The sequence below is a fragment of the Schistocerca cancellata genome, chromosome 3, assembly GCF_023864275.1.
Source record: "Schistocerca cancellata isolate TAMUIC-IGC-003103 chromosome 3, iqSchCanc2.1, whole genome shotgun sequence".
Taxonomy (NCBI): Eukaryota; Metazoa; Arthropoda; class Insecta; order Orthoptera; family Acrididae; genus Schistocerca; species Schistocerca cancellata.
In genome coordinates this window covers 930,029,435-930,173,613 of record NC_064628.1, presented here as the reverse complement: position 1 = coordinate 930,173,613, position 144,179 = coordinate 930,029,435, and the positions used below count along the sequence as shown (strand labels likewise).

Genomic DNA, 144,179 nt, shown 5'->3' with positions numbered 1-144,179 from the left:
CTGCCAGACACAGTCGTATACTTTCTCTTGGTCAAGCGAGGCAATAATATCTGATTTACGTGAGATGAAGTGTGACATAGTAGATGAGTAGTGCTCAGGAGCAGGTTCTCAGAGGAGAAACCGGGGAACAGAAGCCACATGGGTGAATGGGAAGGCGATGGTGTTACTTCAGGTGTTCATGGAAGCAGCGGAATGAAATGGATTTGAAGACCTTGCTAAACACAGATGAGACACTTTGGGTGGTAGGAGTAGGTATCACTAGCAAGTTTGTGCAGTTTGAGGAAAAGGAGGATTTTGGAGGTCTTCAGTAGTTGAGAGCAGCAACCTGTGGATAGGATATTGGTACAAAGCGTTGCAAGGGCGACTAGAAAGGAGAGGAGGCATTCTTTGCGGGGTCAGTACGCAATGCAGTCATGACTGGGGAAGTGTTGTGTTTTTTGTGTAATACTTGTTTTATGTCATGTGCAATGATTCATGTATTAATTTTGTTTTTGATTTGTTGTCCAAGTACTGAAAGCTGGGAGCCAGTGGTGGCAGAATGGTATTTGCACGTTCGTGGATGGTAGGGAACAAGGGCTATAAAAGTGGGGGTAGTCACGGTGGAAAAGATGTCGGAGAGATAGGATGCAAAGTGGTCAGCTTTGTTATGCTTGTCAAGTAAGGGACTGTTGTGGTGGAATGGGTAGTGAGGTGTGAGTTTATTGACGGTGAGTTGATGGAATGCTCTCAAGCACTTACAAGGGAACCTCCCCATCGCACCCCCCTCAGATTTATAAGTTATAAGTTGTTACAGTGGATAGGCCATGAAAAACTGAACACAGAACAATCGAGAAAACAGGAAAAAGCTGTATGGAACTATGAAAAAATAAGCAAAATATACAAACTGAGTAGTCCATGCGCAAGATAGGCAACATCAAGGAGAACGTAAGCATAGGAGTGTCGTGGCCCCGTGGTTAGCGTGAGCAGCTGCGGAAAGAGAGATCCTTGGTTCAAGTCTTCCTTTGAGTGATTAGTTTACTTACTTTATTTTCGTAAAGTTATGATCTGTCCGTTCGTTCATTGACGTCTCTGTTCACTGTAATAAGTTTAGTGTCTGTGTTTTGCGACCACACCGCAAAACCGCGCGATTAGTAGACGAAAGGACGTGCCTCTTCAATGGGAACCGAAAACATTTGATCGCAAGGTCATAGGTCAACCGATTCCTCCACAGGAAAACACATATTCTATGCGACACTGGTGACGGCATGTGCGTCACATGACAGGAATATGTTGTCGACCCACCTCACTTGTACACTTGGCGAATGGGTTAAAAGATTCTTCTACCTTGCCTGATTTAGGTTTTCTTGTGGATGTGATAATCACTCCCAAAAAAGTGATGAAAACATAAGAGTTTGTGACATAAACTGAAAATAAAAAATTAAATTTTTCACTCGAGGGAAGACTCGAACCTAGGACATCTCGTTCCGCATCTGCTCACGCTAACCACGGGACCACGGCGCTACTGAGCTCATCTTATCCTTGATATTGCTTATGTTACCCATGGACTACTCAGTTTGTATATTTTGCTTATTTTGTCATTGTTCCACACAACTTCCTCCTGTTTTCTCGATTGATCTGTGTTCAGTTTTTCAAGGCCTATCCACTGTGCCAACTTATAACTAAATCTGAGGGGGGTGCGATGGGGAGGTTCCCTTGTTAGAAGAGTTAATGGGGAGCTTAGAAAGAAAACTCTCCATCGCAGCCTCCTCAGATCTACTGGTAAGAGGGTCTAACACTCCACTTCTTTTCACATTCGTCAGACATGAGCGAAAACACCCTGTGAGTCACTAGAATAAATTACTGGGGGCTTGTTGGGAGAATTTTGGGAATGTGCGGTTCATCTGCGAAGCAGACGGCACATAAGACGCTAGTGCGACCTATTCTTGAGTACTGTTCGAATCTTTGGGATCCGCACTGGATCTGATTAAAGGAAGACATCGAAGCAGTTCAGAGACGGGCTGCTAGTTTTGTTACCGGTACGTGCGAACAACATGCAAGTATTACGGAGATGCTTCGGGAACACAAATAAGAATCCCTGGAGGGAAGGCGACGTTTTTGTCGAGCAACACTATTGAGAAAATTTAGAGAACCTGCATTGAAGCAGACCGCTATTGAAGCTAACTGCAGAACGATTCTGACACTGCCTAAATACATTTCGCATAAGGATCACGAAGATAAAAGTAGCGAGATTAGGACTCATTACGGAAGCATACAGAGAGTCGGATTTCCCTCGCTCTATTTGCGAGTGGAGCAAGAAAGGGAGCGACTAGTAATGGTACAGCCACGGACAGCAGGACGGCCTGCGGAGTACGTATGTACTCGTAGTTGTGGATGTAGATTCCTTTTGAAGCATCTATCGGTACTCATTTCCCTTTCAGAGAGTGTCCTAACCAGCTACCTCATGTAAGGGCTGAATATGCATGAGGAGCAATTTAATGTGGAATTACTACATAAAAGTAACCGCAGAGATGGTAAATTCCAGACTGACATTTGTTGGAAATGCGTCAAAGGCTCCCCCCTCATTCAGGAAACGTAGTCCACCGACAAAAGGACGTAGCTTACAAAATCCTCTTTCGACCAATACTTAAATATTCCTCGTCAGTATGGGATCCGTAGCAGGTAGGACTGATAGAGGAAATAATAAGATACAAAGAAAGTCAATGCGTTTCATTACAGTTTCATTTAGTAAGAGCGAAAGCGTAACGGAGATGCTCAGTCAACTCCAGTGGCGTACGCTGGAAGAGAGCCGTTTTCCAGCTCGGTGTGTCTTGCTATTAAACTTCTGAGGGCGTGAGTTCCTGGAAGAGGAGTGTGGAAAAGATCATGAAGATAAAATCAGAGAGTTTTGAACTCACACGCAGTCTTGCCAGAATCGTTCTTCCCGCAGCTGGAACAGGAAAAGGGAAGCGGCAGAGGTACACAAGTACCTTCTGCCACACATCGCGAGATGGCTTGTGGCGTACTCTTATAGATGAAGGCTGTCTACCCAGAGCTGTGGGGCCCTACACCATAGAATACTAAACTGAAAATTACATCTTATTTTCAACACTGTGTGGTATACCCCCTTAACAATCGTAAAAAACGAAGGCGTGGTTATCTTCTATGGTACTTCACGGCTGGGTTTCTCTAGTAGGCAGCTGATGGGAACGAAGCCAACATTGAACTCTCAAACCCTCATCGGACTCGAGTGGAATTCCCTGTAGCATCCAGTCAAATACAGGGCCATTCAGTTAACGAAAATCTGCCTCCGTGGTTCAGTGGTCAGCGTGTCTAGCGGAGGACCCCTGTTCGATTACCGGTACTCCCAGGAATTTTCCTCAATGGGAGGATTGGGCTGGGGTGCACTCAGCCTCTAGAGGCAAGTTTAGAGCTACTTGAAAGAGAAGTAGCGGCTTCAAGTTCGCGACAGCTCACAATAGCCGGAAGAGCGGTGTGCTCACCCACGACCCTACGCACCGCACCCGGATGATGTCATCGGAAGAGTATGACACAGCGCTACGTCGGTGCTATTTGACCAATCAGGGACAGCACGCGGAGGTTTGCTTTGCAACTGGCAAAATCACTACGACTGTTAAGGAAATGTGAACGATATTTCGACACTTTGAAATTAGTTTGATTTCCCGAGAAATCAACTTTTTCCATTCCTCATTTCAAACAACCTAGGTCTCAAAAAACACCAAAGTTTTTTCTTAATATCGAAATCGCACTAAAAACGCACCTGTCACTTATCGTCACAATCATCAGTGGAAAAATGTCATTTTCAAAAGCGAAGTTGATCAAAAACAGACTTCAAAACTCTATGGTTCAGACAGGCTCAATTTTTGACTTTGCTTACTACTGATATTATTTTTTTAAATAACTAAGTTATGAACGTACTGCAAGTAGTTTCATTTCTATGGATTGCAGGTGCTAACTATCCCGTAACACTATCTTAAACTTTCATTTGAACACTATTTGGGAAAATATTGCATTGGTATTGAATAAGGTCCAGTTTTCCTGGGATTACGCATTTACTCTGTTTTATACTGCGTGTGCCTAATAACTATATACGTTTGTAGTCACTTTATGTTATTTTTAAATTTGAAATACTGATTTTTTTCTTATACATGCATCTCAGCTTTTTTTCTATTTTAAAATATAATTTTTCATAGCAATGTTAATACACAGTGTTGAATATATTAATGATTTCAACTATTTTCGGTTTTTTATCTCTTCATTTTTTAAATAGTAGCTCGTATGGTAAAATTTCATACAGTTTAACAATAAGTCATAATTGTTTCGTTATAGGCTTTCAAGTCGAAAATAACTTGGTGGCTCCCCTATGCTTCAGGCTCTGACTTAGCTCGGGAGCAGGTGTTTGACCAACCGACTGGCTTGAGGAAACCTGACTGCTTCGAGATGTAGTCACCAACTCAGACAGAAGGCACACAAAACGGGCCTTTAACAGAAATTCCCGGACGGTTACGATTTTACTAATCGTTAAGAAATCGTCACGGAAATCTGACTAATCGGAAGAAGTCGAGGGGAAAAATTCGCAACTTCGGCAGAACGCGAAAAATCCACCACAGAGTAATCTCACTGCCACCGCGTAAGTAAACTGTCATTCGCGTACACGTCTCTCAATTCGATTTCATGAATGTTCCTAGTTAAGCTTGAGTTCACATCGCCGACAACGTACCTCGTAAAGATTCAATAGAAGAAGCCACCAAAGTCCAAGCTACTAGTCATTAACAGAAGAATTCAAAATTAACATCACTATTTTTTTCTGGTAACGAATATATCAATGCGCCACCTAAAATCCCGGATGAGATCTAATTTTCCATACAACATTTAAGAGGAAGTTCACAATTCTAGCTTGGCGCTGCATAGATAAATACATGACCACATCCAACACAGCACTTTTACGTTTTGATATTTTTATATAATTCGATCTTCGATCGTTGCGATTATGTACTTGCGATGGTGGCCGCATTCTAGCTATCTGTTGGCGGCAGCCTGATGCTCTGTCTGCCGGTCTCTTAGCTAAACTCTCAGCTATCTCCTTATCAAACATCATCGAAGGGTTGGCTTACAAAGTAAATTGATACCGTCGCGGAAATCGGACAGCTACAACAATCAGCCTTAATCGTTCTATTACATGATTTGAATGACGATGGCGTCCTCTTGGGTAAAATATTCCGGAGGTAAAATAGTCCCCCTTTCGGATCTCCGGGCGGGGACTACTCAAGAGGACATTGTTATCAGGAGAAAGAAAACTGGCGTTCTACGGATCGGAGCGTGGAATGTCAGATCCCTTAATCGGGCAGGTAGGTTAGAAATTTAAAAAGGGAAATAGATAGGTTAAAGTTAGATATAGTGGGAATTAGTGAACTTCGGAGGCAGGAGGAACAAGACTTTTGCTTAGGTGAATACAGGGTTATAAGTACAAAATCAAACAGGGGTAATGCAGGAGTAGGTTTAATAATGAATAAAAAAAAAGGAGCGCGGATAAGCTACTACAAACAGCATAGTGAACCCATTATTGTGGCCGAGATAGACACGAAGCCCACGCCTACTACAGTAGCACAAGTTTATATGCCAACTAGCTCTGCCGATGATGAAGAAATTGATGAAATGTATGATGAGGTAAAAGAAATCATTCAGGTAGTGAAGGGAGACGAAAATTTAATAGTCATGGGTGACTGGAATTCGACAGTAGGAAAAGAGAGAGATGGAAACATAGTAGGTGAATATGGATTGGGGGAGAGAAATGAAAGAGGAAGCCGTCTGGTAGAATTTTGCACAGAGCATAACTCAATCATAGCTAACACTTGGTTCAAGAATCATAAAAGAAAGTTGTATACATGGAAGAATCCTGGAGATACTAGAAGGTATCAGATAGATTATATATTATGGTAAGACAGCGATTTAGGAACCAGATTTTAAATTGTAAGACATTTTCAAGGGCAGATGTGGACTCTGACCACAATCTATCGGTTATGAACTGTAGATGAAAACTGAAGAAACTGCAAAAAGGTGGGAACTTAAGGAGATGGGACCTGGATAAACTGACTAAACCAGAGGTTGTACAGAGTTTCAGGGAGAGCATAACATCTACATCTACATCTATACTCCGCGAGCCACCTTACGGTGTGTGGCGGAGGGTACTTATTGTACCACTATCTGATCCCCCCTTCCCTGTTCCATTCACGAATTGTGCGTGGGAAGAACGACTGCTTGTAAGTCTCCGTATTTGCTCTAATTTCTCGGATCTTTTCGTTGTGATCATTACGCGAGATATATGTGGGCGGTAGTAATATGTTGCCCATCTCTTCTCGGAATGTGCTCTCTCGTAATTTCGATAATAAACCTCTCCGTATTGCGTAACGCCTTTCTTGAAGTGTCCGCCACTGGAGCTTGTTCAGCATCTCCGTAACGCTCTCGCGCTGACTAAATGTCCCCATGACGAATCGCGCTGCTTTTCGCTGGATCATGTCTATCTCTTCTATTAATCCAACCTGGTAAGGGTCCCATACTGATGAGCAATACTCAAGAATCGGACGAACAAGCGTTTTGTAAGCTACTTCTTTCGTCGATGAGTCACATTTTCTTAGAATTCTTCCTATGAATCTCAACCTGGCGCCTGCTTTTCCCACTATTTGTTTTATATGATCATTCCACTTCAGATCGCTCCGGATAGTAACTCCTAAGTATTTTACGGTCGTTACCGCTTCCAATGATTTACCACCTATGGCATAATCGTACTGGAATGGATTTCTGCCCCTATGTATGCGCATTATATTACATTTATCTACGTTTAGGGAAAGCTGCCAGCTGTCGCACCATGCATTAATCCTCTGCAGGTCTTCCTGGAGTACGTACGAGTCTTCTGATGTTGCTACTTTCTTGTAGACAACCGTGTCATCTGCAAATAGCCTCACGGAGCTACCGATTTTGTCAACTAAGTCATTTATGTATATTGTAAACAATAAAGGTCCTATCACGCTTCCTTGCGGTACTCCCGAAATTACCTCTACATCTGCAGATTTTGAACCGTTAAGAATGACATGTTGTGTTCTTTCTTCTAGGAAATCCTGAATCCAATCACAAACCTGGTCCGATATTCCGTAAGCTCGTATTTTTTTCACTAAACGTAAGTGCGGAACCGTATCAAATGCCTTCCTGAAGTCCAGGAATACGGCATCAATCTGCTCGCCAGTGTCTACGGCACTGTGAATTTCTTGGGCAAATAGGGCGAGCTGAGTTTCACATGATCTCTGTTTGCGGAATCCATGTTGGTTATGATGAAGGAGATTCGTATTATCTAAGAACGTCATAATACGAGAACACAAAACATGTTCCATTATTCTACAACAGATTGACGTAAGCGAAATAGGCCTATAATTATTCGCATCTGATTTATGACCCTTCTTGAAAATGGGAACGACCTGCGCTTTCTTCCAGTCGCTAGGTACTTTACGTTCTTCCAGCGATCTACGATAAATTGCTGATAGAAAGGGGGCAAGTTCTTTAGCATAATCACTGTAGAATCTTAAGGGTATCTCGTCTGGTCCGGATGCTTTTCCGCTACTAAGTGATAGCAGTTGTTTTTCAATTCCGATATCGTTTATTTCAATATTTTCCATTTTGGCGTCCGTGCGACGGCTGAAGTCAGGGACCGTGTTACGATTTTCCGCAGTGAAACAGTTTCGGAACACTGAATTCAGTATTTCTGCCTTTCTTCGGTCGTCCTCTGTTTCGGTGCCATCGTGGTCAACGAGTGACTGAATAGGGGATTTAGATCCGCTTACCGATTTTACATATGACCAAAACTTTTTAGGGTTCTTGTTTAGATTGTTTGCCAATGTTTTATGTTCGAATTCGTTGAATGCTTCTCTCATTGCTCTCTTTACGCTCTTTTTCGCTTCGTTCAGCTTTTCCTTATCAGCTATGATTCGACTACTCTTAAACCTATGATGAAGCTTTCTTTGTTTCCGTAGTACCTTTCGTACATGATTGTTATACCACGGTGGATCTTTCCCCTCGCTTTGGACCTTAGTCGGTACGAACTTATCTAAGGCGTACTGGACGATGTTTCTGAATTTTTTCCATTTTTGTTCCACATCCTCTTCCTCAGAAATGAACGTTTGATGGTGGTCACTCAGGTATTCTGCGATTTGTGCCCTATCACTCTTGTTAAGCAAATATATTTTCCTTCCTTTCTTGGCATTTCTTATTACACTTGTAGTCATTGATGCAACCACTGACTTATGATCACTGATACCCTCTTCTACATTCACGGAGTCGAAAAGTTCCGGTCTATTTGTTGCTATGAGGTCTAAAACGTTAGCTTCACGAGTTGGTTCTCTAACTATCTGCTCGAAGTAATTCTCGGACAAGGCAGTCAGGATAATGTCACAAGAGTCTCTGTCCCTGGCTCCAGTTCTGATTGTGTGACTGTCTACCTGGTAGATTAAAGTCTCCCCCTATTACAATAGTATGATCACGAAACTTCTTCACGACGTTCTGCAGGTTCTCTCTGAGGCGCTCAACTACTATGGTTGCTGATGCAGGTGGTCTATAGAAGCATCCGACTATCATATCTGACCCACCTTTGATACTTAGCTTAACCCAGATTATTTCACATTCGCATTCGCTAATAACTTCACTGGATATTATTGAATTCTTTACTGCTATAAATACTCCTCCACCATTGGCGTTTATCCTATCCTTGCGGTATATATTCCATTCTGTGTCTAGGATTTCGTTACTGTTCACTTCCGGTTTTAACCAACTTTCCGTTCCTAATACTATATGCGCACTATTTCCTTCAATAAGAGATACTAATTCAGGAACCTTGCCCTGGATACTCCTGCAGTTTACCAATATTACGTTAACTTTTCCTGTTTTTGGTCTCTGAGGACGGACGTTCTTTATCAACGATGATAATGTCCTCTCTGGTAAGCCGTCAGGTATTTTATCGTTTCGCCCAAGGGGGGGTCCCTCTAACCTAAAAAACCCCCGTGTGCACGCCACACGTACTCTGCTACCCTAGTAGCTGCTTCCGGTGTGTAGTGCACGCCTGACCTGTCTAGGGGGGCCCTACAGTTCTCCACCCAATAACGGAGGTCGATGAATTTGCAACCATTATAGTCGCAGAGTCGTCTGAGCCTCTGGTTTAGACCCTCCACACGGCTCCAAACCAGAGGACCGCGATCGATTCTGGGCACTATGCTGCAGATATTAAGCTCAGCTTGCACTCCGCGTGCGATGCTGGTTGTCTTCACCAAATCAGCCAGCCGCCGGAAGGAACCAAGGATGGCCTCAGAACCCAAGCGGCAGGCGCCATTCGTTCCGACATGTGCTACTATCTGCAGCCGGTCACACCCAGTGCGTTCAATAGCTGCCGGAAGGGCCTCCTCCACATTACGGACGAGACCCCCCGGCAGGCACACCGAGTGCACACTGGCATTCTTCCCCGACCTACCCGCTATTTTCCTGAGGGGCTCCATAACCCGCCTAACGTTGGAGCTCCCTATAACTAATAGGCCCGCCCTCTGTGACTGTCGGGACCTTGCCGGAGAATCGGCCACTGGCCCAACAGGCGAGGCATCCTGTGGTGGCATAAGGGAACAATTGACAGTAATGGGGGAAAGAAATACAGTAGAAGAAGAATGGGTAGCTCTGGGGGATGAAGTAGTGAAGGCAGCAGAGGATCAAGTACATAAAAAGACGAGTCTTAATGCTAAATTTCTCTTTGAAGTTCAGTTTCTTCTTCACGATGGCGTTGATTCTCCTGGCAGTCTTGTGTACTGGAGCTTGTATTGCAGGCAACACAGGATGGATTGGCACTTCTGGTTTGTGGAGTTTCGGTAAACCATACAGCTGTGGTGCCCTGGGGTTCATTTGCAGCATGCTCTTACAGGCGTATTCAGGAACGATGTTGGAGCACTTGTTTACTACCTGCTTAGCCCGATCATTGTAACTAGCTGATTTTAAAATGACACTGTTTTAGGATTCTGTCACACTCTCAACTGTGTAGACAAAATTTTATACGTAGTAGGTTTGAAATACAAGGACCGAAAAGTTATTTACAACTCGCACAGAAGCCAAATTGCAGTACACTTGACTCGCATTCGGGAGGACGACGGTTCAATCCCGCGTCCGGCCATCCTGATTTAGGTTTTCCGTGATTTCCCTAAATCGCTCCAGGCAAATGCTGGGATGGTTTCTTCGACAGGGCACGGCCGACTTCCTTCCCCATCCTTCCATAATCTGATGAGACCGATGACCTCGCAGTTTGGTCTCTTCCCCCATACAACCCAACCCAACCCAACCCAAATTGCAGCTATAAGAATCGAAAGACATCAAAGGGAAGCAGTGGTTGAGAAGGAAATGAGACAGAGTTTGTAGACTGTCCCAAATTTCACTCAGTCTGTACACTGAGCAAGCAGTAAAGGGAACCAAAGAAAAATTCGGTGATGGAATTAAATTTCAGACAGAGAAATAAAAACTTTGAAGTTTACCGATGACACTGTACTTCTGTCAGAGACTGCTAAGGACTTGGAAGGGCGGTTGAAGGGATAGGTCTCGATAAGAGCTTGTAAGACAAACATTAATAAAAATGAAACAAGCGTAATAGAGTGCAGTCGAAGTAAATGAGAGGAATTAGATTAGGAAATGAGACACTAAGTAGCAGATGAGTTCTGTTATTTGAGCAGAAAAATAACTGATGATGGTTGAGGTACGAGAGGTAAAATAGCAGACTGCTAGTAGCAAGATAAGCATTTCTCAAAAAGAATAATTTGTTAACATTTAATATAAAATTATGTGTTAGGAAGTCTTTTGTGAAGCGTAGCCACTTATGTCAGTGAATCGTGAACAATCGGAAATTCAGACAATGAGAGGATAAAAGCTTTTGAAATATGGTGCTAGAGAATGACGCTGAAGATTAGATGGGTTGCTCGAATAAGAAATAAGAGGTACTGAATCTAAATGGAGGAAAAGGCAATTTGTGGCACAACTTCAATAAAAAAAGGACGATTTAATAGCACACATCTTAATGAATCTAGATATAGTGGTTTTGGTAATGGAAGTAATCGTGGGGATAAAAATTGTAGAAGGCGACCAAGGCTTGAATACATTAAGCAGGTTCAAATGGATATAGGTTACAGTCGTTGTGTAGAGATGGGGCTTGTATAGAATAGTCTAGCATGGACAGCTGCACCAAACCAGTCTTCAGACTGAAGTCCACAATGACAGCATCTTTTTTTCTATTGACAGGAACGACACTGCTCCCTTCAGAGCATTTCTTTACAGTTTCTTCCAAATATATTTTGAGCAAGGTGAGAGAGAGATACCATCCTTGTCTGACCTCTCAGCCATTTAAACTTTTATTTGCCATCTCGTTTCCGATTTGTATTTTTACCTTCTCTCTAGTTCGCTGTATTTTCTCTTTTTTCCGTTGAGCTCTGCCCAGTGATTTTTTTTTCTAAATCAATATACATGACAGCAACTTTTCTACTCATCTCACTATGCTTCTTTGCCTCTTTAAATCCTAGAGAATGGAAAACATACGAATGTAATATGAGTGTGAAAGTCAATATCCTACATTCACATGTTGATTACTTCACCGAAAATTTGAAACATGAAGAGTGAAGGTCAAAGAGAAAGCGTCCATCTTGGCATTTAATGAGATGGAGAAAAAACGTAGGGTAGATGGAATGGAGGTATAATGGCCGGCTATTGTTATATGTTCTACGGGGATAATAAATCAAAAAACACGAAGTTTGAAAATTATATGTTGTTATGAGAACTGTTGATAGTATTTTTAGTATATGGATTAACAATGAAACAATAATAATAAAACACTGACCGAGTAACTGTTTTGTTATCCTATCTGACATCCCAAAGGATGTTCATCAAGTATCATTACCCATCTGACACGAAACGTGTCACTAATCAGATGTCTGGCAGTTCTATCAAACCTGCTCTAACTCACCTTAGACACGCGACGTAATACTCATTTATCACCACAGACGGAACACGGAAAGACTAATGAATACCACTGACACGCGAGGCTTTATTCCCGCTGTTCTTCTACACCTAAGAGTTTGATTACGTAGTTGCGGAGCGAGGGACTAAATAGATATCTCGGTAATGGCTGCTTCAAAGAAGAGCAGCTGCCTGACATAATAACGTAGAAAAAAAAAGGTGGTTTTGCTACGTTACAGGTCATAATTTAATTTCAATACAGGATTACATTCACTGCTATAACAGTGCGTCTAAAAAGAAAAAGTCAAGCTACCGACCCCTCTGTATTCTTGGACATGGAAAGTTTCAACCGGTAGGAGACTTTTTACTTGTGCTGTAGCAGACCATAGAAACCCAAACACGAAATTGGCGGCAATATGTATAACTTCAAGTGACAATGATTAATAAATAAGTTACTAAAAAGCTAAGCTGACAATCCTTACTCGTTCTGTTGCTTCTTGTATGCAACATTATTAATTAAAAAGAACTTTCTAAAAATAAATAAATGAATCAGGCAAGCGTGACGAATTTCGGCGTCGATCACTGACGTAATCGCTCCCTGTGCGGGCAATTGAGAAACTATTATAGTGCGTTTAAAATTAGTTGCGACTTTTGACATTTGGCTCACAGGGTGGTGGGGGGAGGGGGCTTCATGACGCCATTGCCCAGGTAACACCAATGGCGAGCCGAGTTTCACAACTGCGCCGTCAGCAGTTCGGTTGGTAAAGCGCCCCTGTTGCCACATCGTCGATAAACACAACCACGTGTTGTCGCACGTTTGATGTACCTACTTTCAAAAATGGCTCTGAGCACTATGGGACTTAACTGCTGAGGTCATCAGTCCCCTAGAACTTAGAACTACTTAAACCTAACTAACCTAAGGACATCACACACATCCATGCCTGAGGCAGGATTCGAACCTGCTACCGTAGCGGTCGCGCGGTTCCAGACTGAAGCGCCTAGAACCGCTCGGCCACACTGGCCGGCGATCTACTTTCATTATCCCGTTATAAAGTGACATTTTCTCTCGTTGATGTGTTTGCAATAATGAGGTATTGTGAACAAGTGTTTTGTGTTGACGTTGCATAGCAACAGTTCAGCACATCTGAACATGAGGTTCGCATTAAAAGTTGTCGTCACCAAGAAAATGTTCACCGGCTGTTTCGATAACGTCTGCTGCAAAATATTCCTCCGAATTCGACAGTAGTAATGGACAGTGCACGTACCACACTGGTGTGATGGATGCAGCTCCAAAAATGTGGTGGAAGAAAGTGGATGTTTTACTCTGGGTAGAAAGAAATGGCCGACTTGATAAAGTTGAACAACACATGTATAATGCATACTTAATTGGACTTTTAGTGCTGTACAAGCCGAACACACCACATTACGAGGTCGACAAACTGGTTAATGCTAAAGGGCATCGTTTAGTCAGGCTTTCGCCGTATCATGCTCATTTAAATGCGACTGAGAATATATGAGCATAGATTAAAGGTAATGTGGCGGAAAACAATAAGTCGTTTACGTTCAATGAGGCTGAAATGCTGGAAAAAGAAGCCAGGGCAAATGTTACACCAGAGTACTAGTCTCGAGTTGTCAGCCATATCACGAAGGCAGTTGAGGAGAAATGTATTCATGATCGACTGTAACGAGTTCTGAGTAATACATAACTTCTCTTGTGCCACGTTAAAATCCGCTTCCTTTGCCTAAACACAGCAGTTTACAAACATTCCCCTCACTAACATTCTAATGCAGTTGAGAGCGTTCAAAATGGTTCAAACGGCTCTGAGCACTATGGGACTTAACTTCTGAGGTCATCAGTCCCCTAGAACTTAGAACCACTTAAACCTAACTAACCTAAGGGCATCACACACATCCATGCCCGAGGCAGGATTCAAACCTGCGACCGTAGCGGTCACGCGGTTCCAGCCTGTAGCGCCTAGAACCGCTCGACCACACCGGCCGGCAGTTGAGAATGTGACAGAATCCTAAAACAGTGTCATTTTAAAATCAGCTAGTTACAATGATCGGGCTAAGCAGGTAGTAAACAAGTGCTCCAACATCGTTCCTGAATACGCCTGTAAGAGCATGCTGCAAATGAACCCCAGGGCACCACAGCTGTATGGTTTACCTAAGCTCCACAAACCAGAAGTGCCAATCCATCCTGTGTTGCCTGCAATACAAGCTCCAGTACACAAGACTGCCAGGAGAATCAACGCCATCGTGAAGAAGAAACTGAGCTTCAAAGAGAAATTTAGCATTAAGAACAGTTTAGATTTATTTAACAAGTTAACAGACATTGAGGTTCTAACAAACGCAAAATTAGTCCTTTTGAATGTGTATAACTTGTTCATATGTATTCCAGTGAAAGACTGTGTAGATATTGTATTACAATGATTCTATTCACACAACATAAATCCTGAAGAGCAGCTGAGTATTGTTAGTACAGTGGAATGATGTTTGAATCAAAATTATTTCTACTTTCAAGGGAGCTATTATCAGTATGTAGATAGTTTGGCAATAGGCTCACCTTTATCCCCCTTAATAGCTGAAATGTTCATGGACAAGTGGGAGACTGGTTTTCTTAAGAGAGAACCACCGGCAAAAAATGTTGTGTATTGGTACAGGTATGTAGATAATATTCTTTGTATGTGGAAAGGTTCCCATAAATTTGTGGAAAATATGAACCATTGACACACTAACGTAAAGGTCAGCATGGAGTTTGAGGGGCCCAGCATAAATTTCCTGGACATTACCTTAAAGATAGAAGACAATAACATTAAATTTAAAATTTACCGAAAAGATTCCTTCTCTGACACTTTCATCCCGGCTTCCTCCCAACAGCCTACAACCAACAAATATGCAGCATTCCATCACATGATCCACCGTCTCTTTTCTATCCCTATGTTCAAAGAAGAATTTGACCAGGAACTTAACACAATTCAAACAATAGCCACTAATAATGAATGAGCCCCAACACCATTGATAAAATTTTAGATAAAAAGATGAAGAAGCAAGCCAGGTCCCTGCTGTTCCCAAGATGAAACACAAACGATCTGGAAAAGAAATAGTGCAGATTACCTTTTATAGGGAGAACATCAAATAGCATAAGTAACATCTTGGAGGCAAAGGGTTTCTCTGTGTTTTTCTATGTTCTCAGACAACAGGTAGTTTCTTGTTCAATGCAAAAGACAAACAACCACCAATCATAAAAAGTGGGGTTTATAAAATCACATGCTGTGAGAGTCAGTCTTGCTACATTGGACAGACAGGGAGGTCAATCTGTACCAGGCTTAAAGAACACCGCAGAACCTGGAGATTGAAGAAGCCTGATTCAGCCTTTGCAGAACGTAGCCTGAACAATAACCACAAATACACAATAGATGTACAAATCCTACGCACAGAGGAAAAGGGGGCCAAACTCAACCAATCAGAAATTTTAGAAATTAAAACACATGTATCTATCCCCACACCTGTTATTAAACGAGCAAACCCAGTTCAATTATTCATCTCTTTGAGATGAGATCACGGCCCCAGGATAGAAGCAAAACCTTGGGCCCCAGTCCTCAAGATTTAAAAAGTTCTTGGCGATGCATAAGTTTAGTCCGGTTGCTGTAGTGTAATTGCCGAATGTGTCATAATGTATGTAATTTGTTAAAAAATGTTCATTGACATAATTGCACATTAAGCTGTGAACCGCTACCTTAAGAAGCTGAGATGATTATCTTTGCCTTTTCATCATGTTTATCTGTGCATTATCATCTTCGGGAATCAGTAAGTACTTGAAAATGGGCTTGTAACCCGAACCCTAGGTTGTACAATAAAATTGTTAAACAACGCCAAAAAACAGTGTTTGTATAGTTAAAACAGTGCGTTATTAAACTAACAGCTGAGGGCAAGACAGGCCAACAGTTACGAGAAAGCCCATTCTCTCTACAAAACTAAATTTTTAAGTTTCGCTTATTTTGTTGCAAAGCCCACACCAATCCTCGTTTCACCAGCTATTTATGGACCTTAAAAGTTACATTATTTATTCTAAAAATTGTAGTTGCTTGAACATGTCGGTAGATCTGGAAGTTGGCGTAATTCTCATGTGGGAAAATACTCTCCTGTTTGCTTGCTATCATTTGCCAAAATCTTGTTTTGATATCTGAGATCATTTATGAGATACGAGGGCTTTATGAATGCTGCATGACTTGTTCACTGGAGCGTGCTTTCGTCATATAGATCCCATTTTTTTAACGCTGGAGACAGACAGCCATATCCTTAAGAGTTTAAAGTATGATTCATTACGTTATCTAAATTTCATACGTCACAACATATGACCTTACACTCCCAAACGCAAATCTAGTGACCCATGTTTTTCTCTGCAAACCTTAAGAATTTTGTGCAGTAGTTTGCTTAATATCGAATTATCACAATAACTGTGACCATTAACGAAATTGCAAGCAATTCATGACGACGCTGACGAATGAAGCTATAAGATGTGCGAAAATCTAAGTTTATTAGCGAATAGTTTCATTATCTTAGAAGCTAGATTAAGAAAAGGCAAACCTACGTTTCTAGCATTTGTAGATTTAGAGAAAGCTTTTGACAATGTTGCCTGGAATACTCTCTTTTGGGACATGAAAGGGAAGTAGTGTTTGGGAAGGGAGTGACACAAGGTTGTAGCCTATCCCCGGTGTTATTCAATCTGTATATTGAGCAAGCAGTAAAGGAAACAAGAGAAATATGCCGAGTAGGTATTAAAATCCATGGAGAAGAAATAAAAACTTTGAGGTTCCGCGATGACATGGTAATTCTGTCGGAGACGGCAAAGGACTTCGAAGAACAGTTGAACGCAATGGACAGTGTCTTCAAAGGAGGATGTAAGATGAACCTCAACAAAAGCAAAACGAGTATAAGGGAATGTAGCCGAGTTAACTCGGGTGATGCTGAGGGAATTCGATTAGGAAATGAGACACTTAAAGTAGTATAGGAATTCTGCTATTTGGGGAGCAAAATAATTGACTATGGTCGAACTAGAGAGGATATAAAATGTAGACTGACAATGGCAAGGAAAGCGTTTCTGAAGAAGAGAAATTTGTTAACATCGAGTATGGATTTAAGTGTCAGGAAGTCGCTTCTGAAAGTATTTCTATGGATTGTAGCCATGTATGGAAGTGAAATATGGACGATAAATAGTTTGGACAAGAAGAGAATAGAAGGTTTCGAAATGTGGTGCTACAGAAGAATGGTGAAAATTAGATTGGTAGATCACGTAACTAATGACGGGGTATTGTATAGAATTGGGGAGGGGTTTGTGGCACAACTTGATTAGAAGAAGGGATCGGTTGGTAGGACATATTCTGAGACATCAAGAGATCACCAATTTAGTATTGGAGTGCAGCGTGGAGGGTAAAAATTGCAGAGGGAGACCAAGAGATGAATACGCTAGGCAGATTCAGAAGGATGTAGGCTGCAGTACGTACTGGGAGATGAAGAAGCTTGCATGAAGAGCTTGCATAGAAAGCTGCATCAAACCAGTCTCAGGAATGAAGACCACAACAAGAACAAAAACAACAGCAACAGCAACGCAGTTTTTTTAAAATCGTTTGAGAAAGACTGCATATCGGCCGACTTGCTCGGCTTGCTGTTAACGCAGTTAAGCGAGCTTGACAGTTTCCGTGTTCAGCGCACGCTAGCAACTACGCTACCCATCAGTCGCTTCGTCCTGAACTGCCAAAGATGCAACTAATTTGAAACGCACATGTGTGATCATGTAGACAATCTAGCTCGGTGTTCGGTAACTCGTAAACGAACGAACCAGTTACAACATGTAGTTAAAAGCGATATCAATGTTAAAAGTGCCTCGGGCGATGTTTGTTACGATGTTAAGTGGCTTCCACGCGTCGCTGATTTTACAATGTCGTCAAATGTGATTCCCTTATTTAACACATTTGTACAAATAAAGAAGGTGGCACCCGTGTTTCTAAAATGAATTTTTTTAACAATAGTGTCGTGACTACAAAAGCAGTCCCAGTGGCCATGCTTAGTTTCGCATTTGAAAACTGCTGTGCTAGAAGACGCGACTTACGCAGAATAATTGCCTTGGCGACAACGAAACAACTATAAGGCATGAGGTAAGCCTGTTTCTCTTCCAACAATCAGCGAACCTTTCAGTTCATCTAACGAAGCCGTCCATATTTAACATCTACATCTACATCCGCAAACTCGCATATATTCCGCAACCCACGATAAGGTGCTTGTGGCGGAGGGTATCCTGTACCACTACTGGTCCGTTCTACTAGCAGACGGCTGTCTGTAGGCCTCCGTCAGACCTCTAATCTCTCTAATCTTGTCTTCGTTGTCCTTACGCGTAATGCACGTTGGCAGCAGTAATATTGCTTTGCACTCAACCTCAAACGCAGGTTCTCTAAGTTTTCTCGAAAAGAACGTCGCCTTTCCTCCAGTGATTCCCATTTGAGTTCCCGAAGTATCTCACTCCGTAAAACTTGCGCGTGTTGTTCGAACCTTCTGCTAATAATCTAGCTGCCCACCTCTGAAATGCTTCGAAGTGTTTCTTGAATCCGACCTGCTGCGGATCCGAGACAATCGAACAGTACTCAACTATGAAACACACTAGTGTCCAATATGCGGTCTCCTTTACAGATCAACCACACTTTCCTAAAATTCTCACAAAAAACCTAAGTCGTCATTTTGCCTTCCCCACTACAATCCTTGCATGCTCAGTTCATTTCATATTGCTTCGCAACGTTACGTCTAGCTGCTTAATCGCCGTGACTGTGTCAAGTAGGACAGTACTAACATTGTATTCGAACATAATGAGTTTGTTTCACCTTCTCATCTGCCTCACCTTTCATTTTTCTACATTTAGAGCTAGCAGCCATTCATCACACCGACTAGTAAATTTGTCTAACTCATCTTGCACCCTCCTACAGACCTCCCCATACACCACAGCATCATCAGCAAACAGCCGCAGACTGCAGCTGACCCTGTCCGGCAGATCATTTATGTACATAGAAGATAACTTCCCTGAGGGCACCCCTGACGATACCCTAAGTCTCTGATGAACCGTCGCCGTCGAGGACAAGATATTGGATTCTGTAACTTAGGAAGCCTTCGAGCCACTCACACACCTGGGAACTTATTCCGTATGCTTGTATCTTCGTTAACAGTCGACAGAAAGCCTTCACGTAAGGAGTAGTAATGCGTCGCGTAAGAAGATTCGATTCTTTTCTTCAGTCAAAGAATCGCCACAGCCTTACGAACGAAGTACAATTCCATTTGAAGGTTCCTGTTTTAAGTTATTTGTTTCTGTTCGGGGTGCGTGACGTGAGTCCCCTCTTCTTGAACTTGTGTCTTATTCTCCTGGCCCTCAGCTCTCAGACGGCCTTACGTGGAATAATAAAAGTTCAACGATATAACCAGAGAGTACAAAGAAATAATGTGCTGCACATGGAATAAACGAGCGCCCTGCGTCATTCGGCTCAAACGTAAATTCGTAACACACATCAAACACTTTCTGTAGGAGAGAGGTACATTCCTTGAAATGAAACAAAGCACTTACGAATCACCGCTACATTTGCACGTCTACGTACAGTACGTCCCCAGACAACGGCCGAGTTCGACGCTAGCTCATCGTCCCTCTCTGTTTCAAAGCACTTCATCCATTCTCTCCACTTATACACACTCTGATGTCACAGACTTGGCAATCTGCCGCGACACATGGTCTGTTCCGCGTCACTCTTATTGCGTCAGGACTACCACTGATAGTAGCATCAGCGGACCTAGCGAATGAATATATTTAGTTTGCTCTGCTTATGTCGGTATTACACTATCATATTTCTTTGTCAAAGTTGATATGTCAAATATTTATGTCAAAGAAATTTGATGGTGTAATAGGGTACTTTGTGAAACTTCAGCAGTTCTCAAATAAATATGATCAAATCTAGGGTCTCGCCGTAGATTTTATCATAAAAGTCATTCGTCTTCTGTTCACTGCAACGTGCAATGTAACCGCTTGGAGCGCTGGCGTCGCTACAGCTATTTGACGTCTCTGCATTGTTTGCAAACATGGCTTCAAAATTGGTGTGTTCCTTTGACTCTTTTGGTTTTACTAAACTTGCCTCGACAAAGGTGCTAGGTACAACGGTATAACGCATACTAGTAACTGTGTGTTGCTGGGCAGGTGGAATACGCTGCAGGCGACTTCATGTCCACAATCACAGCTACAGCCATCCACCTCTACAGCTGGAAACATCCAGGCACCTTTTCAGCAAGCCAGAATAGAGGATGTGGTCACACTCTAAAATAAAAATTTTTTTCTTAGCTTTCCATTTTACTTAGTCTATTTCTTATCTCTGGGTGACACAAGTTAAAAAAACGCTTGCATACTGTTTATTAATTTTGTAGTTGTTGGAACACTAATTCCCCTAATTAAATGTTCTGGAATTATTTTGGTTAATGTGCTATGTGATACTCGAGTGCTGTTTTGTAATATAGAGTAGCTATCTCCTATATCAAGAAATCGCAGTGTCACAGTTTGCGTGTCTTCTGCACGTATAGCATTTCCCAAGAGAGTATTCTGCTTTGTAATATGAGAAGCCACTTTACTGAGCAGATACTGAAATACGCTCTCATCCACTCGTAAGTAATTTATATATTAAGATCTGACTTCCTCCACTTGCAGCTCTAGTAACAAAGTTTGCTGAATGCTTTTACTATCTCGACGTAATGCCTATGGCTTCATCCAAGTATGCTTCCTTTTTCTCCGTCGCTTTTCTTTCAAATACACCCAGTGCAGTTGTGGTATTAGCAACAGCAGCTCATGATACCAAGTTGTTGTCCACCATCTTAAAATTTGACGATAAATATGACGACAGAGTAATTCTCCTTATCAGCGCCACGTCGAAGTCTTTGTCAAAAAAATTTGACGAATATTTGATCATATTTCTTTGTCAAGGAAATATGATATGTGATACCGGCCTTGGAGCTGTAGTGTTCCGTAGTATGCCACTGGATTTCGTCAGCATAGTACTTCACACACTAGCACACTTCCACCACACGCCGACAAGGTCTCGGTTGCGACGTAACGTCTACCTGATAAATGAAAATGATATGTGTAAGACCGCTGCAATTGAAACTCGACGAAACATAGACAGTTGTGATAGCTAGTGTTGATCTGGTACTTCGCTTTTTATAACACAGTACCTGGAATTATCACAAGACCTGGATTTGGATATATAATCTATTCAGAGGGCTGAGTGAGTTGAGTAAAAGGTAGGCCTCTATACTTTTTATAACATTTTATATCTCAAGTCAATACAGGTTGTCCGCCGCAAACACCAGATCGACAATGAACCCCCATCCCCACAGCTCGCACGCTTGCACAGAGTATCCCAAAAAGAGCACCGTCAAACTTCAGGGAAAGGTTCCTTGAACGAAAACAAGAAAAAAAAGGTCTGGTGAACAAGGGTTCTAAAGCGCACACCTTAAGAGATACGGGCACTAGTTCATCTTCAATACTATGAAACACATCTCTTGCACTACTAGCTGTTTGAGTTTCGTATTTTGCTAGGAGGTGGTATGGACCAAAACAACAACACAATCCCTAATAACATGGGCTCTGAAATATATACCTTGAGAGCTATAACTACCTGTTCGGTGGAATAGATGTGTTTCACGCAAGCGAAGCTGAATAAGATGAATAGTAATTCTGTCGTTTGCACAGAAAGTATCTTTTGTTGATTTGTTTACATAATTGAGTTTCGTTGTTCACAGAGTTTCACAGTTATTTCGAAAATTAGTGATTTTAGTTACATACTTAGATTATACGGATGAATAACAGCTCTACATTTGCTAATTCAAACTTTGTTTGTTGTATTTTGGCTGACAAACGAAAACGAGTACATGAAATAACACGACTTTATTACCAGCTAATGAGAACAGAATGACATTGCTAATCCTTATTTTGTACATGGCATACACGATTTCATTACCAGCTAATTAGAACAGAATGACATGCTTTTAGATGTTGTTACCAATTGTCCGATTTAATAGGTCAGTTTTTATAATAATTTACATATTATATTAAATGAAAAGCTCTAGTTTTCTTTTTTCTGCAGTGTAATTTATTGTATTAACCGGTTTTCCGCTTACAAGGCCATCATCAGATGTTTACTTACTGACTATTGTCCCCAAAGAAGTTACAATCTTTGTAAACGACACTGGAAAAGAAGCACAAACGCACACCTAGAGACATCTTTGACAGCGTGGTGGCAAGCAATGTAAAAAGTAAAAAGTTGAACAATAAATAAATCCAAAGCGAGTAAACAGGTAAAACCTTTAACACAAAACTGTAAAAGCGTTCCTACATAGGTTTATATTAATAAACGAAATCAATAAAATAAAATAAAATTACTACTTAACAAGGCTACTTCAAGTGGTATAAAATGGAGAGTGATACACAAAGTAATTACAAGAGAGAACTGCAGAATGTGTGAAGAACTTAAGCAATATCAATAAGAGAAACAGGTGTGAATAAACAGAAAAATACAGGAATGCGAAGCAATGTACGGTAAATACAACCTTTGAAAGTGTGGTGGTACTGCATTTTAAAAGTAAAAAGTTGAACAATATACAAACACAAAGGGAGCAAACAGGAAAAAGATAAACACTATACTCTAAAACTATGCCTATATAACAATTTGCATTAAATAAATGAACCAAGCAAAATGAAAACAGTACTTGACGAGACAACGTCAACAGATATTAAACATGGAAAGTAATACAAGCACCAATTAAAAAATAACTTAACAGTTGTAACTACAGACTGTATGGATATGGATTACATAGGCAATTTCAGTAAAATAAAAGAACTCCGTAAATACAGGAAAATGGAGGAATATGAAGGAACAGACAATGTTGGAAACAATCACAAACTGAAATATGTGAAGATTAGAAGAGGGTGAACTGTTAAGCTATGTCTGGTCAATTAAGATTAGATCTTGACTGTGAGCTGGATGTTTGTTGATTTCCAGAGCTTCTAACAGATTGAGTTTTAGGCCTTTGTTTGCTAAGTGAACGACATGAGACTCTGGCTAGTTGTGGCCCTCACTCAGTACATGTTTAGCAAATACTGAGTCAGAATTCTACAACCCCCAGCTGTGTTCATGTTCAGCCAACCTAGTTGCTATGACCAGTGTAAAACTTGTCACAATCAGAACAGGTAATTTTGTATACCCTGTGAGACTGTCCACACTTTATATCTGCACAGCGAGTGGGCTAATGTGTGCAAACTTAGCCCACCACTTAGTGTGCAAATGGACAAAACATCTGAACTGTATTCTGAAGCCCAGGATGTTAAACAGACATTCTATATAAATATGAACTTGGCCCTCTAAGGCGTCTAATATCATGCGCAGAACGTAACAAAATCATTAAAAATGCTGCTGTCACTTAATTAGGAGGCTTGAACTAATAAAAGTCAAAGTTTGGGGTCTATTGTACAAAGACAAAACAGCTATTCCATTTTTTTTTTCTACATATAATTTATCAATTGTGCTTTCAGGGGTCAAGTGATACACAAAAATCATGATCAGTTACTTTTGACACTCAATAACAAAATATTTAACTCTTGGACATTTTGAATTGACGATTATTAAAATCTAAAATCTAAAATTAAAATCTAAATTTCTATATAGATGAAAAACTTCTTATTACATGAAAGAATGATTAAAAATCTTCATCAGCTCATTTACATCTGCATTGCCATAGCTGGTCAATGCATTGAGTTGGTGGAGAGTAAATTTACTTTTTAAAACAATGAAAAACTCTCATATACTCAATGTGAGGGTAGGTTAGTATCCTAGCTTTTGATATTCAATGGTCAAAGCGTACACATGTTGGCGTGAGCAAAATCTTGGCCTAACATTTACTGTGGCCTAAGGCATGATGGTACTGAACCAAGTATCATCTGCAACGGCGTTGTCTCCATGCTGGATTTGAAACACTAATTCCCTACTTTGGCCTTAACGGAATTCACTCAGTCCCAACTTTCGTGCATTCCATAGAATATTAATTTTTCCCTAGACGAAATTGTGGCTATTGTACACTCGCTAAGGGTTGGAGCAATGTGCACAATTTCTTTGCTTGCAAGAATAATTGACTACCTCTTTGCTATCTGTCGCCACGATACGTGAAGCGTATCGTCCACTCTTTGCAGAAAGCAAAGCTCTCAACGCCCTTGCTATTTTCCACACGTTTATGCGGTCTGCCACGAGACCAGGTCAAACGTCAAAGCCATGCTGCCACGAGATGGGAGAGATCTAGAAATTTTAGTTCTCAAAATACTTTTATATAATGGGGATCTTCCCACTGTGTAGCGTCTGTGTCACCCAGTATGGCTTCAGCCAATCGCTGTCTCGTTAGAGGTGAATTTTATTTTTCTTGACAGGTCTCAACCTAGCCCTGTTAAAGCCGTCCAGCCACTTACCCTTGGTCCCAGCTGTATTTACGTTAAAAGGAATAGTTATTGTTCTGGCCTTATCCCTTTCTGTGGTGAAGCTCGCCGTCCTCTTGTCAACTGGGGTTTTTCGATGCCATGCCTTGTTCAGTGTTGTATTGAGTGGAACGTTGTTTCGCACAGTTTGCGAATTTCGAGATGGAAGATTTAGAGGAGCAACATGTCTGCATTAAATATTGTGTGAAACTCAAGAAGACCTTTGCAGAGGCAAACGAAATGATGCAGGAAGTCTGCGGTGATGAGTGCTTAAGCTGTACTTAGTGTCAGAATGGTTTACACGGCTTAAAAATGGCCGGACTGAAGTTGAAGATGACCCTCGTTCAGGACAGCCTTCGACGTCTACCGACGACTCACATGTCGGAAACGTCAGCGAAACTGTGCGTGCCAATCGAAGACTGATTGTCCGAGAGATTGCACAAGAATGTGACATTTCAGTTCGATCCCGTCACGAAATCCTGACACAGCACCTGGGAATGAATCGTGTTGCCGCCAAGTTCGTCCCCAACTCATGAGTAAAGACCAGAAAGACCTTCGTCTCGCAATCTGTGAAGAGCTTTTGGATCACGTAATTGAGAAAGAGATGTTCCTTAAGAGAATCGTAACTGGTGATGAGACATAGGTTTGCTCTTATGATGAAGATGGTTCAAAATGGTTCAAATGGCTCTGAGCAGTATGGGACTTAACATCTATGGTCATCAGTCCCCTAGAACTTAGAACTACTTAAACCTAACTAACCTAAGGACAGCACACAACACCCAGCCATCACGAGGTAGAGAAAATCCCTGACCCCGCCGGGAATCTAATCCGGGAACCCGGGCGTGGGAAGCGAGAACGCTACCGCACGACCACGAGATGCGGGCTCTTATGATGAAGAGACCAAGGTTCAGTCTTCACAGTGGGTCGGGAAAGGTTCTCGAAGACCAAAGAAAGATCGTCAGGTCAGGTCAAACGTCAAAGCCATGCTGATAGTTTTCTTTGACTTTGAAGCATTAGTTCGTCATTAATTCGTACCACAAGGCAAACTGTTAATCGATGGTACTATCGGGACGTGTTGCGACGCGTGCGAGAAAATGTGAGAAGGAATCAGCCGGACATGTGGCTAAACAAGTCATGGCTCTCGCATCACGACAACGCACCCGCACATTCGTCCCTGTTGGTGCGTGACTATTGCACAAAAGACGAATCACTGTGCTGCCTCATCGTCCGAACTCTACACACCTGACCCTGCGGACTTACGTTGAAAACCCCTTTAGAAGGACGAAGATTTGCAACGATGACGAGATAAAAGAGAATTCGCGGACGACGCTTCGCCCTACCCAGCAAGAGGTGTACCGAAAATGTTTCGGGAGGTGCAAACGGCATTGGGAGCGGTGTATCAGTTGTGGAGGAGAGTATTTCGAAAGAGACAGTGCACAATAAGTACAGGGTGTTTCAAAAATGACCGGTATATTTGAAACGGCAATAAAAACTAAACGAGCAGCGATAGAAATACACCGTTTGTTGCAATATGCTTGGGACAACAGTACATTCTCAGGCAGACAAACTTTCGAAATTACAGTAGTTACAATTTTCAACAACGGATGGCGCTGCGGTCTGGGAAACTGTATAGTACGATATTTTCCACATATCCACCATGCGTAGCAATAATATGGCGTAGTCTCTGAATGAAATTACCCGAAACCTTTGACAACGTGTCTGGCGGAATGGCTTCACATGCAGATGAGATCTACTGCTTCAGCTGTTCAATTGTTTCTGGATTCTGGCGGTACACCTGGTCTTTCAAGTGTCCCCACAGAAAGAAGTCACAGGGGTTCATGTCTGGCGAATAGGGAGGCCAATCCACGCCGCCTCCTGTATGTTTCGGATAGCCCAAAGCAATCACACGATCATCGAAATATTCATTCAGGAAATTAAAGACGTCGGCCGTGCGATGTGGCCGGGCACCATCTTGCATAAACCACGAGGTGTTCGCAGTGTCGTCTAAGGCAGTTTGTACCGCCACAAATTCACGAAGAATGTCCAGATAGCGTGATGCAGTAATCGTTTCGGATCTGAAAAATGGGCCAATGATTCCTTTGGAAGAAATGGCGGCCAAGACCAGTACTTTTTGAGGATGCAGGGACGATGGGACTGCAACATGGGGCTTTTCGGTTCCCCATATGCGCCAGTTCTGTTTATTGACGAAGCCGTCCAGGTAAAAATAAGCTTCGTCAGTAAACCAAATGCTGCCCACATGCATATCGCCGTCATCAATCCTGTGCACTATATCGTTAGCGAATGTCTCCCGTGCAGCAATGGTAGCGGCGCTGAGGGGTTGCTGCGTTTGAATTTTGTACGGATAGAGGTGTAAACTCTGGCGCATGAGACGATACGTGGACGTTGGCGTCATTTGGACCACAGCTGCAACACGGCGAACGGAAACCCGAGGCCGCTGTCGGATCACCTGCTGCACTAGCTGCGCGTTTCCCTCTGTGGTTGCCGTACGCGGTCGCCCTACCTTTCCAGCACGTTCATCCGTCACGTTCCCAGTCCGTTGAAATTTTTCAAACAGATCCTTTATTGTATCGCTTTTCGGTCCTTTGGTTACATTAAACCTCCGTTGAAAACTTCGTCTTGTTGCAACAACACTGTGTTCTAGGCGGTGGAATTCCAACACCAGAAAAATCCTCTGTTCTAAGGAATAAACCATGTTGTCTACAGCACACTTGCACGTTGTGAACAGCACACGCTTACAGCAGAAAGACGACGTACAGAATGGCGCACCCACAGACTGCGTTGTCTTCTATATCGTTCACATAACTTGCAGCGCCATCTGTTGTTGAAAATTGTAACTACTGTAATTTCGAAAGTTTGTCCGCCTGAAAATGTACTGTTGTCCCAAGCATATTGCAACAAACGGTGTATATCTATCGCTGCTCGTTCAGTTTTTATTGCCGTTTCAAATATACCGGTCATTTTTGAAACACCCTGTAAAAGATAAACGTAGAAAAAATTTTGTGGGCGAAGTTCCTGAATGTTTTGAACGGACCTCGTAGATGATGGTGGGCTTTGTAAACGTCTGGCAGCTGAGGAGTGCAGAATAGAACATAGCGGCAGACGGGATAAAGGCCGGTGTGCGGCCGCGGCTGGCGCCTGGCGCTCGATAGCGCATGCGCTTGGCGGCCTGCGGCGCCACTTGCTCACCTGCTCGCGCCCAGCGCACAACAATGGAACGCCAGAGTCGCCGCGGGCTGCGACGCCACACGCCGGACACGCGACCGGACCACGGTGAGTCGGCCCGCCTCCGTCTACCTCTCACCTCCCCCCTCCCCCTCCGTATCCCTCACACTCTGTCTCCTTACATACTGTGAGCTGACTAGGTCGGACAAAATATTCTCCTCAAAAATTCTCAACAGGACGGAATGATTTCCTTAGGTACTCGCTCGTCTACGTATTGGTTTGGTTGTCGCAAGGGATGTGCACTGTTGACATATCATTGGTGCTGATTTCGATTGCATCATCGACGTGGAAACATTGTTACTTTTAACATAATTTTTCTTCATTGCTAAATACACAACTATTTAACATTACATTTCTTATTGTTGTTCTTCTTCTGCTTCAGCATTCGTCCCACAACGTGGCGGTAACCGCTCTTTTGACCCGCTGTCTCCACTTGGCGCGAACTTGTGTTTGGGCATGTTGGGGAAGTGCTACTTTGAAGTCTATACGGAGGTTATCTAGCCAACGTTGCCTTGATCTCTCAAAAGGTCGTTCACCATTTATCGTTCCAACGCAAAGCGACGTGTTGCTATTATATCTTGGTCTGCTCGAAGTACGTGTCAATACCGTTGTAGGCGATGTTCCTTCATCTTGTTAGCGAGAGGTACCATTCCGTACCGCATGCGTGTTCGTCATTGGTATATGATCATGAAGCGGCTGGCCAGCATTTGGTTTCCATTTCAAGTCGCTACCCTGTATCGTTTGTTATCATCCAGCATTCTGCATCCCGTCCACACTTTGTGGTCTAGTGATTTCTGTAATTATGTCAGTTTCTTGTGATTTCGCCTTGTACATCAAACGAAGGGCTTACAGTAGCAGAAAAAGCCTGTACGATAGTTCAGAGTGTTCGATCACGAGTCTACCCCTCCCCCCCCCTCCTCCCATCATCTCCTACCCTCTGCGGTAGTTGAGTTTCTCATCTACGGAATTTGAACATGTCATGCGACATCCGCATAGAACCAGTGACGAAGAAACAACGAAGATACAGGTCGACAAAAAGATACTGTTTAGCGTTGCTGCCTCTAGAGCGCGGAGTCCCGGATTCGATTCCCGACCGGCTCGGAGTTTTTATTCGCTCGGTGACTGGTGTTTTGTGTTATCCTATTCATTTCATCCTATCTTCATCGAAGCGCAAGTCGTCGAAGTGGCGTCAAATAGGAAAGTCTTGTACCATGAGATATCTCCCAGGCAATAATGCCAATCATTTCATTCTGCACCGCGCAAGGCAACTGGGAGGATTGAAAAGTGGTATATTTTCGACTTCTGTCGGCGCGAGATTTAATTATCACAAAGCACGCCAGTCGTCGTCCGCCATTTAAGTCATACACTGCGAACACAGTTATTTCAGGGACGAGTGAGCCTTTGGCAGTGTTTCTTGAGCCAAAATACTTGAAGATGTTTCTGTTTGGTACATCGGTACCGTCCGTCGTTATTGTGTCCGTATTATTTGTATTAAAGGTTTTCAGTTTTCTTTATACTGTAGCGTAGTCCGGAGTGTTCAAGCTGCTGAAGGTTGTTCTCTTCAATAGCCAGTAGAACATCGTGAGCATGCGGCAGAGTCCAAGCTAATTTCTGAAGATAATTGGTGGCCGTGTTAATTATTATGAAGAACAGAAAGGGAGAAAATTAACGCCACATATCCGACTATAGTCAAGTTTGTATAAGAAGATCCCTGGCAGCTAACAGCGCTGTTGCCAGCTTTTAGCTGTTAGCGCCAACGGCCGCAGGCGAAAACAATAATATTCGGCTATACGGTTGTGACAACACTGTGACTTTAACATAGACGTTTACAAAATCGTATTGTGTGACCGCAGGCGAAAACAATAATATTCGGCTATACGGTTGTGACAACACTGTGACTTTAACATAGACGTTTACAAAATCGTATTGTGTGGTTGGCTGAGGTAGGCGCACGAAGCTGTAGCGCCCAGGCCAGTGCAACTGTCAGGGATTAACTTATGACGACTCGACAATAGTTTTTGTCAACAGACGAAAAGTAAAGTTTTTGAGAGACGTTTCCCCTTCAGTCTATTGCACTGTTAACAGAGAACATAATCTTGCTTTTGGAAACAATCTTTCACATGCTGTAGCTCTCAAATACTTCAGTCCCTTTTATTTTGTAGATTTGGATGGGTAGTATCGATGATGTGATTCCGTACTTCTATGGATCTTGCTTAAGATATAGAAGACCAGATTTCAAATTATAACAGAAGTGTGCTGTTAGGTCAGATTCTGTACCAGTCAGACAATTTTTTTTTCTTGCGCTATTTTATATTGTTCACGCCACAAATCGTAACGATGTTTCCATTTTCCTGTGGTGCATCATGGTGCTGACCATCTTCACTGGCAGTCGTTTCAACAGCTGCAAGCAAGTCCTTGATGACAATTCTGATTGCCATCGACCGTGCTGAAGCATCTTGGAAGTGTACGTCCTTGAATACTGAACCGAACAACCTCGATATGACCAATACGTTAACAAGTTCAGTTAATAGTAAGCGCTTTTTTTTATTTCTGTTATGATGGTACTCCTCAGGTTGTTTCCAATGCCCGTATTTGTTGCATGCCAGGTTTTTGGATATTAAACATGCCAATTATTGGGATTAATTTCACATGTACTTTTAACTTAGAATGTAATTTTCTACCCAAATGTCACGAGTATTCACTTCTTTAGACTGCAGAATATCAGAAACATCTGCCAGATCTACAACATCTGCCAGTGTTAACATGAGCGATGCTCTAGCAAGGCAGCTCGTGATATTATTAACCAATGGACACAACTGCAGAAATCTGTCAATCATGTAGGACCTTAATTCTATCCAGTGGATTCTTCTTGAATTAGTTTGAGGTCTGCCTCTTTTCGTAGGTTTTCAGTTGCTATTACATTTTGTTTGGACGACAATACAATCTTTTTACAGCAGCAATGTATTCCGAGAGTTGACAGAATTTTCAGATTTATTTATTTATTTTTTTTTTCTAATAAGCTGTGTAAGTTGGTAAAACGCGGTATATCACTTCTTCTTCCAACTGCTATTTTTATTACTTTGACGACTGCATTGATGCCGTTATCATACATGCAGAACATCCATCAATCTGATACTGCATTATTTTGACACATTATGAGACAGTACGGTACAGCTCAAAAAAGGGCTAAACTATCCCCCTTTAGAAGTGTCATCAATGAAATATGGGCCAATGATATTTTGTCATACAATACCACACCATACATTAACACTCCAATGACGGAGTACGTCAATAACATCACGATTACCGACAGCGTGAGGTCCACGCTTGAGTCTCAGGACGTGCACTTCATTTATTTCAAGCGTCAACTTCGCTTCGCAATTCCTCGGGATGTTATTGACGTATTGCGATGCAACCAACGCCATTATTTTTGCCATTTTTCATGCTACTGATTGCATACGAAATAATAGGAGATGTCCATTTAAAAATACACAAGTTTGTATTGAAAATAGTATTTGTTTACGTTTTAAAATTTCGCATAGTATTTGGTTTCCTAAGCCCCTGCCGTACGTTCATGGTGATGAAAACCGTTTTTGAATATGTATTGTTGTTCCAGAGATATTTTAGGTGGCAGAGTTAGGTGAGACACCATATATATATGGTGGTAAATCTCTCACGAAATAAGCATCAAACGAAAAAACTACAAAGAAGAAAACTCGTCTAGCATGAAGGGGGAAACCAGATGGCGCTATGGTTGGCCAGCTAGATGGCGCTGCCACAGGTCAAACGGATATCAACTGCGTTTTTTTTAAAATAGGAACCCCCATTTTTATTACATATTCGTGTAGTACTTAAAGAAATATGAATGTTTTAGTTGGACCACTTTTTTCGCTTTATGATAGATGGCGCTGTAATAGTCACAAACGTGTAAGTACGTGGTATCACGTAACATTCCGCCAGTGCGGACGGTATTTGATTCGTGATACATTACTCGTGTTAAAAAGGACCGTTTACCAATAGCGGAAAAGGTCGATATCGTATTGATGTATGGCTATTGTGATCAAAATGCCCAAAGGGCGTGTGCTATGTATGCTGCTCGGAATGCTGGACGACATCATCCAAGTGTCTGGACCGTTCGACGGATAGTTACTTTACTTAAGGAAACAGGAAGTGTTCAGCCACATGTGAAACGTCAACCACGACCTGCAACAAATGATGATGCCCCAGTAGGTGTTTTAACTGCTGTTGCGGCGAATCCGCACATCAGTACCAGACAAATTGCGCGATAATCGGCAATCTCAAAAACGTCGGTGTTGAGAATGCTACATCAACATCGATTGCACCCGTACCATATTTCTATGCACCAGGAATTGCATGGCGATGACTTTGAACGTCGTGTACAATTCTGACACTGGGCACAAGAGAAATTACGGGACGATGACAGATTTTTGCATGCGTTCTATTTAGCGACGAAGCGTCATTCACCAACAGCGGCAACGCAAACCGGCATAATATGCACTATAAGGCAACGGAAAAACCACGATGGCTACGACAAGTGGAACATCAGCGACCTTGGCGGGTTAATGTACGGTGTGGCATTATGGGAGGAAGGCTAATTGGCGCCCATTTTGTCGATGGCAATCTAAATGGTGCATTGTATGCTGATTTCCTACGTAATGTTCTACCGATGTTACTACAAGATGTTCACTGCATGACAGAATGGCGATGTACTTCCAACATGATGGATGTCCGCCACATAGCTCGCGTGCGGTTGAAGCGGTATTGAATAGCATATTTCATGACAGGTGGGTGGTCGTCGAAGCACCATCATACCATGGCCCGCACGTTCACCGGATCTGACGTCCCCGGACTTCCTTCTGTGGGGAAAGTTGAAGGATATTTGCTATCGTGATCCACCGACAACGCCTGACAACATGCGTCAGCGCATTGTCAATGCATGTGCGAACATTACGGAAGGCAAACTACTCGCTGTTGAGAGGAATGTCGTTACACGTATTGTCAAATGCATTGAGGTTGACGGACATCATTTTGAGCATTTATTGCATTAATGTGGTATTTACAGGTAATCACGCTGTAACAGCATCCGTTCTCAGAAATGATAATTTCACAAAGGTACATGTATCACATTGGAACAACCGAAATAAAATGTTCAAACGTACCTACGTTGTGTATTTTAATTTAAAAAGCTTACCTGTTACCAACTGTTCGTCTAAATTCCATGTGTTTGTGACTATTACAGCGCCATCTATCACAAAGCGATAAAAATGGTCCAACTAAAACATTCATATTTCTTTACATACTACAGGAATATGTAATAAAAAATGGGGGTTCCTATTTTTAAAAACGCAGTTGATATCCGTTTCACCTATGGCAGTGCCATCTAGGGGGCCAACCATAGCGCCATCTGGTTTCCCCCTTCAAGCTACAGAAGTTTCGTTCTTTGTAGTTTTTTTTCATTTGACGCTTATTTCGATGATATTTGGCCCGGTAACGATCAAGGGACCACCCTGTATATGTCAACTAGCTCCGCAGATGACGAAGAGATTGAAGAAATGTATGATGATGATGAGATAAAGACGTAATTCAGATAGTGAAGGGAGACGAAAATTTAATTGTCATGGGGAACTGGAATTCAATAGTAGGAGAAGGAAAGGTAGTAAGTGAATATCGAATGGGGGTAAGGAGTGAAAGAGGAAGCCGCCTAGTAGAATTTTGCACAGAGCACACCTTAACCATAGATAACACTTGGTTTAAGAATCATGAAAAACACTTGTATACATGGAAGAAGCCTGGAGACACTGGAAGGTTTCAGATAGATTATATAATGGTAAGGCAGAGATTTAGGAACCAGGTTTCAAATTGTAAGACATTTCCATGGGCATATGTGGACTCTCACCACAATCTATTGGCTATGAACTGTAGATTAAAACTGAAGCAACTGCAAAAGGGCGGGAATTCAAGAAGATGGAACCTGGATCAACTGAAAGAAACAGAGGTTATAGAGAGTTTTAGAGAGAGCATTAGGCAACGATTGACAAGAACGAGTGAAAGAAATACAGAAGGAGAAGAATGGGTACTAGAAGAAGATCAAGTACATAAAACAACGAGAGCTAGTAGAAATCCTTGGGTAACAGAAGTGATATTGAATTTAATTGATGAAAAGAGAAAATGCAGTAAATGAGGCAGGAAAAAAGGAATACAAACGTCTCAAAAATGAGATCGAATGGCTAAGCAGGGATGGCTATAGGATAAATGTAAGGATGTAGAGGCAAGTTTCATTAGGGGTAAGATAGATACTGCGTACAGGAAAATTAGAGAGACCTTTGGAGAAAAGAGAACCACTTGTATGAATATCAAGAGCTCAGATGGAAAACCAGTACTAAGCAAAGAAGGGAAAGTAGAATGGTGGAAGGAGTATATAGAGGGTCTATACAAGGACGATGAACTTGAGGGCAATATTATGGAGATGGAAGAGGACGTAGATGAAGATGACGTGGGAGATATGATACTGCGTGAAGAGTTTGACAGAGCACTGAAAGACCTAAGTCGAAGCAAGGCCCCGGGAGTAGACAACATTCCACTGGAACTACTGGTAGCGTTGGGAGATCAGCCATGACAAAACTCTACCATCTTGTGAGCAAGATGTATGAGACAGGCGAAATACCCTCAGACTTCAAGAAGGATATAATAATTCCAACCATAAAGAAAGCAAGTGTTGACAGGTGTGAAAATTACTGAACTATCAGTTTAGTAAATCACGGCTGCAAAATACTAACACGAATTCCTTACAGACGAATGGAAAAACTGGTAGATTCCGACATCGGGGAAGAACAGTTTGGATTCTGTAGAAATGTTGGAACACGTGAGGCAATACTAGCCCTCCGACTTATCATAGAAGATAGATTAAGGAAAGGCAAACCTACGTTTCTAGCATTTGTAGACTTAGAGAAAGCTTTTGACGATGTTGACTGAAATACTCTGTTTCAAATTGTGAAGGTGGCAGGGGTAAAATACAGGCAGCGAAAGGCTTTTTACAATCTTTTTACAATTTGTACAGAAACCAGATGGGAGTTACAAGAGTCGAGGGGCATGTAAGGAAAACAGTGGTTGGGAAGGGAGTGAGACAGGGTTGTAGCCTATCCTCGATGTTATTCAGTCTATGTATTGAGCTAGCAGTAAAGGAAACAGAAGAAAAATCTGGAGTAGAAGCTAAAACCCATGGAGAAGAAATAAAAAGTTTGAGGTTTGCCGATGACACTGTAATTCTGTCAGAGACAGCAAAGGACCTGGAAGAGCAGTTGAACGGAATGGACAGTGTCTTGAAAGGAAGATATAAGATGAAGATCAACAAAATGAAGATCAGGATAATAGAACGTAGTCGAATTAAATCAGATGATGTTGAGGGAGTTAGATTAAGAAATGAGACACTTAAAGTAGTAGATGAGTTTCCTATTTGGAAAGCAAAATAACTGATCATTGTCGAAATAGAGATGATATAAGATGTAGACTGACAATGGCAAGGAAAGTGTTTCTGAAGAACAGAAGTTTGTTAACATCGAGTGTAGATGTAAGTGTCAAGAAGTCTTTTCTGAAAGTATTTGTATGGAATGTAGCCATGTATGGAAGTGAAACATTGACGATAAATAGTTAGACAAGAAGAGAATAGAAGCTTTCGAAATGTGGTGCTACAGAAGAATGCTGAAGATTAGATGGGTAGCTAACGTAACCAATGTGGATTTACTGAATGTAATTGAGGAGAAGAGAAATTTGTGGCACAACTTGACTAGAAGAAGGGATCGGTTGGTAGGACATGTACTGAGGCATCAAGGGATCACCAAATTAGTATTGTAGGGTAAAAATCGTAGTGGGAGACCAAGAGATGAATACACTAAGCAGATTCAGAAGTATGTAGGTTGCAGTAGGTACTTGGAGATGAAGAAGCTTGCACAGGATAGAGTAGCATGGAGAGCTGCATCGAACCAGTCTCTGGACTGAAGGCCACAACAACAACAAATACCATTGCTGCATTGTCTTGTATGAGTACTATCGAGACAAGAGAAATTTAGTTAGAATCTCACGCATGTGCTAAAAAAGCAGAACAATATTGGCGAAAACCTGCCTCAAGGAAATGAAGATAAATTTCTACAGCGCCACTGTAGTCCCAGTTGTTCAACGAATGAGCGGAAGGAACTGAATCCAGGACACAGGAATGAAGATTTTCGGAGGAGATAAAGGCTACAGCAGATCAAATCACGTCCACAATGAAGACGTAAGGAGAGAATGGAGGATCTTCTCAACAACACAAAAAAACTGAAGAATAAAGGCAAACTATGCCTAGGCATGTTAGGCTATGTAATGCCAAATTAAAAAACAAAGTGATGTAAGTTCTTTTAGTAGCAGTTACTATATGGCGTGCGATGTGATCACAGGAGGCAGGACATCGAACAGAAGACGTTTTGAAAATATCGACTTGGGACATCAGTTGAAATCCGGAGTGTCGGTCACCAAGCTATAACTATTCCTAAAACTATGCGGCAATCACAGATGAAAGAAATGTGTGCAGAAACTGGGCCAGCCTTAATGACGCACCTAAGATATTCTAGAAGCACTACGTCAGTGACTAAGATGTGAACAGACCACGTCACGATAACAGCTGATCTTCGAAAAGCATCTGGAGGACTGTTAAGAAGCGATGTGAGTGTTACATTGCGCTAATCCTCCTGGAGAATCAGAGAACGTGGTATGGAGTCCACGAAAGAAGTCCCCTGACACCTGGCAGCGCCGTTGACAGCTTTCAGCTGCGAAGAGCAAACGGCTTAATAAATTTTTCACTTAGCTTTTTTTCTTTTGTAATGTTGCGATGTAAGAAACGACTAGTCAGAACTAAGCGTAACTACACTCATTGATATAAGAAGATCCGTACTTTGAAGTAATAGTTCGGTGTAGCTGAAAAATGCTCCTGTAAACGATAAGAACTGCAATCGTCTTAGACAGTTTGAACGATCGTTTGAGTGTGTTATTATGGTCACCATGTGGTGATGTTGTCATGTCTTACAGTGTGTACACTGACGAGCCAAAACATTATGATTACTTACTTAATAGCTTGTTTGTCCGTCCTTGGAACGGAATACGTTGATTCTGTGTATTGCGGATCCGACAGTTTGTTGCTAGGTTTGTAGAGGTATGTGGCATTAAGAGGTTTACACGAAGGTCATGTAATTCGCGCGAATAACAGGCCTCTGATTTGCGTACGCCGTGATGGCGCTCGATAGCGGCCACATGGATTCAGTACGATTTACATCAGGCGAATTTGGTTCCCTAGACATCAACATGACTTCACTATAATGCTCCTCAAACCACTGTAGCACGGTTCTGGCTCAGAGACGCGGACAATTATATTGCTGAAAGATGACATCACCATCGGGAAAGACATTAAGAATGAAGTGATGCAGGTGGTTCGCAGCTGTAAGGGTATGTTCGATTACTATGACACGCAAGCGCGGGAGAATGTCTCTCATACAATAATACTGCCCCCACCATGTAAGTCGGCCGCTGTGGCCGAGCGGTTCTAGGCCCTTCAGTCCGGAGCCGCGCTGCTGCTACGGTCGCAGGTTCAAATGCTGCCTTGGGGCATGGCTGTGAGTGATGTAATTAGGTTACTTACGTTTAAGTAGTTCTAAGTCTAGGGGACTGATGACCTCAGATGTTAAGTCACATAGTGCTTAGAGCCATTTGAACCATAAACTTAACTTTGAATTGGACGTGTTACGTGTTTATTATTGTGGATTGTGCATACCTTCCCATTGTGTGAGCCCCTGACACAGGCAGCGTGAGGTGTACGCTTGCGTCTCAGGACGTGTGCTAGCTGTGCAGTCCATGTATTTCAAGCGTCAACTTCGCTTCGCAATTTCTCGGGATGTTATTGACGTATTGCGATGCAACCAACGCCATTTATTTTGGGATTTTTCCTAGGGGGTGTTCATTTAAAAATACACAAGTTTGTGTTGAAAATAGTATTTGTTTACGTTTTAAAATTTCGCATAGTATTTGGTTTCCTAAGTCCAAGCCATACGTTCATGCTGGTGAAAACCCGTTTTGAATATCTATTGTTGTTCCAGATACATTTGAGGGGCAGAGTTAGGTGAGACACCCTTCATATATAGGATAGTTTTATTATGGGCCTAAGAATATACCGTTAACCCACCTCCTTAAGGAAGACCCCTGCTCTTAACAATTAGTAGGCCGTATTGACATATAACATTCCAACTTCATTTACAAGATGTGGTAAAACTTCGTCACCATGGACGAACGAAAAATAACAATAACCATGAAGATGCAGTCTGGACAGTACTGCCCACTGACGAGAATTATTATGATGACCATAGGAGCAGCGCTAAAGAGTACTACCATAGCGGACAGCAGAGCATGCAATGCGACTGTTTCATAAACTCCCTCCTAGCCCGTAACTTCACTGGGTATTGTTCCTTCCGTGCGATTCACAGGCCACAGAGAATACGAGGCAGTGTCATTCCGTGCGCAACACGTCCCGTGAGAGCGAACGACGCTTGATTTGTGGGATTAAGGCCGCGAGAATGTGTAAGCCACTTCATTCCCGTGATGGCCCAGCATTCTTCATTGTCTGTAGAGCTCGGACTGCTCCATGGGGACTGCCGTTGTCGTTCTTGGAAATGAGAAGTCGGGGCCTGGTATACTATGGGCGAGACGAAAATATCTCTTATCGCTCACCTTTCTCCTTCGAAATTATTTCCCTTAGATCGACAACACCGTGCACATTTTTTATGTAAATCGTGACAGCAGCTGCGATCATTGTCCAACGTCCATCCTAATGATAACTTCCAGGATGTCTCGAGCGTGCCGATGGGTTCATCCTAGTCTACACGCCAGTGTCTAGAATAACACGGAAGAGGCGCGATTCATCGATGAATATCACGATACTCCAGTGTGCAACATGTTATATTTTTACTTCACGAAATTTGTCGCTCTGCAGCGGCTTGGAGGATCGTATCTATCAATATAGAATAAACAGTGAGGTGACCAAAGTCATGGGGTAGCGATATGGGCATATACAGATGGCGGTAGCATCGCGTACATCATGTATAAAAGGAAAGTGCATTGTTGGAGCTGTTATTTGTATTCCGGTGAATCCTGTGAATAGGTTTCCATCGTGATTATGACCGCGCGACGAGAATTAACAGACTTTGAACGCGGAATGGTAGTAGGAACTAGACGCATGGGACATTTTATTTCGGAAATCGTTCAGTAATTCAATATTCTGCGATCCATAGTGTCTAGAGTGTACTGAGAACAGCACATTTCAGGCATTACCTCTCGCCATGGACAACGCACTGGCCGACAGCCTTCACTTAATGACCGAGAGCAGCGGCGTTTGCGTAGGGTTGTCAGCCCTAACAGACAAGCAAAACTGCGTGAAATAACTGCAGAAATCAATGTGGGACATACGGCCAACGTGTACGTTAGGATAGTGTGGCGAATTTTGCCGTTAATAGAGTATAACAGCAGACGACCGAGCGAATGCCTTTGCTAACAGCACAACGTCGCTTGCAGTACTCATATCGATTGGACCCTAGACACTGGAAAAGCATTGCCTGGTCAGATGAGTCCCATTTGCTATTGGTAAGAGCTGATGGTAGGGTTCGAGTATGGGGCAGACCCCACGAAGCCATGGACCCAAGTTGTCAACAAGTCACTGGGCAAGCTGTTGGCCATAATGGTGTGGGTTGTGTTTACATGGAATGGACTGGGTTGCTCTAATTCATCGGAACCAGTCATTAAGTGGAAGTCTTTAGGTTCGGCTACTTGGAGACAGTTTGCAGTCGTTCATAGACTTCATGTTTCCAGGCAACGATGTCATGTCACTGGGACACATGTGTTAGCGACAGGTTTGAAGAACAGTGTGCACAATTCCATCGAATGATTTGGCCACCCAGACCGCCCGACACGAATCTCATCGAACATTTATGAGACATAACCGAGAGGTCAGTTCGTGCACAACATCATGCACCGGCAACATTTTCGCAATTACAGGGTGTTTCAAAAATGACCGGTATATTTGAAACGGCAATAAAAACTAAACGAGCAGCGATAGAAATACACCGTTTGTTGCAATATGCTTGGGACAACAGTACATTTTCAGGCAGACAAACTTTCGAAATTACAGTAGTTACAATTTTCAACAACAGATGGCGCTGCGGTCTGGGAAACTCTACAGTACGATATTTTCCACATATCCACCATGCGTAGCAATAATATGGCGTAGTCTCTGAATGAAATTACCCGAAACCTTTGACAACGTGTCTGGCGGAATGGCTTCACATGCAGATGAGATGTACTGCTTCAGCTGTTCAATTGTTTCTGGATTCTGGCGGTACACCTGGTCTTTCAAGTGTCCCCACAGAAATAAGTCACAGGGGTTCATGTCTGGCGAATAGGGAGGCCAATCCACGCCGCCTCCTGTATGTTTCGGATAGCCCAAAGCAATCACACGATCATCGAAATATGCATTCAGGAAATTAAAGACGTCGGCCGTGCGATGTGGCCGGGCACCGTCTTGCATAAACCACGAGGTGTTCGCAGTGTCGTCTAAGGCAGTTTGTACCGCCACAAATTCACGAAGAATGTCCAGATAGCGTGATGCAGTAATCGTTTCGGATCTGAAAAATGGGCCAGTGATTCCTTTGGAAGAAATTGCGGCCCAGACCAGTACTTTTTGAGGATGCAGGGACGGTGGGACTGCAACATGGGGCTTTTCGGTTCCCCATATGCGCCAGTTCTGTTTATTGACGAAGCCGTCCAGGTAAAAATAAGCTTCGTCAGTAAACCAAATGCTGCACACATGCATATCGCCGTCATCAATCCTGTGCACTATATCGTTAGCGAATGTCTCTCGTGCAGCAATGGTAGCGGCGCTGAGGGGTTGCCGCGTTTGAATTTTGTACGGGTAGAGGTGTAAACTCTGGCGCATGAGACGATACGTGGACGTTGGCGTCATTTGGACCGCAGCTGCAACACGGCGAACGGGAACCCGAGGCCGCTGTCGGATCACCTGCTGCACTAGCTGCGCGTTGCCCTCTGTGGTTGCCGTACGTGGTCGCCCTACCTTTCCAGCACGTTCATCCGTCACGTTCCCAGTCCGTTGAAATTTTTCAAACAGATCCTTTATTGTATCGCTTTTCGGTCCTTTGGTTACATTAAACCTCCGTTGAAAACTTTGTCTTGTTGCAACAACACTGTGTTCTAGGCGGTGTAATTCCAACACCAGAAAAATCCTCTGTTCTAAAGAATAAACCATGTTGTCTACAGCACACTTGCACATTGTGAACAGCACACGCTTACAGCAGAAAGACGACGTACAGAATGGCGCACCCACAGACTGCGTTGTCTTCTATATCGTTCACATCACTTGCAGCGCCATCTGTTGTTGAAAATTGTAACTACTGTAATTTCGAAAGTTTTTCCGCCTGAAAATGTACTGTTGTCCCAAGCATATTGCAACAAACGGTGTATTTCTATCGCTGCTCGTTTAGTTTTTATTGCCGTTTCAAAGATACCGGTCATTTTTGAAACACCCTGTATGAGTGGCTGCACAGTCAGCATAGCTCGACATTTCTGCAGCGGCCTGTTGAGTCCATGCCACGTCGAACTGCTGCGCCAAGCCGGGCGGAAGGAGATCCGACACGATATTGAGAGGTATCCCGTGACTTTTGTCACCTCCGTCTTCCTACGTATTTGGTTTTCAGTCACTGTCCTTAGCCATCGCCATATTCATTATTATTCATTTTCATATATATTATTAGCTTATTTTGTATTGGGACGTCTACACAGCGATGATGACTGTAATATTACGATTACGACCACCGTGAGCTCGGATGCTGCCTGTTGGCGTTAAGGGCTCGTGACGCTGTAAGGAAAATACAAGGCGACTCAAAAGTCCCTTAACATTTGAAAATGCACTCATTCGTAGAATAAAGCAGACAAGAGGTGGAAACTGACTCACATGCTTGAAATCAGATGAGGTTTTATTGAAATCAAAAACGACTGCAAAACCTGGCCAACGGATGGCGCTAGACAGCGACACGCCAGTGATGCTGCATGAGAAACGTGTATAAACTGATCTGGTTGATAAACACCTGCTGGAATGTGCGATTTCTATGCAGGATGGCGCTCCCCCCCATATTGCTGCACGTGGAAAACATCTCTTGCGCACATCGTTTGTTGAGGATAGCGTGCTGAACCGCCACTCAGTCACGCTTGTCCTCCCAGGTGCCCAGACTTCAGCTCGCTTGATTATTTGTTGGGGGTTCACCTGAAGTCCCAGGTCTGCCACCATTGTCCGGCCTCATTAGGGATGCTAAAGGACAACAACTGACGGCTGTTTTTCACTATACCTACTGATGTGCTGTACAATGCTGCTCACAACATTGTGCCTCGACAACAGGTGTTTTTTATGAATGACGGCCAACATGTTGAGCATTTGTTATAAAGAACATTGTCTTAGCAGAAAATCAGTTGTTACACTAATTGTTGCTTTTTAAATCATATGAAGCCCCATCTCTTATTTTGTACACGTTTTTTGTTCTGTAAAACCCCATGTCATTTCAAGGATGTTTTTCCTAATTTTTACCTCTCTATCTACATTATTGCATGAAGTATCGAATATTCAGATGTTAACGATCTGTTTATAAGCGGAGCAGACACGAGCGGCAAATTATTGAAGCGACGATACGGGCCGGAAAGGTGAAATCCACTGACTTGAGCGACTTCGACAAACAGCAGTTTGTTGCGGCCCGACGCCTGGGAATGAACTCCCCGGAAATGGCGAAGCTGGTCAGCTGTTGGTGTGCTACTGTCGTGAGCATGTACGTGAAGTAGCTGAGGAACGATGAAATCACGTTACGCGAAAAGGTGCATGTCCAAAGAAACGGGCACTGCGGTGACTGCAGCCGTTACGAAATACATGAAATGAATTTGCAATTGCGAATATAGACCACACCCAGCTCTATAATGGAATAACGACAATGAAAATTTGTACCGGACCGGGACATGCATGCATGTCCATAGGAACATTCCATAGTAATTGAGAATTACACGGGCACTACAATATTGCATTTATCTGCTGACACCAGGGAAGCTACTTTCAAATAAAATGTCTCGCCTGTACGGGAATATGCATAATGGATGTACGAGTATAGGTTGCAGACACGTGGTTGACGACATATGTAAGTTTGGCTCTGGCCATGAGTCGTGCTCGGATAGCCTCATAGTAAGGCGAAAGCTCGCGATAAGATGGAAATCCAGGTTCGAGTCCCTGTTCGGCACAAATTTTCACTGTCGTCATTCCATTATGCAGCTGATGGTTGCCCATATTTGTAACTCCGAGTACATTTCATGAGTACAGTGCTGTTGCAGACCAAGTGATTGCGACCACAACCCTGAGATGACATTGTCGAGCCTGGGGCGCCTCCAAAGTTTTCTCAGCTTGACTGTACGACATCGTGAGCACGGGGTCACCAGGGTTGGACAATACATCAATGGAAACGTATCGCATATTCGGTGAATCATATTTCTTGCTACACGCAGTCGATTGTCACGTCCGGAAACGTCGTCATCCAGGCGAACGGTTGATGCAGGCGGGAGTTGGTAGTATTATAGTATAGAGGTGATTTACCTGAGCTTCTCTGGAATCTGTGGCACTAATCGAATGTACGATGACAGCTATGGACTACGTGCTTAATATCTACCACGACAACAATGACATCTTCAAGGAGGATAACTGTCCATGTCATAAGAACCCGCGCGTCCGCTCCGGTCGCAGGTTCGAATCCTGCCTCGGGCATGGATGCGTGTGTTGTCCTTAGGTTAGTTAGGTTTAAGTAGTTCTAAGTTCTAGGGAACTGATGACCTCAGATGTTAAGTCCCATAGTGCTCTGAGCCATTCGAACCATGTCATAAGACCAGAATCGTACTACACTGGTTTGCGGAATACGATAGGGAGATCAGAGTGAGGTCTTGGCTGTTAAATCCGTCTGATCTGAGCCTGATTGAACACGTCTGGAACGCTGTAGAGCCCCAGCTCTGCGTCCTGTAACTACCGGCCCGTAGTTTACGGGACTTGGACCAACTTCACGCAGACATCTGGTGTCACATACCTCCGGAAGCGTACCAAAGTCTTGACGAATCTAGTCCACGCAGAATCGCTGCTGTATTGCACCCAAATGCGTCCAACAGGCTATTAAGTACGGGAGAACCAAGGAAGTTACACTTTGCTATGGCAGGCCAAGTAACTTCTGTTGAATGCTTCAAAATGGCTCTCAGCACTATGGGACTTAACATCTGAGGTCATCAGTCCCCTAGACTTAGAACTACTTAAACCTAACTAACGCGCGGTTCCGGACTGAAGTGCCTAGAACCGCTCGGCCAACGCGGCGGGCTGAATGCTTGAAATTGATACAGATACAGACATTAAGAATGAAAAATGCCCCCATCAGAGCACCAAAAGGTGAATATGCCCTGGCCAGAGTTAGGGATATAAGAGCCGAGAGCTAGCTTTCCAACTTATCTGGCAGCTTCAAAGATATTTAAATCAAACATCTTGAAGTATTCACTGTTTTTTCTTGTTAGTGTTAGTACTCATATTACGTAATATAAAGTATCATGTCAAGTAAAGTATTCCCTCAAAAAACTTCTTTGTCGATTACATATACACTCTTCAGCTATGGCTGCAAATCTCCTGGATTTTGGGCACAGGATGAGGGACTTCAGCTATAAATTGCAAGACTCAGATGTGTTAACAAAAGTGGCTCTGAGAACTATGTGACTTAACATCTGAGGTCATCAGTCCCCTAGTACTTAGAAGTACTTAAACCTAACTAACCTAAGGGCATCACACACATCCATGCCCGAGGCAGGATTCGAACCTGCGACCGGAGCGGTCTCGCGGTTCCAGACTGAAGCACCTAGATTCGCTCGGCCACACCGGCCGGCAGATGTGTTATCACCTTACAGCTGAGAGAGCTCACAACGAAAAGGGAATTTGGGTCAACTCATAAAAAATCGCGAATATGTCAAGATGTTTTAATTTAAACGTCTTTGAAACTGCCACATAAGTCGAAAAGCTAGCTCCATTCTTCACATCACGTACTCTGCTGAGGACATATTCGCCTTTTTTGTTATGACAGGAACATTTTTCATTTTGGTTTCTAACTTTTCATTAAACTATCATAGTTTGTCAACCGCTGTAGATTCTTGTTGAGTCGGGCGACGACTCATCCAATATAGACTTTTTATTGTCTTTCGAACAGTGTTGCTTCCATAGTGGCAACAGATAAAGCTTTTTTTCGTACAAATAATCAACTATTTGACGTACTATGACACAGCAGGCATTGTCATAATGTAGAAAATGCGACGTTTTACGTTGTTTTTCATGTTTTTATCTGTAGGGATCGCCCACTCCCGTGTTGTAAAACCCTAGTGTTCCTCATGATGAAGATTGAGGAACCAGACACAATAAAACAGTATTAAATAGTACTTCATTTATTTCTCTGAATACATCTCGTCGCCGTATCTTCGGCGGCTGTTGGTGGCTTAGCAAGCCGGCGAGGAATCAGATAAACCCAATGGTGTGTGGTTCAACCCTGTGATCAGGCCGGTGACTTCCAAGCGGGTTGCTGCCCTTGGTGTGGAAGGTACGCCCTGTCGGAAGCTCTGCTCGGAAATGGAAACGACGACAGCGCATGTCTCTCCCATTTCACACTGCCCGTGTTGTCCCATTAGATGGACCGCGATGTCGGATGCCGTGAATTCGTGTTGAATTCTGATCATGGCCCGCCAGTTCGGTAGGCCGTCTGACCCAAACGATTCTGGAGTTTAGGGGAGTTCGTGCCCGAAGCTGGAACGATGTTGTAGGCCTCTGGACTGCGCATCTGTGACTGTTGGTACTGGAAGATGGCTTCCATCATATGTGGCTAAGGATCGGTGGTCATCTCATAACGACCTGCGGAATGACCTCCAGAAAACTGATGAATGGTGCAGCCTCTGGCAGTTGACCCTGATACTGCACACACATAGGAAAAGAAATCCACTAGTGTATAGCTGCACTGTTGATAACAAACAGCTGGAAACAATATCTGCCGTAAAATATCTAGAGTAACTATCTGGAGCGACCTTAAGTGGAATGACCACATAAAATAAATAGTAGTAAAAGCAGATGTCATACTCAGATTCATAGGGAGAATCTTAAGGAAATCATCCACGAAGGAGGCGACTGTTAAGGCGCTTGTTGGACCCATTCTTGAGAACTGTTCATCTATCTGCGATCCCCACCAGATAGGACTGATAGAAGATATAGAGAAGATCCAACGAGAGAGGGAAGTTTCGTCACGCAATCGTTTAGTGGATACGAGAGCGTTACGGAGATGCTCAGTAAAACCCATTGTCAGACGTTGCAAGAGAGGCTTTGTGTATCACGGGATATTTACCATCGAAATTTCGAGAGAGTACTTTCCGAGAAGATTCGGACAACACATTACTTCCCCCTGCGTACGTCACACGCAATGACCATGAGGAGAAAATTCGAGAAATTAGAGCCAGTACCGACAATCATACTTCTCACGCGCTCTTCGCGAGTGGAACAATGTTGGAGGGCTTAGTTAGTGGACGCAATGACCATGAGGAGAAAATTCGAGAAATTAGAGCCAGTACCGACAATCATACTTCTCACGCGCTCTTCGCGAGTGGAACAATGTTGGAGGGCTTAGTTAGTGATATAAAAAGTACCCTCCGCCACACACCAGTAGGTGGCTTGTGGAATGTGATAAGGTGGCAGGAGTATGACCGGTACTGGAGCAGTCTCATAGACACGATGTTACAGCACAGTAATCAGAGAGTCGAGTTTGGACGACATTAACGCCATCGATCCTACTGATAGACTGCCTCTAGCCTAGTGGGGTGTAGTGTTTATGGCGTCGAGGAGAGGCACCGTTCTTTTATGTCATTCCTCATCACCAAATCATTTCTTCTCTTTACGGGTTTCAGCGGTCTTCCTTTCTGCTAAATTTGGTTAACCAATCTGTTTCAGATTACATAAATAGAAATTCTTCTACGGAACAGAAGGTGCTGTCAAGGACAGACATTTAGAGTTTTCGAATTTAAGTTTGCTGTCTGTCAGACAGTTTATAGCATGGGGTAAGTGGTAAGAATTTTTAGTAACATCACTGTGCACCTTTCCGTGATGCAGAAAAACTGTTGGTACAGGAAATGGCTTCCATCATACGTGGCTAAGGATCGGTGGTCATCTCATAACGACCTGCGGAATGACCTCCAGAAAACTGATGAATGGTGCAGCCTCTGGCAGTTGACCCTGAACGTAAACAAATGGAACATATTGCACACACATAGGAAAATAAATCCAGTAATGAGGGCCATTTTTTCTTATTGTATTGTAATTATGTACATCATAGTTCGTTTTGACTGTAGCGAGTTATTTAGAGCAATAGCGAGTTATTTAGAACAAACTTCATTGTGGAATAAATATACTGCGAAGCAGTAGTCAAAATGCCTAACTCTTTAAATACATATCTACAAGATTATCGTGAGTACACGCCACACGTTATTCCTACAGAGCGTTTTTGAACAAAGGAAATTTCCTTCCTCAAGGTGGGTTAATATTCGTTTGTAGTACACTGTTCTAAAAATGCAAATAGCTACCTTTGTAGTTGAACGCGTAGTCCGTAGAGGAGCCTAGAGGAAGCTGGTTCGTAACAGTGTATGTCAAATAGCTGCTGATAATTTTGTCTTCCCGTGAAAGCCAAGCGAATGTACTTTGGACGCTCAGTCTCCCAGCGGTCGCGCCAATATCGGTCACATGAGCGTAGCGTGTTGCACAAAGTACAGTACGTTGCTACGCTTCAATTATTGGTCTTATTTTATATTAAATGTGTTACACAACATATTTTAACCATTTTATGCGCAAAATAGAAGCTGTTTTGCGTATATACACTCTATGACAAAGGTAAAAGAATCACGACGAACGAATTATCCGAATGGGATGGATACGGTAGATATGGTGTGCATGTACATGCAATCGAATGATTACAATTGCAGAAAGATTGGATGTTTTATTCGAGAGGAACAGCTTCGCAAATTGAACAAGTCAATAGCCTGTTGCTCCACTTGGATGTTCTTCTGGGGGGATATGGGGTCACATTCTGTCCAATTGATGCCTTAGAAGGTGATCGGTGTGGCCGAGCGGTTCTAGACGCTTCAGTCTGGAACCGCGCGACCACTACGGTCGCAGGTTCGAATCCTGCCTCGGGCATGGATGTGTATGATGTCCCTAGGTTAGTTAGGTTTAATTAGTTCTAAGTTCTAGGCGACTGATGACCTCAGTTGTTAAGTCCCATAGTGCTCAGAGCCATTTGAACCATTTTTTCGATGCATTAGATCCCTAAAATCCCGAGCTGATAAGAAGACCCTGCCAATAATGGTCCCCACGTTCTCAATCAGGGCGAGATGCGACAGCTTTGTTGGCAAAGGTAGGATTTGGCAAGCACGAAGACAAGCAGTCGAAACTTAAGCCGTGTGCGGGAGGGCATTGTGCTGCTGAAATACGGCAGCAAAGGGGTCAGAAGGAGCAGGCAGGAAGAAGAATATTGTCACGAGGAGTAGCTGGCGTCAGTATTCCGAGAAGTTGACCAGAAGCGATGAGCAGTTAAAAGAAGCCAGGTGTTGTACGACACACGACGCAACCGGTCGAGGGATAAAAGGAAAAACGAATGCTGCACGCGTGTTTAGAAAGCGGCACGAAAAATCTATTTCGTTCTTATTGTTTCGAAACTGCAGGGAAAACCGCATTTGCTCAGGTTTCTCCGTAACTGCTGCGAAAACAAGCGCACAGTGGGACGTTTGTGTGGCGCGCGGCTATGATACCGCCACACGACTTCGCGAAGGCCAGCAGAGGTAAACACGGCGCCGGTGTGTGCGGGCTGACCGGCAGCACGGAACAGAGCAGTGTCAGCGCCGGGCGAGAGCTTGGCAGGGCCGCCTGCGTGCAAACAGCCTCTGCGACTCGGCACCACGCCAGGCGGCACCAGGCCGCGGGCCCGGGGCGAAATACTGCCGGGCCCCTCCCCAGTATCTGTCCACGGAAAGGTTTCAGTCTGCCGCCGAATTCCGCCGTCATAGATATTATCGTCAATCCCATCGAACACACAGCGCAGATTCTAAAGCACCTCGCGAAGCACGCCGAATTTGCTTTCCGTCCTGGTTCGTGCACGCCCAGAAACGAGCTCTCCTGCGGCAGTTGTTCGCTGTACAGTCTGCTTACGAAAATGGTCGTCAAGTCGCTACGTTAGCTCCAATAAAGCGCACATTTCTATCCTAGTCTACATACTAGCTAAGCTCTCTCTGTAGTATAAATAAGTTAAAAAAATGATACAATGCAAAAATAATAATACAAATTTACAATAATGTTCCTCATGAATTAACAATTACTTCATTAATTTATCCTGCGTGTTTGTGCACACATTTGTAACAGTAGTTTTTATAAAGGAATGGGTAGCCTACAGTTTCTTAGATGTTTCCATAAGGACTGTTGATATTTTGAAAAATATCGGGAATCCGATATATCAATATTTGAAAAAAATACCATCTTCGTCTCTCGATATATCTGAAAAATGTATCGACACATGTTTGGACAAAATACCAATACATCTGCTTGTAAAAATATCGGCTCCACGTTGTAAATATACTGCCAGTTTTAGAGCTGTGTATTTAAGTATTGATTTATTATTATATATTCTGTACATCAACAAGCTAGAAGCCCACCTATCCTTCTTAGAGCAAGAATTGAAAGGAAAACGATACGCGTTCACGCTTGGCGATAGCCACTTTGCTAACAGCGGTAACTGCATGTAAGTACCACAGTGAAAGGTGTCCGAAAGGTCCATCGTTCAATTTAGTTGCATATCAGATTTGTCTGCAATACTTAAAGTCGATTTCCCTGTTTTTTAATTTTTGCCAACGCCAGCGACCTAGGAGTAGTAGTGCATAACTGCGTGGTGAAGCTAAACGTTGCAGTTTCTGTTTCTAGCGCCGATTACGTCAGCATTTCTCCTCGCACGTCTCCGCCCGTCGCAACTACCAGCTTGTCATTTAGATTTTTGTTCATTTTGAGCAACTGTGTTTGAAGAATGTCGATGTGAGGAAACAGCACACTAGCAGCAGGTGTGGTGCTTCTTGACGCCGGAAATATTCCATTTACACCGCCACACCTTACTGCAATCGGAGTTCTTCTGTGTCACATATACTTTCTTCACTCAGTCAGAGGGAAAGATAAGACATGATGAAAGCTAAAAAAGAAGTAAGAGTCCTTCACACAGTGAAACTAAAATTATGTCCTACTACTATTTCAAAAGAACAACTTCAAACATTTACCGAAAATTGTGAAAAAAATATAATATAATATAAAAATATCGGCGCTCGATACAGCCGTTTTGATATCGACGTATTGATACATCGGGGGAAATATAGCACCGATACATATCGTTACTTCTTAGGAAATCGTCGATACATGATACATCGATATTTTACCAACAGCCCTAGTTTCGATTAGTAAATACATACTAAATTGCGAGGGGGTCAGGCAGTGACATAGACGGCAGTCCTGCAATTGATTGGTCCATGTTTCCTGGCACGTTCACGAAATCGAACAAACTCACTTCTGAAAGGAGAGTGCTCTTATACAGGGTGATTCTTGTAACGTTTAAAAACCTCTGAAGCGACGTAGGTGACGCCGAGACAAGCAATTTAATATGAGACAAACGATGTCGCAAATGTTGGGAAATACACCAAGAATGGATGAGGACTATTGAAGATGTGCCGTCACCAGATGACGTACCTCGTCGCTCGTGCTTATCGGCCTTTCGCACACGATCATCCCAACCCAAGTGGTGGTCCCGCACCCACGTACGCGACTTAAGCGCGTGGGGCTAAGGGTTCGAGTCGTGCGTCTAACAGCCAGTATTTTTTTCATTGTGTGAGACAATTATGTGTTTATACTGCGGTATCAATGTATGAATTTATTTAGCGGCCTCGTGGTCTCCGTTGGTTTATTGCAAAATGCAGTACAGCATAAAGCTATCGTATTGTGCCACATGTAAATGACTATAAGCTATGAATTGCGTCATTACCAGTAAATTATCTGCGTTTTCTTTGATGTATAATCTCAGTAGGCAGAAAAAAAAGAAGAAAGAAAAGGAAAGGAACACAAAATAAGAACAAATTTTTCTTCGTTACAGAGAGGACGATAATATTGTAACTTCTACATTTACAACATGTCACATTTGCAAAAGGTGTTCGAAATTTACACCGTTTGTTTGAATGGAGGCATTGCATCGCTCAGTCATTCTTTCACGCACTCTCTCGAAAATACGCTTTGCTATTTTGGATACGATTCACATGTTCAACATGTCAGCCAGTTTTGGGGAATTCCCCGACATTTCTTGCCGCATGTGCCTTATATTAAATTACTTATCTTGGCGTAACCTACGCCACTGCGGGGTTTTTAAACGTTAATAAGAATCACCCTCTATACAGCGTGTTTCACAGTTCATGTTAAACGCTTCTAGAGGAAACTTCATCCAGTCCTCAAAGTTACAGGCCCCGGCGCCTGTAAATGTATGTATATACAGGGTGATACCGTGATGATGTTACAAACTTTCCATGGATGATAGAGAAGGATAAATGTATTAATTTGGGGTATGGGTCCCTGTAACGGAAACGAACGAGTCGAAACTTAGCGAAAACCGTGGAATACATGTACCGGTACTGTTGGTGTTAAGACTGTAGGATAGGCAACTTTCAGAGGTGTTAATGTGGACTAATACCAGAAAAAATGGCCAGTAAATATGGGCTCTAAATTGGATACCTGAAGAGCTATGAGCAGTTGATCAATAGAGGGGACGTGTTTCACACTAGCGAAGATGAACAAGTAGTGCTCATAGAACCTCGTGTATGCATTTACTAGATATTTTTTCTTGTCTTGGTCCATACTACCACCTCTGAAAGTTGCCCGCCCTACAGTCTTAGCAACGACAGTACAGGTACATATATTCTGCTTCCAGAGGTATCACGATGATTTTCGCTTGTAACTTTCGATTTTTTCGTTTCTGAACCAGTGACCCTTATCTCAAACTGATACATTTATCCGTCTCCATCATCCTTGAAAGTTTGTATGCCGGCTGGTGTGGCCGTGCGGTTCTGGGCGCTTCAGTCTGGAACCGCGTGACCGCTACGATCGAAGGTTCGAATCCTGCCTCGGGCATGGATGTGTGTGATGTCCTTAGGTTAGTTAGGTTTAAGTAGTTCTAAGTTCTACGGGACTGATGACCACAGATGTTAGGTCCCATAGTACTCAGAGCCATTTGAACTCTAGAAGTTTGTAGCATGAATTGCAAAACACCTTGTATATGCAGAACATAACATCAGATGTTACAGAACTTTTTCTATTAAATAACTGAATTAATAATAAATTTCTATAACTTTCAGGAATTAGTAATAAATTCCGATAATATTCAAGAAAACCTGCAGGTGAATAAAAAATATTCTCAGAGAGCAGGATGCAAAATGTCAACGTTTGGGTCTACACTTCGCCTATCTGTTCACTACGCAAAGGGTTTAAAATAGCGAGTGTTGCCTGTTTTCCGCCAAACTATGTTTTTAATACTTTAACCATTAATATGTCATCAACCTGCATTTGATTATAACAAATTGTACCAAGAAGACGTGTTTTTGATAAACGCACCTGCGTCTTGACAAGGCAAACTTTCACAGTGCATAAGTCCTAATACCAAAATCACAAAATACGGAAACCTTTTTAGTACCAACATATCTTTTCCCGTAAATTTACTACAAGAAATCGTACCAAAAATTATGGGTTTCCGGGAGAGACTCTCAATATGATGCTTTGAAACAGCATCTATTAATAGCGCAAGTTATAATATACAAACCGGCAAATACGGGCTTCAACTGCAAAGGACATAATCCAATATAGAGTCTCCTAAACCACGCTTCTGACATAAAAACGATCTTTCACCTCCCTGGGCATGTTGTCTGATCCTACCTTCACGCTTGAAAACGCATCGCAACGTGGAATTTCTTGTTGAGATACCACAAAACTCGAACAGTAATACGTCCACGTTCACTTCAACGGCCCCTGTGGGGGCAGTTTAACCACTGTGCTCTGTCACACCGCCTTCAAATACATACCAGTCCGACACACGCTATGCAAAACTAGTGTACAAGTTGCAAAATGACGTTGCAACATCGAGATAAATGAAATGAGCATTCTTCGTAATATTATAGGAATTACAATATTTGAAATATATACTCGTAGAAGCAGACACAACATTTGCATCCGAAACCGATTCATCGTCAGATAGACTGGAGTATGAGCCGGTAGATTTCATTTTCCTAGCATTTCGACAGGTGTTCCACACGATAACGAAGACGTGATCGTACACACTAGCTTCAAAATGACCCATTGTCTCGAGAAATGCATCACCCAGTACGTCGCATTCTGTTTTGGGGGGTATCACAGGATCTCTCCCCACCCCGGGCGCCCCCTCTCTCCCGATTAACTTGCAATTAGTAACAATAAAATATTTAAACTGTTTTCATACATCTAAATAGTTCACGGGCGAACTGCCGGGTGTCAGCGTCCAACGGACACAATATTTCGGCAAACGACCGCGTTGCCCTCATCAGGTGCGTTGACGAACTGACTCTTGGGGGCCAGGTGCCGCACTTAATATAATAATGATAACAATAATTTGCTTAGATCAGTATGTAGTTAATCACGGTAGCAAAATTTCTGGTAATTGCGGTTCAGAAAAAATACGGCTTTTGAAAAGCACTCATACGAAATTTGGGAAGTACTCGTATGTGTTTAACGCAGTTGATTTAAGAACTCTCACAGTGTTATGGTTTAGACAGTATAAAATCGAAGTGTGCCCTCATCATTATCAATATCTCATTTAGCTCTAAGCTTGTAGACATAAGTCTGCAGATTATGGTTCTGTGTAGCCGGACAGTGTGGCCGAGCGGTTCTAGGCGCTTCAGTCAGGAACCGCGCAACCGCTACGGTCGCAGGTTCGAATCCTGCTTCGGGCATGGATGTGTGTAATGTCCTTAGGTTAGTTAGGTTTAAGTAGTTCTAAGTTCTAGGGGACTGATGAAAAAATGGCTCTGAGCACTATGGGACTTAACTTCTATGGTCATCAGTCCCCTAGAACTTAGAACTACTTAAACCTAACTAACCCAAGGACATCACACACATCCATGCCCGAAGCAGGATTCGAACCTGCGACCGTAGCGGCCGCGCGGTTCCAGACTGTAGCGCCTTTAACCGCTTGGCCACAACCGCCGGGTAGGGGACTGATGACCTCTGATGTTAAGTCCCATACTGCTCAGAGCCATTTGAACCATTTGCTTTTGTGTGCGTGTAAACAACGGTAATGTTGTTTCATTCGATCGTTTCCGCACACGTCCATTCAGAAGGAAACCGATTGTGGCGTAATAAACATACCCGAAATAGAGCAGTTGAGGTTTTTATTTTAACATTTGTATGTATGTATGTGTGTATGTATGTATGTAGGTGTTGAACTGGGGACCTAGAAACGACGCAGGAGATTTCGTCCCCGCCGTAGCCTCAGTGGTACACGACCCCACAACAGGCTGCAGCAGTCCACTCACCCCACCGCCGCCCCACACCGAACCACTCTTTCAGGGTTATTGTGCTGTTCGGCCCCCAGTGGAGCCCCATGCGAACGTCTCATTCCAGACGAGTGTAACCCCAATGTTTGCTAGGTAGAGTAATTATGGTGCACGCGTACGTGGAGCCAATGTTTGAACAGCAATCGCCGACATGGTGTAACTGAAGCGGAATAAGGGGAACCAGACTGTGTTCACCGAGGCAGATGGAAAACCGCCTTAAAAACCATCCACAGGCTGGCCGGCACACCGGACCTCGACACTAATCCGCCGGGCGGATTCGTGCCGGGGACCGGCACGCCTTCCCGGTCGGGAAGCAGTGCGTTAGACCGCACACCTAGCTGGGCGGGCATTTTAACATATACTTGATTTAAGAACAAAGGAGATTGTATACGTGGAAGAGACCAAGTGACGGCGGGAGGTTTCGGAAGGACTACATAATGGCGAGACAGGAATTTCTGTAGCGGATTTTAAACTCTAGAACATTTCAATCGGCAGCTTGGACACTCACCGTAATTAATTAATTGAGAACTGCAGATTAAAACTGAAGAAATCGAAGAGAGGTTAAATTAAGAAGCTTGAACCAGGATAAGTTGAAGGATCCAGAGGATGTTGAAAATTTAACTGAAACAGAAGAAACGACTACAATACGAGATGAATGAAGAAGTGTTACATTAATATAAGCATTACATTGAAGAAATTTTTTTCCCAATCTAAGCTGTTGTTCTCCACAATACCATCAAATACAGATATTGCAAAATAAGGATTGCTTCCAACGAATATACAGATGTTAAGGAATTGAAGCAACGTATCGAACAGACTTGAACCATCCCCTATTAATAAATCACTGGCTTAAGCGCAGTTAATATATTATCTGTTACCTACCAAAAAGAAATTTGGAAACTGAAAAAAAGTCAACTGATATTTTGGGAAATGAAGACTGGAGTTTGCTATTAGAAAAGCCTTTGCAGATGTGCTAACAAAGCTAACAAATTATTTTAAACACCGTAAACGAAAAAATCAGGACACGATTGGCTAATACAAGATATCAGCATATATCGTAAATACCAATGGAACGTTGCCGTACATCTACATCTACATCTACATCTATACTCCGCGAGCCACCTTACGGTGTGTGGCGGAGGGTATCTGATCCCCCCTTCCCTGTTCCATTCACGAATTGTGCGTGGGAAGAACGACTGCTTGTAAGTCTCCGTATTTGCTCTAATTTCTCGGATCTTTTCGTTGTGATCATTACGCGAGATATATGTGGGCGGTAGTAATATGTTGCCCATCTCTTCCCGGAATGTGCTCTCTCGTAATTTCGATAATAAACCTCTCCGTATTGCGTAACGCCTTTCTTGAAGTGTCCGCCACTGGAGCTTGTTCAGCATCTCCGTAACGCTCTCGCGCTGACTAAATGTCCCCATGACGAATCGCGCTGCTTTTCGCTGTATCATGTCTATCTCTTCTATTAATCCAACCTGGTAAGAGTCCCATACTGATGAGCAATACTCAAGAATCGGACGAACAAGCGTTTTGTAAGCTACTTCTTTCGTCGATGAGTCACATTTTCTTAGAATTCTTCCTATAAATCTCAACCTGGCGCCTGCTTTTCCCACTATTTGTTTTATGTGATCATTCCACTTCAGATCGCTCCGGATAGTAACTCCTAAGTATTTTACGGTCGTTACCGCTTCCAATGATTTACCACCTATGGCATAATCGTACTGGAATGGATTTCTGCCCCTATGTATGCGCATTATATTACATTTATCTACGTTTAGGGAAAGCTGCCAGCTGTCGCACCATGCATTAATCCTCTGCAGGTCTTGCTGGAGTACGTACGAGTCTTCTGATGTTGCTACTTTCTTGTAGACAACCGTGTCATCTGCAAATAGCCTCACGGAGCTACCGATGTTGTCAACTAAGTCATTTATGTATATTGTAAACAATAAAGGTCCTATCACGCTTCCTTGCGGTACTCTCGAAATTACCTCTACATCTGCAGATTTTGAACCGTTAAGAATGACATGTTGTGTTCTTTCTTCTAGGAAATCCTGAATCCAATCACAAACCTGGTCCGATATTCCGTAAGCTCGTATTTTTTTCACTAAACGTAAGTGCGGAACCGTATCAAATGCCTTCCTGAAGTCCAGGAATACGGCATCAATCTGCTCGCCAGTGTCTACGGCACTGTGAATTTCTTGGGCAAATAGGGCGAGCTGAGTTTCACATGATCTCTGTTTGCGGAATCCATGTTGGTTATGATGAAGGAGATTTGTATTATCTAAGAACGTCATAATACGAGAACACAAAACATGTTCCATTATTCTACAACAGATTGATGTAAGCGAAATAGGCCTATAATTATTCGCATCTGATTTATGACCCTTCTTGAAAATGGGAACGACCTGCGCTTTCTTCCAGTCGCTAGGTACTTTACGTTCTTCCAGCGATCTACGATAAATTGCTGATAGAAAGGGGGCAAGTTCTTTAGCATAATCACTGTAGAATCTTAAGGGTATCTCGTCTGGTCCGGATGCTTTTCCGCTACTAAGTGATAGCAGTTGTTTTTCAATTCCGATATCGTTTATTTCAATATTTTCCATTTTGGCGTCCGTGCGACGGCTGAAGTCAGGGACCGTGTTACGATTTTCCGCAGTGAAACAGTTTCGGAACACTGAATTCAGTATTTCTGCCTTTCTTCGGTCGTCCTCTGTTTCGGTGCCATCGTGGTCAACGAGTGACTGAATAGGGGATTTAGATCCGCTTACCGATTTTACATATGACCAAAACTTTTTAGGGTTCTTGTTTAGATTGTTTGCCAATGTTTTATGTTCGAATTCGTTGAATGCTTCTCTCATTGCTCTCTTTACGCTCTTTTTCGCTTCGTTCAGCTTTTCCTTATCAGCTATGATTCGACTACTCTTAAACCTATGATGAAGCTTTCTTTGTTTCCGTAGTACCTTTCGTACATGATTGTTATACCACGGTGGATCTTTCCCCTCGCTTTGGACCTTAGTCGGTACGAACTTATCTAAGGCGTACTGGACGATGTTTCTGAATTTTTTCCATTTTTGTTCCACATCCTCTTCCTCAGAAATGAACGTTTGATGGTGGTCACTCAGATATTCTGCGATTTGTGCCCTATCACTCTTGTTAAGCAAATATATTTTCCTTCCTTTCTTGGCATTTCTTATTACACTTGTAGTCATTGATGCAACCACTGACTTATGATCACTGATACCCTCTTCTACATTCACGGAGTCGAAAAGTTCCGGTCTATTTGTTGCTATGAGGTCTAAAACGTTAGCTTCACGAGTTGGTTCTCTAACTATCTGCTCGAAGTAATTCTCGGACAAGGCAGTCAGGATAATGTCACAAGAGTCTCTGTCCCTGGCTCCAGTTCTGATTGTGTGACTATCCCATTCTATACCTGGTAGATTGAAGTCTCCCCCTATTACAATAGTATGATCACGAAACTTCTTCACGACGTTCTGCAGGTTCTCTCTGAGGCGCTCAACTACTACGGTTGCTGATGCAGGTGGTCTATAGAAGCATCCGACTATCATATCTGACCCACCTTTGATACTTAGCGTAACCCAGATTATTTCACATTCGCATACATTGGAGTACTCGCAGAAAAATGTGGATCCCAGTACATTTACCAAGTTAGAGGTTATGCTATAATTTTTTTATACATCTCCATTACCATTTGCATCCACTTAAAAAGCATGGTTACATTGCGCCTCTATGTGATGGTCTCGAAGTGAGGGACGATTCCTAGGACGGTTCAAATGGCTCTGAGCACTATGCAACTTAACATCTGGAGGTCATCAGTCCCCTCGAACTTACAACTACTTAAACCTAACTAACGTAACCGAGCGAGGTGGCACAGTGGTTAGCACACTGGACTCGCATTCGGGAGGACGACGGTTCAATCCCGTCTCCGGCCATCCTGATTTAGGTTTTCCGTGATTTCCCTAAGTCGTTTCAGGCAAATACCGGGATGGTTCCTTTGAAAGGGCACGGCCGATTTCCTTCCCAATCCTTCCCTAACCCGAGCTTGCGCTCCGTCTCTAATGACCCCGTTGTCGACGGGACGTTAAACACTAACCACCACCACCACCTAACTAACGTAAGGACATCACACACACCCATGCCCGAGGCAGGATTCGAAATTTGCGACCGTAGCAGTCGCGTGGTTCCGGACTGAAGCGCCTAGAACCGCTCGGCCACTGCGGCCAGCGAATCCTGGGGTCAAACGTAAACAAAATTAATTTGCGTCTTACGAAGCGTTGGTAGTGAGAAAAGGGCCGAATTTGAACAGGGTTGAATAATAATCTTACGCTGCACTAACACGCGGGTTGTTGCTAATGCCAAGTGCGCAGTAGTACGTAATAATTTGTGCCGATGTGTCGTCGACGAGTGGAGCGCTGTCATCCACAGTCACACGGTCACACTATCCGTGATAATGCGACGCCTGTACCGACTGAACTGGCACATTTGGGAGGACGGCGCTGTTAATATCTAACCATCCATCCATTGCCCTAAATCGACTGAGGCAAATGCTGTGTTCGTACTTCTGAAATGAGACGGTTAACGTCCTTAGTTAGCCTTTCTAAGTCCGAGCTTGTGATGCAGCTCCAATGAGCTTACCGTCAGCAGGGTGCTAAACCTTAAATTGTTCGTGTTTTCCACGATACTGGCGAAGAGGAGCAGTGAGCTCATTGCATTTAACAATAAATCTTATTTGAGCCAAGTAATCCTGTAATATCTTCAATAGCTACACCGTTTTCAAGTGAGAAGCTGTTTTCCGTAGTCAGTGGATAACATAACGGCTAAGGCTTCCTCAGAATCTGCGGGAAGTCGCTGTCTGGGTGAGGCTCCCACCAGAAGACTAGTCCGCAGTTCGATATAGCCCGCCACTGTTTGTTCGACCCAATGACTGCTGGGCTGAGCGTAGTTTTCGCTCATTTTGCTTGAGTTTAGTGATACAACCCACCATTAATTTGGCACAATCAAACTGTTTGGGTGAAGTTGACGATACCTACAAAACCATTCACCACCAATCGCCGGCTTTTCTGGCAGATGTTACCATTCCTTTCCTTTGTTGTGCACCGTATCGGCCATGCGGTGGTAGCTTTTGTGCCCGTGGAGACACGAGTGTCTAAAGTGGTCGCCCGTCACACCGTGAAGTGGCGACCAGGACTACTTCTGTCTCTTTCCCGTCAGTGTGTTTATCAAGGAAAATCAAATCGAGATTGTTCTGTATGTTCTCGGGCTATTATGAATATTCACGAATGAAAAAGTGTATTCGCTTGTTCAGAGAAACTACATAAAGAATAATGGTCATGTAAGTGAACAATGTTAGCAGCAGAAAACGACGTAGTTAATTAAACAAATCAGGGAATACATAATATGATAGCACAGAAAGAAAAAAAAATTAAAAATCTGTTGATACAATGATGAATCAAGATGAAAGCGTATACCTCCCACCAGAATGCTTCAGTTCTCTCAATTTTCTCGACATGCCCTCTCAAAAATATTCCAAAGAAACATCATAGAGGCGCAAATATTAACCGGGAAACAAAAGGTCTAGTTAGTATTCGTATCACCGATTCCATTCATTTCATCTAACTTGCCATTCGGCTATAAAAGAGTGCAATTTTCGGGAATATTAGCGCGCAGTAGGACTAACAATAAAGCACACGGGCAAGAGTGTTCTCTTGTTGGACAGGACACAAAAGTTGTTAGCTTTGTACCCGAAAGCAAAACACAAAATGTAAGACTATACTTTGAATAAGATGCTGTTAGAATAAGATAATTAATTTCGCATTTTTTCAGTTTAGAACAGAAATGGAAAACATACCAAGCGCGGCGGGGCCCTTTTCGGCTAGTACATCACAACAAGAAGAATCTGCACAATCTGGCCGACACATGCATAGAAGTGTGTATCTCGCACAGTGGCAGCTATTTACATGGCACTCTCAAACTCTTATCGTGAAGTTGTACCACAGTAGGCTGATAACTGTTCTGCATAACCCGAGCAATAGGCATTGTTTCTGACATTTCCTAGGAATGTCGTAAGCAAATATTCTGTAACATCTTTAGTTCCCAAGATTTTGTTTCTTGCTCACTTGTGACTTGTGCACGCTAGCTATTTGTCATCTTATGTTGGCTCAATAAATCGAAAACCGTTTTGTAACAGACAAATTTTAGTGGAATAATATGCATTTTATTTGCCTTTTATCCTTAAATATGAGTTACCCTACCGAGAGGCGACGGAAGAATCCATTGGTATTATATCAGTTCTTTCACATTCCTCCTCCAAGAGCGGCTACTGCTACAGTGTCAGCAAGAAAGCGACACCTAGGGTTTTGAAGGGACGGCGAGTTGAATTTTCTGGTCGGTCTGTGAGACGTCCACGATTGGCCCTACTGGACAAGTTATATCCCAGGAAGCCACGAATACTGTTTCTTTTTCCAGTTTTGGATTACCAGAGCTGTTTCAACACATTGTCTGGAATGGTAGCTTTATTTTGCACACGCTTTCTTTCCCGACATAGCTGTCACATTGTGCGAGACAAATAATTCACAAAGTGCGCGCAACTATAAGTAAGCGCCGACCGCTCTGGCGAGAAGAAACGTGTGACAGCTGAGAGAGCCCGGTGCTTTCTCTCCCTGGACGTGGGCCAGACAACGCGTCCAGCACCTGCGGCCACTTTTGCCAAGCCTGTCCCAGTGGCCCGACCGCGACACCTTGCTACTGACATTCACTTCGTTCGCGTTCCTTCTCCTTCGTTTGTCATACACTCAGAGACTGAGTGTGCTGCACGTGAAATTAATTCACTCTATTCGAAAACTAAGTTCCGTTAATTTATTAAACGAGCGTAGCACGTTAAGAGGTCTTTTATTATACACAACCTAAAGCTACAACCGTCAGATATTTTTCTACATAACTGGGAGTTTATCACTGCTCTCGTTGTTGAATTCTTCCGCCTCTCAGTTAAGCCATGTTGTGACACTCATTTAAATCGTCATTGGCTTAAAACAGCTGTGACTCCAGCCATTTCTTTTATCTTCGCAAACAAACAAAAATTATTGACTCTCAAATCGGGCTTGTACGGCATATGTTCAGAGAATCTCCAGTTGAAACTGTTAAGCAACAAGTGTGTGCTTGCGGAATTATGAGGACTAGCTTCATCGGGCACAAATAGGATACCGGAACTCCATACTTTACGCCTTGTGTTCTACACGGCTCTCCTGAATTTGTTTAAGATATCGCGGTAAATTTCAGAGTTTATTTTAGTGCCTCTTTTCGTAAAAACGAGAAGTGGTACTGGCAATATTTTTGTGTAGGATACCGCTGGTCCATATATCACGGGGCTTACGGTCCCACGGAGATTCCGAAGTTATCCATTAGGTCATTTTCGTATATGTATATTGTGAAAAGTAACAGTCCTGTAACACTCATTTGTGCTACACCTAGAATTATTCTTACTTCTGAAAATTTCTCCCCGTTGAGAATGACGTACTGTCTTTTGTTTGATAGGAATTTTTCAATCTAATTACAAAGCTAGTTCGATATTGCGTACGCTCGTATTTTTTTCAGTAGCCGTCGGTTCATAACTGTATCCGTAAGTCTTCTGGAAGTTGAGGAACGCTGCATCTATCTTAGCGCCTGTATCTACTGCTTTCATGGTCTCCTGGACGAACAGAGCCTTCCTGCTTTCACACGCTCGTCGTTTTTGGAAGCAATTCCTACAGAGTAGTCCCCATATTTTGACAGAAAAATATATTTACTGTTTCTGATAGCTTTGCTCTTTCCTACATTTACCTGTTCTCATTCTTTATTGTTTTCGTACAATTAAGATCTTCTTTATCATAAACTGTAGTTCTTCCTCTGAGTCAGCCAGCGCTCAGTAAGATCAGCGATGTGCAGGATTTCACCTGAGCTGGTTAAGAGAACCTGCAGGAAACCTAGTCGCAATGGAGATTTGAACCTAGTTTCTACCGATTATCATTCCTGTGCGTTAACCGCCTCCCCATCTTACTCAGGATATCGAGCATCAAAGTCAACTTATTAACTTCTGGAGCAAATGAACTTTTTAGCCTGCTGTCGTAGTGACACCCACATCAGATGATTCCGCCGACGACCGACATCGGCGGTGTTTTACTACCAGTGCGCCAGAACGTGCTCGTTCTCAGTGTAACCGATCTCAGCGCTTTGACGTAAAGACTTCTGACACTGGTCGGCGAAATTCAAATCAGTCTTCTTCAATCGAATCAGACGACGTTCCCTCATGCAAAATGCGTATTGTGAGAAACTTATAAGTTAGTTGCTCCCTAAGAATGAGAAAACCGTACAAGAATAAACATTTATATCGGAATCTATGGTCTGAAACCGCAACTTTATTAATGACAGGTTACAAACACAGGTAAATTAAAAGTATTGGCTTACAACTAACTGATTGCAGAAATAGAAGGAAGAAAATGATTTGCGAGTAAATACATTTAAAAAATTGTATCGTGCGCACTATATAATTCACCAGGCATAGTGTGTGATTCTCTACTGAGCAGTACTATAGTAGAATTGGAGTTTATAGCAGGTATAGAGCAATCTCAATTTTTCTGAATGAGGTGTTAAGTAAAATGAATAGAGAGAAGGTACTGGTCGGTTAAGACTAGCCTGTCTTCGGCTGAAATGCATTTTATGAAGTTGGATTGCTTTTGAGTGTCATTATGTATCATCTCATGTATATAACAGGAAGTTTCTGTCTCCTTTCTTTTACACGGTGGCCAGAGACAGTTCGAGAAGTTTGTGAAGGAGTTACAGGGCAGGATGTCGTTGTGCCGTTTCCTAGTTAATTAGAAATGAAGTTAACCAATCAGGCCGCTGCGCGCACAAGTTGAAGCAGCCTTCCCGAGACAGTGTCACCAAATGTGTTCTTCGAGATACAAAACTTGGACTTGGTGCGGTATTAAGGATCGAACCCGAGCCAAAGAGCAGTCTCGTGCGCTGTGCTGTCATCTACGCTATGAGAGCAGCTGACACTGTATCTGACGGGGCGCTTGAATTTGCACGCACAATGGCTTTATTGGCTACCTTTAGTGCCTGTTAACTCGGTAACGGCACAACGTATCGATTTTTTTTTCTTAACGTTTATTTCTCAGGACAACAACCTCTGCAATACCCTAACAAGCTCTGCAGGCTGTTTATGTTTACCCTGCATATTTGTAAAACTTACGTGATGGTTGCAATAGCTAGAGAAAGAGTGTATGGTATTCTGCACGTTCACCTAGAGACGGATATACACTCCTGGAAATTGAAATAAGAACACCGTGAATTCATTGTCCCAGGAAGGGGAAACTTTATTGACACATTCCTGGGGTCAGATACATCACATGATCACACTGACAGAACCACAGGCACATAGACACAGGCAACAGAGCATGCACAATTTCGGCACTAGTACAGTGTATATCCACTTTTCGCAGCAATGCAGGCTGCTATTCTCCCATGGAGACGATCGTAGAGATGCTGGATGTAGTCCTGTGGAACGGCTTGCCATGCCATTTCCACCTGGCGCCTCAGTTGGACCAGCGTTCGTGCTGGACGTGCAGACCGCGTGAGACGACGCTTCATACAGTCCCAAACATGCTCAATGGGGGACAGATCCGGAGATCTTGCTGGCCAGGGTAGTTGACCTTCTAGAGCACGTTGGGTGGCACGGGATACATGCGGACGTGCATTGTCCTGTTGGAACAGCAAGTTCCCTTGCCGGTCTAGGAATGGTAGAACGATGGGTTCGATGACGGTTTGGACGTACCGTGCACTATTCAGTGTCCCCTCGACGATCACCAGTGGTGTACGGCCAGTGTAGGAGATCGCTCCCCACACCATGATGCCGGGTGTTGGCCCTGTGTGCCTCGGTCGTATGCAGTCCTGATTGTGGCGCTCACCTGCACGGCGCCAAACACGCATACGACCATCATTGGCACCAAGGCAGAAGCGATTCTCATTGCTGAAGACGACACGTCTCCATTCGTCCCTCCATTCACGCCTGTCGCGACACCACTGGAGGCGGGCTGCACGATGTTGGGGCGTGAGCGGAAGACGGCCTAACGGTGTGCGGGACCGTAGCCCAGCTTCATGGAGACGCTTGCGAATGGTCCTCGCCGATACCCCAGGAGCAACAGTGTCCCTAATTTGCTGGGAAGTGGCGGTGCGGTCCCCTACGGCACTGCGTAGGATCCTACGGTCTTGGCGTGCATCCGTGCGTCGCTGCGGTCCGGTCCCAGGTCGACGGGCACGTGCACCTTCCGCCGACCACCGGCGACAACATCGATGTACTGTGGAGACCTCACGCCCCACGTGTTGAGCAATTCGGCGGTACGTCCACCCGGCCTCCCGCATGCCCACTATACGCCCTCGCTCAAAGTCCGTCAACTGCACATACGGTTGACGTCCACGCTGTCGCGGCATGCTACCAGTGTTAAAGACTGCGATGGAGCTCCGTATGCCACGGCAAACTGGCTGACACTGACGGCGGCGGTGCACAAATGCTGCGCAGCTAGCGCCATTCGACGGCCAACACCGCGGTTCCTGGTGTGTCCGCTGTGCCGTGCATGTGATCATTGCTTGTACAGCCCTCTCGCAGTGTCCGGAGCAAGTATGGTGGGTCTGACACACCGGTGTCAATGTGTTCTTTTTTCCATTTCCAGGAGTGTAGCTCATCCACAAGCATTCAGCGTCTTTTGAGTAGCAAATCCTACAATTAAGGACTCGTCTGTAAGAAAAGAAGCGTTGTGGCACGTACCCTGTCAAAAACAGACGAACGAGATCGGTCGCACTGAGACGAAGCTGTCAGGCGATGTTGTCGGGGGACATCCGGCGATGGCGCCTGGGACCGGTGTCAGAGCCACTGTTACCGCTAAGTTTTCTGATACTACCTCCCGTCTTACCGTTAGGGAATGAACCTCTAAATACGCATAAACTTACCATTTCGAGCATTCTCTTGTTATACTTGTCAGAATGGGCTCCGCCTTTTCAGCTGTTGTCTCTGCCACTGACTCGGTAGGCCTCACCAGCGACGAGCTGACCGAGGGAAGGGAAGCGAGCAGAGGATGGCCGACACGGACAACGCGTACGACCAAGAGTTCCGCCGCCTGCGTAGGCTCACCAGCCGCTACGAAGTCCGGCAAATATCCGTGAGTTACGCCCAGCAGAAGTCACCATAAATAACTTCCTTCTAGTGCTACTAACACGGCCGACTGTTTTGCAGTTCCACTAACCACGCACTGTGCTGTTCGTGTGTCGAAACTAACTCTCGTGGAATAATTCTTGTGCTTGTTTTATACTAACGAAATGTAGTGGGTGCAAGACATACGAAAATGAAGTTGCTTGTGTCAGCGAGCGAAGAGCACGCTAAGGGCCGACTGCTCCAAAGTCGATTAAAAAGAAACATAACCGAGGATCTCGTGATCGCGCTTAAAGCTTATCCCGATTAATTTGTGTCTGCGCCGCACCAGCGTTAAATGTCGGTTAGAAAAACAATTTCGGCTAACCAGGAATTTGACCGTGACTATCTCCGTTTGTTACAAAGGAAAGCGAGAATTATACAATGAAAAAATAATGACAATCGATGTCCTAGGTATTTACTTCTAATCCCCTTGGTACTTATATATGTTTTCAGATTGGTATCTTAATCAGGGCATTGTTATTCCCTATGAAGGGAAAGAAAAGGACGCCAAATTTCTGAAAATTTGAATTTGATATGCATTTAGAGCTGGTCGGTTATAAATTGAAAATTTTCGGATGTAAAAAACGGACGGATGTAGTGTTCGGAAGAAACTGGAAGCGTGCCCAAATGCAGGAACACAGTTTAATTCTACTCCTGGCCACCGCGCAGCAATATCCCATATTATTAAATTTTGGTCACTGATGGTCTGGCAATTACATGAAAAATGTGATTTTCTATTGGAGAGAAGTCCGCACTAAACCGCAGAATCCTTATGTGAATACAATCCACTGGAAATTAATCTACTGCGCTGTTGTGTAATTTTGCTGGAGGAGGAAACTTCACGTATTGTGGAGACATTGCTGGTGTGATCCCCCGATACATCACTGATAATTCCTTGCGCTGATGCACTATGTACGTTAGCACTGTCAGCAATAACTACAAGGACTATTCGCAAAGTATCGGCCGATAGGTCACGACAATAAAAATCCGATGAAGCTTCGCACAGATGTTTTGTGCTGTGGCTGTACTAAGCCTGTCGATGGCGTCACGTCGCTCTTTGCAGTTCGGAGAACACAGTGTGCACGTAAAAATGCCTGAACCGAAAGTGTCTTCCACCAAGTACTGATGCCCGCTGCGAGGTTTAGCCTGATTTAATGCAAATCCACGTAACGTACCTGTCATGCATTTCTTCCTCACAACTTTTCTCGGTCGCACATTGCAGATCAGTGAGAACGCCACTGCAGCATTTTCGATGCGAAATGTTTGGTCAACCACCATACAGCCCGGACTTGGCTCCCTCTGATGTCCGTCTTTGCTCACATGATCCGCTGGCTATGAGGACAACATTTTGGCACAAACAACGAACTATAGACCAGCGAGGAGAAGTGGCGTACAGCACAAGCGGCCGCCTTCCACGACAAGAGTATTGGAGTTGGTACTAAGTTGGAATGGTGACTATATGGAGAAATAACTCGAACATGTAGCAGACTGTTACAAATAAAACATTTCACGACGTATAGGACCTTACCTTTCAAATACTCCTTGTATATTTAATGCACCAGTTGCATATGCACCAAATGTCATTAGAACTCTGTTCGTGGGACTAGAAATCACTCTGTAGGAATCAACATGGGCTTCGAAAAAGATGATCGTGTGAAACCCAGCTCGCGCTATTCGTCCACGAGACTCAGAGGGCCATAGACACGGGTTCCCAGGCAGACGCCGTGTTTCTTAACTTCCGCAAGGCTTTCGATACAGTTCCCCACAGTCGTTAATGAACAAAGTAAGAGCATATGGACTATAAGACCAATTGTGTGATTGGATTGAAGAGTTCCTAGATAACAGAACGCAGCATGTCATTCTCAATGGAGAGAAGTCTTCCGAAGTAAGAGTGATTTCAGGTGTGCCGCAGGGGAGTGTATTAGGACCGTTGCTATTCACAATATACATAAATGACCTTGTGGATGACATCGGAGGCTTTTTGCGGATGATGCTGTGCTATATCGAGAGGTTGTAACAATGGAAAATTGTACTGAAATGCAGGAGGATCTGCAGCGAATTGACGCTGGGAATGGCAGTTGAATCTCAATTTAGTCAAGTGTAATGTGCAGCGAATACATAGAAAGAAAGGTCCCTTATTATTTAGCTACAATATAGAAGGTCAGCAACTGGAAGCAGTTAATTCCATAAATTATATGGGAGTACGCATTAGGCGTGATTTAAAATGGAATGATCATATAAAGTTGATCGTCGGTAAAGCAGATGTCAGACTGAGATTCATTGGAAGAATCCTAAGGAAATGCAATCTGAAAACAAAAGAAGTAGGTTACAGTACGCTTGTTCGCCCACTGCTTGAATACTGCTCAGCAGTGTGGGATCCGTACCATATAGGGTTGATAGAAGAGATAGAGAAGATCCAACAGAGAGCAGCGCGCTTCCTTACAGGATCATTTAGTGGAAGACTCTGCAGGAGAGATGCTCAGTAGCTCTGTGCGGGCTTTTGTTGAAGTTCTGATAACATACCTCCACCGAGGAGTCAAGCAGTATATTGCTCCCACCTACGTATACCTCGCGAAGAGACCATGAGGATAAAATCAGAGAGATTAGAGCCCACACAGAGGCATACTGACAATCCTTCTTTCCACGAACAATACGAGACTGGAATAGAAGGGAGAACCGATAGAGGCACTCAAGATACCCTACGCCACACACCGTCAGGTGGCTTGCGGAGTATGGATGTAGATGTAGATGGGCAAGACATGGTTATTCCGATTAAGTACGAAATTCCAGTCCCTCGTTGATTGGACCTAATAACAACCACTCTGTTTCTTTTGAAAGATGAATTTTCTCTTCAAATTTTCTGTCCCTGTAATCTATAAAAGGATATCCCACATTCTACAAGTATGCCCCTACGGTTGCAGCGGAGATTTACATGGTCAAGACACAATATTTTTTCATCGTCTGTGCCATCTAACACATCAAAACGCGCTGCTGTCTTAATGCGGTGTGCGTTTAATTTCATGTTAAATTTGATCAGTTCAAGATAAATGAGTCTCCAACCTCGGTCAACTTAACCACAATTAATTCCCTCGTTCAACTTTAACCGAGATTGGTGCAGTCGAATTTTGATTTGACCAGTGTTAAATGCCGACTTAACTGCGGTTAACTTTTAATCGAGTTTGGTGCAGTCGGCCCTAACTCACACATTTCACATTTTATACAATGACATGCAGCAAGTCACTAAAAGTATATGATGAATCATGACCCTTCCTGCAGATGGTACAGACACAGGGTTCTTCAGCTTTTTCGTGAGATTGTGGGAACACAGCCATGTAGATATAGAGTGGAAATGCGTCTGGCACAATTGAAAGCTAGTGGATAATATTTTACATAAATCAGTTCGCAGCTAGGAAATCGCAATGGCGAATCTCATTAATATTTCCTCACTAAAACATTAATTTCAGATATAAGGATGAGGAAATGAATATCAGACTGCTGCTGAGTAGTGGGGGAACGGCGACAAGTACTCCATTAGCACCATCAACAGAACAGGCTCTGATAACGGTATACTACGCCTTCCACATCGCCGGCAACGGGTTCTACACAATGCTGGTGGCTACTTTGAAGGACAGTAACAGGTGCAAACAAGTAACTCTTTTGTATCGGTTGTGAATCAATAGTTGCCACTATTTGAGTTCCAACCCTCGTATACAAGAGAACGCAATGAAATTTTTCTAAGCTGACTGTATCTAGAACATTTTTTGTCTTACAAAATGTTCGTGCATATTGAATTTTGCATTTATTTATACTGCAGAAAGAACAACATGGCTAGCACATGGACAAAGGAGGAAATGTGCGTTTAGGCATTTTGTACCCGTCCATTTTATAAACTAATTGCGTGATGATTTGCGAACCAGATACAGCCGACAACTGCTATTGGAGTGCGTTGCGATCGCGTATAACATGTTGAGACATGTGTATCGTCTGCAAAGCCGCATCGTTTCTGAGCGTTCAGCAGCACGGCGAACTCGCTGCGCTCAACGTTGACGTTCGAATGCACGATCCGTGGGCTGACGCCTTAAAGATGTCCTGCCAACGTCCACGTGATTTTCACATTTCACCACTTACAACACGGCGGCTTGATCTTCACTATGGAATCCGTGCCTCTGTATATTTCTCTGTTATGCTTTGATGCGTCATTAATCGACGTTTTATATCGGTGTTTTAATAGTGCTGAAGTTTTGTTTCTGGCATTGGCAATTCTGTCCGCTGTAGCAGTGGCATGCTGAAGTTTGTTAATGTCTTGCTAGAGTGCAGCAACGTAAGCGGCGACACGCAGCGAGAGTTTCACGACTGATTGGAGGAAATAGACCGCAAAATATGTCCCACCACCTTCAGTTGCTAACAATTTCCTTCCCTACTGACGTCGTTTGCGGGATAAAGTGCGTTGTTAGCAAGTTTCTTTTTCTGTGTGTATTGTGCGTGAGTTCTTGCGAGTTTTATTTTCTTGCGATTAACTGTTACACACCGCGAGTTTGTAAATATCACAATATGAATTCACTGCGAAATTTATTAGACAAAAGTTTGAAACATAAGCTTACGTTGAAAGTGAAGTAAATTGCAGCGCCCAGACCCAATCTAAATATAAATCAAGAACAAAAACAGAGCAATCAAGGCAGTGGTATAATTTCAGCGGAGCAGTGTGCCCTTGCACGGTTGTCAAACGACGTCACATTTCTTAACACTTCAGCAGAACTGAACATACTAAAAATGACGCATTTCGGAGAGATCTTTAATGGGTTGTATCTCTTTAACTGCATATTTTTGTATTACGCAAGTATCAACACGAAATACGGCATGTGATCTTCGCAAACACTTAATTCAACATAGGGACTGCTCCGTTTGCATGTTAGTTATATAAAGCACGGGGCGTGTGACGTCGCAGAACATCGCTGTTCCGTCCCCTGAACTCAATAAACGCCTCGGAATGAGCACAAAAAAAAAACATTAAACGTCCCAAGTTCTGAATCGAAAACACGATAAAGATTAAACATGCACCGCAGCTGACATGTATCGCATTAAAGATCTCTTGGTGCTATTTAGTAGTTGATTACGAAAAGGAAATCAGACGAGCTGGTATATATTTTAGAGAGTCCTGGCACCACAGTTTTGATTGGTAAGGGCCGCAGTCTTCCCCATTGTGGAAACCACGAGCCACATCTGCAGATGAATTCATTTTCGGGCCGGCCGGCCGCTTCAGTCTGGAACCGCGCGACCGCTACGGTCGCAGGTTCGAATCCTGCCTCGGGCATGGATGTGTGTGATGTCCTTAGGTTGGTTAGGTTTAATTAGTTCTAAGTTCTAGGGGACCTCAGATGTTAAGTCCCATAGTGCTCAGAGCCATTTGGACCATTTTTTTGCATTTTCGGTTTACTATTTCAGGAAAAAAGCAAGACTGTTCGCGTAACAAATAAATCATTTGTCGTGGCGTATTAGTGTGCGCCTGGTTTTTAGTATAGGCATTTTGTTGTGCTCAGCCATAACACTAAAACCTCGGAACTCCTGAAGGATCTCGCGGTTTTGGACACGAAGAAATGTTTTGAGGTAGCAGATGGAACGAATCCAGACCTATGGGGACTCAAACGGGCGCTAAGTAGATTGCGACTACCACTAATTGAACTTAATTTATTACGTATACCAGTCTGCATAGACAGTCTCGTTTCCTTTACGTCTATGCTTGCACACACTTTCCGTTTGTACCAAGGTAAATATTCTATCTCGCCACTTTGGGAACTTTCCAGCCGAGCCTGAGTACATCTGCGGGCGAACCTTCGGAATAGATTACCAATTAACTTCTTAAGACAAGCATGTAACCTTTATTTAGAATATTAAAAAATCGATGATATTCTAGAGGTTATTAATGACTTCGTCTTTCAGATATATCATTATAGCCTACTTGCGTCGGGCTTCATGATGTAGTGCTACAGAGGTCGGAACGGTTGCTCAGCGTGTTCAGTCAAAATGCTGACTGCCGTCTGAAAAGGGGAAAAACTGACAGAAGTATTTAGCGATGAAATTTAAGGGCTGTCATGTGACATCCGCCAGACCAAGTCCTGAGTACAACCACGAACAAAATGAATGGGTGGGGCGGGGGGAGGGGTGCGGTAAAGCGCGTGTCGTGTCTGGAAGTCGAAAAGCGCGGGATCGAAACCCGTCCACACCGCGAACTTTTTAGTCTCTCTTTCAACCTAGCATCGCTTCTCACTGATGTAAAGATTCACCAGAAACGACACTTGCTTCGGATTCCATGTTAAACTGTAGGTTCCCTTTATCCCCCTGGATAACTGGGGTAGGATAGGGTAGGATAGGGACACGCAAATCGCCGAAGAGGCCTCCACTTGAAAGACTTGCACGCGATCACTGAGCTGCAATGAATTAGTTATTATAGTTTACTGGTTATACAAGGTGATTCCTATGTGGTAACACCCGCTGTTCAGCGTTCCTGTCATGTGCGTAACTGACAGGAACCAGAACGATAGATGCGATGTCGTGTTAGTCCCAGTATTCCGTCAGCAGTACGAAACAAAAGAAGAGCACAGATGTTGTTTCGTGAACTTTTACCCCATGATGGCCGGCCGGAGTGGCCGAGCGGTTAAAGGCGCTACGGTCTGGAACCGCACGACTGCTACGGTCGCAGGTTCGAATCCTGCCTCGGGCATGGATGTGTGTGATGTCCTTAGGTTAGTTAGGTTTAAGTAGTTCTAAGTTCTAGGGGACTTATGACCACAGCAGTTGAGTCCCATAGTGCTCAGAGCCATTTGAACCATTTGACCCCATGATGCCCTCAGAACTCTACTAAAGGTATTGATTGCATGTAATACTACCAGCCTCAAAAACTCTGATAAAAATAGTTCATGATTCATCAGCAACGTTGATGGGACCTTCGAGCGATAAATGCTACAGAGAAAAGTTTATAATTTCATCACATATTAGATATTCCGCCTTCGATATGGTTTCAGATTTATAGAAAACCCAGTAGCTATTGACCAAAAGTATATCGCCTCCAGAAAATGTATGTCTGAGACTGTTCAATGTGGCGTATTACGGGATCATAGTAGTAGGTAAAACTCGTAAGTCAAGGGAATTGAATATGAATCAGTCTAATAAATGTAAAACTACAGGCGTTTTAACAGTTGTCAAAGATCGCTTGTATTCTGTCAGTATTTCAGGTATGAGAAAAAGACTGCATGTAAGCCTCACATGGCACGTCGCATTTCCCCTCACTGGGTGGTTCAAGCAGCGTCCAGCTCAGTTGGTTTTGAATATGGTAGCTTCGAACAGCGCGTCTAAGGCAACAACATTGCCAGCTGTTATGACAATAATTGCTTTGTGTTTTCCCGAGCCCTTCCTCTCGTATTACATTTTTGTAATTTTTGGAAAGAAAAATATTTAAGAGGCATGGTGGAAAAGCCGTATCTTCAAAATCGGGTTGATAACGGCTCTCATTGCTACACTCCACGATGAAAGAGTTGCGATTCTCCTTGGAACATTTCGGAACATGATTTTTAATAATAATAGGACCAAGTAAGGATCGAGTCTATCTGCGCGACTTTCACATCAGCAAACGCAACTATCTGATCCAGCTAAATAAAACATTATATAATTTTGAACTGACTTTCAGTCGCAAGCTGACCTGGAAACTTCGCTCACCAACCGTCAAACCATAAGTCCACAACAAACTTAAACTGCATGCCGTAACCCTTCCGTCATGATCCACATCTTTAAAACCCTTATCCGACTCTGTCAACGATGCTTGGATTTCTGCTTCCCTCACTTTATGTCAGTCATACAAGTCCTTGAACATCAGACTCCCAGCGTAGCATTCGGCATCCATTTACCCTCCCTTTTACCACCCTTAACCATCTAATTAAATAAATGTCCAGTCCCACGAAACTGTTAGAAGATTTCGGGAAATGCTATATACCCTGTAATGGTGGCCAGCAAAATGCCATCGGGTCCCCTCCCTTCTCCTCAGTCATGCAATTGTTATTATCACGCAGAAGTAGCAGAGGAGCGTCACCAGTTTACACGATTTACTAATACAACCACACGCTGTAAAAATTAGGCTCCAGCGGGAGACATAGCGTTAATTTGTGTCTCACCAAGTGTGGCCTTGCTAATGACCTCGGGTCGGTGACCAAGAGAGCTCAAAACTTTCTTCAGCAAAACTCAGCCTCAGCTTCAGCTGAAGCCAGTCATTGTTTCCAGGAAGTTTCATATCAGCGAGCACTCCGCTGCAGAGTCAAAATTCATTCCGAAAACAATCACACGGGCTGTAGCTAAGCCATGGCTCCGCAATACCCATCCTTCCAGGAGCTCTAGTCCTGCAAGATACCCACAACTTCTGTTAAAGTTGGATGGATCAGTTGCCCACGAAAAGCAAGTGTACTGGCTTCGAGCCTGCCAGGAAGTTTCAAGTTTCGATTCGACTCATTGTAGAGCTATCGAACTGAAGGGATGAGTCTCTCTGCCATCACATACCGAGTCGTCCTCACCTCAACACATACTGTCCCAATATAACTTAAATCAGTCCCCCATTTTCTCATCTGCAGCTATGTAGGGAGAGGGAGATGCAGGGGTTCGCAACACACTCTCAACTTACTGATAAGATATGACAGGAAGGACGATGACAGGAAGGACTATACAGGGTATCATTTCTATCCTTTATAGTCCTTCCTGTCATATCTTATCAGTAAGTTAAGAGTGCGTTGCCAACGCCTCTCATCTCCCTCCCCATTCGTAACTGCATTTGACACCCACATCCACTGTTTCGAAACCTCCAGTAAAACAGACACAATGTCTCCGCTAAGCGTATTTAATTTGCTCTCCACTTAGACTACACCCTGATCCATCCATCAACACTTACTCATTCACCAACAGTGTACCGCCATCAAACTGTGAACAGCACTGTAGCATATCCATCAACAGAATGTTACATACCTTAAATCTCATGACTGGCCTCTTTCAAAATCCTAAAACAGTCCTGTAAGTTTTAAATATTCGTTTTGGCTTAAGAGAGCCGTAATGGCAGAAAATCTGCATGAGACGGTTCTGACAACAGTTGTAAGAGTCGCTTTTGGACGCTTTTATCTTTACTTGTCCGTTGCTTATTCGTTTTCTTTCATGGCTTTCTAGATAACTTTTTAGGAAAGGTACTTTCAAATACTGACACACGTTTACTATGAAATTTACTGAATTTCATATTAGCATCTCTTCCTATATATACCTCATCCCACACCACCTCTTTCAACTTATTCTTAAGTTATTGTATCCTGTTCTCATTAATTAGATTCTCTGCTTTCTGTGAACAGGCCTCAGATCTCCGAGTTGCTACATTGTTTATTTCATTACTTGTGCAGCATGATCTGATAGTCCGTACGTATTGGGTACGCAATGATTATTTCAGCCAGAGCATTGACAATAAAGATGTTATCAATCAGGGTCCTGCTATTTTGCCGCACCAGAGTAGCAAAATTTACCACTTAAATCAGATTGAAACAGCAAAATAATGATCTCAATTCATTTTTCGTGCCAGAATGTTTTAAGAAATCTGCACTGAAATCTCCACAAAATACTGTTTCTTCTTGTCTGGCACGTAGCTCAACAATACAACTAGATTTCACATAAATAGTCAATTTCTCCCGAGGGCATGTAGCTTTACTGTATGGTTCAATGATGATGGCGTCCTCTTGGGTAAAATATTCCGGAGGTAAAATAGTCAAATGGTTCAAATGGCTCTGAGCACTATGCGACTTAACTTCTGAGGTCATCAGTCGCCTAGAACTTAGAACTAATTAAACCTAAGGACATCACACACATCCATGCCCGAGACAGGATTCGAACCTGCGACCGTAGCGGTCGCTCGGCTCCAGACTGTAGCGCCTAGAACCGCACGGCCACTCCGGCCGGCGGTAAAATAGTCCCCCTTTCGGATTTCCGGGTGGGGACTACTCAGAAGGACGTTGTTATCAGGAGAAAGAAAACTGGTGTTCTACGGATCGGAGCGTGGAATGTCGGATCCCTTAATCGGGCAGGTAGGTCAGAAAACTTAAAAAGGGAAATGGATGGGTTAAAGTTAGATATAGTGGGAATTAGTGAAGTTCGTTGGCAGGAGGAACAAGACTTCTGGTCAGGTGACTACAGGGTTATAAACACAAAATCAAATAGGGGTTATGCAGAAGTAGATTTAATAATGAATGGGAAAATAGTATTGAGTGTTAGCTACTACAAACAGCATAGTGAACGCATTATTGTGGCCAAGACAGATATGAAGCCCACGCTTACCATAGTAGTACAAGTTTATATGCCAACTAGCTCCGCAGATGACGAAGAGATTGATGAAATGTATGATTAGATAAAAGAAATTATTCAGATAGTGAAGGTAGACGAAAATTTAATTGTCGTGGGTGACTTGGACTCGATAGCAGTAAAAGGAAGACAAGGAAACATAGTAGGTGAATATGGAATGGGATTAAGGAATGAAAGAGGAAGCCGCATGGTAGAATTTTGCACAGAGCACAACTTAATCATAGCTAACACTTGGTTCAAGAATCATAAAAGAAGGTTCTATACATGGAAGAAGCCTAAAAATGGTTCAAATGGCTCTGAGCACTATGGGACTTAACATCTATGGTCATCAGTCCCCTAGAACTTAGAACTACTTAAACCTAACTAACCTAAGGACATCACACACATCCATGCCCGAGGCAGGATTCGAACCTGCGACCGTAGCAGTCGCGCGGCTACGGACTGAGCGCCTAGAACCGCTAGAACACCGCGGCCGGCAAGAAGCCTGAAGATACTGATAGGCTTCAGATAGATTATATAATGGTAAGACAGAGATTAAGGAACCAGGTTTTAAATTGTAAGACATTTCCAAGGGCAGATGTAAACTCTGACATAAAACTGAAGAAACTGCAAAAACGTGTGAATTTGAGGAAATGGGACCTGGATAAACTGAAAGAACCAAAGGTTGTAGAGAGCTTCAGGGAGAGCATTAGGGAACGATTGACAAGAATGGGGGAAAGAAATACAGTAGAAGAATAATGGGTAGCTTTGAGAGATGAAATAGCAAAGGTAGCAGAGGATCAAGTAGGTAAAAAGACGAGAGCTTATAGAAATTCTTGAGTAACAGAGGGGATATTGAATTAATTGATGAAAGGAGAAAATATAAAAATGCAGTGAATGAAGCAGGCAAAAAGGAATACAAACGTCTCAAAAATGAGATCGACAGGAAGTGCAAAATGGCTAAGCAGGGATGGCTAGAGGACAAATGTAAGGATGTAGAGGCGCATATCACTAGGGTAAGATAGATACTGCCTTCAAGAAAATTAAAAAGACCTTTCAAGAAAAGAGAACCACTTGCATGAATATCAAGAGCTCAGATGGAAATCCAGTTCTATGCAAAGAAGGGAAAGCAGAAAGGTGGAAGGAATATATGGAGGGTCTATACAAGGGCGATGTTCTTGAGGACAATATTATAGAAGTGGAAGAGAATGTAAATGAAGACATGAAATAGGTGATATGATACTGCGTGAAGAGTTTGAAAGAGCACTGAAAGACCTAAGTCGAAACAAGGCCCCGGGAGTAGACAACATTCCATTAGAACTACTGACAGGATTGGGAGAGCCAGGCCTCACAAAAATCTACCATCTAGTGAGCAAGATGTATGAGACAGGTGAAATACCCTCAGACTTCAAGAAGAATATAATAATTCCAAACCCAAAGAAAGCAGGTGTTGACAGATGTGAAAATTACCGAACTATCAGTTTAATAAGCCATGGGTGCAAAATACTAACACGAATTCTTTACAGACGAATAGAAAAACTGGTAGACGCCGACCTCTGGGAAGATCAGTTTGGATTCCGTAGAAATGTTGGAACGCGTGAGGCAATACTGACCCTACGACTTATCTTAGAAGATAGATTAAGGAAAGGCAAACCTACGTTTCTAGTATTTGTAGACTTAGAGAAAACTTTTGACAATGTTGACTGGAATACTCTCTTTCAAATTCTGAAGGTGGCAGGAGTAAAACACAGGGAGCGAAAAGCTATTTACGATTTGTACAGAAACCAGATGGCAGCTATAAGAGTTGAGGGACATGAAAGGGAATCAGTGGTTGGGAAGGGAGTGAGACAGGGTTGTAGCTTATCCCCGATGTTATTCAATCTGTATATTGAGAATGCAGTAAAGGAAACAAAAGAAAAATTCGGAGTAGGAATTAAAATTCATGGAGAAGAAATAAAAACTTTGAGGTTTGTCGATGACATTGTAATTCTGTCAGAGACAGCAAAGGACCTGGAAGAGCAGCTGAACGGAATGAACAGTCTATTGAAAAGAGGATATAAGATGAACATCAACAAAAGCAAAACGAGGATAATGGAATGTAGTCGAATTAAATCGGGTGATGCTGCGGGAATTAGATTAGGAAATGAGATGCTTAAAGTAGTAATGGAGTTTTGCTCTTTGGGGAGCAAAGTATCTGATGATGGTCGAAGTAGGGAGGATATAAAATGTAGACTTTCAATAGCAAGGAAAGCGTTTCTGAAGAAGAGAAATTTGTTAACATCGAATATAGATTTAAGTGTCTGGGACTCGTTTCTGAAGGTATTTGTATGGAGTGTAGCCTTGTATGGAAGTGAAACATGGACGATAAATGGTTTAGACAAGAAAAGAATAGAAGCTTTCGAAATGTGGTGCTACACAAGAATGCTGAAGATTAGATGGGTAGATCATGTAACTAATGACGAGGTATTGAATAGAATCGGTGAGACGAGAAATTTGTGGCACAACTTGACTAGAACAAGGGATCGGTTGGTTGGACATATTCTGAGACATCAAGGCATCACCAATTTATTATTGGAGGGAAGCGTGGAGGGTAAAATCGTAGAGGGAGACAAAGAGATGAATACACTAAACAGATTCAGAAGCATATAGGTTGCAGTAGGTACTGGGAGATGAAGAAGCTTGCACAGGATAGAGTAGCATGGAGAGCTGCATCAAACCAGTCTCTGGACTGAAGACCACAACAACAAGAACAGCCAAAAGTGTCCTAGAGAGGGTCTGTATACTGTTATAATTTATTATGAGAGAAGTGTTCTGCAGTAACAACTCACAGGCACATTCTTCTAGGTTCTGATCTACATAAAAGCTGCTTGTTTCAATATTTCTGACATTGTGTCCAACTTTTACATATGTTGCATCTCCTCCTTCTTCCGTGTTAACTCTGCACATAAATGATGCTAGTGTATGAACCCTTATTTCCTGTGGTTACATATTTATCGGAGAGGAACAGAGTTTTCCAAATCTCCCAGACATACAAAAACCTCACTTACATTGTTTTTCAGCCCCCTACTACTGTGATGAAACAAGCTAATTTTAGTATTCAGTTTACTGAGCCCTTTCGGAGAAACCAATTAGGGGCGGACAGCCGTTGGTTATTATCAGCAACATTCTTCCTTTTTTCCGTTCGACTGACGCATGTGACAAGATCACCTCTCACAGCACGTTTCCACAGTACGGCTGTATTAAAATACAATGCTTCTACAGATAAACGGTAGTCTGACAGCATTCGATTATACGTAAATTGCTGGTATGAGCTTGGAAACCTGATAAACAGACAGATCCAATTTGTGTGTGCAAACAAAGCTGAAATATTCATACGCCCAGCGGAAACTCGGTGTCGTGGAAATTTGCCTCTCAGTTAAGCTTAAAAGCCATAAATTAATATTCAGGAGCGTACATGTGGATCAAAGCAGTCACTGAGCCCGTCGTAAAATCCTTTTTGATGCGCACGTCTAAAAGTAAAATTCATGTAATACACTGTTTGTGCTTTTTCCAGGGAGGCAAGTAAATGTTTTGAAGAGTATTTTTCTTAACCAAAAGGAATAAGGACAGAAAAAAGGTAAAAGTGCACAGACAAGATGTGCCACTCACCTCATCAAATCACGGTACTATAGTATGTGAAGCCAAAACAGTTATAAAGTACTACATATCAAACTAAATGTATTTAAGAATATTAAAACGTTGAATACGGCATTTCATGGCAAAATGGGAAGTTTTTGTAGATAGACCTTGCCTTGACCACATTGATGTGAAGATGAAGAGTTAAGCCTAACCGTAGCTGATTTATACTGTGAATGGGTAATTGTAATATAGTGTGCCGAACGACCAACAAAAATTCAGAAACAACAGTTATTTATTTGGGGAAACAAATCTAATTTTGCGGTTTCGCCTCGATAACCGCAGTACAATGTTTTTAGCTTGAAATTATGCATTCCCACTCCATTTTCACAGCAAAAAATGGGTGATCCAGTATTTAACCCCAGATAGCGCTTTAATAATAGTTGATGGCTACCTCACAGCTTCCCCAGAATTGCTATGTATAACATTCAGGGTTTCTAAACATTGTTGCAAACACGTGGGACTGATTACTAGGATCAAAACAAGATGAGAAGTTATCGATAAATACACGTCCTTCCGTGTGTTGGTGTGGTATTATCTGCACCTTTCGCAGCATATTATGGCGACCTATTTGCTGTGGGGTGGCTGCAACACATCACTTGCAGCGCGAAACAGATGTGTACAGTACATAATCAAAGATAGGACCTGTTTTCATTCCTATTCAAAGAATTTACCATAACACCGATATTGAGAAGCAGACCACCTTGTTGGTGAGCCCAAAACAATGGTATTGGAAAGTATGTGTTACAGTACTATCCGCCGAGACAAAAGGTAATTATTTAAAAATAGCCACTTGTGTTGTCTAAGGGTTCACTAAAGTAAGTGAAAACTAAGGTGATACACTTTGCACAGATATATCCTTAAGTTAAAGTAATATTTTTGCTTATATATGGACTGTTAATTACGGTTTCAACCAACTGCTTGAAATTTTTGTGATTATGAAACATAGGTTCGTGAAGGAGAGCGCAACGAGAAACTTGTGGATCAAAACATTTCGACGAGAAGACTAGAAACCAATAAAACGTAGCAAAAACATGTTAATATAGTTTCTACGATGATGACACTGATTTTATGGCTCACATCCCGTTAGTTGTTGAAAATCCTTTTTACGGACTTCGCTGAATATTGTACTCGTAAACGTTAAGTTTTAACCGTGGCTTAAGTGTGTATCCCTGAGTATGCAAAATTTCGAAACGAAAGTGGTAGTGGTCTTAGGAGAAACAAGTGTTTCACATGGAAAAAATCAGAGAGAAAAGAAAGTCTTCAACGACATTACGTACACGTATTTGAACGGTTAATTTTCGTACGAAGTTGCTTCATTCCTCTAGGTACCAAGCACACTTCATGGCGACATTCTGAAAGCCCTGCATATTGGTAGTGACATAATTTACTGCGAACATCATCACGCAGTAAGATTTTACTCAAACCAGTAGTAAAATGCTAGGCGCTCAGTCCGGAACCGGGGGACTGCTACGGTCGCAGGTTCGAATCCTGCCTCGGGCATGGATGTGTGTGATGTCCTTAGGTTAGTTAGGTTTAAGTAGTTCTATGTTCTAGGGGACTGATGACCACAGATGTTAAGTCCCATAGTGCTCGGAGCCATTTGAACCAGTAGTAAAATGGTTGGTTATTTGACTGCGTTGGTTAAACTTAAGGAAACTGTTCTGCAGATCAAGTTGACACTGCGCTTTCTTAATTCTGCAGCATTTACCAACAGAATGAAATCCAGATTTCATTGACATCGACTACAACCGTGTGGTGGAACGGAATTTTGTTCGCCTGAAGTGTTTTTCTGCGGATTTTTGAGGAGACAGTTGCGGTATCACAAATTCTACACGACCATCAGGCTTCTGTTTATGCAGCGCCAGTCTCATAGCAGAATTTCTCGTTGTGTGTTACTACCTCTGGACAGGACTCCTGAATCCGGTTTTCGTAAGCCAGTTTCCCGACACTGTTGTGGTTGTTCATGTAAGCACTTTAATATCGATTCTGTAAATGAGGTTCCAGCTGCCAGATTTCTGTTCCACAGTCTACCTTAGCTCCGACGTAACAGCTCTGCAGTTTTTGAAACGTGGCTGAGTTACCAGGTTCGTATTTGTTCAAAAAAATGTTCAAATGTGTGTGACATCTTATGGGACTTAACTGCCAAGGTCATCAGTCCCTAAGCTTACACACTACTTAATCTAAATTATCCTAAGGACAAACACACACACCCATGCCCCGAGGGAGGACTTGAACCTCCGCCGGGACCAGCCGCACAGTCCATGACTGCTGCGCCTGAGACCGCTCGGCTAATCCCGCGCGGCTGTTCGAACTTGCTTATAAAATGAAAATGTTAGTTAATGTGAACGGAACGATTTTATGTGGAATGAAGGAAAAGGATTATTTGAGCTGGAACTTATTCTTCTCCTTAGCGTTGAACCCTTCTTTAGATGGAGTCACAAACGATGGCGGTCAAGTTAAGGGTTGTTCTGCGCACCTACGTCAAGCGTTCTCCGACACCCAATGGGCGTTCAGTAGTGTTCTGAGCGTTCAGCTGCGAATTTTGTAGCCAGTGCGTGCATTACACGTGGTCGTAGTGAGTTATTTAGTGACTTTTTATTCCATTTGTTGCAAGTTGTCATCGCCGATAGTGATGGTAAGCGACAAATTCTACACGGGCAGATAGGGATATAGTTTGCAAGATACACGCTTCCTTCAAGCGCAAATCACTTCCATGCACGTACCATAGCTTACTGTCACTTGAAACCGGCAACAATGCAGTCCCCGTACCTGCCTCGACCTACGCGAACCGCCATCGTTCGTGAAGAGGACTATTGCACGGGGTCCGCTGTACTGAAGATTTGGCAGGTCTTTTTTTTTTTTTTTTTTTTTAATTAATCCTTCGGCAGGATGCCCTTTCTGTCGCCACAGTTATCATTTACCTGAGGAAGAGAAGTCGATCGCGTCTCGTGCTCGCATTGTGTAAACTTCATTGTGTGTGTCGTCAGATTTTAACTGTATCGTATGTTCTGGGAAAATATTAGGAACCAGCCCAGCGTTTGCCTAAACGAGCGTGAGAAATTGCCTAAAAACCACGGTCGGGCTGGCCAGTGCTCCAGTCATGGCCACTGCGCCGCAAAGATTCGATATAGGTCTGGCTCCTGTTGCTGTTGCGCAATACGAGCAAGTCTGAGCTGGAAGTTATTCATTTCCTTTATTTAACTGACGTGCGTTATACGTTTATTAAACGGAAAGAGACACATAAGTAATTATACATTTGATGGGCTGGATCAGCAGTTTATTAGAAACCAAGACTGCTTCATGTGAAGTAATTTCACGACCAGTTTCGACAGTAACTAGCTGTCATTCTCAGATTCTTAAATCTCCCAGAAATATAACTATGTATCAGTCTCGTCGACATACTGAGAACATGCTCCGTTTATGATAACACAGCTCCACGCTGGTTTGTCAAATGTATGAAACTTCTTAAATAAAATATCCATAGTCGTCGACGCATCATATTTACTGACGCACCTGTTTTTGCTCCTGTTTTGCTTATTGGTGCTGTGGGTATTTTATTTGGTAAGTGTCACATATCTGACAAATCAGTGTGGAGCTGTATTACTACGACTGGAGCACATTCTCAGTATGTCGACGAGACTGATGTGTAGTTATATTTCTAGAAGATCTGAGGATGACAGCTAGTTACTATCGAAACCAGTCATGAAGTAAACAATTTCACTCTAGCGATCTTTGCTTCTAATATTACAACATTAGATCAGCCCAACAACATGTGTAAATTATATCAAACTTCGACATAAAAGTTTTCTGGTTATGGTACCACGTCTAATGTATAAAACTACTGCTGCTGAAGGAAAACCAACGTTTCGGCCACGGTTGCAGTGGCCTTCTTCTGGGTCTACTGACCCAGACGAAGGACGCTGCAGCCGTGGCCGAAACGTTGGTTTTTTGTAGCAGCAGTAGTTTTATACATTACGACGCAGTACCAAACCGAGAAAACTTTTATGTCGACGGGCTCTGGCCGCGGAAGTGTACGCAATTATATATCAAACTTTTTTGAGGACGGAACTCTTCTGAAATTCTAAATGTTTTACGGAGCCCTAAAATAAGCAAAAACTGTTTTTACGTTCACCTTGTACTTATAATTATTCAATGAAAATCATACAAAAATGTATACATATTGACTTCTACAACAATATACGAAACAGCACACAATAATACATTACGCAAAATAACGCTGTATTGATTCACTGTAAATTGAGAATATTGTTTCCATTTAATGGGAAATAAAGAGTTTTTTTTATTATTTTTGACCAATTGTTTAATGACAGGCTTGATAGAAGAGAGCTGAAGACTCATGTCAGGTTCAGCATCCCGTCTGAGCTCTGAAGGGAAATGATACCATGAAACCTGTAGGGCTGTCCATAAATCCGTAAGAGTACGATGGTGTGGAGATCTCTTCTGAAGGGCACGTTGCAAGGCATCCCAGATATGCTCAATAATGTTTATTCTGTGGAGTTTGGCGGCCACCGGAAGTATTTAAACTCAGAAGAGTGTTCCTTGAGCCATCCTGTAGCAATTCTGGACGTGTGGTGTGTCGCATTGTCGCTTTTGAATTGCCCAAGTCCTTCGGAATGTACAATAGACATGAATGGATGCAGGTGATCAGACGGGATGTTTGTGTATGTGTCACCTGTCTATAATCGTATCTAGACTTATGAGGGGCTCCATGTCACTCCAACTGCACACGCCCCACACCATTACAGAGCCTCCACCAGCTTGAACAGTCCACTGATGACATGCACGGTGCATGGATTCATGAAGTTGGTCTCCATACTCGTACACATCCATCCCCTAGATACAATTTGAAACGAGACTAGTCCGACATGTTTCCAGTCATCATCAGTCCAATGTTGGTGTTGGAGGACCCTGCTTAAAGCTTTGTGTCGTACAGTCATCAAGGGTACACGAGTGGGACTTCGGCTCCGAAAGCCCATATCGATGATGTCTTGTTGTATGGTTCGCACGCTGACACTTGTTGATGTCCCAGCATTGAAATCTGCAGCAATTTGCGGAATGGTTGCACCTCTGTTACGTTGAACGATTCTCTTCAGTCGTCATTGGTCCCGTTCTTGCAGGATCTTTTCCTGACCACAGCGATGTAGGAGATTTAATGTTTTATCGGATTCCTGATATTCACGGTACACTCGTGAAGTGGTCCCCATTTCATCACTATTTCGGAGATGCTGTGTCCTATTGCTCATGCTCTGATTATAGCACCACATTCGAATTCACTTAAATCTTGATAACCTGCCATTATAAAATCAGTAACCAATCTAACAAGTGCCCCAGACACTTGTTGTCTCATATAGGCATTGCCGACCGCAGTGCTGTATTCTACCTATTTACATATCTCTCTGTTTGAATATGCATGCCTATACCAGTTTCTTTGGTGCTTCAGTGTAGTAAGCCATATAGCACAGTCAACACAACGACTAGGTCACCTCAAAAATCTGTGTATGAGGGTGCACATGAAAGCAGGGTAAACCGATCAAGTGTGAGACGAATTCTGAAGTCTGCAAAGTGTAAAGTTTAATTCCAAGACAGCTGCAAACTATGAATAAGGATGATCCAGATTGAAGGATGGAGTATTCTGAATGGTCTGAAGGCATGCTTCGTGAGGATGAATGGTCTGCAGGCATGGTCGTCTGGTCTGATGAAGCACAATTATAACTTTATTGTAACAACTGTGTGTACTGGGCTCCTGAAAATCCTAATGTTCATGTGGACAAACATGTTAATTTACAGGGTGTCATTGTGTGATGTGGTCTGTCATCATAGTCTGATTGACCCCTTCTTCCTTGAAAGGAACGTAACTGGTGAGATGCATCTTCATATGCTGCAAAAATCAATTTTACCTGCCATCTGACAGGTGTTTGGAAATGAAATATTTTACCTACAACAAGATGGTGCTCTCCCTCACTGCCACATAGATGTCAGAGCCTACGTGGATGAAAATTTACGTGGACAATGGATAGGTCAAAGAGGAGCTGTTGAGTAGCCACCATGGTCTCCACATCTTATGTCTCTTGTCTTCTACCTATGGGGAACTTTGAAAAATGAAGCGTATCAACAGAAACCAGCTACACTGAATGAACTACGGGAAACCATTGAGGCCTCCTATGTTACTGTCACACTGGCAATACAGGCAGCTGTAATTCCGTTAACAGCAACACTTCAGCAGCATCAATGTTGTTTGGCTTCTACTGGGGGTCACTTTGAATCCATAAAAATAACATTCCCGCCGGGGCAAGAATTGTAATGGTATGTCATTTTGTTCCATTAATATTGATTATCAAAGAATGTCCGCATTTTTCTGAATGCTTCTGTATTGTTTTAATGATCACTGGTTACGTCATCCATTGTTACACACAGTAAATTTATGGATAACAATCAAAAACTTGTTGGTGTGTACAGACTGATATCAGGAAATTATTTTTAATTTACTCCTATCGTATCGCACCATTAAGTTTTACAAGGGTGTTAGCTTTTAGTACTGAAGTTTGTAAAATCCGTTCATCAACAATGTTTTTTGTTATAAAGTTACTTGCATCATGAAGATTATTAGTTGGAAAATGTTCCTAATGCTTACATGTATTCTTTACATAAATCCTAAAGAAAAGCTAGTTTCACTTCTTGTGAAATATATCTTGGAATTACAAAATGAGAATTTTTTATGTTTTATGTTGAAGTATCATTTAGTAACAGTTGAACAAGAGCAGAGGTCAGTATAATAAATTGAGCTTTAAAATGATTGGACAGGTGAAAAGAAATAAGAATATTACAAAGTTTATATAAGTCTGTAAATGTCGCAGCCTGACACCTAAGCTCAACACTTCATGTTATACTTACCCTAATGATCATATTGTACTATGACAATAATATCAGTTAGTTACAATTGGAATTGACCAATGCATGAAAATACCTGCATGTAACAAACAAAAAAAAGGAAGTGATTTCAGCATCTTCTGAGGAGCAGACATGAAAAGATTTCTCAGAGCACAAAGAAACTCTCTGGTACATTTTCGTTACATTTTCTTTCCAGTTTAAGCCTTGGTCTGCATACATCCCCAATAGTTTTGTGCATCATACTTTTTCTAACTCATTACCACACTCTACCAGCTGGAGATCTTGATTTTGATAGTTTCTTTTCCAAAGTCAATGTAATGTGTTTTCTTCACATTAAGGGACAGCCTGAACCAAAAATGTGTGGACCTCAGGACTTGACCAGTCATTGTAAATGGAGATTCCTTCAAATCACTCACTATTACAATAGTGTCATCTGTGAACAAAATTATCTTAGCTGGACTGCCTGAGGTCTATGTATCATTACCTTACAGTACATCTATTCTGACTTTCTTTGCATCAGATACTAATTTGACTGTATGATAAAATGAGTTAGTATGATTCCCACTACCCATGTTCTATCCCTTTAATTTCTATGCCTTCCAGGTTATCCAAAATAATTCTGTAACCAACAATTTCAAAAGATTTAGAAAGATCTACATATATCCTACAACACTATTGTTTTTCTAGGTTTCTAATTATTTCAGGTGTGTAACTGCTGCTTGTATACTTCTACCCGTTTGAAAGCCAGGCTGATTACTATTCAGTATATTGTATTCATTTAAGTATTTGGTGATTTGTTGCTTCATTAATCTCTCAAATACTTCAGAGAATGCTGACAGGAGTTTTATAGTTTTTACCTTTATGCCTGCTACCACTTTTGAATACACTGTAACATTCTTATGTCAACTTAGGAAATGATAGACCAAATAGGCATAGAAGAAAATGACAAAATGTTATTCAGCATGTTTGACAGACAATAATAGCTCTCAGATAAGTGTAGCACCTACCTGCAATGCTGAAGCATTGGAGTTTGTTACATAGCCTTGTGAATAAATAAATATTCGAAAGAAACAAAATGAAACTATAAAAAACTCAGGATGGAATAATGACAATATTATGAAAAGGATAAATTGCTACTCACTGTATGCAGGAGATACTGAGTTGCAGACAGGCACAGCAAAAAGATTGCTGCATTTGAGCTTTTGGTCAAAAGGCATTCTTCTAAAGTAGCAAATACACACACATACACACAAGCACAAATCACTCACAAATGAGGACTGTCTGGCTGCTGAGGCTATACTCAGCACATATGTGCCATTTCCAAAATTCACTGCAGGAAAGGCTTCTTGCTTTTCTTTTTTTTACTCATAATTTTGTTACATCATACAATGCTGAATCACTGTTTCTGTTCATCAACTTCAGTTAAAGTACTGTCATAGCTTGCCTCATTCAATTTGCACTAAGTGAATAAATTTAGAGTTCAGAAGAAACATCTCATCAGTGACCATTTTGTTCCCTCTCTTGTGTGGAAAAAGTTGTAACAATATCGTGTTTTTTCCATTTTCGAATGATACCCATCTCTTATTAAGTTCAATATACAAGATCTGCCATCCCATAGTTTAACAGATATTTCTCTGCATGGTGCACTGAATATTAGTTTTAATACTGCATTCTCGACAGTATTATTTAAGTGTGTTAAGTAAGTAATTGTAACAATTTGTCCATAGACTGCATGCCACAATTTTAGAATTAATTGGTCATTAGGCTGTAATAGTCAATAACGGTTTGACAAGAAATAGTCTTTGATTAGTAAATTATTTTGAGATTAAATAGTTTCATGTATTGTATTGACAGGAAGTGTACTTAGTGTATAGCACCACAATTTAGAATTTTGTGACTAAATTTTGTTATCATAACATTGATTGCATAGAAAAGCTTTCTGACTTATACATTCATTACTTTAATTTCTTATGTAGCGAGCAGTCTTTTCATTCTTTGTCCTTTCCTTTCAGTCTGAATATGGATTAACAGAAGACCAAGTAGCAGGTGAGCAATCAGACCCCCAACCTTTTCTTCACAGTATATTCCCTTTGATCTATTATGGGAGCTACTTCTCCTAACCTGACAATCATTTCTCACACTTAAATTACTTGCTTATCAAATTCAACATTTATAATGCTAAAACAAATAAAATGGTCACAATGGCCTACCACATTCATTGAAGTTTTTGTGTTCTTTTCCTAAAATAGATTTCCCTTTTTCTTTCATGTTGTTCTTTTCCTTTATTATAATTTGCTACTAGTTACTGTTGCAAGTGACACTTTGATATTTATTCTAAAGAAACATATATTTTTTCTCAATCAGTCACATAAAAAATAGACTTTATAAACAAAGCTGAGTTACTTATTTGGTCTGTGAGAAGCTTTAATGTCCTGGTGGCTGTCATTTAACCTTTCATGTTGCAGAAGAAATGTAACTATTATGAATTTCCTTGCAAACTTTCAAAAGATTATATTTACATACATTGAACCATTTGGGAACGGGCATAAGTTTAGACACATGAAATTGTCAAAATGACAGGCATGGATAGCTCATCTAAATTAGAAATAACAACTATTACATCACACATGTAACTTTAATCGACCCACAATAACATTAATGTTCCAATAACAAAAATACTCAAAATACTTTAAAAACATAATGTAAATAACAGGACACCTGCAGGAAGTTGGGGAGCTTTGAACTGGGGAAATCAGCTCAAACTCACCAGCAAAGTATGAGAGGCACCCAAAAACAAAACAAAAATATCTCTCATGAAGTAGGACCTTGAAAATACCCGCAATAAGATCTCCAAAACACATTGCAAAATTAGTGTCACTGTCTTCAGTTCATCCATGTAGCTAAACTGAACACCACAATATGCACAAACACCATGTCCTACCAACCAATCCCTTCTTCTAGTCAAGTTGAGCCACAAACTCTTCTTCTCCCACATTCTACTCGATACCACCTCATTGGTTATGTGATCTACCCATCTAATCTTCAGCATTCTTCTGTAGCACCACATTTCAAAAGCTTCTATTCTCTTCCTGTCCAAACTATATATCATCCATGTTTCACTTCCTTACTTGGCTACACTCCATACAAATACTTTCAGAAACGACTTCCTGACACTTAAATCTATACTCAATGTTAACAAAGTTCTCTTCTTGCTTCCCTTGCAATTACCAGTCTACATTTTATATCCTCTCTACTTTGACCATCATCAGTTACTTTACTTCGACCATCATCAGTTACTTTGCTCCCCAAATAGCAAAATTCCTTTACTACTTTAAGTTTCTCATTTCCTAATCTAATTCCGTCAGCATCACCCAACTTAATTCGACTACATTCCATTATCCTCGTTTTGCTTTTGTTGATGTTCATCTTATATCCTCCTTTCAAGACACTGTCCATTCCGTTCAACTGCTCTTCCAAGTCCTTTGCTGTCTCTGACAGAATTACAATGTCATCGGCGAACATCAAAGTTTTTATTTCTTCTCCATGGATTTTAATAACTACTCCGAATTTTTTCTTTTGTTTCTTTTACTGCTTGCTCAATATACAGATTGAATAACATCAGGGAGAGGCTACAACCCTGTCTCCCTCCCTTCCCAACCACTGCTTCCCTTTCATGTCCCTCGACTCTTATAGCTGCCATCTGGTTTCTGTACAAATTGTAAATAGCCTTTCACCTCCTGTATTTTACCCCTGCCATCTTCAGAATTTGAAAGAGAGTATTCCAGTCAACATTGTCAAACGTTTTCTCTAAGTCTACAAATACTAGAAATGTAGGTTTGCCTTTTCTTAATCTATCTTCTAAGATAAGTCATAGGGTCAGTATGCCTCATGTGTTCCAATATTTCTACGGAATCCAAACTGATCTTCCCCGAGGTTCTCTTCTACCAGTTTTTCCATTTGTCTGTAAAGAATTCACGTTAGTATTTTGCAGCTGTGACTTACTGAACTGATAGTTCGATAATTTTCACATCTGTCAACACCTGCTCTCTTTGGGATTGGAATTAATATATTCTTCTTCAAGTCTGAGGGGAATTTCACCTGTCTCATACATCAGGAATGGCTCTCCCAAGGTTGTCAGTGGGCATGGACCAAAACAAGAAAAAAAATGTCGGACTTGGGCTCTAAATGCAGACCTAAAGTGCCATGAGAACTTGTTAATCTCTGATACTATGAAACATATCTTTCTGCTACAAGCTGTTTGCTTTCCATCATTGGGAGGAGACAGTATGGACCAAACCAAGAAACACATTCCCAGTAACACATGCATACATTAAGACCTATGAGCACCCACCTCTGACAGTTTGTTGCGGGAGTTCTGGTTCACTTGTAAAATTGATGACATTGTCTTTGCTTAATTTAATTTGCATAGCTAAATAGAATTCAATTATGCCCACTAGTCATAAAACAGCAATTTACATAAAAATAGGTCAAAAAAACAATACTGTTGTTGGAAAGCCTTGATTTTGCAGACTATATGCCCCACAAACTGACCTCCTCCAGTTGTCTTTTCATCAGCATGCAAAAATCTGTCACTGGTGCAGACAGTATAAATTTTTATCCTTATGTTAAAGTGATTGGTCATTGCATCATACTTCTGCAGAAATGATGTACTAAGCATTTTGCACATTTTCTTGTTCCGGATGTGGCTGTTATATTCATACATTATTTCAAAAGTCAAAGCTAATGCCTGATACCAAATGTTCAGTGATCCAAATATTTTTGTGACATTTCATTCATTGCCATTTCACTATTAGTTTTATGCTGCAAACTCCAAACTTAAGGATGAAATAACTGGAAGTTATCTTTTAGAAGTGCTGGGTGGGAAAGGCAATATGAGTGGGATGGAGAGCAGCCTAGGTATCTGTAAATAATGACTACACATAGTGAAGATTTGTGGTTGGGACTGAAAAAGTACCATTTTGAAAGGAAACTCATGTCCACTAGACGTTAACCATGCCTGTGCTACAGAAACAAATATCTAAAACAATATATTTCACTCTCCAACTTCTGATGGCTGAAAAATCAACATGAATTAATTCATCCTCACTTTGATAATTAATCACTTTGTAACCAACAAAATATTGTGCTTATAGAAACCAGGGCAATTTTTTTAGTTGATCAATATTTGGGCCATCAGTGAAATAAGATGCAATGATTGTATAATGTAACTCAAGAACTAGGTTTGATCCCATACTATCACCTTTGAAAGTTCATTGCTGGAGTTCTGGTTAACATGTAAATTTGCTAACAGTGTCTTCACTTAATTTAATCTGCATTGCTAAATAGAATTCCATGATAACCACCAGCCACAAAATAGCAATTAACATAAAAACAGGACTCAGATTATGCCTTTGACTTGACACTTTTTACTTTGGTTTATAATGCAATATACCATCACTTGCTAACATAATAAAAGTATGAAGCATTTCATAGAAAATAAAATCAAAACAGGAGGGAGAATAAAAATGCTATACGGTAGTGCTGTTTTCTCTTTTTCTGCTTTCTTTTTTTAAATTCTATGCTTAGGGTTTCATATTATATGGAAGTATTTTAAGAGGAGATATAGATCCTTAGATGTTTATGATATCAACAAATCAACAGAGAATGGTCCTCTTTTTAAGCCAGTAACTGTTTGCCAGGCTGTCCTCTCAGTACATGATTCATGTTAGTAAATACATTTATACCATTCATGTTCATTAGTCCACTTATTCTTTTATTTTTAATACTTCATCGTATTACAATGAGTGTCATTTTGCAAAAGATTAGTGAATGGCGATTGAAGTAGCCTGTTCCACACAACCGTTTTGAATTATCATGAAATAGTTGCACTTGCAGTGCCTTATTACTAAAAATGCAATCATGGTTGTAATTTTCATTTCAGTGAAGTACCATTGTTGCATCTTCCATTAGCTTTATCAGTATTTTTTTGCAAAGTTTTATGGCTGATGAATTACATCTTATAATTACAGAAATGTATACAGAAATGTATCATATTCTTACCTTTTCAATATTTATTTATGTCTGACAATAATATTTCTGTTCAGTTATTCCTGTTATACATGATCACTAATGTTTTTAGTACAACTTGGCAAATGATAGTAATCTGACATGCATAGAAACTTTGTTACTAAAAGTAGAGACGGGCAATAAGTAAACCAGCTTTAAGAAGTTAGCAAGATCGGTGTATTAGTTATTAGTGGAAACAGAAAAATATCATTTGATGTGTTTTTGTGTGTGTAATATGATTAGTTCACTGTAGTAAAGGAAAAGGAAATACATGTGTAGTTTAACTTGCATGAGTTAAAAGGAAATACATATGTAGATTCACTTGCATGATTCAATTAGGGGGAAGTATTTTTGTAATATCATCTAAAATTTAGTTCCTGTTATTGGCACACACAAAGTATGAATTATATATTTGTGAATAATATTTCATGTAGGATGTGTCAAATAATACTGACAGTTTCATGCAGGACTGCAAATTGATCTCTTTTCAGAATATATTCCCTTAATTAGGTTACTATGGGCATCAAAGTTTGAGAATGGTGATGTTAACATTGCTTTGGATAATATTTGGTGTCATAGTTAAATATGCAGTCCTGTAACGGAGGCATAGGCAGCATCTAACTGGTCTCCTGTGCCAATGCCTTATTAATTTCATAGTTAATGGTTTTCATACTAATTAAGTAGTTTGTGTTTTGTTACAGGATGGTAGCATTGTTGACAGCAGTACAACAGAGCAGTGCACAAAATATGGAAATTGGCTAGCAAGCAAATTAATTGCTAACCAGGCTGCAACTATAGTACCATTTCAATTTTTTAAGAGGTTTTCCATCTGTCTTACTGGATGCCGTGCCATTTGCACAGTGCACATTCCTATCTATTGAGGGAAACTCTATTAATTTCAAACCTAAGAGCCTTACTTTTGGAATGAGCAACTCTCAGCCAGTCACCTCTATTGGTCAGCACTTAGCTCAGCTATTTAATATGTGCTCATTTCAAACCTAAGAGCCTTACTTTTGGAATGAGCAACTCTCAGCCAGTCACCTCTATTGGTCAGCACTTAGCTCAGCTATTTAATATGTGCTACTGTGCTTTATACATGACCCTGCTATTAGTGTCATTGGTTGGCATCTTTAACCTGGTCATCCATTGAGAGGTAGACAGTGATTGGTTAGTTATAAAATTATCCAGAATAACATGTGAAGACAGTTATTTAAGGGAACAATTTTTAATGTGTTGGGTTTCACAGGTGTGTTTCTACAGATAACTCTAATAACTGGCTGGACTAGACACATCTTTGGTTCACTTTAATATCTTTGATCATCCCTTAGCACAAAAAATGCAATTCCAGTCTGCTGCACATAAATCTTTTAGCTCTTCCTAGTCCCCCTTCTTAACATAAGTTGATATAAACTGTCTTGCTATTAAGAGCAATTTGGATTACATGTCACATTGTCACTACAGTTCAGCATTGCACGTTTCTAAAGAGGAAGAAATCTGTCACTTTTATTTTGTTTTCTAGTGAGTTGCCTTCCTATAATTGTCAATGACCATGAACTGTGACTGAACAAAGTGACACTGTGATTCAGACACTGGACTAACATTGGGCAGGACAGTGGTTAACATCCCCACCACTCATTTAGGTTTTCTGTGGTTTCCTTAAATCACTGACAGCAACTTTTGGGTTGTCCACAGGAAAAGATATGGTCAATTTCTTACATCATCATTCCAGGATTTCATGTTGTGTTCATCTCCAATGACTTCACCATCAAAGGGACATTAAAGACTTCCCTTCCTTCCTTCTTTAAACAGTGAAATGCATCTTATCAGTGCTAGTCTGTTTCAGAAATTTTTGTAATACAACTTTTAGAGTACAAGGGCCTTGTGTTCACAATTGTTTTCCATAGGCAGCTGCATGGAATACAACAGATACTCTGGTGTGATATAAAACATTACAACTAAAGGTTTTTTTTAGGTACTGTGCCAGTTAAGATGACAATTCCAGCTTGCTTGGATCTGAACATTTGGCAATCCAGAACTTAACACCATTTGACTGGTGGAGGTCAGTGTGCTTTATGCCCATGGTAGTCTCAGGACCTTACACCTCCTGGTTGTTTTCTGTGCAGTCTCATGAAAACTTTGGCATATGCTACTTGATTTACATAAGAGGAAGACCTTATCATATGAATCTATGCAGAAACTGTAATCCTGTGCGCACAGCCACATATGTGTGTGTGTATGTTTGCAGTGATTTTGTACAAAATTGGTAATTTTCATGTAACAAATTACTGTATACTGTGCTTCATTTTTGGTGCATTTAACACATTGTTCACTACATGCCCATCACTTTGTCCAAATTATTTTCTAACTTTGATATCCCATGGAGCAGTAGACAAGAATATTTGGACAAGGGTTCCCTTTTGAAGGGTAACCAGTTTGACATACTACACAATACTAAGGGTTCACAGTGTTATTTTGATACATTCTGTATGTAAAAATAAAATAAGTTTGGCTCTTTGCTTCTTTCTGTAACTCATGTCACATACAACTGATCACATTCTTACTTATCTGTGTTAAGTTTCATTGTTGCTTCAGTGACAAGAAATACATTTGTTTCAATTATAATGTACTTGTCTTTAATACCCGGACTGTAAAGTCTTATGTTATAAATGAAATTCCCTATCAATGTTTCAGAGTTTAAAGAGGCATTCATGCTGTTTGACAAGGATGAAGATGGCACCATAACTATGGCAGAACTTGGGGTTGTCATGAGATCACTAGGGCAAAGACCAACAGGTGAGTTTCTGTTATTAGTGTAAAATTGTATTAGTGGTTCCTTGATCCACTAGATCATTTATGTGAATACTGGACTAGACACTTACTTTGGTGCCATCAGCAGTCTTTACATATGACCAGAATTTCTTTGGGTTTTGTGAAATATCATTTGACAATATTCTGCTATGATAGTCATTGAAGGTATCACACATTGCCCTTTTGACATATTTGGCTGCCAAGAAAGCAATGTGTGATGCCCTCAATGACTACCATTGCAGAATATTGTCAAATTATATTTCACAAAACCAAAAGAAATCCTGTTCTTACATAAAGGCAGTTAGTGGCACCGAAGTTAGTGTGCGAATGGGACAGGACTGACATTGCGGGGAGCAAAGCAAAAGCTGAAATGTTTAACTTCATTTTCAAATGTTCCTTTACAAATCAAAGCCCAATAGAATTTCTTGAATTTAATCCTAGTACCTCTGAAAACAAAATAGTGAAACATGTATTAGTGGCAGTGGTGTTGAGAAACAGCTGAAATCGTGAAAACTGAACAAAACTCAAGGGCCCAATGGAGTCCCTATCAGATTCTATACTGAATTTGCAGCTGAATTAGACTCTGTTCTAACTATAAGCTATCATAGATCTCCGGAACAAAAAACCATGTCCAGTTCTTGGAAAAAAGTGCAGGTGACACTCATCTACAAGATGGAGAGTAGATGTGATCCACAAAACTACCATCCAGTATCCTTGACATCAATTTGTTGCAGAATGTTAGAACAGATTCTGAGCTCAAACATAATGAGATATCTTGAACAGAATGACCTCTTCAATGTCAACCAGTATGAATTCTGAAAACACCGATCATATGAAACCCAACTCACACATGACATACTAAAAGCTTTGGATCAAGACAGTCAGGTAGACACAGTATTTCTTGATTTCTGAAAATCGTTTGACTCAGTGTCATACATATAGTTGTTGTCAAAAGTATGAGCTTATGGGGTATCAAGTGAAATCTGTGGCTGGATTGAAGACTTTTTGGTAGGGAGGATATGGCATGTTATCTTGGATGGAAGTCATCATCAACTTCAGGTGTGCCCCTGGGAAATGTGTTGGGACACTTGCTGTTTATGTTGTATATTAATGACGTTGCAAATCATAGTAACTTTCTGCAGTAATAGTAACTTTTTGCAGATGGTGCAGTAATCTATAATGAAGTACTATCAGAAAGAAGCTGCATAAATATTCAGTCAGATCTTGATAAGATTTCAAAGTAGTGCAAAGATTGCCAACTTGCTTTCAATGTTCATAAATATAAAAATGTGCACTTCATAAAATGGAAAAAGTGCATCCTATGACTATAATATCACTGAGTCACTGTTGGAATTGGCCAAATCATATGAATACCTGGTTGTAACACTTTGTAGGGATATGAAATGGAATGATCACATAGGCTCAGTCATGGATAAAGTAGGTACTATGCTTCAGTTTATTGGTAGAATCCTGGGGAAGTGCAATCAGTCTAAAAAGTAGATTGCTTACAAATCACTTGTGCAACCCATCCTAGAACATTGTGGCCTAAAAGTGTGTGGCACCTGTACCAAACAGGATTAACAGAGGATATTGAATGTGTACAGAAATGTGTGATTCCTTGATACAAAAATGTCTGTGATAAAATTTCATACCTTGCATATTTTTTGTAGAAAAGGGATGTCAATAAATGGCAATTCAGCATCACAATAATGACATGCATAACAAGATAGTTCTTCAATCAGTACAGAGTTTTGAATTAGAATATTTGAGGTGGGTAATTTGATTCCAAACCTAGCTATACTCTTTTCACCCAGACTGCCGCAGTAGGCATTGTTTCTAAAATCTTATGTATTCTGCTATTACTGTATTTTTCGATGGTAACTATAATAATCAATGATCAGACATGCCAGAGATATTCATGAAAAGTAATAGTCAACTAAACAAAAATTACAGGCCACAGGACTCAGTTTCTTTGAATCATTTCAAGCATCTGGATATTGCATGTACCCAAAGTGGACAGTCATATGTCCATTGATGCACTCAGCCAATTTAGTATGGTTATGAATTTCTGTGCTCCATGCATTGGTGCACTATAGGTGAGTGATTGCCCTTCTTTTTGGATACTGATGTAGAATTGTCGTATGTTCTGACAAGGATGTTACAGAGATGAGGAGAGTGATAAAAAACAACAGTGACTTGTGTGGGGAGGATATCAGAGAGAGAAGATTTCGTTTCATGGCTTGACATTGGAAACTTATAGCTTACTTATAGCTTTGGTGGAGTAAGAGAATGAGGCATTTGGAATCTTGGTGGTACGGAGTGTAAGGGAGAGGGGGGGGGGGGGGGTGCATGCTTTCAAACTTTTTTTTGAAGGGGAACTATATCAGTCAGAGGCTAAGAGGAGGGATTGTCTGGGAAATTTGTTTGTGGATAAGATCTGTAAGGTAGTTGTAGAGGAGGAAAGCCTGAGAGTGGTTACTGGTGTAGATGTTGAAAGATTTGATGGTGAAGCAAGGATGGGAGTGTCAAGGATGCTGGACAGAGTCATTGATGTTGAAGGAATGGCATCAGTCAAAGTGTAGGTATTGTAGATTACTTGTTACTTTTATACGAACTGTGGTCTGTATTTGGACTTCAGTGAGGTGGAGGTCAATGTCAAGTAAGGCATCTTTAGATCTGGAAAAGGAACATGTGAATTTGGCTTGGAGTTAAGCACTTGCAGAAAGCTCTCCTTCACCGTGGTTCATGTACAATGAACAAAAAGAATGAACACACAAAGGCATGTGAGCTCTTTCTCTGTTGGAAGTTTAGTGCTCTATGACTGAGAGGCCTCCCCCTTATCCCATTTTATCTTTACCCTTAAGTACCTCACTTTACAAATAAATCATGTTGCAAAATATGTGCCCAGTCATGGGGACAGTTTTCTGGCTCTTGAGGAATGCTTCTTCCAAGTGGCTGACAAAAAGATTGACATATGATGGGTCCATCCTGGTTCCCGTACAACTGCCTCTGGTTTATTTGTAGGCCTGGCTCTCGAAGGAGAGGTGGTTAAGGGTGCAGGTAAAATGGGCTAAGGTGGTGGCCTCTCCATCATAGAGCACTAAACTCCCAACAGCGACGTGGCTCACATGCCTTTATGTGTTAGTTCTTTTTGTTCGTTGTGTATGGAGCAGTGTGCTTTTATGGGTGCTGTGACTTTGAAAGTCAGCATTTGCCTGACATACTTCAAGGTAGGGCTCAATATATTAGGCTTTCTGTGCATGGGGTTGCAATGTGTCTGTGGAGGACAGTGTGTTGTTATTCCAATAGCCATCTTCTGTAACAAAAAAATTGTTTTGGATGGCAAGTGGTGGAAGCCCAAAGTATTTTCCGTATGTTGCAAGAGACTTAAAATAACCAAATTATGCAGCCCTAGCACCTTCTGAGGCACAAATGTTTGTGATAACTCTAAGGACAAAATAGACAGAATTGAGTTTCTGTTCGAGTTATATTGCATGGTCATTAAAATTTAAGTTTTCATCAAAATGTATGCCCAGCAATTTCATGGATGTTACTTTGTCTGTGGCCTTGTCACATAATAGATAATAATGTACTTTTACTGCATTTTTGATTATCTGTGGATTTCCAAGCTCCTGCTTGATGTCTACTGGCAACATATGAACAACTTCTGCACCAAAATAAAGATGTCTTGTTCAAAGCAGCTGATTTTACATGAGATATACATCTACATCTAAACTATGTGAATGATTTTGCGTGATTCCATTGTTGATCCACAACTGGAAACCTATACCTATTCCTTCATTATTGCTTCAGGTAACACAACGATAAATTGTGTTGTCATACGTCCAATTGAGCAGCAGCAATATAAAATCTAAAGTGAGCGCGGCAAGAAAAAATTTACGATCAATATAAAAAAATGGCCCCGAACTAGCAACATAATTCCAGATTGAGGCATTTGTCTATGAGATAATTCGTGATCGAATAAGGTTCTGGCTGGGATCTGGTGCAACTGCATTGCTTAATGCTTAGAATGGGTCATTACTGGATCTGTGTCTGTCAACACATGTCCTTGGCAGCAGTGTGTTATAGTGAAAATTTATTTCATTATTGTTTAATAAAACAGTTGTGTAGCTCATATTATGTAAGTTTATTTTCTCATTGTTTAAATAAAGTAAGATTAAACTGTTGTTTTTATCATACACGATTTACCTTTGTAACATAAAGAAAGCTATTCTATACATGCGTATATGCCCACTCTTGTTATGAAAAATGACACACCACTTGAGGTTTAAGGGAGAACATGTTCTGAGATTCTAGAACAGGTGGATGTTAATGATATTGGACAGTAGTTTTGTGAATCACTTCTGCTACATCTTTTTTACGCGGGTTTGACATGTTCTTTCTTCAAACTTCTGGGAACAGTTTTTTATTTGAAGAAAGATCTGTGATATGGTTGGCACAGTTTTTTGTTTGAAGAAGGATCTATGGTATATTATGGTCAAGAGATGGGTTAACTCATCCTCAAATTCTATGTAGAATATGTAGGGATTCCATCATGTGTTGGTGCCATGTTTAATTTTAGCAGTTTCAAGTGTTTCTCAGTGCCACTGATGCTAATATCTACATCACTCATATTAGGAGTGATGCAGTAATTAAACTAGGGCAGTAATCCCAGATCCATCTTTGTAAAACATTTGAAAATTGAGTTCGGCATTTCTGCTTCTGGTTCACTACCCTTAATTTCAGTTCCTATGTCAGCCACAGATGGCTGGGCACTAACTTTAGTGCCACTAACAGCTGCTTCATATGAGGAGTCTTTCAATAAAATTTTTATAGTAAGAGCTTCCAATTTATCCATTTGAATGGAACACAAACAACATGACTGCTTTAAAAGCTGTGCTACAAAGTGATTTAAAACTTTACTGGATTTTTGTCCAAGTTAGAACTTCACTATACATAACTTCTTCACATGCAAAAAGTGACTTTTGAATTACATGTTTTGAGATCCATGCTGGTTGCTACGGAGACTGTTCTGTTTGAGATACTTCATTAAGTTTTAACTCAGTATAGACTATCTTATAAAAAATATCCAGACACCTATTAGTGGACATTAATATGGGGTGTATCCTCCATTCACCCTTATCACGGGTGATTTCTGGTGGAGACACTTCCATTGAGGTTTCTGAATCTCTGTGAAGCAGTGGCAGGTGACATCAGACACTGGAGTCTGGAGTGGCATCAACATTGTAACTCATCCAAAAGGTGTTCCATTGGGTTTATGTCAGGACTCCGGGTGGGTCAGTCTATTTCAGGAACAAAACAATGCCTCACTGCTATTGTTGCTGGTGCTGCTTATTGTGGGTTTAAGAAGATCAAACATCTAATGTCATCAGTTTCCTAGCAACCAATACTCAGTGGGATGTGGGAAAATGCAGAGAAATCACATCCACACTGGGCTCCACACTGACCCTTATTGTTAATCCATGAGGCAGATTTGAACAGGGTCCAATGCGTCCCACTATCCTGGAAGCAGGCACTTTAACATGCACAGCTACTGTATTTGGGTAGATACAAATGCTTTGTAGCTGCTGCTTTATGACAGAGTGCATTGACATGCTTATACAAATAGTCATTGTCTACATCTACATCTACATTTATACTCCGCAAGCCACCCAACAGTGTGTGGCGGAGGGCACTTTACATGCCACTGTCATTACCTCCCTTTTCTGTTCCAGTCGCGTATGGTTCGTGGGAAGAACGACTGTCTGAAAGCCTCTGTGCGCGCTTGAATCTCTCTAATTTTACATTCGTGATCTCCTCGGGAGGTATAAGTAGGGAGAATCAATATATTCAATACCTCATCCAGAAACACACCCTCTTGAAACCTGGTGAGCAAGCTACACTGCGATGCAGAGCGCCTCTCTTGCAGAGTCTGCCACTTGAGTTTGCTAAACATCTCCGTAACACTGTCACGGTTACCAAATAACCCTGTGACGAAATGCGCCGCTCTTCTTTGGATCTTCTCTATCTCCTCCGTCAACCTGATCTGGTACGGATCCCACACTGATGAGCAATACTCAAGTATAGGTCAAACGAGTGTTTTGTAAGCCACCTCCTTTGTTGATGGACTACATTTTCTAAGGACTCTCCCAATGAATCTCAACCTGGTACCCACCTTATCAACAATTAATTTTATATGATCATCCCACTTCAAATCGTTCTGCACGCATAATCCCAGATATTTTACAGAAGTAACTGCTACTAGTGTTTGTTCTGCTATTATGTAATCATACAATAAAGAATCCTTCTTTCTATGTATTCGCAATACATTACATTTGTCTATGTTAAGGGTCAGTTGCCACTCCCTGCACCAAGTGCCTATCCGCTGCAGATCTTCCTGCATTTCGCTGCAATTTTCTAATGCTGCAACTTCTCTGTATACTACAACATCATCCGCGAAAAGCTGCATGGAACTTCCGACACTATCTACTAGGTCATTTATATATATTGTGAAAAGTAATGGTCCCATAACACTCCCCTGTGGCATGCCAGAGGTTACTTTATCACCTGTAGACGTCTCTCCATTGATAACAACATGCTGTATTCTGTTTGCTAAAAATTCTTCAATCCAGCCATACAGCTGGTCTGATATTCCGTAGGCTCTTACTTTGTTTATCAGGTGACAGTGCGGAACTGTATCGAATGCCTTCCGGAAGTCAAGGAAAATAGCATCTACCTGGGAGCCTGTATCTAATATTTTCTGGGTCTCATGAACCAATAAAACGAGTTGGGTCTCACACGATCGCTGTTTCCGGAATCCATGTTGATTCCTACAGAGTAGATTCTGGGTTTCCAAAAATGACATGATACTCGAGCAAAAAACATGTTCCAAAATTCTACAACAGATCTATGTCAGAGATATAGGTCTATAGTTTTGCGCATCTGCTCGACGACCCTTCTTGAAGACTGGGACTACCTGTGCTCTTTTCCAATCATTTGGAACCTTTCACTCCTCTAGAGACTTGCGGTACACGGCTGTTAGAAGGAGGGCAAGTTCTTTCGCATACTCTGTGTAGAATGGAATTGGTATCCCGTCAGGTCCAGTGGAATTTCCTCTGTTGAGTGATTCCAGTTTCTTTTCTACTCCTTGGACACTTATTTCGATGTCAGCCATTTTTTCGTTGTGTGAGGATTTAGAAAAGGAACTGCAGTGCTGTCTTCCTCTGTGAAACAGCTTTGGAAAAAGGTGTTTAGTATTTCAGCTTTATGCGTGTCATCCTCTGTTTCAATGCCATAATCATCCCGGAGTGTCTGGATATGCTGTTTCGAGCCACTTACTGATTTAACGTAAGACCAGAACTTCCTAGGATTTTCTGTCAAGTCGGTACATACTTTCGAATTCACTGAACGCTTCACGCATAGCCCTCCTTATGCTAACTTTGACATCGTTTAGCTTCTGTTTGTCTGAGAGGTTCTGGCTGTGTTTAAACTTGCAGTGAAGCTCTCTTTGCTTTTGCAGTAGTTTCCTAACTTTGTTGTTGAACCACGGTGGGTTTTTCCCATCCCTCACAGTTTTACTCAGCACATACCTGTCTAAAACGCATTTTACGATTGCCTTGAACTTTTTCCATAAACACTCAACATTGTAAGTGTCGGAACAGAAATTTTTGTTTTGATCTGTTAGGTAGTCTGAAATCTGCCTTCTATTGCTCTTGCTAAACAGATAAACCTTCCTCCCTTTTTTTTATATTCCTATTAACTTCCATATTCAGAGATGCTGAAACGGCCTTATGATCATTGATTCCCTGTTCTGCACTTACAGAGTCGAAAAGTTCAGGTCTGTTTGTTATCAGTAGGTCCAAGATGTTATCTCCACGAGTCGGTTCTCTGTTTAATTGCTCGAGGTAATTTTCGGATAGTGCACTCAGTATAATGTCACTCGATGCTCTGTCCCTACCACCCATCATAAACATCTGAGTGTCCCAGTCTATATCTGGTAGATTGAAATCTCCACCTAAGACTATAACATGCTGAGGAAATTTATGTGAAATGTATTCCAAATTTTTTCTCAGTTGTTCTGCCACTAATGCTGCTGAGTCGGGAGGTCGGTAAAAGGAGCCAATTATTAACCTAGCTCGGTTGTTGAGTGTAACCTCCACCCATAATAATTCACAGGAACTATCCACTTCTACTTCACTACAGGATAAACTACTACTAACAGCGACAAACACGCCACCACTGGTCGCATGCAATCTATCCTTTCTAAACACCGCCTGTGCCTTTGTAAAAATTTTGGCAGAATTTATCTCTGGCTTCAGCCAGCTTTCTGTACCTATTACAATTTCAGCTTTGGTGCTTTCTATCTGCGCTTACAGTTCCGGTACTTTACCAATGCAGCTTCGACAGTTTACAATTACAATACCGATTGCTGCTTAGTCCCCGCATTTCCTGACTTTGCCCCGCACTCTTTGAGGTTGTTGCCCTTTCTGTACTTGCCTGAGGCCATCTAACCTAAAAAACCACCCAGTCTACACCACACAACCCCTGCTACCCGTGTAGCTGCTTTCTGCGTGTAGTGGACTCCTGACCTATTCAGCGGAACCCGAAACCCCACCACCCTATGGTCCAAGTCGAGGAATCTGCAGCCCACACGGTCGCAGAACCGTGTCAGTCTCTGATTCAGACCCTCCACTCGGCTCTGTACCAAAGGTCCACAGTCAGTCCTGTTGACGATGCTGCAGATGGTGAGCTCTGCTTTCATCCCGCTAGCAAGATTGGCAGTCTTCACCAAATCAGATAGCGGCCTGAAGCCAGAGAGGATTTCCACCGATCCATAGTGACACACATCATTGGTGCCGTCATGAGCGACCACCTGCAGATGGGTGCACCCTGTACCCTTCATGGCATCCAGAAGGACCCTTTCCACATCTGGAATGACTCCCCCCGGTATGCACACGGAGTGCACATTGGTTTTCTTACCCTCTCTTGCTGCCATATCCCTAAGGGGCCCCATTATGCGCCTGACGTTGGAGCTCCCAACTACCAGTAAGCCCACCCTCTGCGACCACCCAGATCTTGCAGACTGAGAGGCAACCTCTGGAACAGGACAAGCAGCCATGTCTGGCCGAAGAACAGTATCAGCCTGAGACAACGCCTGAAACTGGTTCGTCAGACAAACTGGAGAGGCCTTCCGTTCAGCCCTCCGGAATGTCTTTCACCCCCTGCCACACCTCCAGATGGCCTCCCACTCTACCACAGGTGAGGGATCAGCCTCAATGTGGGCAGTATCCTGGGCAGCCACAGTCGTAGCCGGATCGGGGGATGCATGGTACGAGCTGGCCGTCCCCGACAAACCCCCATCCGGACCCCCACAGTGATGCCCATTGGCAACAACCTCAAACTGTGTGACTGAAGCCAACACTGCCTGAATCTGGGAGCGAAGGGATGCCAACTCAGCCTGCATCAGAACACAGCAGTTGCAGTCTCTGCACTGTTCCTCCACTGTACACATTTCTCTGTTCACAATACATAAAAAGGCAAAATACCTTCATATCCTTCCACAGTTAGAATTTTCTTAAGCACAATAAGGGTACCAGACCCTAATCGTGAAAATCTGCCTTATACTGTAACACCACCTCCTCTATACTTCACTGTTGACACTACACATGATGGCAGGTATAAAGGTCTCTATGCTTTGCTTTGGAGCACGTGAGGCAATACTGACCCTACGAATTATCTTAGAAGAAAGATTAAGGAAAGGCAAACCTACATTTCTAGCATTTGTAGACTTAGAGAAAGCTTTTGACAATGTTGATTGGAATACTCTCTTTCAAATTCTAAAGGTGGTAGGGGTAAAATACAGGGAGTGAAAGGCTATTTACAATTTGTACAGAAAGCAGATGGCAGTTACAAAGGTTGAGGGGTACGAAAGGGAAGCAGTGGTTGGGAAGGGAGTGAGACAGGGTTGTAGCCTATCTGTGATGTTATTCAATCTGCATATTGAGCAAGCAATAAAGGAAACAAAAGAAAAGTTTGGAGTAGGTATTAAAATCCATGGAGAAGAAATAAAAACTTTGAGGTTCGCCGATTACATTGTAATTCTGTCAGATACAGCAAAGGACTTGGAAAAGCAGTTGAACAGAATGGACAGTGTCTTGAAAGGATGGTATAACATGAACATCAACAAAAGCAAAACAAAGATAATGGAATGTAGTCGAATTAAGTCAGGTGATGCTGAGGGAATTAGATTAGGAAATGAGACACATAAAAATAGTAAAGGAGTTCTGCTATTTGGGGAGCAAAATAACTGATGATGGTCGAAATAGAGAGGATATAAAATGTAGACTGGTAATGGCAAGGAAAGCGTTTCTGAAGAAGAAAAATTTGTTAACATCGAGTATAGATTTAAATGTCAGGAAGTCGTTTCTGAAAGTATTTGTATGGAAGTGAAACGTGGACGATAAATAGTTTAGACAAGAAGAGAATAGAAACTTTCGAAATGTGGTGCTACAGAAGAATGCTGAAGATTAGATGGATAGATCACATAACTAATGAGGAGGTATTGAATAGAATTGGGGAGAAGAGGAGCTTGTGGCACAATTTGACTAGAAGAAGTGATCGGTTGGTAGGACATGTTCTGAGACACCGAGGGATCACGAATTTAGTATTGGAGGGCAGCGTGGAGGGTAAAAATCGTAGAGGGAGACCAAGAGATGAATACACTAAGCAGATTCAGAAGGATGTAGGCTGCAGTAGGTACTGGGAGATGAAGAAGCTTGCACAGGAGTAGCACAGAGAGCTGCATCAAACCAGTCTCAGGACTGAAGACAACAACAACAACAACAACAACAACATCATCAACATGCTTTGCCACACCCAAACCCTTCCATCAGACTGTGTGATTCATCAGTCCAGATTACTCATTTCCAGTCATCCACTGTCCATTGGCATCACTCTTTACACTATCTCAAATGTTGCTGAGCATTGACTACAGAAATGTGTGGTTTACTACAGAAATGTGTGGTTTATGAGGAACTGTTCAACTATTGTATCCTGTTCTTCTTAACTCTCTACACAGAGTCATTGTACTAGCTGGACTGTTGGAACTCACAAGTGTTCCCTTCTGCTGTTTTCATGTGATTTCTTACAATCACTCTCCCTATCTATCAGTACGTCAGACCTGTCTGGTCTTGGTTTAGCTGTAGCTGCTACTTCACATTTCCACTTCACTATCACATCACAAACAGTTGACTCGGACAGCTTTAGAATGGTTGAAATGTCCCAGAATGGCCTGTACTCAAGTGACATTCAGTGACTATTCCACATCAAAGTCACTGAGCTCTCCTGACAGGCCCATCCTGCTGTTAATTCTTCTTTTCTGACAACACAATACTTCCACCTTTATTTCTGGCAGATCCACTTTTGTGATATTTAGTGGTCAATTCTACATTACATGTTGGTGTCTGGATACCTTTCATCAGATAGTGTATGTTCTGAGATTCTCCACTGGACACATGTCAAGGATATTGGATGGTGGTTTTGTGGGGCACTTCTGTTATCCTTATTGTAGACTGATGTGGCCTGTGTTATCTTCAAACCAAAAGATCTATGGTATATTATGGTTACAAGAGGGGCTAATTGAACTGCAAATTTTGTTTATGTTACATTAAAATTATGGTATATTCTGAAATGTAGTTGAGTGAAGGAATCTACGTTAACTGTAAGGAATTGCTGGAGTGAAATGAAACAAATCTGTTTTAAAGACATATTTCATTTCAGGTGTGGACTCTCTGTAGCAGGTAGATGCCATTTACATTTGTGAACGAAACTGAAATGAAGATATTGAAAACTTAAAATAAATACCAATGATTTTATGTACAAGTTAAATTAGTGTGCCAGATATATATTTGAATATCCATCACGTGCAGTGAACTACCAATTCTCTATCCTATCATTGACTCAGACATTGAACTTATCTTGACAAGTTCCTCCTTTTCCTTATCAAAGTTTGCGGGAGGCTCTCCCACATTGCTGTCACATAGACCAAAGGAATTAAGTTCAGACACAACCATAAGGTTGCTGTATCGATTCTCTCAGAAGTGCTAGTTTCACAGTCTCATGATAGAGCTTCTGGAGAGTTTGTAAGATGGAGGGAGGGGGTATATGATGTGGAGAAGCTTTTATTTTGTCACTGAGGCATGCTCAGATGGTATAACTGCTACTGCACCACCACTGAAATGTGAAAACCTATACGGGAGACAGTCCTGCCCACTGACTTAGCTTATCACACGCAGCCATCACAGCAAATACACTGCTGAGGGTGACTTAGTTAATTTTCAGTAATAATACTGACAGCATAAATCTCATAAATAATTTTCAACTAATGTGTCTTGACATCATTTGAGAAATAAATCTGAAACTCTCATTTCTCAATAAGTTTCCCTATAAATACTTGGAGCTCCCCTTCTTTAAAGTTACTCTTAGTATATTATTTCCATGAGTGCTGGTTTTGACTGTAATCTGCTGGACCTTCTGCACAATTTCACAGTTGGTGTTAACTATGCTATTTTTGTAATTTCAAAATACTCTAAATTCTGTTTTTGCCTTTTCTAATTTTCTAGTATGTTGTTTCATGCCACCCCTCAGGTCTTCCATTGCACTACCTTTGGTAATAGCTCAGACATAATCAACAAACATTTTCAGAAGGTTCTTTTGGTATTGCTAGATTTAAGTCCCATACTTCTTATCATGTTAAGTTTGTGTGTGTGAGACCTCAATGACCTGCAACACTCCCTGTCAGCATTGCATTTAAAATTAACTGTTCTTAACTTCAACTACAATTCCAAAGTTCTCTGACATTGAGAAGTGATATTTTCTTCTCTTTTTCAATCATTTTGATAAATGAAACTGATATTTAATGAATTTGATTCTGATTGTCATGTTGTAATTTTTGTGTGCAAACCATAAAAAGTATTTTTATTTCACAGAGACAGAACTGCGTGATATGGTGAATGAAGTGGACCAGGATGGAAATGGAACCATTGAGTTTAATGAATTCCTGCAGATGATGTCAAAAAAGATGAAGGGTGCAGAGGGCGAAGATGAGCTCCGTGAAGCATTCAAGTTAGTATTTTTCAAAATCAATGCATTTTTAAAATACACTCCTGGAAATGGAAAAAAGAACACACTGACTCCGGTGTGTCAGACCCACCATACTTGCTCCGGACACTGCGAGAGGGCTGTACAAGCAATGATCACACGCACGGCTCAGCGGACACACCAGGAACCGCGGTGTTGGCCGTCGAATGGCGCTAGCTGCGCAGCATTTGTGCACCGCCGCCGTCAGTGTCAGCCAGTTTGCCGTGGCATATGGAGCTCCATCGCAGTCTTTAACACTGGTAGCATGACCGAACAGCGTGGACGTGAACCGTATGTGCAGTTGACGGACTTTGAGCGAGGGCGTATAGTGGGCATGCGGGAGTCCGGGTGGACGTACCGCCGAATTGCTCAACACATGGGGCATGAGGTCTCCACAGTACATCGATGTTGTCGCCAGTGGTCGGCGGAAGGTGCACGTGCCCGTCGACCTGGGACCGGACCGCAGCGACACACGGATGCACGCCAAGACTGTAGGATCCTACGCAGTGCCGTAGGGGACCGCACCGCCACTTCCCAGCAAATTAGGGACACTGTTGCTCCTGGGGTATCAGCGAGGACCATTCGCAACCGTCTCCATGAAGCTGGGCTACGGTCCTGCACACCGTTAGGCCGTCTTCCGCTCATGCCCCAACATCGTGCAGCCCGCCTCTAGTGGTGTCGCGACAGGCGTGAATGGAGGGACGAATGGAGACGTGTCGTCTTCAGCGATGAGAGTCGCTTCTGCCTTGGTGCCAATGATGGTCGTATGCGTGTTTGGCGCCGTGCAGGTGAGCGCCACAATCAGGACTGCATACGACCGAGGCACACAGGGCCAACACCCGGCATCATGGTGCGGGGAGCGATCTCCTACACTGGCCGTACACCACTGGTGATCGTCGAGGGGACACTGAATAGTGCACGGTACATCCAAACCGTCATCGAACCCATCGTTCTACCATTCCTAGACCGGCAAGGGAACTTGCTGTTCCAACAGGACAATGCACATCCGCATGTATCCCGTGCCACCCAACGTGCTCTAGAAGGTGTATGTCAACTACCCTGGCCAGCAAGATCTCCGGATCTGTCCCCCATTGAGCATGTTTGGGACTGGATGAAGCGTCGTCTCACGCGGTCTGCACGTCCAGCACGAACGCTGGTCCAACTGAGGCGCCAGGTGGAAATGGCATGGCAAGCCGTTCCACAGGACTACATCCAGCATCTCTACGATCGTCTCCATGGGAGAATAGCAGCCTGCATTGCTGCGAAAGGTGGATATACACTGTACTAGTGCCGACATTGTGCATGCTCTGTTGCCTGTGTCTATGTACCTGTGGTTCTGTCAGTGTGATCATGTGATGTATCTGACCCCAGGAATGTGTCAATAAAGTTTCCCCTTCCTGGGACAATGAATTCACGGTGTTCTTATTTCAATTTCCAGGAGTGTATGATGTAGGGGTGACTTTTATTTGATGACAGCAGTAGTGTTTTGAGAGGCTGTGAAACTGACTTTAAGAAAAACTGAACATCAGATTAACTTGTGTGAGATAAAAAAAATTATCACCGGGTTGTAAACAAAACTGAAATAGAAAAAAGTAATGCTGAAAAGTTCAGTGAGATAAACTAGTGTTCTTAAACAACTGGGTGACTAACAGGACAAATGAAGGAAGGTAGAGGGACACAACAAGAATATATTGGAACTTTAAACATATATGGGGCATGCAGGTTGTTTTGGATTTAAATTATAAGGAGTTTGTCAAGTGGAGTATATGGACTGAATAAATTGTGTATAATGAGGACAGTGGATGTGAAATAACTATGAATAAATGTATGTAATCAATAATTAATTGATTTTCAGTTGATCATTTGTCTAATTTTGAGCCCAATTACAATTAAAATTTTGTGGATCTTAACACAGTTCCTCCCCATAGCCAAGAGAAAACAGTGTCCTTCATTTTATGTAGTGACTGGTAAATTATGACAGTATTAATATATTGTCTGGTGAATAGGAGTGCGATGGTGAATAGATCGGTACTAAAGTAATACCAAAGTTAAACAGCTGACAACTCAGATACTAGCATACATCCCACCCCTCCACACACACACACACACACACACACACACACACACACACACACACACACACACACACACACATACTGGGAACAAAGTCATTTTGTGGGTTCAAAGATGATAAAATGGGTGAAAAATAATGTCTTTATACTTATTTCCTAGCAGAGTGCTGTGTTCCATAAAATGGCATGTTACACCTCAGTACCATATTAGGCTGTTATAGTTGTAGACTGTCATTGACCAAATACACAAAAACAGGAGTTAATTATGTGGTAAGAGGAAATATTTTCAATGAATGGCATTAGGCTACACAAGGAAAGGATGATGATGGTTAATTTGTCATCAACACTGAAATTTGTAGCAGTGGAGCACTAGCTCAGTTAGGACAGAGTGAAAGAGGGAATCAGTTATCGTATTGTGGAAGAAACTGATACAATGTTTGTTGCCAGTTACTAAGGAAAACCAACAAAAAATCTAAATCAAGATATATGCAGAAATTTTGAACCTTAGCATTTGCAAATATTCTAGTGCCCTAGTGATTTTGCTACCCTGCTTACTATCTGCCCCCTGTGGAAGGCACATTATGAGCACTTATTCATGCTTCTAACAGGAACCATGACTGGTCAGTTAATTTGGAGCTACACATGTATGTATGTATATTTTGTACATTACTATTCTTGATAATCAGTGTTCAACTCATTATATTAGTTTATGTTGCCAATTAATGTGATAATGTTCCATGATTATGGAGATGTACAGTTTTCAGATGCACTACAATTTGATTGTCATACCATCAGAGCTTCAGAATTAGTCTTAATAAATGACTAGTGTTGAATATAGGTGTTTGGAATTAATTTCAAAATAAAGAAAATAAATGATATGAAATGATTGTATGCCATTATCAGAAACTTCAGGATTGTTCATCCGCCTGGTGCAAGTCTTTCTGTTTGACACCACCTCACTGACTTGTGTGTCAATGAAGGTGACATGAAATGATTAGGACAACTCAGGGACCAAACGAAGAAAACCTCCGACCTGGCTGATAATCGAATCTGGGACATCCAGATCTAGTCAGCTTTGCTAACTACTAAATCATGTTCTGTGAACTTAAAGGAAATAAATTGTTCCTCTGTGAAACAAATAATCTTTTAATAGTACGTGATATCACATAAATAGAAACACAAATAAATGTCAAATAGAAACACAAAAAATGTGTTTAGTAAATGTAGAGGTCAGTCATAAATATATAAAAATGAATCCCAAAAAATTTTTCCTGCTCTTCGTGTAATATAATTTTCACTTGTGAAATAAACTCTGAAAATGTACAAATCACACACTTAATGGAACAAACACTGTTGAACTGAAAATGAATTAAACTAATTTTAACATCAACTAATTTTTTGCAGTTTTTTGCTGAACTTCATCTTACCTTCCCCTTTACAGGACATACACTTTTTTTTCCTTCATCTTTTTAGAAACAATGGAAAGTCCAGGTAGGAATATCAACAGTATTGTGAAAAGAGTAGGTTACTACTCATAATAAAGATGACATATTGAGTTGCAGCAAGTGCAAGAAGATGACTGCTACACATTTAGCTTCTGGCCAGAGCCTTCTTCAAAGAAGAAAACATGTGCATATTCTCACAAGGAAGCACACCTCATGCACACAATACTACTATCTGTGCCCAGAGCAGCTGAAGATAGTGGTTGTGTATGTGAGGTGTGAATGTGTTTTCTTCTTTCAAGAAGACTCTGGCTGAAAGCTATCTTGTTGTGAGTGTCTGCAGCTCAGTGTATCATGTTTACAATCTATCCTTTTCATGATATTGTTGATATTTCATCTTATGTTTAGAGCTTGCATATTTAAGCAGGAGCAATGTCAGTAGCTTACTGGAAGATACCGTAGTTGGTTTCAAAGCCAGCACTGCAGCAAGAAGTTCTTTTCATGTTCTGTAGATCACAGTAAACCTTTTATTCTTTAAGAAATTGAACTACTGTCTATAAAACTGCTTTGAACGCCTGTTACAAGTGAGTTTGTCAAATACTTGATGTTAAGTGTGCAAGTGAGGATAAGTTTAGAAAAGGATTGAATTATTTTTAAAGTTGCTTGGAAGTCACTAGGTACTCTCATTACCAAACACTGGATGTGTATGATCTGGGTAAATCGTTTCAATGTTTATGGCATCATAGCTCCTGGATTTTGTGTTGTATGACAATATAATTTTGCTGGTACAGTCAGTGGTATATATGGATACTGTGTGCAAAATGTCTTGCAAATAGAGTTCCTAGTACAGAAGCAATAAATTAAAATGTCATGCCAGATGCTGAAGTTTATTCCATTATCAGCAAAAATGTAGTAAGTGATAACTTTCTACCTTTCATTATGTTGTGGAGGCTTTTGGTGAGAAAAAGTTTCCTAAAAATTTGAAATGATGCATAAAGTTCATTGGAATTACTAAGTGCTGTTGTTCTCAAATAGTGGAGGAACACAGTCTGGGTAATTTCCGCAGTGTAAGTTACCCTGTCACAAGATATACAGGATGTTCATAATAAAGTATCGAATACCTTGAGAGGTGGTAATGCTCTCTGAAACAAGGAAAATAAGTCCAATAAACATGGTTTCAGAAACACAGAGAGATAAAGACGTGTTTATAGAAAGGGCTCGTGGTGTTTGGTTGCAGTTATTAGCACAGTCATTGCATTGGCACTCGATCAAATGCGTTGGCAGGGTATTGTGATATCTTACTCACAGTACTCTGTGTGCCTTTTGCACAGTTCTGTCAAACCAGGATATCGATCATGGTATTTTACCTTCTTCCAAATGCAAATTCATTTATGTGATTCCTGGTTGTACATACAAATGTTTCCCTTCCACCACCTGTTAGCAATGGAAGTCTACTACTCGACAAGTGGAATGGCGGATATGATATTCTGCTATGGTGTAGCAAATGGGTGTAGCCTGTGAGATTGTGCCCTCTAGACTGAAAAATATCCACAGCACAGAATGCCCTCTGATAAGCTGTTTGGCAAACTTTTCCAGCCTCTGAGAGATGCAGGTACCCTTGCACCTGGGAAGACTGACAGTGGAAGGCTCCACACAGTCCACATGCCAGACACGGAGGAGGATGGGATACATTTGGTGGAAAGAAACCCCTGGGGCCAGTGTGTGATGATTGACAGCAGCAGAAGGCATGTCTCTTTCTCTTATCTGGGGAGTATTTCATAAACAGTTGCTGTATCCATATCATCTACAGTGCACTCAGGCCCTAAGGCCACAGGATCATCATGGCAAGTGCTGGTTCTGTTGATGGCTGTAGCAGAAGTGTGCTGCAGATTCTCGGCTGACACCCAAGATTTTATTTGTGAATGAAGCAGTGTTCACAAAAAGTGGCATGAATTTCCTTAACCATCATATATGGGCACATGTAAATCCCCAAACAATTCAGAAAAGGAAGCATTAACAACAATTCTCAATCAGCGTATGGCGATAGATTAATAGGGCCATACTTGCTACCGCAAAGGTTAACTGGGACACACTATCTGAGCTGTGTCATTAATGCACCTTGCTGGCGGCTGTGCCATTGCATTAAAAAGTACAAATGTGGTTCATGCATGATGACACACCAGCACAATTTTGTCACAATGTGCGTGAACATCTGACACAGATATTTCAGGACTGCTGGATTGGTCAGTGGAGGCCCACACCTTGGCCTGCTCATTCCCCAGTCCCCAGTCCCCTAGACTTTTGTTTATGGGGAACCTTGAAGGAATGGATCTATACCACACCAATCAGTTGTGTGGACACTACAGGGTTGTATGTTCAATGCATGGCAGCATGTACAACAACGACTGGGTATACTTCAAAGGGTTCCTCAAACTTAAACTGGCAGGCAAAGGGTTGCATTGTCATCCATGGACATCATGTTGAACATCTCTTGTAAACACTGGTTTATTGCAGAAAGTAGCATTTCCAGACTCATGTTTATTGGACTTACCTTAGAAATTATTCATTTTCAGACCCCTGTTTATTGGATTTATTTTTCTTGTTTTGATGAGTACTATCACTTCTCAAAGTGATCAACACTTTTTTTGAACACCCTATATTCACAGTTTCTAACTATAATAACCATCTTACCTTTAACATTAGATTATACCTCTTAATGAGTAGATCGTGATGACATTTTCAATTTTTAAATTTAGTCAATAACTGTACAAAATGCTGATTTTTTTTCTCTGAAAGCTGTTAGATAGGCAACTTGCAGGGAGGAATACATAAACTATGAAATGCAAACTGGGTTAGCCATTTAGTAACATAGATATTAATAGTAATTATTATGATGTCAAGCACATCACTCCTTGACATTTTTTTCCCTTTGTGTGTGTGTGTGTGTGTGTGTGTGTGTGTGTGTGTGTGTGTGTGCACGCACGCGCGCGCGAAAAACAACAAAGAGGAAGGAATTAAACATGTTTTCCTAATTTTGACAAGCTACCTTTGGTGGAAGTGTTTTGTATGCATATCTTGTGCTGCAAAAAGAACTGAAAATGAAGGAAGATGCTGTCATAGAAAATGATACTGTTCTCAACTGGAGCATAATTGCACTCCACAGATAATATGAAAAGATTAAATGTCCAGACCATTGAAACTAAGGAGACATGTGAATGACAAAAGACTAAACTAGTTAGTAAAATCCAACATTTCTGTGTGATGTTGTAATAAAGTATATAGCTTGTTTGTCTTAAATGAGGCAGTTATCAAAAAAACTCTTGTAAACATATTAGAAGAGTAGTGTTTGTGAGAGTGATTACTAACTACCAGTACTTTGTTCACATACTCAAAGTGGATCAGAAGCCTCTACATTTTCATACTAATCTACAAGGGCTTGGAAACTGCATTCTTGCTCAACACTTGATCACCAACATTACTGATTGTGATAACAACATTCTGCTTTGCCCACTTTTATTTATTTTGAATTATTCAACAATGTTTCTATTTTCTTGAAGTTCTGAATGAAACAAAAATAAGACTGAAAATATGGCTTAGCTTTTGGACAGTGTTCTTCATATATGCTGACTAATTACATTACCCTGGTTCCACAGCCCAACTGGAGCTTCAGAGAAGAAAGCTTAGTTGAGTTGCAATGCCAGAAGAAAATAGTCAGCAAGGACAATATAGCTGTGAATGTGTTGTAACTTACTGCCCTGTTGTGTATGCATCTTAACCCATATCGAATTAATTTTTTTCCATACTACTACTTGAGAATTGTGAGGAACATTGAACAAATGTAAATTATATACACAATGAAGATGTGATTTTCTTTCATAATTATTTTAGATGATTAGTTTTCTTGTCATGAAGTATTTCAATTTAACATCACAGGTGAAAAAAACCACATAGACTATTATTAGCCCAGTGAACATTAACAAGTGGCATTGCAATTGAACATACAGTTTTGAATAGAATTTTACATATTTATTCCCATGTTCAGACTGATTTAGAAATTCACACATCAGTCACACATCAATTGCCTTGTGTGGTCTGTCTGTGGCCTCGTTCACAATCACTACATACTGATGAGCAGACTACATAAATCACAAAATAGTAAAATATGAGACTATTACATTTTGGATATTAATGTAAAAGACAGAAAAAATGACTGGTACAAAGACATAACAGGCAGCAAAGTAAATACATTTAACATAATGGTAATGATTTTCTTGGCAAGATAATGGCTACTGTTTTATGAGAACAAAGTTTTAATGTGCACTGGCATTTCATTTTGAGGTTTAAATATTCTTGAATACAAAAATTTGGAATATGAATAACTTTTGAAATATTTGGTTTTTGGGAAAAGTAACAAGTTTGCTTGAAAGAGGAAAATGAGAGCTTTCAAACAAGATATGTCAACATAAGAGGAAGCATTTTTTAGCGGGGTTGAACTTTAAACTGAATGTGGTTTATAAGTACCTATTGTAAATTATGAATCTTGCGCATCAAAGAAAATGTTTCTATGTGAACTATTACTGTATTTACTCGAATCTAAGCCGCACTTTTTTTCCGGTTTTTGTAATCCAAAAAACCGCCTGCGGCTTAGAATCAAGTGCAAAGCAAACGGAAGTTCTGAAAAATGTTGGTAGGTGCCGCCACAACTAACTTCTGCCATTGAATATATGTAGCGCTACAAAGGCATGCTTTGTAGGCACAAAGATAAATACTGGCGCCAAAACCTCTGCGTCAGTAAATAAATTAAAAAAAAAAAGGTGGAAGACGAACTTTTTTTTCTCCGCCCCGAGTTTCGACCACTGCATTTTCATACATTATCCAACGAATTAAATACAAATTCCGTATTGTTCATCTTCGAATGTAGTAGAATTTCAATGTACTACGAAAATCTGACTGGCAAGGCTGTTTGGGATGTTTTTCAATATGGCCAACTCTACGTTCTGAATTTTTTCCTACCTGTGAGAAGAGATGGTTGCTAATAGTAACCTGATGAAATGTGAATCAGAAGCAGTATTCTCTTCACCATTCACCATAAGAATAATACGAATATAAACATTTTGCCATGTGTTCTTCCGTGTTTGTTGCTATCTCATTTAAATCCTGCCTGCCTAATAAACTACGAAACTAGAGTGAGACAACAGCAATCGCGGAAGAATACACTTACCGTGTCATGTTTATATTCATATTATTCTTAGCCTCATAGTGATACAGTCAGAAATGAACCACGGCAACTGACTTAGATTTTTAAATCTAAGATGACTCTAATTTCTGTGCAGAATTTGATGTACTAAAGAAGCGGCCGCAAAGATTTTCAAACGGAGAACAATTTTCGCCTAACTCTCGTTCAGAACATGTTCTATCATACGCAGCCTATTATTTGGTTCTTGTTGATCATTCTCAAAGAAAGCAGCAGTGTAAGTAACAACAAATAGCAGTCTCTTGACATTGCTTTGCTAATGAGACGATTCGCCTCTTTTTAGTTGTAAGCAGCGGTAGCGCGCACAAAAGCAAGCCATGCCGCGAACGGCGACAGCCCGTAAACACGCACTATCAGAATGCGACAAACAATGCATGACACAGTACAGTGATGCATTTTCAGCTTAGAGTGACGTAAACACCTATAACAGAGAAAACGGCACTTATCAGATCAAACAAAATAAGCAATCGATTCAAACCAGACAAAGCACATGAAAAAGGAAGGGTACCCGTATAAATACGGACGGAGCGCCTGACGCATAGCAATGGCTACCTGGTAAAGCTTATGACTCGAACCAAACTACTGTAGCTGTATTGTCATTCATTCGACCTAAATTGTGTCTCATATTACAATGGACCAACTTTGTTTCGATTTGGAGGTGCGGCCTAAAACTTTTCTCTCCCCTTGAATTTCGAGTCTCAAATTTCAGGTGCGGCTTAGATTCGGGAAATCTTTTTTTCCTTTGTTTCGAGTCTCATTTTTCAGATGCAGCTTAGATTCGAGTGCGGCTTAGATTCGGGTAAATACGGTACATTATTTTCAGCCCAGTTAATGTATTTTGAATGAGAACAGATTAGTAAACAAACGAAAAGGAAATTGTGTTTGCCTTGTGTGTGTGTGTGTGTGTGTGTGTGTGTGTGTGTGTGTGTGTGTGTGTTTCCTGACACAGGACACTGTCCTAAAGCTCAACTGTCTTCAGTCTTGTTTATGTGGCTGTTGCATTTTCAATACCTCAACTGTATGGTGAGTGCTTACCTTTTGTCCATGTATTATTTAAAGACAGCATTGTGATTCACTGTTGCCTGTATCCAGTCAACAACTTGATGATCATATAACACACACTTTTTAGACAGTTACACTTACTGTACTATTCTTGTTCTGTTACCAAGTGCATAAGTGTCATATGACCTATGAGATGTACAAGGAAGCCCTGAAGTTTTGTAACAGACACATTAGCCTCTTGCACAGTTACTGCAGCTGACAGTGCATGACGTAACTAAGTAAAGCAAGATTATTTGTCTATAACACTTTTAGAAATTCTGAAAGAAGTATTGTCTCAATTTTTTTCCTTTTCTGTGTTAGTGAAAGAATTAAAATGAAATTAGAGCAATATTTGTATATTTTCTGAATTTACCAAGTGAAAACAATGAAAACTTGTTTTAATGATAAAATTGTTCACATTTCAAATATCATGAAATGGTGATAGAAAAGTAATGTGAAATATAATAATTTAATATTTGAAATCCGTTTTTCTGTTGTTCTCCAGAGTGTTTGATAAAAACAATGATGGTCTGATCTCGAATTCGGAGCTACGGCATGTAATGACAAACCTTGGAGAGAAGCTGTCTGATGAAGAAGTTGATGATATGATTAGAGAAGCTGATCTTGATGGGGATGGCATGGTCAACTATGAAGGTTAGTCACTTATATATTATTGTATGATTTTTGAATCAGTGGAAATTGTTGTAGCAGCTGCCTAGGCCAAGCATATAGGTTTTGTAAAAGAATAATCTGTCTGAATACCACTGACATTTTGGGATGAAAGAAACAATAAAATTAGGAAATGCTTAATTTATGTACTGAAATTTACATTGTTCATTATGTCCTCCTGTGAAACTGGATTCCACGTTATGAAATAATATACACTGAAGTTCCAAAGAAACTGTTACAGGCATGTGTATTCAAATACAAAGATATGTAAACAGACCGAATATGGCACTGTGGTCAGCAACAAGTGTCTGGCACATTTGTTAGATTGGTTACTGCTGCTACAATGGCAACTTATCAAGATTTAACTCAGTGTAAATGCAGTTTCATAGTTGGCACATGAGTGATGGAGCACAGCATCTCTGAGGTAGCGATGAAGTGGGGATTTTCCCATACGACCATTTCACAAGCATACCGTAAATATCAATCAGGAATCTGGCAAAACATGAAATCTTTGACATCGCTGGACCATAAAAAGATCACGCAAGAACAGGACCAACGATGACTGAAGTGAACCGTTCCATGCGACAGAAGTGCAATCCTTCTGCAAACTGCTGAAGATTTCAATGCTGACCCATCAACAAGTGTCAGCATGTGAACCATTCATTGAAACATCATCAGTATTGGCTTTTGAAGCTATAGGTGCACTCATGTACCCTTGATGATGGCATGGCACAAAGCTTTACACCTCACCTGGGCCCATCAACACTGACATTGGACTGTTGATGACTGGAAAGATGTTGCCTGGTCAGACAAGTATCATTTCAAATTGTATCCAGTAGAAAGATGTGTACAGGTACAAAGACAACCTCGTGAATCTATGGACCCTACATGTCAGCAGAGGACTTCTCAAGCTGGTGGAGACTCTATAATGATGTGGGTGCAGTTGGAGTGATATGGCATCCCTGATACATCTAGATACGACTCTGACAGGTGATGCGTATGTAACATCCTGTCTGATAACCTGCATTCATTTATGTCCATTGTGCATTCTGACAGACTTGGGCAATTCCAGCAGGACAATACAACACCACAAATGTCCAGAATTGCTTCAGAGTGGCTCCAGGAATACTCTTCTGAGTTTAATTATTGAGAATTTTTGGAACACGTTGAAACGTGATGTTCACAAGAGATCTTCACCCCTCGTAATCGTAAGGATTTATGGACAGCCCTGCAGGATTCATGGTGTCAGTGCCACATTATGTTGTGGCACTTCTGCATGCTTGCGGAAGCCCTACACGATATAGGCAAGTGCACCAGTTTCTTTGGCTCTTCAGTGTTGTACATCACATCTATTGGGTTATTAATTGAGTTACATAAAAAAAAATGTTACAAACCAATTAATACTGTATTTTGTTGCTGGAACATTAGCTTACATGGATAAAAATGGTAGGAATTTGACCACGAATTTGTTGAAGGAACCACATAAACACTCTCATATGGAGGTTCCAGTGAATACGTCAATACATGGGCAGCTGAACCCATTGTTGAGAGGCACCTATGAATTATGAGTGTGGAAATTGAGACAAAGATCTTTGCCTTCTGTCTTCTGCAGGACAGCTGACAAAGCTCTTCATTTCTCCTTGATCTTGCAAAATACATGTCCACTGTCTTCACATCTGCATCATCTCATTTGATAGGGAGGTGTTCATTTTATTTGCCTAAGGGAATGTGATATATGTCCTTATATGAAATTAGTTTATTATTTATTTTTCAACAGAATATCTATATCAATGACACTAGGTAATACACAATGCTTTAATGTGTACACACGAGATAAGGAAAGCAGTCAGCACAATAAACTCTGGATCTATTCAACTCTTGAACACTTTGTTTATATGCTCCAAAAGACAAAATTCACTTGAGAAACTTGTAAAATTATATGGAGACTGATGGCTGGTCTGTACTTAACTTGCTGTAGTGCTGCCTGTGATGGCAGGAAAGGGTGGTGGGCTGTTTGGAGCAGCATAAAGAGAGCTGTGTGTGGGGTAGGGAGGAAGGAGAAGTGGCAAGCAGAGAATGTGAAATGATTATGTAGGTACGTTAGAGTGGTAGAAGGAATGTGTGAAGTTGGAGCAGGAATAGGGAGCTAGGCCTACAGTGGGCAGTATCTTGTGCCATGCTCTTCACTGTGGTTTGCCACAGTATGGATGTAAATGAAAACATGAAATAAAGAAATGGATGTATGCAACTAGGACACACAAAACTCAGAACTATGTGGAACACAGTGAGGGTAATTCAGCTATAGAATTAGGAGTAAGGCATCCATCTGTTTTCACTCTTATCTGAGCATAAGAAATAGAAAATTACTTAACTGCACATAACTGGAAATGAGCGGTTGCTGTACAGTTACAAGGCAATTCCTCAGGGTTCCATTGTAGGACTCTTTCTTTTCTTGATGTGCTTTAATGAATTGCCATTAACTAGTAGATAGCTCACAAACTATTACTGTTAAGATCAAAATTTGAATGATATTGCCAATCATATCCTGGACAGAAGTAACTCTGCCTTCAGTTTCTCTCAAATGACACTGTTCACATTGACAATGGACTCAGTAGAATATTATATTCGGTACTGTCAGAGCCATTTGACAGTTCTAAAAATATCCTTGCGTAACAGTTATCATTGTCTAGTGCATAAATCACCACTTTTATAATCTCCACTATAGCCAAATCTGTATATCTAGTATTTTGGAAAATGGAGTGTTCTTTGCTGAGATTATATTTATTCTAGTATCTCATTAACATGTCTTTTACAGTTGATTTTGGAGAAGGACTACTGCAGATACACAAATCTGTAATTTTCTTTGTCTTCTACATTACCTTTCTTTGCTAGAAGCACAACACTTGTCTTTTAAAATGCCGTAGAAAATTAAGTGAACTGAAATTCTCATTTATCACATTGGCTAAAGAAGCTTGTTTGCTGTATATGTATTCTCTTAGTACACAGACCAGTACTTCATCTATGCCTGGTAACATTTTTTCCAGTTTTTGGTACCATTTTTCCTGGAATTAAGCTCTAGTGTGTAATATCATTATTTTACCTGATGGATAGCATTTGTAGAAGCTTCAGTACTGCAAACATATTCATTCACAAAATTTACCAGTGTGATTAGGTCATCTATTGCCCTACCCCTTTCTTTTGCTGAAAGCTGTTATATTTCTGTTTGTTTTTTCTTGTTCCCTGTTTGAAAGCTTTCCAAACTGCTTCACCTTCATTTTTAGCATTAAATATTATTTGGTCATTTGAAGACTGTTTTGGCACCAAGTAGTACCCTCTGTTGCTCTTCTTGTCCTCATGTTGCACTTTTTGTAATAGTGATAACGCCTAGAAATTTTAACTATCTCTCTTTTTTAGTGATGCACAAAAGTAGCATTCTTTGCTAACTGGAGAATTATCTAAAACTTTGAAAAATGCATAAAAGTAGTATTCTTTGCTTGCTGGAGAGAGATGTAAAACTTTGAAAAATGCTACATCACTGCCTGATGAGAGCTGTGTAGAGGAATATAGCATATTGTTTCCAAGGATAAAATTATACATTTTAGAGAACTACGTAGTGTCTGTAATATTTTGTGGAGTAGAGTGTTGGGCCCTGACAGGAAAACAGGAACAAAGAATCCAGGCAGCAGGAATGAGACTTCTATACTAGATTTTAGGGTACATGAAAGCTGATTAGTAAAGAAAATGATTTGAGACTCAAATTAAATGCAGAGGAAGTAGAGGAAGAAATTGAACATGGCCAATATTTAATGTCCTAAAATAACATATAATTACAAAGCTATATGCAGTGCAGTGGACTAGTATCACAGAAAAAAGGTGAAAAGACCAATTCTGAGAGCCTTCAAGATTAATCTTTGATGTTGTTGTACAAGGAACATTGTGACAGAATGAGTGTGATGTGTGGCTATAAAATAAAGGGATTGATACTGTCACAGGGCAAGTATGCATGTGCCAAATATGAATGACCAATAACTGTCCAGTTTGAAGTCTTCCAAGTGGAATCTGGCAACTGTGATGCCTAAACAAATCAGTGTGGCTGTGGTTTTGGTCTGTGGGAGAGCTGTTAGTTTGTATTCCTGGAAAAATGGTAAGTGTAATAATACAGCAACAAATTGTCATGCAGTTTGTCATGAAACTTGGAAAATCTCCCACTGAAACCTATCATTTATTAAATGCCCTTCAACATAAAAAAATTGATGAAAATGTTGAATAAGTAATCCAATCTGAGTGCCAATACATGCACTGAGAGGGCCCAACTTCACTGAGAGCGAAAGAAGCTTGAACGATGCTGTACATCGCTAGAAACCTCTTAATGGAGAGTGCAGTTTGAGCTGGTGTTATCTTGCTGAAGAACTCATGACTGGTTCTTCCACAATTTGGGCAACTTTTTTCTTATCTTCTCCTGGGGAGAGAGGGGGGGGGAGAGAGAGAGAGAGAGAGAGAGAGAGAGAGAGAGCACCTGCATGGGAAGAGAGGGGGGGGAGGGGCGATTGATGGGAGGATGCAGTACACAATAAGAATGTTTAAGGCTGGTCTAGACAACAACAGAAGAGGAAAGAGTTAAGATATGATAAGGTGAGGCAGTGGGAAACTGCTTAGCAGAGATTTAGGCCAAGGGGACTGTGAGAATGCAAGATCTGCTGCAGAGGCCGTTCCCATCTACATGGTCCAGAGAAACTTGTGCTGGAAGGAAGTATCCAAATGGCATGTGTAGCTAAGCAGCTTTAATGTTATTTGTGTTGTTATATGCAACATGTTCAGCAACTGGATGGTCAAGTGGACATGTGATTTCTTATCATACCCACATTGAATGCTGCACAGTAATTGCAGCATAACTGCTGTGTCTCATGGTTACTGCGGTATGGGGTGGCAGGTGAGTGTATGGAGCAGGATGTTCACAAGGGATTGACCCATGGGGTGAATGACTGGAAGCAAGATGAGAATATTCCACAGATTGAGTGGATAGCAGTGATGTGGGTAGGATTTCAGGTAGGATATTATCATCTCAGGGCTTCATGAGAGATAGTCAAAGTCCTGGTGAAAGATGTGGTTGAGCTCATCAAACTAAGGGTGATACTGGGTGGACAGAGGAGTGCTGATTGGAGGCTGGTTAACAGGTTTATCCATGTCAAAGGAGGACATGGCATAGAGATTCGATTTTGGTGTGTTGTAAAGGGTACTGTCTGTCAATAAAGGATCAGGTAAAGTTATTGGTATGTTTTGTCAGCTTCTGTTTTCCTTTGCAGTTGCGGCAGTCAAGAGAGGTGAAGCTGTAGGAGAGAGAGATTTTGGATAGAATGTGTGACAGCTATCAAAGAGCAGGTACTGTTGGTCCTCATGGCTTGGTAATGAACAGACTTATTTATGGAACCATGTGAGAGGTGAAGATAAACATCTAGCACGGTGGCTCATTGACGTTAGAACAACCATGTTGAAATGGATTTGGGAGTAGGTGTTGAGGTTATGGAGGAAACAGCAAAGGTTGTCCTTGTCATGAGACCAGATCATGAAAATGTCATCATGAATCTGAACCAGACAAGGGATCCTAGATGTTGATTGCATAGGAAAGATTCCTCCAAATGGCCAATAAATAATGTGGCAAATTATGGTCCAATGCAAGGAGCCATTGTAGTAGCATAGATATGTGTATTGATTGGCCTTCAAAAGTAAAATAATAGTGGGACAGGAAGAGGTTAGCCAAGACCACCAGGAAAGAGGTGGTGGGTTTGGTATCAGTGGGATGCTGGGAAAGGTACTATATGAAAGCTATAATGCCAAGGGCATTGGGGATATTCATATACAAGGGTGTTGTATGCACAGTCACCAACAAGGAGATTGGTAGTAATGGGACAGGACCTGGGGAAAGGTGATGACGGAAGTGAACAGTGTCCAGGATGTTGGATGGGAGGTTACAGCAATAGTTGGAGGTGTTGGTCAATTACAAATTACTACTTCAGTGGTAGAGTGGCACAGATTTACGTTTTCAATGCTGAATGTAGCTAATTCCTGAAGTGAAGTGACATGTCACCCTGATGCTGTTTGTAGTACTGGTTACCTTGAATATCTTCTTATGGTCTCCTTTTTAGTGATTTCTTGATGCAGTGGTCCTGCTATGCAGTGCCACTAATTGCACCATGAAACTTTTAGACACTGTTATACAAGAGGTTTCGATTGGCTGTTGCTAGTGGGGTGCACTGTGTGAAGTGCTTCCACTGTAGAGGATGAGTAAAGGAAAGGAGGTCATCTACAAGCTGAGCATGATTCAACTTAGTATTTGGGTTAAAGGGGAGGCCTTTAGAAAGTACTGAAACTTCTCCAGGGGTCAGAGCTTTGCAGAAAGGCTGGCAATAGTTTATGGAATGAGTAATCAGGAGCAGTGTGCTTCATGGAGGATGGATGAAGTTTCTGGAAATGTGGGATGCAGAGTAAGCAAGAAAGGCACGGTTGGGGAGCTATGACAGATTGACAGGAGGGTTGCATTGGAGTGGTAGGCTCTATATTGGCTACAGGTTGTCCCATGTGGGCATAAGAAAGAATAGCTAAGACAGCTTCCTCAAATGGTGATGGGAATGCTATTCCAACTGTTGAAGGGCAAAAGTTTATGATAGCATTCAAGAAGATGGGGTCACAGAGCAAAAGGATTTTCAGAAAGGAGCAGAGGCTATCACGTATAGTTTGGAATTGGATTGTATGATTATGAAGGATGTGACAGGGTGACTGCCCAAGACACTTTTTAAAGGTAAGCCCATTTGGTAGGTTATCATGTGTCACAAAAGATTTCAGATGGAGGATGTGTGTGACTGGAGCTTTTCTATGGAAAAGAGAAGTCTTTGGAACTGGCTACTAAAAAGTAGCTAAAACCAGTTAAAAACAAGTAATGAAAGACTTATGGTTGAAGTGATACAATGGAAATAACTGGCAACTCCTATATAGAGAGCTGTGTAGGAAGTTAGAAGGAAAGGTATAAAAAAGGAATAAACATGCTCAAAATAAATATTGCAAATTGTGAGTAAAAATGTATGATCATACAATGTGATTTTAAATAAACACAAGTGAAATTAAATAAACATGCACAGTTGGTTTACAGTTAAGGTGACCAGCATATGTTGACAGTGGAGAGTACATTAAAATATTTTAGAGTGAAAACTGCACTAATAAAAGTTCAGAAAGCTTGTAAGGGTGTTGTAGGGTAAGTTGTCCTAAGAAATAATTGTTGAGAAAAAAAATTGGTACACTGTGCTTTTTCCGAGCTTTTTGTATTGAAGTTATCCAGTCAGCAAATTCAAGCAGCCCAACACAGTCAGTTGTTCTCATAGCAAAGATGACAGCACATGAGACTGCTCAATCCTGACTACCAATTCTTGAATCTCTCTCCTGTTTGATTTTAGGAAACCAAAAAAAGAGGACATTTGGTAACATCATCTCTGGCAGGCTGCTTGAATTTGCATGCACAATGGTCTGATTGTCTAACTTCAATGCTAATTAACTCAGAAATGGACCAACATACCAAATTTTTTTCTTTACAATTATTTCCCAGCACAACCTACCATGCAATGCCCATTCAAGCTTTCCAGACTGTATCTGACCACCCTGTATAAAAAAAATGTAAAGGGCATGATTTTAATGCAAAATTAAAATATACTGAGGAAAAAACAACTGTGACACCAGGAAGGGATTGTGCAACATAAATGAAATATGATGTCTCTTCAAATTCCACACCAGTTGCAGTAGTAGTGCCACTATGAGGATGAAAATCAGGTTTGTTTTAAATATGCACTGTAATGATTGTGTGTCGAAATTAGACATGGTGAGTTGATGTTGAAAAAGAATGCCTTTGAGGTGACAAAGGTGCCATTATAAACTCTCACTGAGTTTGGATGGGATCACATAATAGGGCTATGAGGATGTTCCTTCTACAATATTGCACAAAGACTGGGCAGGAATGTAGTGACTGAACATGACTAATCGTGGCTTGTTCACAAGAATGTACAGTTGCAAGAAAAGCAGTCTCCAGAAGGCCTTATGTGGCACTACCAAGAGGTAAGACAACTGTGTTCAGCATGTGGCTCTAGTGCATTATGCTGCATCTGCAGCAGCAATGTCAGCAGTATGACGTAATGAACTGTTAAACAGTTCCAAGCCAGGTGCACTGTAGCACGCATTCCACTAACCCCAAACTACCACCATTTGTGATTTCAATGGTGTCAAGTGAGAGCTCATTGGAGGGCAGTCTATTGATTTGGCCTTTTTGTGCTGCCATTCATAAACAGAATTCCAGGAGGTATTTTCCAAGAGCATAACTCTCGGCCACATATTGTTATTGTAACCTAACATGCTCTACAAAGTGCTGACATGCTACCCTCGCCTGCTCAATCCGCAAGTCTGTCTCCAATTGAGCATATATGGGTCAACATTGGATGACAAACCCAGCGCCATCCACAAACAGCATTAACCATCCCTGTATTGACTGACCAAGTACAACAGACAGGGAACTCCATCTCACAAACTGACATCCAGTACCTGTACAGCACAATGCATTTAAATATGCTTGCTTGCATTGAACATGTGGTTACACTGTTTATTAATGTACCAGAATTTCACATTTGCAATAGCTAATCTTGCACTAAAATCAACCTGTGATCCTGCAATGTTAATCACTTAAATATGTTACCTAGATATTTAAGGCTTCTTGAAATTTCATTACTCTATATTAATTAGTTTTTGATGTTGTGATATTTTTCTGTCAGTGTAGTTTGTGAGAGAAAAATAGTTAAGTCAATGAATTTTAAAACTTTTCGCTTGATATGAGCCAATAACATATCAGATATAAAGTAATAATAGACAACATTAAAAAGAAAAGGAATGAGGGTTTAGTGAAAATCTAAGAGCAAGATGGAGTGAAATAATGTGAACAGAAGATACAAGTATGAATAGACATGAGAAGGAAACTTAAGTATAAACAAGATGTTCCCTTGTGTAGGTTACAAGCAGGTTCAAGCTTTGCTAAGTGATGCCACTTAGTCAATTTACATCTTATGTGTCATAACTAACAGTTTCATATAGGTAATGTGATAATACCACATGTAGTGTATTGTTATATTGGTGTTGATGATGACGGAAGGAAGAGTATGAAAGTAAATGCTAATACATAGTCTGCTCCTCCCAAACTGCATCAATGAAGCCATTGTGTTTATTATTCCTATCTGACTGGCCAATCATAGACAATGTCATATGCCCTCACAGTATGAGACACTGGGAGAGGCCTGGAATTTAGCCCAAGACATTGGCACAAAGTACAATGATCAAGAATTATACACCACCACCTCATCTCGTCTTGCTGACAAAATCCTGGTGATGAAATTTTCTTCTATCACCAGGAACCAGATACATCTGAATGATGGAACATTTAAAGGAAGTCCTCTAATGAAAATAACTAATGTAGCAAAAAACTGAAAAGAATAATGATAAAAATAGAGAGATTGATATGTGCGCAGAAATTAATAATAGATGCAAAAAACAACAAGGAAAAAAAACATAAATGGTTTTTCAGTTTTTGTAGATTTGAACATGTTCACTGTTGAGGAAGCAAGCTGTCTTAATGTACACCCCAACTTCAGAGATGTTAGCTTCAGTAGTCTGGAAGAAAGAATCTGTAGTATGTTTATTGAGTTTAATATCTGCCCTGATGTCATCTGTACTTTATGTTTGGATTATGTCATTGCTCAGTTTTTGTCAGTAATTCTTCAAGAACAAATAATGAAGACCAGTTAATACAAGGGGACTTCAAAAAGTATTATGGCTGGCCAAGTTTCTTTTACCCAGTGCTGCATTACACTTCAAAGTTATGCACATACATGACAATATTTGTCAACATAGTTGCCAAGTTTCCATAAATTCTACCAATCATTCAGTTTGTGGACAATATAATTCTGCTCCATGGTTATGGAACCATTCAAAAACTGTTGTGTGAATGTCATCATCATTGGGAAATGTGGAACTGTTGCAAATTAGTTACTCAATTCTCCTGACATTGTCATCTATAGTTAAAGTTGGTGGCCTTTCTTCCTGATCAGTATCACCTATTTGTGCACATTATTTGCATGTGTTCCATATAATGTGATAAATTCAAAGTGAATCTGTGTGCAATTTAGGTGTTTTGTCCACAAGAATCATAGTTTTGTGTACTTCAACTTGGAGTATGTTTCTAGTTGCCACTTCACATTGTGATACACTTGTTATCCATAGCACAGCAGAGCTGTCTCTGCAGCAAATGCGTAACATATATACTCTCCACTGACAATGCACTATTCTTGTTGCACAGTGGTCTTAACTTTTTGAAGTCCCCTCATATATATCATCCTGACATATGTACCTTTTGAATGACGTTACTAGAGACCACTAAAATGTTTAATGCAAGTGCTAATATTTTAAAAACCTTTTTATTTCTGTTGCAGAATTTGTAACTATTCTGACATCAAAGAATTAGTCCAACTGTTCAGAAAGATGTCATGGAACTTGGGCAGAAAGAACAGCAAGGCTCTCAGGAGGCACTGGAGTTTGTCCTGAAGTCACATATATCTACCAGAATTATTAAGGAATTATGATGCTATGTTGTGTTTTAGTTGGGTAATTCCCTTTCCTTATGGATAAGGGACTTACATTTTCAAGAGCTTCTGTGGTGGTTATTGTACAACACCTTGTATCCATTTAATATGAATTGTAAATGAAATAAGTTTTTAACAATACATGAAAGTGTTTATTATGCTGCTATATTTTTTCTTACTGTGAGTGATACCACACACAGAGCAAAGAATAAGTTATTAAACTACTATGATTTTAGATTTTATAACAAAAAATAATAGGCCAAACAAAGTTGTTTAACAGTGTTTTGTACAGTTAGTGCTGCAAAATTTCAGGCAATTTGACCAGGATCATTATTATTTTTAATACACGTAAATTAAGCTGCAAAATATACATAAAAATAATATACCATTTTTAAATATGGTAACTGTATGTTAAACACTGAGAAACATGGAAAGTGCTGGTCACTACAATATTGTGCTTGTGTTGGAGCCAGTGACAGTGTCACTCACCATCTGTAAGTAATGGGAAAATGTGGGGGCAACACAGTTAAAGTTTCTGTATGGAAACTAGAGATCAACACAGATCTTGAATGAGACTGAGTTATCGCTCTTCATCTGAATCTCCAATAGCACATTTTACCATTTCTCATAGTTGGCATGTGCCAAAGTTTGTTTGTGTATTGTTATTCCCTGAATCATTTATTTAATTAATTTATTAAACATATACCTCTTGAAAATTTGAAACAAGAGCTCTGACAAAAATATGTTGTAAATGTATCATTCTTAAGCAGTTAAAAGTAACTGAATAGTTGTTGATAGATAGACAATAACATTGTTGAGGTTTTCTGTGGATTTTGTTGAAAATATAATGGATGTACCATTTTATAGCTATATACATATGGCATTTAGTTTCTAGTCTTTGGCTACATTTATACAGTTGAAAACAGAGTTGATTTACTTTATAATATTGTACCCTGTTCCTTTAAGATACATGTCACTGTATCCTGAGCAACTGCTGATGTGGATTACATTCTATATTTTAAGACATTCTTACAGTCATTTCTTTGCTCAAGGTATCATTAATATTTTCAGATAAATTGTGCAGGGATATTACGGGTTAATTCAAATTTTTAATTGTTTAAAACCTTGTACCATTAGCCATTTAATGTTTATGTATTATACCATCTTTATGACACTTTTTAACCTCTGAAACCAAAAGATAATATAAATTTGGAAATTATCAGCAGATTTCTGCAAATTCATCTGAAATCCAATTTCAAGGGCTTTCTGAAAGGCATTGTTATGGAACACAGGGCAGGCATTCCAGTAGTACACACACAGTTCTTGTACCTTGTTTATGATTATTGTATTATATAGCATTTGAAAATTTATTAAAGTAACCTTTCCTGATGCTCACAAGCAGCAATAATTAATTATGATTAGTTTTTATGTGTTACATATATCAGTTGTAAGTCACTCATAATTTACATTCTTCTCATTATGAGTGGAAGATCATACTATACTGGGTATAACATTTGAGCTTGGCATTTCTAGATGGTAATTTAGAGGCAGATCAATATGTTAGAGTGGCAACAGTTAGGGAGTAATGTGTTCTTAAATGTACAGTTATATTTACAGGATGGATCAGCATGGTAACATACACCCTTAGCACCCTTTGAAAGCTACCTGTAGAAAGATGATCTAATTAAGAAAATGTACCCATCCAGCTTGTATGCAACTTAATACCCTATCCCTCCATAATGCAAGATATTTAAGATATTTTTAAATGTATACTACAAAGTAGAAAATGTGTGTATGTTAAATGTAAATTGTGTAAAAATATTGTGAAGCACTTCACTTCAGTCTTCAAATAGTGTCCAATTTCAGTTGTTATTCTGTTCATTCAAAATCATTATCATTAATCTGGTGGTCACATGACTAACGTCTCCTTATGATTTTGATGTAGTTGTCTTGTAGAAACAAGATTGGTGTCCCTTCATAAGTTCTGTTTCTAGTTTGAATTTAGCTGTGGAACCAATGAATCTGTTATTTGTTAGTGCAATTGTGTCATAGTCAAGTGTAGATTGATGTGATATGTTAGGCAGAACAATGTGTACTTTTAAACAATATATATTAGTTTCAGCATGGACAAAGAAAGCACACTAATGAGAAGAGTTGAACACTTCTTGAACATTTCTGCCATTTCCACTTCAAGAGGGGGCACCTGTTAAAATGATAAAGAATTATTACTTTTTGCACATAGAATTTCATTTTAAATGGGATAAACACTTCCACATTAAGTGTTTCATGACAAAATCAAATCCCTTTTCCTATGTTGAAAAATTTTACTTTCTTCTTTGCATTATTTCTCTGTTTTGTTTTTAGTCCAGTTTCAAACTAAAACAAATACATGACAAATACTTGCTGAACTGATGAGCAGAACTCTACAAATTAGCTGGAATTTATAGAAATAATTCACATTTCCATTTAGCATAAATAACTATATTTTGGTTACATTTTATGAAGGTCATACCATAAAATATAAATCTGTGGGGGAATAGTTTTAGAATCCAGTACCACATTATAACAAAGGCATTATTTGATTATTCATAGACATACATAAGTTCATCCACTATTTTATCCTAGTAGTCTTAATTAACAAAGATTTATTCTGTTCAGAAATACTTCAGCTACAACACACTCAGTTCTGCATCAATGCAACTATGGAGAACAAGCCAACATCTATTAATTGGATTATAAGTAGATCAAATTTGCTATCTACTGATTTATTTTCTGTACCTATATGAGAATTTCATTAAATGATAGAAAATTGTATCTAGCTGGAAGCATACTGAACTGGCCAAAATCTTTTCAGTGAAGGCCTCGGAATGGAACACCATCTACCACTTTCACTTTCTTCCAAATATTCAATCTTTTTAAGAATACGTTTGACAGTCAAAAGTGTTTTATACCTTATTGTTAATTAGGATGTGGGTACTATAACCAATTGCATATAGGGAACTGAACCAAATTTCCAAAAAATGAAAATCTGAAATTCTGTTTCACATTGCTCCTTTTAACTAATTCCCTGAATTAGTCCACTTTCAGCTGAGTTGTAGATATCTATTTTCAACAAAGTGTTGGTAAGTTTCCCTTTCTGTGTGGAGCAGTTGTAAAACAGACTGAATGTTACAGATCAAATGCATGTTTGTAATGCATATTTTATTTCTAAAATCATTGTTACTATGTTACATCATTATCATTACATAATTGTGAGTACATATATTTTGTTAACTGATATTTTAGTGTGAAATCATACAAGATTATATTTTGCATATATAAACTGCATCAGTTCAGAATATTGATGTGATGATATAGATAACATACTTTTATAGTATCTTGGCACAAAGTCCATATTAGTGACCAGGCAGCCAACGTAAAAGTAGCCATTCTCCCAATTTATCATGGCAACAGTAAGTGAAGAGGATTTCAGCTTAAGATATCTGTAGCCTTCTTTCCAATGTCACCGTCCATGTTATTTTCAGATGCTTACTATATTTCTTTCTTGGAATATTCAGGTCAAGAAACATATGATTTTACAATGTTTCATGGAAGAGAATTTATTAAAGAAGTGTGTTCTTCTGTAAAAGAAATGTGTAACAATTTGCGAAATCCTTATTCGTAAAAGATGTACAAGCATTTTTTTAAGTTTTCATTTGGGATAATATGTAAAGATATGGAACTCTATGTAAAATTTTCGGGATGTTTGAAAGTAATTTTTATAGAACAGTTCATTGCATGCAGTCAGCCAGGAAATATAGTCAGAGAATATACATAAATATACTAGAACATGATTTGAGTACTTGTATATAAATTGCAGTAAGCATTAAGTTTGACTACATGTCTCCTGCTGAAGGAATATTGTTAGTTTACACAGATACAAAATCTTGGAAACTGTTTTTCAATAAATTTCCTGCCAGAATTGCTAAATAAGGCAGCAAATAAAGCAAAGTAAGTGAAATACATAAATATTATCTCTATTTGTTTAGTTTTGCTAAGGGCATTGTCATACTTATTTTTTGTTGGTGTAATTCCTAGTAATGTCTTCCAAAAATTAGTTTCTCCATTGGTCTTTGTTTCTTGATTGCAACATGCTACCAAATGTCAGTGTTATTCACATTTGGTATTCCCTGTTAGAAAAGTAACAGACATTTCCCACACCAGAAAAACTCTTGGAAAGAAACACTTAAACCAGGCCATGGAAAAGAGCTGGTACTATTGCATTACTACCATTGTAAAGTTTTCAGTCATTGTAAATTTCATACTGTTTCATTGTTCATTTTTAGTGTGCAAAAGAAAAAAATACACATGAAGTAAACTTAATCAGTTTGATTGTGTATTTACACTGAGGGAAAGAGATACCAGTACATCATAAGGCAACCCCATACAGAACATTACTTTGAATGTGTAATATGCACTCAAATTTTAGTAGCCATAATACATTTTCAGTCTTCTGAAACAATAATAATAAATACAATTGTAAGACATGTTACAGATGATTGATAATGTTTCAGAAATAACACAAAATCAGGGATGCAGTTTAAAGTCAAATACATTATAGTGCATATACTTATATGTAAAAGCATATCCTATGAGCGAACACATATGTGAATTATTTCCTTAACTTCTTTTTAATTTAATTTAATGGTTCCAGAAAAAAGACAAGACACAGCTCAGCTACCGGATATAGCTGTAAACACTTTTAAAAAAAGAGCTAATCAATATGGAAGTAAACAAAAAGTTATGTTTCATTCTAGCTAAATTTACATTGTTCTATTTATGTAGCTACAATGCCTGCTTATATTTCTGACACCAGATGAATGAGTGAGACATAGTACCAGCTAAAGATGAGCATTATATTAAAAACAACAACAAAAACAGAACTATAGCTTATAAAATATTTTGCTGTGGAACATGTAATGTTAATTATGAGAAGTGGTACTACAATGAGCTGGTATTCCAGACACACTGAACCTTCAATATATTATGTATTTGACAAGTCAGATCTTTCTTTATTAATAGGTACTAATATCACCTGTCGAAAGCTATGACCACCTAGTCATCAACTCCTGAAACTTTGTGTTAAAACAATGAAATCATTAATATATTGTAGGACTGCTAAATTAAAAGACAGTTCTGCTATTGCCAGATTTCACATAGACTTTATGTAGATCTCAGTCAAGTTGTTGTATTGCCTCAAATAGTCAACATGAAAATTACTGAGGCAATATGTACATTATGTTGTCTTACAACCAATCATGGAAATAATCTGTACAATGACTCAGATGCTCTTTATTCCAAAATATTTAAATCTAGATGAGAGGTCTGGTGTGAGACTCTTGAATAATTCCAGTCTCATGAAAACTATCTATCTTCTCTCTCTTTGCAGTTAATACAGAGGTCAAAGCCCATACCATTCCTCAGAGATAATACAGTTCCTCATGTTAATGTACCAAAGTAACCAGAGCATACAATATTTCACAAGAAAGTGCAAGCTCTTCTGAACAACAGTTTCAGTCAGTCATTAAAACATCAAATATGGTTATATCTGAAACAGACTTACCTGTTTCTCAGTGTTTCACTTAAATTTTCCACCCTACGAGAAGTTATAGAGACTCTACTGTCTGGTGTCAGTGATACAGTAGGTATGGAAAGCAATTTGTTTCCATAGCATAACATTTATTCTAATTTTATGTCATTTTACATCTGTCTCTTCTGATTGGAATGAAAATTTAACTGTTTTTTTGCAAAATTATTGTTATTGTTCTTACTCAGTGATATTTGATTATCAGATTTGTTCACTGATATGTAGTTTTTGTGAATGTCCATAAAAACAAAAAAGAAATAGAACAACATTAGTGTAGCTTTTACATGGAATGAAAATCCAAACAGGAAATGCTGGTCGGAGGAAGTGACTACTAGATCAGCTTTCCAGATAAATAATGCTTGTATAAAACTGCATGTTTTCCTTATTTTAATAAGGATTATACATAGTCAAGGTAATAGATCAATCTATATTCTGTAATTAATAGAAGTAAATGATCAGTTGCTGGCTTATGTTAAATATGTTACAGCATTTTTCTCATCACTAGTCACTTCTGTGAACTTTAACTATCTAATTATGAGTGTATGTGAATTATTTTGAACCTCTTTGGAAATACATATATTCAAGTAAGAGGTCTGCAGGTATTTGAAAAGTAAGTTGTAATGAGTGTGAAACATAGATTTGTACATGAGGTGTGCATAATCCAGGTTAACTTGTGAACAGCTGGCTTTGTATAATCAATTGAGTATTTTTAAATGACCACATTGTAAAATATAAACTTGAGACTAAGATCTGTTAAGTGGCTTAACACATTAAAATCATGAAACCTATAAACAGGATATTTTAAGAAGGAAGCTTTTAATAAGAAAGGTTGTGAAAGTTAATTTCATGAATGATCACTGGATTATATGTATTTAGTGAGAGGGGGTCTTCCTTTTACTAAAATAATGTTACATCAGAGGTGCAGTATTTTGTAGCAATGGTAGACAAAGAAGATATTATTACCATAGTACTACTGCTAATATATCAGTCCTATACAAGAATTGCTTATCTCTGTCTAAAAGTGTGATTTAAAAATACTAATAAATTAAGAATGAATTAAAATAACTCATCACTGAATAAATTATTTTAAAAATTTTCCTTTATTCACAATAGAACTGATTTAACATAAACCTTTACTAATACTCAATGAAATTCAAATAAAGATTTATCTAAATTAATTGATAAAATGTATATAAATGTTATGTGTGAAACAAAATGTTAATAGAAACAAAATATAATTAAAACTGATGCAAACATTATAGAGATGATATATCAAATATGTTTTATAAATGTCAATGAAGCCCATTCCTGAAATTGATATACTAGCCCATATACAAAAACATACATGTATATACACAATAGCTATATATACAAGAATATTTACTTGTACATGATAATGTTACTTTGTGATAGAAACTTTACCCCACATTATCTAATGTACATTCTAGAGCTGTGTTACAGAACAGGGAAATATAATCACTTTTTTTCTAATAAAACTGATTTCATTATCAGACCAACTGTCCTTTAAAATTCTGAATGTTTGTGATAAAACAATTACAGTATGAAGCCACTTATCATAGACCTATTATTCTGCCTCAATGTCATACTGTAATACAAATATTTTACCTAACATTTTATAGTAAGTAGTATCTTACACCGACAATGAAATGGTGTACTGGATGGCAAATGGGTTGTGGGTCTTTGAAAGTTATAAATTCTAAGAAAATGTCCACATGTATTGCAGTTTTGGGTTACACAATGCCTATATAGGCAACAGGAGTAGGTACCAAAAAGATAAAAGATATTAGAAAGGAACAGTAACATTTCAAGGGTAAAAGCAAAAGAACTAAGAGTGGAATGTCTGCAAGTTACAAGAAAGAGACAGATGACGAAGGCATGTGTTTTGGAGCAGGAGTAATACACGAGAGACCGGCGGCAGATGGCTTAAGCTATTTGCCACACAGGAGTTGCTGAATGGAAGAGGCAGATGTCTCAAAGCCATTTTTATTCTTCATTTCGAACATCGGTTTTATGCAGCTCATCATGCTAGTCTGTCCTCTGCAAGCCTCTTTATCTGTGAACAATTACTGTACGCTGCATCTATTTGAACCTGTTAACTGTATTTGAGCATAGGTCTCCCTCTACTATCTTTACCCCCCACCCTGCTACAAAACAGATGCTACTATGTAACCTTACAATCTAAAAACAGCCGATGGAGGACACAGAAAAATGGACTTGCACAGGGTAGTGTCTTGGCTCCAATATTATTTAACATCTATACCAATGATCTTCCCATCAGCCGCCAGACACGGATGTTCATATATGCTGATGATGCAGCAGTGGCCACACAGGATAAAACCTTTGAACAAGTGGAGGAGAATCTCACAGGAGCCTTAACAGAACTTGCTACCTATTACGACGGCAATAATCTCAAACCAAACCCTAGTAAATCTCAAGTATCCGCCTTCCATCTTAGGAACAAACAAGCCAAACAGAAACTCCGAGTCATGTGGCAAGGGGAAGAGCTGAAACATACAAACAGCCCAAAATACCTGGGAGTAACATTGGACAGAGCACTTACTTTTAAGCAGCACTGTCACAACACTAAAAAAAAGGTCTGTGCCAGGAACAACATACTGCGGAAGCTAACAGGTTCATCGTGGGGAGCTCAACCACATGTTTTACGCACCACAGGTCTGGTGCTGAGTATCTCAGCAGCGGAATATGCGGCGCCAGTTTGGAGGAACTCTGCTCACACTAAGCAAGTTGACGTCGCCGTAAACGAAACTGTACGTATTGCCACAGGATGCCTCAAACCAACTCCCACAGACATCATTTACCCCATCATAGGCATAGCACCACCCACTATCCGCAGACAAGTAGCCGCCGAGATCGAAAGATCAAAACAAAAGAATGATCCTCGACACCCGATACATATGCACCGAAAATAACGTGTCCGGCTGAAATCCCGCAGGAGTTTCATTGAAACTACTGAAGAGCTCGCCACCAAGTCCGCCGCAAGGCGGCTATCTCTCTGGGAAGAAATGGTGCCACACTCCACAATGCAACTACTTGAGGAGGGATCTGCAGGATTTCAACTACCTTTTACAACTTGGAGGTCATTAAACCGGCTGCGCACTGGAGTAACTGGGTGCAAATCAAACTTATTTAAATGGGGTTACAGTGATGGCGACAGGTGTGAATGCGGAGCAATACAGGACTTGGACCACCTACTGATCTGCCCAGATATGTCTATAACATGCACTAAAGATGATATTTTGAAAGTCAATGACAAAGCAATCTACGTTGCTAATTACTGGGAAGGGAAGATATAATTGGTGCATTCGGACACGGAAGAAGAAGAAGAACCCCCCACCCTTCCTCCATTACCATATTGCCTATTCCTTGATGCCTCAAGATGTGTCCTATCAACAGTGGTCTTCTATTAGTCAAGTTGTCCCGTAAATATCTTTCTCTTTAATTTGATACAGTAGCGCTCCAGTTTTTATTTGACCTGCCCATCTAATCTCCAGCATTCTTCTGTACAACACACTTCAAAAGTTTCTATTCTCTTCTTGTCTGAACTGCTTATCATGTACATTTCACCATTCTACATGCCACACTGAAGACAAATACCTCCAGAAAAAGGCTTCTGTACACTTAAATTTGTATTAGACAGATTCCTCTTCTTTGGCTATTTTCAGTCTGCTATTTCTATCCTTTCTACTCTGGCCCTCATCAGTTATCTAACTGCCCAACTAGCTAAACTCTTCTACTAATTTTAACATCTCATTTACTAAAGTACATCCTTCAGTATTGATTGATTTAATTTGACTACATTCCATCACGTTTGTTTTACTTTTTGATACGGATCTTATAAATTATTTTCAAGATGCTAACCATTCTGTTCAATTGCTCTTCCAGGTTCTTTTCCATCATTGACAGAATTACAATGTAATCAGCAGACCTTAAGGTTTTTTTTCTTATCTCTGAACTTTAATTCTCTTTTTCACTCCCTTCTCAACTACTGCTTCCCTTTTATGTTCTTCAACTCTTATAAATGCAGTCTGGTTACTACAAACTGTATATATCCTTTCACTCCCTATATTTTATTCATATCAGAATTTCAAAGACCACAGTGTAATTGACATTGTCAAAGGCTTTCTCTAAATTACAAGTACTATAAATAAACTAAATTAACATGTTTGATGCTATCTATGAAAAGTATAACTTGTGAAAATTTATATATGAGACATAGATATTTAGGCTCCTGAAACATAAAAACATTTCACATAAGAAGATTGTTTGATTATGGTATTTTGTTGATGATGTCCATAAAAAATAATCACATATAAAAATATTATAGTGATGGAAATTCTGGAATAGGAAAACAAACAAAAATCAGGAATGCAAGCACTCATCTATAGACAGTTGATGGGTGGTTCATAGACACATGTATCAGTTCAATATTGTACCCATATATATGCACATAAGCCAAAATGCAAATATGTCTACTTAAACTGGAATAAGTGGAACTTTCTGAGCTGTTACACATGTCTAAGCACAACCTGTCAATTGTCTTTGGGGGTGTTATTGTCATTTTTTATAATTATCGGCATTATTGTTTTATATGCTGCAGAATGCGTCCAATTTAAAAAATTTGGAAACACTGTGCACTCAACAGCAAAAACAATGTGACTTGGTTGTCACCTGAAGTACTGTATATCTCTTTAGTCACTATAATTTTTCAGCAAAGTGGGTAAACTAAATTTTATTATGTGGATGATGAACTCATCTGCTTCATCAAATAGTAGTTGGATGGTCTTCCTCAACTTGCCATCATTGTCCCCACTACATGCAGTATTTAATCCTTTGACTGAAAAGTTAACTTGTCATAATCTGCTGCTCCATAGATGCTATTGATGAGTGGAAGCCTCTGGTTTCTCCTTTGGCACTGGTGCTGGTCTAATTTGGGCATTCTTGTTGACCCCTGAGTGCTAATGAAGAATATACACAGACCATACACAGACTTGTGTCCTGTTGACAGGTTTATGCATACAATGGAAATTCTGCCCCATACATCAGTAGCTTTCTATAGTTCTGACAACTAAGTTGTATTCTGATACTTTACCTATTGTGATCTCCTTGCAATCAACTTCACTTTACGTCTTACTGTTCTTTAGGACTGGCATCACAGTGTCTTCCTCCTTGTCTGTTTTACAAAGAAAATAGAAAATGACAAAGCATCATGGCTCCACTGACCAAGAAATCATGAAAATATGAAGAGTGACATTGATGATGAATTATTTGATGATGGCACAAGTAATAACTACTGCACAGATTCTGAAATCAGCAGTTCTTACCTGTCTACAACATCCAGAGAATCTGAAAGAACACTTATGAATAAAACCATGGTTTTGTGATAAAACTGACTGGAAATGAAATATTTTATCCAGTGAAACACACATTTTATGATTTGTCTTTAGGACATAATTGTCAGCTGTGGAATGATACAGGCATTCTATCATCCCTCCTGTGTTTTTGGCAAACAATTTAATGAAATTTACAGCCTTGAAACAAACCGGTCAGGGAACCACTACACAGTTGGTGCATTCTTGATTAACAAGTTGAAAAGGTAAATTATATGATAAAATGTATTGTTTGACAGCTGTATGTCTTCTCATGACACATTTGGAAAAGTTAATAATTTGCAACTACTGGTCCAGAGATGCTCGTCTGGACATTTCAATTTTCAGTGACTCTATGCCTACAGACCATTTTATGTTCATCTTCCAAATACACTGACAGAAAAAAATGGCAACACTAAAAAATAATTAATGTAAGGTAATGAAATTTTGGGAATTCTTTTGTCTATGTAACAATAGTTAAGTGATTAACACTACAAGATCACAGAATAATGTAAGCATGAGATAAGACATCATAAATGTGAAATGCTGGTATACTAATAACCAGTGTCACCACCAGAATGTTAAATGAAAGCATGCAAATGTGAATGCTTTGTGCTGTATAGGTGCTGGATGTTAGTTTGTGGGATGGAGTTCCATGCCTGTTGTCCTTGGTTGGTCAGTACAGGGTTGGTTAATGCTGTCTGTGGCTGACCCTGGAGTTGTCATCTAATGTTACCCCTATACTCAACTGGAGACAGATCAGGGAATTGAGCATGCCAGGGCAACATGTCAACACTTTGTAGAGCATGTTAGGTTACAATAACAATATGTGGCTGACAGTTATCCTCTTGGAAAACACCTCCTGGAATTCTGTTTATGAATGGCAGTACAACAGGTTGAATCACTAGACTGATGCACAAATTTGCAGTCAGAGTGCGTGGGATAGTCATGAGAGTGCTCGTGCTGTCATACGAAACTGCACCCTGGACTATAACTCCAGATGCAGTTCAGATGTGTCTAGCATGCAGTTTGGTTGCAGGCCCTCAACTGACCTCCTCCTATCCAACACACACGATCACTGGCATCGAGGTAGAACCAGCTTTCATCAGAAAACACAACAGACCCTGCCCTCCAATGAGCTCTTGCTTGACACCACCGAAGCTGCAAATGCCAGTGGTTAGGGGTGAGTTTGAATGCATCTGGCTTGGAGCTGTCTTTGAAGTAACCAATTTGTAACAGTTAATCATGTCACTATGGTGCCAAACACTGCTGAAGCATCTGGCTTGGAGCTGTCTTTGAAGTAACCAATTTGTAACAGTTAATCATGTCACTATGGTGCCAAATACTGCTGAAATTTCTGATGCCGATGCAGTATGATCACCAGAGCCATATGCCTGGCATGATCTTCTCTCTCCATAGTGTCACGAGGCCATCTGATGCCTTGTCTTCTTGCAACCACACATTCTCGAGACTACTGCTGCCAGAAATCAATACCGTGGCTACATTCCAACAAAATATTTCTGCAGTACTGCAGAAAGAACATCCAGCATATCATAGCCCTATTACATGATCTCATTCAAACTCAGTGAGGCGTAGATAATGGCATCTTTATCATCTCAAAGGCATTCTTGACTAACATAAACTCACCATATCCAATCTCAAACATAACTAACACTCATGCTAATTACAGGGTGTATTTAAAGAAAACTTGATTTGCATCCTGAATGTGAAGCTACTGCACCACTCTTACGTGAATGGCATAAAATTTGAAAAGACATCATATTTCAGATGTAGAAACAAACCTACCAATTTCTGTTTATGTCAAATAACTCCTTGTTATTGCAATTTTCAGTGTAGTTCATTTCATTGCTACAGAGTAAGTTTCAAATAAAAACATGTCTTGTGGCTATCTGACTGGCTATGCCCTAGATTTCATAGTTTATACAGGGCCAACAATAGAAAGTGGGTCTACAATTTGAGGAAACATTTTTGTCACAGTGACAGTACTTAGAATTTGGCTCGGAGCACTATGGGACTTAACATCTATGGTCATCAGTCCCCTAGAACTTAGAACTACTTAAACCTAACTAACCTAAGGACATCACACAACACCCAGTCATCACGAGGCAGAAAAAATCCCTGACCCCGCCGGGAATCGAACCCGGGCGTGGGAAGCGAGAACGCTACTGCACGACCACGAGCTGCGGACATACTTAGAATTTATTTTTGGGATGTGGAGATACCTTATGCAACAACTGGCATTCAAGCAGACTTGTTTTTCTGGCTACTGTTCTTAGAAACAGACTTAACATACTGCAGTTACAAAATAAATTGAAAAGAGGAGATATTCAGTTTACACCAACAAGTATGACACATGCCATTAATCGAGTGAGGTGGTATAGTGGTTGGTACACTGGACTTGCATTTGGGAGGACAACGGTTCAAACCTGCATCCTGATTTAGGTTTTCCATGATGGTTCTTTTGAAAGGGCATGGTTGATTTCCTTCCCCGTCCTTCTCTAATCTGATAGGACTGATGACCTCACTGTCTGGTCCCCTCCACCAAATCAACCAACCAACCAACATGCCATTTAGTGCTGTGATGAAAAGGAAATGTAGATGTTGATCACATGTAACAGCACAAAAGTGCTTCAGATGGGGAAGACTGACAGAAATAGTGAAGAGAAAATTAAGAAACACAAAGCATTGTAGAGTATGGGAGCAGGTGCCTGCTCTGATATGCTGCTAATTTCTGTTGGACTGATATGAAAGACAGTGAAAGAGTTTGTTTTTATGTTTGTAACTTGTGCATGCTCATGTTCTGCACAGGTCAGTAACAGTAAAAATATCAATAGCAGAGTTTCATTTGCTGATGGTAAGAAAACTTTTAGAAACATATGCAGAAAAGTTGGCAGGTGAAGATGCAGTGATGGTAATCTCCTACAATTTGTGGGAAGACATTTTCCAATTTATAACAAATGATTGCAGCAAGAAAGGTAAATGCACTTCTGCAAAGAGTAAGTGCATCGAGAAACCAGATACGAATGCAAAACTCGTATGGTAAAATTGTGTGTTGTATCATGTTTTTAGTCCTACCACATAAAGACAAAATACTAATCATCAGTTCAAGACAGATGAAACTCAACTAACAAGAATCAAAAAATTGCACCTATTTAAAAATAATTAATACGTAA

The 144,179-nt window shown here is 40.9% G+C and overlaps 1 protein-coding gene across 3 annotated transcripts; it reads left to right on the top strand.

The window, feature by feature from the left end:
- Nucleotides 1–27,760: 27,760 nt before the first annotated feature.
- On the top strand, nucleotides 27,761–134,654 carry LOC126176005 (neo-calmodulin-like). 3 transcript variants are annotated; one of them, XM_049923123.1, is made up of 7 exons: nucleotides 27,788–27,841; nucleotides 65,679–65,835; nucleotides 88,814–88,847; nucleotides 95,559–95,660; nucleotides 108,662–108,797; nucleotides 119,127–119,275; nucleotides 129,802–134,654. In XM_049923123.1, the coding sequence occupies exons 2-7, from the start codon at nucleotides 65,752–65,754 to the stop codon at nucleotides 129,831–129,833; spliced, it is 537 nt and encodes a 178-aa protein (XP_049779080.1). In that variant the 5' UTR covers nucleotides 27,788–27,841; nucleotides 65,679–65,751; the 3' UTR covers nucleotides 129,834–134,654. The 3 variants fall into 3 exon arrangements, with proteins under 3 accessions (XP_049779082.1, XP_049779080.1, XP_049779081.1); XM_049923124.1 differs by having other exon boundaries at nucleotides 27,794–27,841; nucleotides 65,706–65,835; XM_049923125.1 differs by lacking the exons at nucleotides 65,679–65,835; nucleotides 88,814–88,847 and having other exon boundaries at nucleotides 27,761–27,841.
- The last annotated feature ends 9,525 nt before the right edge of the window (nucleotides 134,655–144,179 follow it).

What these genes read in the sequence shown, in the direction of transcription:
- LOC126176005 (XM_049923123.1), top strand. Translation starts at nt 65,752, where the DNA reads ATGGCCGACACGGACAACGCGTACGACCAAGAGTTCCGCCGCCTGCGT. An exon ending in ACTAGGGCAAAGACCAACAG is followed by an intron (nt 95,661 to 108,661) that starts GTGAGTTTCTGT and finishes TTTATTTCACAG; the next exon opens with AGACAGAACTGCGTGATATG. An exon ending in GAGCTCCGTGAAGCATTCAA is followed by an intron (nt 108,798 to 119,126) that starts GTTAGTATTTTT and finishes GTTGTTCTCCAG; the next exon opens with AGTGTTTGATAAAAACAATG.